General features: G+C 48.7%; 1 protein-coding gene across 1 annotated transcript; it reads right to left on the bottom strand.

Moving 5' to 3' along the window:
* Nucleotides 1-36,625: 36,625 nt before the first annotated feature.
* GPR101 (G protein-coupled receptor 101) lies at nt 36,626-38,053 on the bottom strand. The gene has a single exon (XM_069212439.1). It carries the CDS (start codon nt 37,942-37,944, stop codon nt 36,733-36,735), a length of 1,212 nt encoding a protein of 403 aa, XP_069068540.1. The 5' UTR covers nt 37,945-38,053; the 3' UTR covers nt 36,626-36,732.
* Between the last annotated feature and the right edge of the window lie 106,126 nt (nt 38,054-144,179).

Raw genomic sequence — 144,179 nt, 5'->3', positions numbered from 1 at the left:
TCGCTCTCCCCCCTGTCCAGCCCCTCGTTTTCTCTTCTGTCTTCTGTGCTCTCTTCCTTGTCCAATTTCCTTCGTTTTTCTGCTGTTCTCTGTCCTTGTCCAATCACCTTCCTTTTTCTGCTGTTCTCTGTCCTTGTCCAACTTCCTTTGTTTTTCTGCTGTTCTCTCCTTCCAATCTCCTTTGTTTTTCTGCTGTTCTCTCCTTCCAATCACCTTCGTTTTTCTGCTGTTCTCTGTCCTTGTCCAATTTCCTTCGTTTTTCTGCTGTCCTCTGTCTTTGTCCAATTTCCTTCGTTTTTCTGCTGTTCTCTCCTTCCAATCTCCTTCGTTTTTCTGCTGTTCTCTCCTTCCAATCTCCTTTGTTTTTCTGCTGTTCTCTCTCTGTCCTTGCTCCTTCGTTTCACCCCCATCTCCTGTGAATTTTTCCCTTTTTTCACACTTTCCCTTCTTTCTGGGCCCCCCGCCCTCTACTTTCCCGCCGCTGCCCCCCGTGCGGACCCGCCCCCCCCGCTCCCATTTGTCGCCCTCCCTCCCGCCCCCAGCTGACCCCACCTCCCCCCACCTCCCTCTTATGGTGCCCGCTGCGCGGCCGCGCCGTTCGCGCGCCAAAAGCAAGCCCGTCTGCGCCCGTCTGCACCTGGACCGCGCCCAGCGCCAGTACCCCTGGCCCCCAGCGCTCCCAAACCCCGCAGCACTGCTACGACAACGCCTCCCTCCACGCACTCAACCCGGGACGTACTACAACCTGCTACCAAGCCAGCCCGAAACGCACTCATGGACCCTTCACATGTCAAACCTGCAAGCATACCTTCCACCGCGACTGCACCCCGCCCACCAGCCCACGTGCCAATAACCACCTCAAGTGCATCCTCATCAACGCACGCTCCGTCCTCAAGCACGCCATTGAACTATGGGACCTCCTGGACTCTACCGCACCGGACGTCGCCTTCATCACTGAGACCTGGATGAACGCTTCATCGGCCCCCGACATCGCCATAGCCATCGCCGACGGCTACAAGATCACCAGGCAAGACCGCACCAACCAAGTCGGAGGAGGAAACGCCATCATATTCAAGAACTCCATCAATGTCACTACCTCCACCGAAGACACCCCCCTCGCCGCCAAACACATGCACTTCCAGATCCACACCGACCCCAGGACCACCCTCAGAGGAACTCTCATCTACAGGCCCCCTGAACCACGCGCCCTTTTCAGCGAATCCATCACAGACTTCATCTCCCCGCATGCCCTAGCCTCGCCAGACTATATCCTCCTCGGAGACCTGAACTTCCACCTGGAGCAGAACAACGACACCAACACCACCACCCTGCTTGACAACCTCGCCAACCTCGGTCTCAAGCAACTGGTGAACACCCCCACCCACATCTCCGGACACACGCTCGACCCCATCTTCCCCACCAGCAACCAGGTATCCTTCAGCCACTCCTCCGAAATACACTGGACCGACCACAGATGTGTCCACTTCACCTTCAGACGCAAGACTCTCCACCTTAGCACACAACCTATCTCATGCAGACCTTGGAACAAAATCTCCACAGAACAGCTACTCTCCACTCTCAACCACAACCAACCTACCATCACCTCCGACGCCAACAACGCAGCCCTCAGCCTCACACAGTGGATCACCAACTGCGCTGACAACCTCGCCCCCCTCAGACGTCTCCCAAGACAGACCAACACCAGGAAACCTCAATGGTTCACAGACGCCCTCAAAGAATCCAAGAAAACCTGCCGTACCCTTGAGAAAACCTGGCGCAAAGATCACACCGCAGAAAACACGTCAGCCCTCAAAATCGCCACCCGCGAACACCACCAGCTGATCCACGCCACCAAAAGAGCATCCTTCAAAGAAAGACTGGACAAGAACACCCTCAACAGCAAAGAACTCTTCAACATCGTCAAAGAGCTCTCCAATCCCAACGCCAGCTCCAACTCCATCACGCCCTCACAAGAACTCTGCAACTCCCTCGCTACCTTCTTCCATCGAAAGATCACCGACCTACACGACAGCTTCGGTCCACAGACCCCGCCGACCACCACGGAACCCACAGCCCCAGCCGTCACCCTCAACGCCTGGACACCCATCAGTGCCGAAGAGACCAAAACTACCATGAACACCATCCACTCCGGTGCCCCCTCGGACCCTTGCCCACATTACATCTTCAACAAAGCCAACGACATCATCGCCCCCTATCTCCAGACCATCATCAACAGCTCATTGCATCTGCCACCTTCCCCGAGAGCTGGAAACACGCGAAAGTCAATGCTCTCCTGAAGAAACCCACAGCGGACCCCAGCGACCTGAAGAACTTCCGCCCCATCTCGCTCCTCACCTTCCCGGCCAAAGTCATCGAGAAGGCCGTCAACAAACAACTGACAAACTTCCTCGAAGACAACAACCTGCTCGACCCCTCCCAATCCGGATTCCGGGCCAACCACAGCACGGAAACCGCCCTCATCGCAGTCACCAAAGACATCCGAACTCTGCTGGTCAACGGAGAAACAGCCGCCCTCATCCTCCTCGACCTCTCGGCTGCCTTCGACACTGTCTGCCACCGCACCCTAATAACCCTCCTCCGCTCCACCGGTATCCAAGGACAGGCCCTGGACTGGATCGCCTCTTTTCTCTCTGACCGCTCCCAAAGAGTCTACCTCCCGCCGTTCCGCTCGGATCCCACCGAGATCATCTGCGGCGTCCCACAGGGCTCCTCGCTCAGCCCTACTCTCTTCAATGTCTACATGAGCCCCCTCGCCGACATCGCACGCAAACACAACATCAACATCATCTCCTACGCCGACGACACCCAGCTGATACTTTCCCTCACCAAAGACCCAGCCACCGCCAAAACCAACCTGCAGGATGGAATGAAAGATGTCGCAGAATGGATGAAACTCAGCCGCCTGAAGCTGAACTCAGACAAAACGGAAGTCCTCATCCTCGGAAACTCCCCGTCCGCCTGGGACGATTCCTGGTGGCCCACGGCCCTGGGCACCGCACCGACCCCCTTAGACCACGCACGCAACCTCATATTCATCCTGGACCCCCTTGTCACCATTACCAAGCAAGTCAGCGCCGTCTCGTCTTCTTGCTTCCTCACACTCCGCATGCTCCGAAAGATCTTCCACTGGATCCCCGCCGACACCAGAAAAACTGTGACCCACGCCCTCGTCACGAGCCACCTAGACTACGGAAACACCCTATACGCCGGAATCACTGCAAAACTTCAGAAACGTCTTCAGCGAATACAAAACTCCTCTGCACGCCTCATCCTCGACGTACCCAGCCACAGCCACATCTCCGCCCACCTGAGACACCTGCACTGGCTACCCGTCAACAAAAGGATCACCTTCAGGCTCCTCACCCACGCACACAAAGCCCTCCACAACAAGGGCCCCAAATACCTCAACCGCCGCCCACCTCAGGACCACCAAGGACCACCTTGCCTTCCGGAGGCAGCTCAAGACCTGGCTCTTCGAGCAGCAGTGACCCCCACCCCTTAGCGCCTTGAGACCCTCACGGGTCAGTAGCGCGCTGCATGAATATGATTGATTGATTGATTGATTGGTACCTAGGTACCCAGGGTATTGGAGTTCCAGGACATCCCTATGGGCTGCAGCATTTATTTTGCCACCCACAGGTAGCTCAGACAAACCTTTACACAGGACTGCCATTGCAGCCTGCGTGAAATAACACACACGTTATTTCACAGCCATTTTCACTACACTTAAGTAATTTATAAGTCACCTATATGTCTAACCTTCACTTGCTGAAGGTTAGGTGCAAAGTTACTAAGTGTGAGGACACTCTTGCACTAGCAAAGGTGCCCCCACATAGTTCAGGGCCATTTCCCGTGATTTTGTGAGTGTGGAGATGCCATTACACATGTGCACTACATATAGGTCAATGCCCATATGTAGCTTCACAATGGTAACTTCGAATATGGCCATGTAACATGTCTAAGATCATGGACTTGCCCCCCATGCCAAATCTGGTATTGGGGTGCCAATCCCATGCATCCACGGGGCTCCACTATGGACCCCGGGTACTGCCAAACTAGCTCTCTGGGGTTTTCTCTGCAGCTACCGCTGCTGCTACCCCACAGACAGGGTTCTGCCCTCCTGGGGTCTGGGCAGCCCAGTCCCTGGACGGCAGAACAAAGAATTTCCTCTGAGAGAGGGTGTTACACCCTTTCCCTTTGGAAGTAGGTGTTAAGGCTTGGGAGGGGTAGCCTGCCCCAGCCTCTGGAAATGCTTTGAAGGGCACAGATGGTGCCCTCCTGGCATAAGCCAGTCTACACCGGTTCAGGGAACCCCCAGTCCCTGCTCTGGCGCAAAACTGGACAATGGAAAGGGGAGTGACCACTCCCCTGTCCATCACCACCCCTGGGGTGGTGCCCAGAGCTCCTCCAGTGTGTCCCAGACCTCTGCCATCTTGGATCCAGAGGTGTGAGGGCATTCTGGAAGCCTCTGAGTGGCCAGTGCCAGCAGGTGACGTCCGAGACCCCTCCTGATAGGTGCTTACCTCACTAGGTGGCCAATCCTCCTCTGAGGGCTTTTTAGGGTCTCTCCAGTGAGCTTTTCCTCCGATAACGACTTGCAAGAACTCACCAGAGTTCCTCTGCACCTCTCTCTTCGACTTCTGCCAAGGATCAACCGTTGACTGCTCCAGGACGCATGCAAAACTGCAACAAAGTAGCAAGAAGAATACCAGCGACATTGTAGCGCCTAATCCTGCCGGCTTTCTCGACTGTTTCCTGGTGGTGCATGCTTTGGGGGCCGCCTGCCTTCATCCTGCACTGGACGCCACGAAGAAATCTTCTGTGGGTCGACAGAATCTTTCACCTGCTTCAGCAGGCACCAAATGTCACTGTTACCGGTACTCTGGGACCCCTCTCATCCTGACAAGCGTGGCCCCTGGAACACAGGTGGTAGACCCAAGTGACCCAGACTGTCCAGTGGTCCAACTGTCCAAATTTGGAGGAGGTAAGTCCTTGCCTCCCCTCTCCAGACAGTAATCCTGTGCACAATGTGAACTGCAGCTGCTAGGGCTTCTGTGCACATTTCCACAAAATCCTTTGTGCACAGCAAAACCCAGGTCCCCAGCACTCTGTCCTGCATTGCTCAACTCCCTGAGTTGATCTCCGGCTTTGTGGGACCCTCTTTTGCAGTGTTGAGATGACCCCTATGTTCAGTCTTCTTGAACCCAAGTTCAAGGACCTCTGTGGGTGCTTCCTTCTTGTGCATGGGCTCTCTACGTTGCTGAGGACCCCTTCTGTCTCCTCTCCCAAGTGGTGACATGCTGGTCCTTCCTGGGCCCGGGCAGCACCCTACTTCTTCAACTGTGACTCTTGCAGCTAGCAAGGCTTGTTTGCAGTCTTTTGCCAAAGAAACAACTCTGCATTCTCCAGCACTCCGTAGACATCTTCTGCACAAAGGAGAAGTTACTAGCACCTTTCGTTGTTGCAGAATCTTCAGCTTCTTCCATCCAGAGGCAGCCATTTAGCACTTTCATCCGGGGTTCAGTGGGCTCCTGTCCCCCGGACACTTTCATGACTCTTGGACTTGGTCCCTTTCCTTTGCAGGTCCTCAGGTCCCGGGAATCCATCTTCAGTGCTTTGCAGTCTGTTGTGGTCTTTGCAAAATCCTCTATCATAAGTTTAGTGTGTTTCTGGGGAAATAGTAGTACTTTACTCCTACTTTCCAGGGTCTTGGAGTGGGGTATCTTGGACACCCTTAGTGTTTTCTTACACTCCCAGCGACCCTCTACACACTACACTAGTCTAGGGGTCCACTCGTGGTTCGCATTCCACATTCTTAGTATATGGTTTGTGTTACCCCTAGGCCTATTACATCCTATTGTATTCTACAATGTTTGCACTACTTTCTGACTGTTTTACTTACCTGATTTTGGTTTGTGTGTATATTTTGTGTAGTTTACTTACCTCCTAAGGGAGTATATCCTCTGAGATATTTTTGGCACATTGTCACTAAAATAAAGTACCTTTATTTTTAGTAACTCTGAATATTGTCTTTCTTATGATATAGTACCTAAATGATATAAGTGGTATAGTACGAGCTTTGCATGTCTCCTAGTTCAGCCTAAGCTGCTCTGCTATAGCTACCTCTGTCAGCCTAAGCTGCTAGAACACTACTAATCTACTAATAAGGGATAACTGGGCCTGGCACAAGGTGTAAGTACTATCAGGTACCCACTATAAGCCAAGCCAGGCCAGCCTCCGACACCTACCTTCTGCCATGGTGCACCGTATCTTAAATACGGTGCACACATGGTGATGGTAGGGGGACGCTAAGGGGCATAAGAAAAGTGGAGCTTCATTGGTTGCAGCACCACTTTTTTAAATCTGCCCCTAAAATCTGCATTCCATGCCCACATGGCAGACAGGACTGAAAGGTAGGGGAGAGACATGTGGTTCAAAGGGGAACCCTCTGAACCACCCCCAACTTCAAAGTCACACTACAGTATAACTACTGGTGCTACACTGCAGCAAAGGAGAAATACGCTTGTGGGAATGCAGGACCAGAGATACTGTGCTGTGTGGTGCACACTTCCAGAGGAATCTGTTGTGTACGAGGCGGAATTACTGCCTTTGAAGAGATGGTGCACCCTTCCTGAAGAGTGGCTGACCCGGACTGACTGCCTGCTGTAGTGTGTCACCCCAAAATGTGCTCTCCAATGGCTTGTTGGCTTGCCCCCTGTTCTCTGGTGGAGGTCTCAGGGACATAAAAGACCCCTGTGAAGGACCCACATCTTCTACTTGTGACACCTGGAGAGCTGTGCCCTCTCAAGTGCCCACATAGTCTGCGGGATACTACCTGGTAGCAGCGGTGTGAGGAATAAAGTTTTGTGCCTGGAGACTGGATTGCCTGGTGCGGAGTTCTAAAGGAACTGTCCACATTCAAGGAGTGTGGCCCTGCATCATGGTGCAACATGCAAAAGCGTCTTGTTGGTGGTGAGCGGATTCACAGGTTGCAGGACTCAACGTGGCCTGCTTCATTTCTCTCGTGCCACATGCCGACTGCATGCTCATTGCAGGTGGTGGCCAATTCACAGAATGCAACCCTCGGAGGTGGGGGTATAGCTGTAGCAGTGCCACATTCTACCTCGTGTGGCACCTCTGAACTTGTGCCTGTGTGTCTGACCGTGCTTGTCTATTGTGACTCAAGTCACTTTGCCCAATATATTGTGCCTCATTTCCAAGGTGGTACAGAATTGGTAACTCTTTGCTTGTGTGACTGGAATTGCCTGGTGAGACTCAAGGTACCCTGCACCAGATGATGTACCTCATTTCCAAGGAGGTGCTGAATTTGCTGCTCTGCAGGGTCTGTGATCAGAACTGTGTGGTCCTACCATTGTGCACATTGTACCTCATTTCCAGGGAGGCCAGGGCGAGCAAAGTTGTGTTCCGGATTGCCTGAGTACGACTTCGTTAAACGTGTGTCCTAGGGTGCGGTTCCTCCTTCGGAGAGGCTCCCCTGCTTCATCTCTAACTCATAAATTGCTCCTCTTGATACCCTCAGTGTGGTGGACCAACTGCCTTCTCCTCACCTGGCCCTGACAACTCCTTATCAGGTTGTATTGACAGAACGGGCCAGGGTGGTGAGAGTAAGTGAGTGGGCTACAGAACACTTCTGAGAGCGGATGGAAGCCGGTCCCAAGACGTGGTGACCCCTGCTTGGGCCTCACAGAAGTAGGCAAGTGCCTGGCGGCACCATGAGGCAACCTTTGATTGAACTTCCCAAGGGGTGGCCAAACATACATTTGTCGACTGCTGCTTGAAACCGCCTGTTATCTATCCTCCCCCCTCTTCCACAGGACCCTGAATAAGTATGACTCCGGCTGGGATCGGCTTAGTCTCTGGTGGGGGGAAGTCTTCTTTTAACTCCAGTCCGTAGCGGGTGGGGTAGTCGGGGTTGGCTGAAGGGTGTAGAAAGGTTTTTGGGCCACGTGCTCTGCGAGTATAAAATTTACTGATCTGCTGGACATCAGTGCACTGCATTAGGGTACTGTGTGTGCGTATGTGCACAAATGTGTGCCATACAAAACTGCCTGATATCTGTAGCACCGGGAATCAGTGATGAGTGAGTGTGTGGGAGTGACTGCCTGTGATTGACAACACTGCACAGCGGTGTTGCCCTACATGTTGATCCTTGCCAAAAGTGTATTATGTTTGACATTGGTTTTACCTGTGCAGCTACCGGCCCCTGAGGCTATTTAAAAGTGTTATAATTATCTATGTGTACACATTACCGCTATCGTTGTGAACTGGGGTGCACCTTGTAACTGTGTGGGATTGAATTAGAATAACTGCTCGATGGGTCTTGTGCTGCCAATATTTTGCCCTGTATGACGGTGCTGGGGTAAATTAGAATCTTTCCCGAAGTGTTCATATTACTGATGTCATTTGAACTCGATTGGGCCTAGTACTGCTAGTGATATTTCCAAATGCGATTTATGCCCAGAGATACATGATTTTTGTGTTGTATTAACTAATGTGGGTTGAATACAAACTTTATTTACATACACCTAGTGTGAAGGCTCTTTTGTGATGTTCAGTGTATTTGTGGTGTGAAAGTACTGTGCCAATGCTTTACACATTGCCCCTGGACTGCTCAGAGCCAAGCTACCCAAGGGTTAGCCAGGTTATCCAGTCAGTGTAATCACCCACCACTAATGGGAGTGGTAATATCTGCCTGGCTTGGGCCTGGCCTCAGCCAACCAAAGTGTGCTGCCTTCAACAATCTTCAAATTTACACAATGGGAACATTGCCCGACTCTACCAGTGGGAAGTCCTAAAACATATTCAGACAAATTCACATGCTTTTCTGCCCATGATTCTTCAGATCCTATTCTTATCACTTTAGATTAACACCTTCAAAAGCAAGTAAAAATATGATTGTTAGAAATGGGGTATTTGGTTGGCAGGCAGGTTACCCCCTGTCGAAGCAAGGACCCTCACTCTAGTCAGGGTAAGTCACACACAATCCAAACTATACTGTGCCCACCCTCTAGTAGCTTGGCACTGAGCAGTCAGCCTTAACTTAGAAGGCAATGTGTAAGGTATTTGTGCAATAAATCATGCAATAACACAGAAGAGCACCACAAAAATACACCACACAGTGTTTTAGAAAAATGTATAATATTTATCTGGTAAGATGCAGGTCAAAACAATTAAGATGCAATAAATACATGTTGAAATATCACTGTAAAAATGATATAAAGTGTCTTTAGTCTCTTAAAAAGCAACAGGTGTCTCTTGCAAGCACAAAGTACCTGGTTTGCATTCAAACTCTCTGCAAGGGACCGCAGAGGAGGAGATGCGTGGAGAACGGGAGGTGTGCGTCAATTTTTCTGGTGCACACAGGCAATGAGTCATTGAGTTTTCACGCAGGACAGGCTTTGCGGCAATTTCCAGCGCATGGACTGGGATCCTCTTCAGGTTGCTGGTTTTTCGGTCGCCCCGGGGACAGTGTGTTGAAATCCGGCGCTTGTAGGACAAAGTCGATCTGGTGGGCGTTGCGTGGAAATTTCTACCGCATGGCAGGCGCTGCGTCGATTCCTCTCAGGAAGTCAGTCTGCATCATTTTGGCTCAGCTTTGGGTCGATCCAGTGGGCCATGCGTCTAATTTCTGGTCGCTATGCTGACGCTGCGTCAAAGTCAGGCTGCGTCATTCTGGTTCGGCGTGCGGTCATTTTCTCACTGCGATGAAGGCTGTATGGCAATTTGCACCGCACAGGGAGTTCTCTTGCAGTAATGAAGTCTTTTTGGTTCTGAGACTTCAGGGAACAGAAGGCAAGCTCTATCCAGGCCCTTGGAGAGCACTTCTCAGCACAGCCAGAGAGCAGCAAGGCAGCAGGGCAACTGTAAGGCAGCAGTCCTTCTCAGAAAAGCAGTCAGGTGAGTCCTTTGGGCAGCCCGGCAGTTCTTCTTGGCAGGTTGCAGGTTCTGGTTCAGGGTTTCTTTTCCAGTGGTAGAAGTGTCTGAGTTGGTAGGGTCAGAGACCCTGCTTAAATACCCAAATGTGCCTTTGAAGTGGGGGAGACTTCAAAGAGTGGCTTAGAAGAGCACAAGGTCCCCTTTCAGTTCTATCCTGTCTGTCAGGGTCCCAGTAGGGGGTGTGGCAGTCCTTTGTGTGAGGGCAGGCTACTGTCCTTTGACAAGTAAGTGTCAGGCCCTCCCCCCTCCCAGCTCAGGAAGACCCATTCAATATGCAGATGTATGCAAGTGTGGCTGAGCATTCTGTGTTTGGGGTTGTTTGAGTGAATGCACAAGAGAGCTGTCAACTGCACCTAGCCAGACATGGATTATAAGGCACAGAAGGATTTAACTGCAGAGAAATGCTCACTTTCTAAAAGTGGCAGTTCTAAAATAGCAATATTAAATCCAACTTCACTGTCAGCAGGATTTTGTATTACCAATCTGGCCATACTAAATATGACCTTGTTACTCCTTTCAGATCAGGAGCTACCACTCAAACAGCATTTGAGGGTAGCCCTAACTTTAGCCTATGAAAGCAGCAGGCCTCACAGCAGTGTAAAATGAATTAGGAGTTTTACACTACCAGGACATGTAAACTACACAGGTACATGCCCTGCCTTTTGTCTACACAGCACCCTGAACTAGGCGTTACTAAGGGCCTACCTTAGGGGTGACTTATATGTAGAAAAGGGGAGTTTGAGGCTTGGCAAGTACTTTTAAATGCCAAGTTGAATTGACAGTGAAACTGCACACACAGGCCTTGCAATGGCAGGGCTGAGGCATGGTTAAGGGTCTACTTAAGTGGGTGGCACAATCAGTGCTGAGGCCCACTAGAAGCATTTAATCTACAGGCCCTGGGCACATATAGTGCACTTTACTGGGGACTTATAAGAAAATTAAATAAACCAATTGGGTATGATCCAATGTCATCATGTTTTAAGGGAGAGAGCATCTGCACTTTAGCACTGGTTCGCAGTGGTAAAGTGCGCAGAGTCCTAAAACCAGCAAAAACAGTGTCCACAAGGTGGAGGGAGGCAGGCACAAAGTTAGGGGTGACCACCCTAAGGCTGTCAGGTCTAACAATGACGATCCACACAAAATTAATTCACTCAAATATGTTTGTTTCCCAACTCTTAATTAAAGGATATGGGGCCAGATGTACCACAGGGTTTTACCCATTCTGTGTCTATGGGAAAATGTGTTTGTACATATGGCCCATGATTATTTGAAAAAAAAAACAGTTGATTTAAAATCACTTTAGGCAGCAAATCTTTTGCAAGTGCAGGGCACAGATGCCTTGCTTTTAAGTGTGTCTCAATCCAATACAGATGATTTTTCTGAATGACACAGTACAGCGGACCACTTGCTTGGGTCTGGCAAAAAATAAAGAAATGAATGTCCCCAATATCCCCTCAACTGCACAATTTGAGAATTGGCATCATTTAGTAAATTTCACTGAAGAAGAGCTCAATGGCATGGTACATTAATTCTACACTTTCTGACCCTAATGAGTGGTTATTGTGGCCAGTGGAAACTCTTAAAGCCATCAGATCGGGCACTCATTATCTTCAGTTCCAGCATCCTAGTCTCTTCACCACTTATAGAGTGGGGGAAGTTATGGCAGCAATGGCTGCAACATTCCACTCTATCTGCAGCAAAAAACACCTCTCTTTCCTCTCTGATGACAATGAGTTACAGGTTCCTTTTTAGGTCCTAGGTGACCACATTCCAAAAGGTTTCTTTATGCCACCTACAATGAAATATGGAAGCTTTCTCAAATGAAAGCTGTTGCTCGTTTAATCCAAATTGTTCAGGCTATTTTAGAAAAAGCATTGGCTGTTGCAGATAATGGAATGAGTGACATGTCTTTTTTACAACTTGGGCAAAGTCAGCTTAGATCTATTATGCCGTTGAGTTGGACACTACAAGTTTTGAAATCAAACTGTGTTCCCTGGAAGCACGTGAACGACAACAAATAATGACAAAGACAGATGCTTAATATTGAGAGATTAGAAAAGTTGCCTTTCACTGTAGTCGAAACACCATCACCAGTATGGCTAATTCATGGCGTTATTTTACTGCCAATTTCAATGTTTCAGTTTAGGTCTTGCTTGAAACATTTTCCGGTAGGCAGTTTTGAAGCTTTAAGAGAGAGTTGTATTAATGAGGTGCTGGAATTACCCTTCGATTACAAATATGTCAGTGGGGAAAAAGATGCTTTTCTTAGCGGAAATGAATGCAAAACATATCTAAGCCATTCCATGACTTGTAAACAAATGACACTTCATGGAACGTGTAATGTGTCCATGGCCAATTGTCATCATACTTGAAGGGAGTGCAAGTTTCCTTGATTTGCTCAGTGTTTCAGTTACTTTCAAATAGAAGTTGCTTGATGCTGAATGATCAAGGCTGTTGTGGGATGAGAGCAGGTGTCCCCTTTGTGGTTTCTGTTTCTCAAATAGTGACTTGCTGTAATATTGTGCTATTTCCTCCCATGCATGAGCTTAGAGAAGTTACCCTGTGGCCTTCCATTCCGACTTTTGATGTTAATTTCAACAAGCTGAGCAGGTTAAAGGCACTATTGTTTCAGAAAAATGTGGCACTTACATCTTCCTGTGAAAAATTCAAACTGCAAGTTGAAAAGTCATCCTCTGAAATACAATCGCTGTTAAACATCAAGGGCCATATTTATGAAAAGGTGACGGAGTGCAGTGCAGCAAATCACCTTGCTGGGCTTCACTGCATCACAGGTAAATGGCAGGAATGTGCACTATTTAAAAGAATACCACACATTCCTGTCTTTTGCCCTGAGCTGGTGCCCTTTTGGCAGCCTAGCGCCAATTGAAGCACCCTTGCAAAAATGCAGGATTGTTTTTATGCAGGAAGGGACACCTACCTGCACAAATCAATCCGGAGAGGAATATTCCTCTTTCTATATGTGCTGCAGAATGCAGCACACATAGATAGAGCAAGTAATGAGAAGGAATAAAGATATTTCTCCTCAAAACACCTCCCCTAGGAAGGTGTACTATTTTGGTGCATTCCCAGGTTTACAACTTCTTGTAGATCTAGGAATGCATCAAAATCCATGGGGGTTGCATGGGAACACCTATGCAACACCCATGGAACTCCTTCCCAGGACAGTAACGCAAAGCAGCAGTTTTTGCTGCATTGCACTACTCCAGAAATATGAAGTCATGCAAGGCCACCTTAAGGTGGCCTTGCATAGCGTCATAACTCTTCCTTATGAGTTGCGTCATTCTTTTGTGAGTTGCATCTTTAATGCTTCTAACACTGCAGGTGTGGGACACGTTTTTATGATGGCAGGTTCTGGCTTTGTCAACACGTTTCAGACTTTTTCAGAGTGATACCATCTTTTATACACTCTTTATTTCCAAGTGTATTTGAAGGCATACCACTTGTGTTATTCGTGGTTGTTGGTATTTTGATTCTATTTTTGCTGCTCCACAATGGATGTCTCACTTCGAGGCCACACATCCAGCTGTGTCATGAATGCATGATACAGAACTTTGAAGTAACTTTATTGGAGGAACTAAATGACAAATGGTCCTTGTCTTTTGGGCCTGTATGGTTCTGTTGTGTGTAGCCTGTGTTCAATCAATCAATCAATCATTGTATTTATAAAGCACTCTACTTACCCGCGAGGGTCTCAAGGCGCTGAAGGGGGGGGGGGTGCTGCTATTGCTCGAAGAGCCAGGTCTTGAGGCGTCTTCTGAAGGTGAGCAGGTCTTGGGTTTGATGTAGGCTGGTCGGGAGTGTGTTCCAGGTCTCGGCGGCGAGGTAGGAGAAGGATCTGCCACCGGAGGTCTTATGTTGGATGCGGGGAACGACGGCAAGGGCGAGGTTTGCGGAGCGGAGCTGTCGGGTGGGGCGTAGAAGCTGAGTCTATTGTTCAGGTAGGCTGGTCTGGCATTGTGGAGTGCTTTGTGTGCGTGGGTGAGGAGCTTGAAGGTGATCCTCTTGTCGACGGGAGCCAGTGAAGGTCTCTTAGGTGGGGGGTGATATGGCTGCGGAGGGGCACGTTGAGGATTAGTCAGGCAGAGGCGTTTTGGATGCGTTGTAGGCGTTGCAGGTGCTTGGCCGGGATGCCTACGTAGAGTGCGTTGCCGTAGTCTAGCCTGCTACTAACGAGGGCCTGTGTCACTGTTCTTCTTGTTTCTGTCGGGATCCACTTGTAGATCCTGCGGAGCATGCGGAGGGTGTTGTAGCAGGAGGAGGAGATAGCGTTGACCTGTTTAGACATGGAAAGGCAGGAGTCGAGGACAAATCCAAGGTTGCGTGTTCCTCTGCCTTTGGTGCCCTTTCGAGTATGCACTGGATATCTGTCTTGCAATGCAATTGGTACACTCTATGGACATGGATCTGCTGATGTCCCCATTGAGGGTTCACTTTTAGTGTTGTCCCATGAGATTGCCATTGCATTAAGGTGCCTTCTATGAGCAATTCTATTCCTTGGATATGGATGCTGTGGCTCCAGAATTCATTGATACTGGGTCTTCTACTACGGGCACTGCACAGGATGCTGCAACCTCAGTGACTGAGGATATCGACCATGTTTGTTCCTTTGATTCGCTCAACAAGGCCATTGTGGTTCTGCCACCTATGGAAGCAGGATCCATTCTCGATTCCATTGACACTGACAATATGGGTGACATCTTGGAAGTTTACACTTACGTTTCAATTTGTCCCTTGTTTTTATCATATTATTTTTATAATTTGTATGTTTTAATTGGAATAATGTAATGGTTTTCTGCTTTGTTTTTTGGAGTACACATTTGTATCGGTTTTTATCATGATTTAATTAGAATCTGTCTTTTCAATGCCAAGGGGGGGTGTAAACACATAGGTTCTAAGAATACATTGTAAGTGTCACTTGTTTTAGTTAGCTTTTCTCAGCCTCTAATCAGTAGATTCTGCCAAAGGCTAGAAACACAGTACACAATATCTTAGTGCTTGCGTTGCCCGTTCGGAGGTAGCTTCTAACACCTATACATACCATTGCATCTGAGCTGTGCCTCTAACACAGTGTCACTTTGATTGTACAAATGATGCACTGACCCGGAAGAGGCGGAGGGGGGCTCCAACTGCGATAGTTCTGGGATGAATGCTGTGCTCGGCACGCAGCTCTGCTGGTATTGATCTTCTAGTATGCAGAAAGGATTGCCATTCACACTGCAGGCCAATTCCTGACTCAGTTCTTCCGGTATGGGGTGAAGGCTATCCTCTTAGATAGGGCAAAGGCAGAGGTACACCCACTAAGCCCTCAGTATAGGCTTCGGATCATGCAGGAATTTCTAGAAATCATTTACCATGGTTGGATTATTTATTCTCTCTACCATGTTTGTAATGCTGATAACATTGGTTTGTTTCACCTGCCTAATTATCGCAGCTCATTCTCTCTATGCAAGATTGCGATTGTTTAAATAATTGTATTGAAAAATGTATCTTGTATCTCTTTTGTGTATGCCTGGGCATGCATCAGTAATACATTGAAAGGTTAAGATCTGTTTCCATGATCGGGGATCAGAGTGTTATGTTAGGTTGCCATAATCACCTTTCCCCCCAGAAAGGTTAGGGGTTCAGGTGAAGCACTGTGAGCCCTCCAGGATGTTTCTGATGGTGTGGAGGGACTCAGTCCCCACTTTCTGAAGTTCTGACATCCTAATGCACATTCCTATTATCTTACTAAGAATGTCTCTGAAGAAAATGAAGAAAACCAAGAGGTCCCATATTAAGCTAGAGAGGTGAAAGCCCCCTTGCAGGACATATATCACTTTATAATAATATATATGTTCAGGCTGTTGGTGTGAGCTGAAACTTGGGCTCCTAGCAATGTATCGTGAGGTGCTGAAGGGCTGCTGGCTTTGTGTCCTGTAGCAGATGACCATTATTGACCAGTCAGACCTGACAAAAAATTCATACAATAAGGCCACAATGATCACACTGTGTGCCAGTTTGTCAGATGTTCTTGTTGGGCTGTTAGGTCAAAGGACTGAGTAGTCAATATCAGAAATTATGCCAGTTTCATGTGCAGCTCAACAAAAGCTGTCAATCTAGTGTATGAATCACCAAAAACCTTTCAAGCACTAGTATACAACGTCCGCAAGTTGAGGTTTTAACAATGTACTCTTCTGCTCTGCCTTCTGTTGGCATTAATCTCATTAATGCTAAGATCTATCATTTGAAAATATTTATATGATGGGGTGGGGAGAAAGGATAATTTGGGTGATAGTAATATTTTACCCAAGATGTTACCTCTATTTATAAAAACTATGGATATCTACAATAGAAATAAAAAAGGTAGGCTCACTCTCCAAGAACCAAAGTAGGCAATGCTCATCAAGTACTGTCTGTTGTCCCTGAACTACAGGAGAGGGATATGACTGCAAGGTGAAGGATACTGAAACCCTTTATTAATACTCGCCTACTTCTTATTTTATTCGTGATCTTGCATTGCTAGTTCCTTCAGATGGTTATTTGGGATTCATTTTAGATTTTGGCCACAGGCAGCCCTAGCTTTCTGTTCTCCAAACCTATTCTTTTGTGTATACCTTTAGTGGGCTGTGGGTCAGTCACTTGCTTATGATTGGATGGCTTTTTATCTATCTCACTTTCTTGCTCCAGTTCTGATGGCTTTTCTCCCTATTCTTCAATCAATCAATCAATCAGGAATTTGTAAAGCACACTACTCACCCATGAGGGTCTCAAGGCCACATTTCTTGTGTTTGCCCCACACACAAGCATTTTGGTATTGCACTTTTGTTATTGGATGAGAATCATACTTCACTGAATAGCTTCCAGGACTCTTTTTACTTCTCTGTGGGCCACTCCAAAGAGTATGTCTTCCCTTTATCTCTTTTCCCGTTTCCCCAGTTCCACCGTCCCCCTCTAGGTGTACTTGCACCCACTCCCTGTATTGCTCTTCTTTCTGAGCTTTTTCTTAAAACATTTTTTTTGCTTGGCCTGGAAGCTGAAAAATGTGAAAGAGCTGCTTCTTTGCTTTTTTTCCGCACTTTACTTAGCTTATTTCATCTACTTTTATAATTATTACCTAACAAGTCTATAGGACATCCGCCTGTTAGATCAGTAAATTAAAATTGATTGTATGCCTTATCACATGTGCGCTCACGCATCACCACTTTGGTGTCATGACGCATGCATGCCGTGACACTTGTGTGCACATTGTGGGCCATCTTTTAATTCATTGTATCTAAAGGAAACCAGTTCCAAGGTTGCCAGCTATATGTGTGAATGCGTCTTGACGCACATGGACGCATGCAATTGGAAAACAAGCATTAGCAAAGCCACTTGATCTTCACTTTAGAGCATAGATCTTTTAACTTTGTGGAATGTTCTTTTTAACTTGACTAAGGAGTGGCATTAGAGTTCATGAACATGCTTTCTGATGGTCAATTGTTCGTTAAATCATTTAATTGTCTGAACTAATTTTCCTACTTGCCCTAATGGCGATTTTATAAATGACTTCTTGTCAATACCCTTTGTTCATTAAAAGATAAAAATGAAATTGTAAATGTAGGAGAGAGAAGAAGAGTGAACATTAAGGTAATTGAGACGGTTTCAAACGTTTTTTGAGCGCCTTAAGTCAAAAGAAATCCCTCAATGCATATTCATGAGCTGTGGACATTCGCACCTGCAGATGGAACTTAGGGCTGGGGAACATCAGCAGGACTGGCGGAAATGCTTATATGTTGTAAAGACAATAACAAAGCTATCATCTGACATAAATATCATGGTCGAAATATTGTATAAAAATCACTCTATTATACCTAGATATTCTTTCATTATATCCAAAGAGGTGATGTTTTTATAAACAACATTTAACCCCTTCTGTGCCGTGGACGTAATGAAACTGGCATGAGGGGAGCGACCCCTTGGGTAAGGTCGCTCCCCATGGGGGCATTTTTTTTCAAGGCCTTATGTGCCCCCAGGGGGGGCAGAAACCTCTAGGCGCCAGGGATCATTTTTTTTTAGAGATGGGGAGCCTATTTTTATGAGGCCAATCTGCCCCCAAGGGGGGCAGAAACCACTAGACACCAGGGAGTTTTTTTTTAACGCAAATTTCATGCAAGGGGAACGACCCCTTAGGCAAGGGTCACTCCGGGGGGGGGGGATTTGTTTTAGGCCATTTCTGCCCTCCTGGGGGCAGACCGGCCTATTGTTGTTAGGCCGATCTGCCCCGGGGGGGCAGAAACCTCTAGGCGCCAGGGATAATTTTTGTTTGTTTGTTTTTTTAGAGATGGGGAGCGACACCTTAAGCAAGGGTCGCTCCCCTGGGGGGCAAATTGTATTTAGACCATTTTTTGTTAAATCAATCAGCCCCCAAGGGGGGCAGAAACCTCTAGGTGCCAGGGATAACAAAATATATGTTTGTTTTTTTAGAGATGGGGAGCGACCGCTTAGGCAAGGGTCGCTCCCCGGGGGGAGGAGGGGCTAATTTATTTTAGGCCATTTCTGCCCCCCCGGGGGCAGATGGGCCTATTGTTATTAGGCCGATCTGCCCCCAGGGGGGGCAGGAACGTCTTGGCACCAGGGAAAATGATTTTTAGGGGTTTTTTTTTGTTTGTTTTTTAGAAGTGGGGAGCGAACCCTTAGACAAGGGTTGCTCACCTGAGGGACAAATTCAATTTAGACCATTTCTGCCCCCCTTGGGGGCAGATAGGCTGATTTTTGTTAGGCCAATCTACCCCCAAGGGTGGCAGAAACCACTTAGGCACCAGGGATTGGTGTGTGTGTATGCATGTGTTTTCTTTAGAGGGGCAGCCCCTTGGGTAAGGGTCTCTCCCCATGGGGGCACATTACTGTTGGCCATATCTGCCCCCCCTTGGGGGCAGATGGGCCTATTTTTGGAAGACCCAAGGGGGGGCAGAAAGCCCACCAGAGACTAGGGAAGTTTTTTTTCCAAAATAAGAGGGTGGGGGTATGGCCATACCCCCACCCCAAATAAATAGGGCCAAAGTTGTTCTGCCCACCAGTGGGCATATGGGGCAATTACCCCTGATCCACACCCCGGGGGGCAGAAAGTCTACTAGATACCAGGGAATTTAAAATATATATATATATATTGGGGTGGTGGCTATCAACCAGTAATGGCCTGGTTAGGCCCCCACCCCAACTGAAGGGAGTGACAGTCTTTAAGCTCTCCCCGCACTCTAAAACATCTTATCCCACAGCAAGCAAGAAGACATTTGATTATTTTGGGTTTTGGTTTTACATTTGGCCCATGAGAGCTTGGCTAACTCTCAAAATCGTCCCACTTGGAATGGTGAGGGCTACACTTTATGGACTTTGAGACGCTGCCATGTAGAAAAATCAACAAGACCTAGACACATCTGAAAGCTAAACATCTGAGTGATTCCAGGGTGGTGAATTTCACATGCACCCCGCACCATTTTCGTACCCACAATGCCCTGCAAACCTCCAACTTGGCTGGAAATCACACATTTTTCCCACGTTTTTGTGATGGAACCTTCCGGAATCTGCAGGAATCCACAAAATTCCTTCCACCCAGCATTGTCTCATCTATACCGATAAAAATTCTGCTGCACTTGTCAGCCTAAAAATGTTTTTTTGCAAAGTGCCCTTTTGGACTCCCTTTGGTTCCCCCTCAATATCGACATGTTTTTGTCTCTTCCCTTTCACAAGCACTTAGCCCACCTACACAAATGAGGTATAATTTTTACCGGGAGACTGAGGGGAACGTTGAGTGGTATGACATTTGTCCCAGTGCGGTAATCCCACACAGAAATGTTGGAAAAATTTGATTTTTTAGCTAAATTTGAGGTTTGCTGAGGATTCTGGGTAAAAAACTTTGGGGGATCCACGCAAGTCACGCCTCCATGGACTCCCTAGGGTGTCTAGTTTTCAGAAATGTCTGGGTTTGGTAGGTTTCCCTAGATGGCTCCTGAGCCCAGGACCAAAAACGCAGGTGCCCCCGCAAAAACCGATAGTTTTGTTTTTGATAATTTTGATGTGTCCAGATAGTGTTTTGGGGCACTAGTATTTTGTGGGTAGGCAGTAGGCCTACCCACAAAAGTGAGGTACCATTTTTATCGGGAGACTTGGGGGAACGCTGGGTGGAAAGAAATTTGTGGTTTCTCTCAGATTCCAGAACTTTCTGTCACCGAAATGAGAGGAAAAGGTGTTTTTTTGGCCAAATTTTGAGGTTTGCAAAGGATTCTGGGTAACAGAACCTGGTCAGAGCCCCACAAGTCACCCCATCTTGGATTCCCCTAGGTGTCTAGTTTTCAAAACTGCGCAGGTGCCAGCAGAGCTACAGGCCAAAATCCACAGCTAGGCACTTTGTAAAAAGCAGCTCTGTTTTCTCTGTGAAAATATGATGTGTCCACGTTGTGTTTTGGGGCATTTCCTTTCGCGGGTGCTAGGCCTATCCACGCAAGTGAGGTACCATTTTTATCGGGAGACATAGGGGAACACAGAATAGCAAAAAAAGCGTTATTGCCCCTTGTCTTTCTCCACATTTTTTCCTTCTAAATGTAAGACAGTGTGTAAAAAAGACTTCTATTTGAGAAATGCCCTGTAATTCACATGCTAGTATGGCCACCCTGAAATTCAGAGATGTGAAAATAACCACTGCTTCTCAACACCTTATCTTGTGGCCATTTTGGAAATACAAAGGTTTTCTTGATACCTATTTTTCACTTTTTATATTTCAGCAAATGACTTGCTGTAAACATGGTATAGATTGAAAACCCATTGCAAGGTGCAGCTCATTTATTGGCTCTGGGTACCTAGGGTTCTTGATGAACCTACAAGCCCTATATATCCCTGCAACCAGAAGAGTCCAGCAGACGTAACAGTATATTGCTTTCTGACATCACAGGAAAAAGTTACAGAGTAAAACATGGAGAACAATGACTGTTTTTTTCACCTCAATTTCAATATTTTTTTATTTCAGCTGTTATTTTCTGTAGGAAACACTTTTAGGATCTACACAAATGACCCCTTGCTTAATTCAGAATTTTGTCTACTTTTCAGAAATGTTTAGCTGTCTGGGATCCAGCATTGGTTTCTCACCCATTTCAGCCACTAACTGGAAGGAGGCTGAAAGCACAAAAAATAGTAAAAATGGGGTATGTCCCAGTAAATTGTCAACATTGTTTTGAAAAATTGGGTTTTCTAATTCAAGTCTGCCTGTTCCTGAAAGCTGGGAAGATGGTGATCTTACCACCGCAAACCCTTTGTGGATGCCATTTTCAGGGGGAAAACCACAAGCTGCCTTCTGCAGTCCTTTTTTCCAATTTTTTTAAGAAAAACGAAAGTTTTGCTGTATTTTGGCTAATTTATTGGTCTCCTTCAGGGGAACCCACAAAGTCTGGGTACCTCTAGAATCCCTAGGATGTTGAAAAAAAAGGATGCAAATTTGGCGTGGGTAGCTTATGTGAACAAAAAGTTATGAGGGCCTAAGCGAGAACTGCCCCAAATAGCTAAAAAAAAGGCTCGGCACAGGAGGGGAAAAGGCCTGGCAGTGAAGGGGTTAAGGCACGATATTTTTGTCATATTGTATTAGGCCATTATACGTTGTATAGTTTTTCCAGAGTGAGAAATGTAAGTGAATACTACAATTGTATGAGAGTATGGAAATACATTTCTTTATCAGGAAGAATATTTTAATAGTAGAGAAAGAAAAACAAGTTTTATGTCCACAATTACAGCTCTGCTTTATTTACAGCCGCAGCAGTACACAGTGAAGTCTATAACGTACTCCTACAGGGTCGGACTGAGGCAGAAAATAGACCCGGACTCCAAAAAAATGCAAATTGGAGCAGTTTTGAGCTTGTAAAAAAACACGCTGTATGCGTTTTGCAAGCAAGATGTAGAGGACTGCGTGGATTTGAGCATGCTGCAGATAATTTTTATATTAGGGAAATCAACTGTAGAAAGCAGCACACCAGACAATAAAACAGGCCCACAAGCAGCCAAAAGAACGATGCACACTGTGACCTGTCAAACCAGCCCATCCTCCACTGCCTAATTGCCCAATAGGCCAGTTCGCCTATGTACTCCTGAAGATTATTGTGAAACTCCTAGAATTTGCAAACATACATATATCATAGATGTAAATCTATGATCAGCATATTTCTGAAAAATAGTTTGTGAATTGGGCGCAGATGGAGCAAGCCAGTTGGGTCTCAGTGTCCTATTGCATCCAACAAAAGCAGCTCGTTTTTTCATACTGCTTTATATTTTGTACATTTACAACAGTCTTGCGTTTCTTCTTTAAGATCCTCATTTACACAATATATAGTGTTCCATATCTTACCTGTCTTATTTGTCTATTGACAACTTGTATTTTGGCTTCCTAGGAAACAATTAACCATTTGACGTTATCCCACCTCAACCGTGTGTTCTGGTTTTTTTCTTTACGGTAAAAACTGTTATTTTGTACATAGTTAAACTGAGCTAGAAGTTAACTGTTCAAACACAGCTACCACTGGAAAATTAGAAATGCAAGGCAATAGTAGCTCCTCATTTCAAGCAAAATGGGCAGGGCAAAGTCGCAGTGAGAAGAAGCAACATTCCTTTTTCGAAAGCCTCAAATGTTCCTAAAGAGCTGGACATTGGTCTGCGAGACCGCAATGCAGTACCTGAAACTTCTCAGCTGACTTTTCTTTACCTGACCTCTATACTCCCACCTGTGACTGAGCCTCCGTGCTCCTTAGGGTATCTGCTTCGTCCTTTCAACAAATAATTATACCCACCAGACATGCGGCTCAGAAATCGCTTTCATTGGCCATCTGCACGGTGCACATCACGTTGAACATTTTAGTTATCCACCAGACTCCCTCCAGGATTTCTTCTCAGGTTGGCCAAAACTATGGATCAAATGGTGTGGATACGAAAGCTCCTTATGCCTTTCTACAAAACCAATTTGTATATGAGGGGTCTAACATAACATAACATTTTTTTGAGATAAAGTTTTCACCACCTATTATCTCAGGTCCAGGCCAATAGTCACCTCTCCTCAACTACTTTCAATGGTCTCGATGAAGCAGGTATGAAGAAAGATAGCTTACTGGCTGTCATGAAAAACTAGATGAACCTCACTCCTTTCTTGGTAAATGTCCTCATTGGTCACGTAGTAAATAATCCATCCCCAAAGGACACCCTAGAATGCCACTGAAAAGTAATTTAAGAAGCTCAATATTTTGGTTGTAAAGTTGAGAATCTCCAACGGTCAATCAGAAACACAACACTCAAAACAGCAAAATGTTTGGTTGTTGAGCAAAAGATCACCGTCCAAAATATTTGCACAAAAGGAGGCAGAATGAAGTCACCATATACAAGGCAGTGGCAAAACGAGGCTAACACATTCTGCCTTTTAAACTTCGGGAAGTTGTTTTAGTGGTTTTAAGCTGAATATTCTCAGAGTCTCCCATTTTGTGATTTGTTCTACAGACTTTCCTGATCTTCGACAAGCTTTAGTGGCACACAGACTTCGTTGAATTGGGGACTGTAGATTGGTTAATGTGACATTACACGCTATATTGTCAATAAACTTAAGCACAGGGAAAATTGTAGGTTAGCAGATGGTTGAGCCCCTGTGGTCAGTAATAGCTTGTACTGTCCTGTAGTACATCACTGTATATTCAGCAATCTGTGAATCATCAGAAGAGAAACGATCAGGGTAAAGGATGTGTATATTTGACTAACATACAATTCACAACAAATTCTCGCATTGTCTCATTGGATCCCCAAGCAGAAATTATAAACTCTCTGTGATGCATGTTTTCAGAGGTCTAATTAATGTAATGATATGTCATATATGACAACATAAATGATGTACTCTTGAAAATGTAGTCTTAAAGTCCACTACTGAACACCAGACCTGATGGTCTAAGAAGTGGAAACCACCAGGGAAGAACCAGGGGCGTGGCTTGGTCAGTAAGATTGGTGGGGTGTCAGCTTCTTATTTTCCGACAATCAGGCTGGCATCTAAGATAAAAAAACATTATAGGACAAGTAGGATGCATGAGAAGGGCCAAAGGGGCAGTGGAAAAGCAGAGGAATGCGGACTGGTAGGGGCAGTGAGGTAAAAAACAATATTATGTAAACAACCAAATACATATGAGGAATTTCAAAACAGAGAGAGAGGGTGTGTACGTGCGTTTTTGTCAGTGTGTATGTAAACGTTCCTGCTGAAATCCGAAAAACACCTCACCATACCCGACTGAAAGCACCTGTACCCAACTATTTGTCCGAAAATACATTTATTAGGGGGTATAACATCCCAAACAACCCCCCTGAAGCCACATTCCTGGGAAGAACAACTATTTTTGATGGGGTGGGAACTCACTTGGGACCTTGTTTAGAAAGAACGAGCTTCACAAAGCTTGAACGGAACGGATTGTTTTGGGTAGGCTGTTGGGTATGAGAAAGCATGGGGTGTTTGAGGTATGCGGTTTAAGTACTAGAAATCAGAAAGGAAAATTAGGTGTACATCACAGATTGTACTACTACACTCACACTTTAGCATAAACAGTTCTGCAATATTAGATGTAAAAATAATCACTTATTTTTTTAGTAAAGATAAGATTGTCTAGCCTTGGCAAATCTTCCAACCAGTCACCCGAGCTCAATTTGTGCTGCCCTTGGAAGACAGCTATATTACCCTTCTTTTCTTAGGTTGGTCAGTGGCCTGATGGATAGATAGAAAAAGCCACATTACACAATAAGAGGCACCCTGGGATAGTTGCAATACATACCACTCCAGTACTGTTTATCATATGTATTTCAAATGAGAATCAGCACTACATATTGTCCACCTTGATGCACGGGACGCACACTAACTTGCAACATGTGTTGCCAAGGTTCCACGCCTCATTCAGTGGTGCAGCACACTTTCGAAATGACACCTATGTTAGAACAGACACCCTCTAGATGCAATGCAGTACCATTGCCATTCCTCCTGCAGCGGCAGGACGTATGTCCTGTGACCATTTCTCCTGGGTTACCACACTGTGCAGCTGATGCAAGTACTGTACAGTAGCAATTCCACCCCAGACAGCACACGCCCCAGCTGACAGCTGTACTGTGACCCTTTTCCCATCAGTGGATGCACAAACACTGGCTGGTAATTGCTCCTGGAAGAACAAACCAACTGATGCATATATATCAGTACCACCCGATGAGCAGCAGTCACACTCCTGATGCATAAACACTACTGTGGCTCTTCCTCCTGAGGAAGAACCATAGGATACTCAGGCCCTTCCTACTGGGGCTCCATATGCAGCTGCTGAAATAAATATGATAGCAGTTTGACCTTGAGGATCACTCGCTCACTAGAGCACTCGCGTACTGAAGCCCTTGGTTCTTTGGTAGGACCAGGGGGGCTCCTCTGCTATGGCAGAGGAGCGTTGCCCCGCTAGATTTCCCAAAAAATAAAAATAAAATTATAATACCATACACTACGTTATTATCATTTTCTATTTCCTTGTAGTGTGGAGAGGGCTTGGCTGGAGGGAGGGAGCCAGAGGACGGCTATGTGCACACAAAGTGCTCATGTCTGTTTGGTCGGCCATGTTGGGCCGGCCAAAAAGACATGCACACTTTGCATGTTCTCTACCCGGCTGTATAGCACAGCCAGGTAGATAACATGCCCAGGCTCCCATTCCCAGTCTGAGCGGGGAAGCAGGGTGCTCAGACCAATCATGACGCTGCTGTTAGTATCATCCTGATTGGCCTGGAACCTGTGCAGCCGGGAAGAGGAAGAGGTGGAGGGGAGACAAACACGTCTCCTCTCAAAGGTAAGTGTTTTTTAAAATGTTTTGTCTTTTTTTTTTAATACCCTCCCCCCCAATCCCTTTGCGCCCTTTCCCACCCACGCCATTTGGTAGGACACATACAAGTAGACACATATGAAGTGACATTTCAATTTTTTCTCACTCCTGGGTAGAGGAGTGAAGCATGCTCATCAGATGATGCAGATTCAGTGTTCCGTGCACCCTTGGGTACACATAGAGCAGTTAATGCATATAAACTGATCTTATTCTTCTGGTATAGCACATACAGCACTTGGCACCTATAATGAACTTGGACCCTTCTTCCTCCGGAAGAACACACACGTGTACACTAAATGCTGATTTCGTGTCCCTTTCTGCTGACGCTGCATATGCAGAACCCAATGCAGATGCAGGGGCTTCATCTTTTAGGGAACAGCACAGACAGGTTTTGTGCACTGTGGCCATTTCACCTTGAACAACGTGCAGAGCAGCTGACTCGATTGGTGGCTAGACTTGCCAATGGGGCACAGGGAAAGACCTGGTAGGCTGAGGATGCTGAGGCCTGCTTTCAGGGATCTCTGGGCGTTGGGTATTCGGCACAATCCGCTCTGGAAGCAGTCTAGAGACAGCAGCATGCAATCTTATAGATTCGAATGAGATTTATTGCTGTAGAGAAATAGGATTCCTTTTGAATGTGATAGACCGTGTAATATTAAAATATTGCATCAATTTCTCTTCATAACTTCTTCTAAAATCTAGGGCTTCTTTAGCCGTTATAAGTATACAATGGATCATTTGCTCCCTTTTAAAATACAAGCTTTGAAAAAGTCAAAAGGTCAGGGTTTTGTTTAGTGCATGCACACAGGGAAACAGCATTCCCTCACAAATGCTCCCAGAGAACAAATACATGGTCAGACACACCTATAGAGATGCATTGTTAGTATGCCCAACGGGCCTACAAAGATCCACACTGGCATATATAAAAGGTTTAGTTACACACAGCCTGACTCTGAAGAACACTGGGTGCTGTGCATCAATAGAGAAATAGGTGTTTTTTTGTTGGGTGTGCTTGGCATATTGTGCTTCAGGCGAGCACTTGGTCACTTACAATTTAGACAGAAATGGCTCCTCCAGTAGGACGGACGAGAGTTGCCCCTCTGCCTAAAATGCCCCCATGGATGACAAATAAAATGGTAATAAAGATAATTCATCACTATTTTATTATCCACACTCCCATCCTTAACCGAGTTTCAGGATGGGTCAGGGCCACTGCTGCTGAGAGGCAGCAGTGAACTGTGGATAGTTTAAAATGTGCATGTCTTTTTGGCTGGCTGTCTTGCTACAGCCAGCCAGACAGATGCATTTTAAACTTCTCTAACCTAGCTGCCTTAAGACAGCTGGGTTAGAGAAAGCAAAGGCCTCCAGTTCTCTTCAGAGTGCTGAGAGAGGCCGCTCCCTCCAATCCTGACGCTTCTCTCTTGCTGGTTACCAGCAAGAGAGCAGAGTCCGGATTGCTTAAGGGAATTTTTGCTGGAGCCCGAAGAAACAGGAACGAGGAGGACGTCTGACGTCATGCACCAAGAAAGGTAAGATTTGTTTTCTTTTTATTTACATACACCACTTACCTTGCATAAACGCACCAACACCACATTGGCCCACTCCCCCTGCATACATGCCAATCACCACTGAATTTAAAGTCTCAAGAATGTGTGTGTTGTGGGCACATGGCAGTGTATGGTAGGGGAACACACCTATATGTAATAAGTGAGAACCGACTGATGCCAGTATTACCTCATTAAAACTGAAGAAGTACAAGTATCAAAATTTAAAGAATGACTACCCGTACTGCGCGTGCTACCCATGCCTGACATTTAGGGAAAAAGATGAAGGGGAATATCAACCTTTTCCTCCGATGAATCTGATTGATTTTTTTTTACAGGGCTGCAGATATTTCTTACTCGACAACATACTTAAAGTGGCTTGTTTTGTACAGGCACCCATGTACACAGATAACATGAAGGGGCACACATGCAGACAAAGACATGGAAAACGTACACACATGCAGACTTTCACACAAGATATCTATATCATGTGTGACACCTTCAGTCCAAGATTTCTAGGAGCAGCACTGGATATATGTCACTGTACCGATGCTGACAATATTGACCTACAATATTGCATCCACCTTATCGACTTACCACTACATTGAAGATAAGTATATATTTTCTATTCCTAACTCCGTCTATAATTCCCTTGGGAAGTAAGTATGAGTAGAGTAATACTAGTTTTATGCTTACCTTACAGAATAGTGGTAGATAGATGTAGTGGATCTGATATTATTGTTATGGAGTATATTGCATGCAATATAGTGACACTGGCTCGCAGCATTTGCTATATTTCCATTGTCAATCCTGTTCTAATAATGGTAAAACAAAACCTACAAGCTCCAGAGTGCAAAGATCCGTGACAAAAAAGGCAAAACTGGGTGATGTTGTCACACACGGCACATGCCACCAGGCAGCTAGGAACATGGGTGGGTGGATACACAATAAATATACATTTTATTTTATTGACATGTGACCTTTGTAATTCTTTTTGATTTAATGATCTAAATTGTTTTCTGCTCTTTTGTTATCAGCATTCTGAACAGTGAGTCTGCAATAGCAGTTTAAAGTAGTTTTATTGATCCTGCTCTTCAGGTGTTTCCACTTCCAGAGTTCATAATTTAATCCAGGCATGCCACATCCCATGTAATAAGATAAGTCTCAATGAGCCTGGATCAGTCAAAGCAGAACCTGGCTCAAGGATTTCTGTAAAGACATGACTTTCTACCAGTGTTGGACCATTAATAACAGCTAAGGCTAGTGACTGACTTGATTGCAATACCAGCAATTCCACTTCTGTTGGGCCGTCCATATTATATATTATCCCCATTCTGCAGTAGCATAAATAAATGTCACTTTGCAATCAGCCTTTTTGAAATTCCCATTTTCTTTTTCCATGGTTTTTGCAAAATGTTATTGCTTGGGAATGTGCTGGGCCCTCGTCAGTCTAAAACAATAATTTTTGGTCTAAAACAACACACCTTACCATAGTACTCCCTGGCACTAAAAGGAACAACTTTGTGAGTTGATGTGTTACTTTAGTAAGGGCGGTATGACATGGCGTAATACGTAGTGAAGTCAGCCAATGGCTCAAGTGGGCTTATGCATTGCCGCTTAATGCATGCTGGAGTATGTGGAAGAAAAATGTGAATGACAACAACTACAGGCTAATGGATGAAGTCTGGGTGAACCCCTCTAAGTAACCAGATTATATATATATAGCTTTAGTAAAATCATAAGGTCTTGGCTAACACAGACCAAAAGAAGTCAGTCAGTCTGTCATGGGAAGAGAAAAGTAAAAAGAGAATACCGTAATACAGAACAGTTTTGATTGCACACAGTCTGGTATGCTGTGAAATAGCAGAATTCAGAATAGCAAAACACTCCAAAAGGAATTTACAGCAGAATAGGCAGGAGATGGGATCTGACCAAGATGGAATGTGCATCAGAAGTGTCCTGTTGTCACATCAGGCTCTAAACACAAAGGTAGCTCTAAAGTAATTATTAAATAAGAACAAAAACACTGCCACTAAACGGAAGTAGATAAGAAGCAAAAAGACCTCACTTAAAGTGAAGTTACCAGTGGCTTAACTAGGCTGACCCACTGCACCATGCCCTATACTGAAGTGGGTGGAAGCAAAATGTGAATGGTACAACAGACCACTGGATAATGAGAAGTGGCTGAAAGTCCCTTTATGCAAGTATATAATGCATATTTTAGTAAAATCAAAAGGTCTTCGCTAACACCAGAACAAAAAAGTCTCATGACTTTCCCAGGAGTTCCCCGGTAACCTGCACCTGGTGCAGCTTTCTACAAGAACCCTGGGAAAGTTTTGTGAATTCCAAAATGAACTTAAATGTATGTTTGGCGAAGTCTCCAAATGTACTTTTTCTTGACTGACTGAGGCCTATACTGCATTGATGCTTCCTGGATCAAGACAGTAAAACAAGTTGTCATGTGGTATGGCCTTTATTTCTGGGATGGCATCTATAGCCGCCAACACATCCCAGAGCAGCCAGATGGCTAACTTTATTATGGTTAAGATCACCATACAAGTTCTGCTTCCCACACATGTGACCATTTAAACTGTTTAAGTCAACTATTTAAGGAACTGGCCAATTTCTGGCAACTAACAGTACTACAGGGGACACCCAAGGACAGCAAAGCTGTAGCTTTGACATCCATAACCTGCACCTAATGTTTACTTTTTCGTTCATATATTTTAAGACAAACCATGACAATTCTAGCCTCGGAAAATCGACAACGATGCTATAGCGGAGGGGAGCGAATATGGGCAAGATATGCATGTTTCTATTAAAAGGCCAAGTCAAATAGGCACAACAGAGCACAAGAAATAGTAATAAACATGCCAAATCGTGTGCACAATTATTCTGCTCAGTGACATATTTCATGTCAGTTTTCTTGTCATATGTGAGTTAGAGGAGGATAGCTCATTCATAAAGATATTCATAAAGGTATTGCACACTAAAGTGACACTTAGAAGCACAAATGGCATAAGTGATTCACAAAACGCACACTTACACACTCATGCTCGCATCCAGTTTGAAGAAACTGTCCTTTGGGTTAAATCTGCTTCCCAGGGTGGGTAGAGGGTATATATCAAAGTGGGCACACTTGCAAAAGGAGGTGCCAACTCACAATGCCACAGGTTTGTGGGTATTCACAAAGCTTTTACAGGTACTGTGGAAATGATCATTGATTGATTGCTGTCAAGGGAATGGGTGAATACGTTTTCTTGGTGGGGTAGTGGAGGGATTGTTACCAAAATTGGTGGGTGTGTAGGCAAAGGAGCTTCTTCCCATGGAAAATATTTTCCCTTTGGATGAACAATAATGAAAAAGCAACACAAATGCATTTATTTGTTACAATTCTGTGTGAGGCGATGCATGTTTCCTTCTTTTCCATGTGCATAAATAATTAGACTTGTGAGTACTTGTGAAATCTGCTAAAATTACAGATTTCCACGGTCACCCCAAAAAAACTTTGTAATTTACGCAAAAATTAGCAATTTACACAAGCTGTTGGGATAAGCCTATGCAAATAAATATTTGACTCTTTTGTGAATCGGGATCTAAAGCTTATTATACAGCAGCCAGAACATTGTAATGGAAAGAACCTAAAAGCTTGTACAATAAGGAAATCGATTGATAAGAACAGCAGAGCATTTCCTCCAACCACTTGACTACCATCATTCAGGGCCACATAATCCCTTTCATGAACAAACTGAACACCCGGGGAGTAACAAAAGACGCCATGGCAACCATCACAAAATCCAGCCACCACTACACTAAGATGCTTAAATATATTCATATATAACTGTTCTGAAATCACTTGGCAACAATCGCCGAGTAGTAGTTGGAGCAGAACTGGCAAACAAACACCAGAGGATGTACGTACTGAGGCACTTTCTAGCAAGAACACTACATACAGCTGCTGAAATTAACAACATGACCACACCTATTTGAGAATCACGCGCACACAAACACGAGCACTCCCATATCCAAGTGTCCCTCCACCATGCACGCATATCCTGTCCTTTATGCTTCACGGGCAGCGCTTACAGATGTCGCCACATATACTGTACAATACTGTGCCTCTTCCACTGCAGGCTGCTGACACGCTAGATGACACATGCACTGCGTCTCTTCCATCTGTGGCACCACAAACACCACTTAACACAAACCCTATTGCTTCCTTTCAATGCAACACACCCACATCAGCTGACACCTGCATGGTGTCTCTTTTTCCTTTGAAAGCATACACCAAAAATAACACTTAGCGAGTGGCAACCCACCCACACCAGCTTCTGCATAGACATAAGACATTCCTCGTGTGGTGGCCTATGTAGAAGCTGACGGCTAAACTGTAGGCCTCATTCCTGGAGCAACACAAACACACACGCAACAATGTACCCCCACATACACGCACACCTAAAAAATGAATGTACAGCAGCCCTACCCTTCTCAAGTAGGTCATACATCACCTCCGACCCATACAATATGTTATGCCTCTTTTTCTTGGGCAGGAGAAATGCTAGCTGACACACACAAGGTGGCTGTTTCATATATACCAGTTCATGGCACACCTAATACAGAAGGTAAAGCGGATCACACACGTCAGGAGATACCTATTTCATGGCCCTTCCTACTAGGGCAGCATATTGGGCAGCTGTCAGTTACCTCAGAAGTGAAATAAAACACATGGCAACTGGTGCACTTCGTAGTCCAGGAAACATGCCCCATATTCTTCTAGGCATAGTGCCAAATTTCTCCGATTATGTTTCTGAAGCAATATGCTCTAATCACAAAGGGAAAATGCAGGACGTGGCAGGCCAGAATCAGTATGGCTATCGGTTCTTAAATTGTGTGGTAAGAGAGACAAAACATTTATTTTCGATACCTGTTGGAATACCTAGTGACGGGGGAAGGGGGGGGGCAAGGGCCCCAGCTTTCATGCCCTGAAGAAGGCCATGTAGGCCTCTTTTGACGCCCTCTCACAATCACAGTGCACCTTTGACTCTTGCTCTTTCATCGTCACCTACCTAGATGAAAACACCTTTGACTTAAACAGTGTAGAAACTGAAGAACTGCTGGTCGGGTGTAAACACCAAGTGAAAACTCCCTCCTTGAATTGTCTGGTCATCACCCTTCAATATCACCGGAATGAAGAAAAAACCAATGATCAACATTACACTCGACTGCTAACATGTAACAACAGCTAAATGGCAACATGAATTACAGTCAATGGTATATTCACCTGCTGAAAAGTTTTCAAACATCCCTGTCCTAACGAAAATGAGCAAAGTTCGCCTTCCTAATCGTCAGATCAAAGCTACCACTGACATTGTAATTGAGAAAGGCCAAAGAAACCGGTTGGTCATCTTGAAATTATGTAGCTAAGGGCATCACCAAAGAGAAAAGGAGATCCTTTGTCAATATTCAGGTGCAGGATCACTCTCTAGTGCACAACCATAAAGGGACATAACAAACCTCTTTATGCAGCTACTTCCAGGGTGCAAACACTGAAGAAATGCATAACCAGACACCTATGCTCGCTGTCTTGCTGACCCCAGCCTACCAATCCCCCTTTTTAACGTGCTAGGGAAGTACCTTTTAATATTGCTGAGAACGGCCTGTCTTCTAGGCTGCTCCAAACACAAAGTATTTGGTTGCACCAAAAGAGTTTTGGAGCTGTACGAACGGGCATTATATAACAACACAACCTCAATGTACAAAGCAGCAGGAACAATGCTTTGGGATACGCATAACTCTAGAAAAGAGATATCCAGCGTTGTCCAGGAGGACTGGGTCCTTCATATATGTTAAGGAACATCACTAAAAATATACAGTACTCTTTTAGAGAGTCAGTGCTTGGCAGAAAAATCTGACATAGATCGGGTCACCCTGGACCTGCACTGGATACCCGAATTTTAGAAGGAATCCCACGATGCCCCTATTTACCCTTGTGTTATTCTACGGGCAGCCAAAAAACACAGAAAACCAAACTGAGGCTCCTGTGAGGTCACAAAACCAAAGGAATTATTTGTTACATGTATGCAAAATAAATCTAAATGATACAGCATGACCTTTTGGTAAAAGAAAATACAAATAGATATTTTACTAATCTCATAAATATTATTAAATCCTCAAGTCTTCAGGCTTTTCAGTACTAGCATATTTTGTATCAACCTGCCAGCTTAAAGAGGCAAATGTTGATTCAAAGTTAGGTACTCTGGTCTGTAACATAGGTTTTTACTCATAAATTTCCACACTACATTGGAATTTATCAGCTTGCTTGATGACGTCCTCTGTCTGTTTTAGAGATTTCGCACTATGGGCCAGATGTAGCAAAGGATTTGCGTGTCGCAAACTGCGAAAATCGCCGTTTGCGAGGCGCAAATGCCTCTTTGCCATGCAGAAATGCATATTGCGAGTCGGGACCGACTCGCAATATGCATTTCAGAATCGCAAATAGGAAGGGGTGTTCCCTTCCTATTTGCGATTCGGAGTGGTATGCAATACCATTTGCGACCGCATATGCGGTCACAAATGGTGTCGCAGTTACCATCCACTTCAAGTGGATGGTAACCCACTTGCAAATTGGAAGGGGTCCCCATGGGACCCCTTCCAGTTAGTGAATGGACCCAAAACAATTTTTTCAGGGCAGGTAGTGGTCCAAGGGACCACTGCCTGCCCTGAAAAAATACCGAAACTAAAGGTTTCCTTTTTTTTTTTTAAGTGCAGCTCGTTTTCCTTTAAGGAAAACGGGCTACACTTAAAAAAAAAAAAACTGCTTTATTTAAAAGCAGGCACGAACATAGAGGTCTGCTGACTACAGCAGGCCTCCATGTTTGCGAGTGCCTAGACTCGCTATGGGGCCGCAATTTGCGACCCACCTCATTAATATTAATGAGGTGGGTCATTGCGACCCCATAGCGAGTCGCAGACGGTGTCTGAGACACCATTCTGCATTGCAAATTGCGACTTGCAATTTGCGAGTCGGAAGGACTCGCAAATTGCAAGTCACAATTTGCATTTTTCCTGCATCTGGCCCTATATGAAGTGTAAGTAATTAAGGGACAGATGTAGCAAAGGTTTAGCGACTCGCAAATGGCGAAAATCGCCGTTTGCGAGTCGCTAAAGCCACTTTGCAATGTAGAAATGCATTTTGCGAGTCGGAACCGACTCGCAAAATGCATTTCCGACTCGCAAATAGGAAGGGGTGTTCCCTTCCTATTTGCGACTCGCAATGCGATGTAATTCCATTTGCGACCGCGAATGCGGTCGCAAATGGACTCGCAGTTACCATCCACTTGAAGTGGATGGTAACCCAGTTGCAAACGGGAAGGGGTCCCCATGGGACCCCTTCCCATTTGTGTCTGGCATTAAAAATAATTTTTCAGAGCAGGCAGTGGTCCAATGGACCACTACCTGCCCTGAAAAATACCGAAACTAAAGGTTTTGTTATTTTTTTTCAAAGTGCGGCTCGTTTTCCTTTAAGGAAAACGGGTTGCACCTTGAAAAAAAAAAAATGCTTTATTTAAAAGCAGTCACGGGCATGGTGGTCTGCTGTTCCCAGCAGGCCACCATCCCCGTGAGTGCCCTGAATCGCTATGGGGTCGCAAATTGCGACCCACCTCATTAATATTAATGAGGTGGGTCTTTGCGACCCCATAGCGACTCGCAGAAGGTGTCTGAGACACCTTTCTGCATTCCAAATTGCGAGTTGCAATTTGCAAGTCGCTGGGACTTGCAAATTGCAACTCGCAATTTGGAACAATGCTACATCTGGCCCTAAATGTAAAGTTGCATTTCTCTATGGGCTTAGAAGACCCATACACCACTTAAGGTTTCTGATCTTGAGGTTCATGTCTACAATACTACATTGAAAAACATGTTTAATGGCGTTTCCCTGTAGCCTCCTACAAGCCTCTTACCGGCAGTGCCTATGTCAGGTTACACAGTCTTGTGCTTTCCATAAATATGTCATTGTACACCAACTCTTGCTCAATTGACCCGTGCTTCCGTTTAATTTAGAAATCTCACAAACATATAGAACATTTGAGAAAGATGATTTAACAAGCATGACCAGAATTTCTCTAAGAGGGTCAAATCTATGCAACATTTTCAGGGTCACCAATGACAATATAAAATATCCCAGTTTAGATTAACTGGCTGTAATGAGTGCCTGGCCGCACATTCGTCAGCCTTTGCAACCTGTGCAATTTCACCCTCAGTGGAACAATACCAGCTACACAGCCCACACACACAGACAAATTGTAAGATCTGGCAGCTCACAGCCAGCACTCCCATACCATGCACTGAATGTACAGAGGAGTTCAATCTTTAAGGCCAAAAAACATTCTCCATACAAAATGTCAGATGTAATTTAAGACAGTTTATATTTTATCTCATGAAGATAAATGAATTATTTAATTACCGGAGCCTCTGGTAACCCTCTGTTGTGGAGTATAATGCATAGGGACATGTGCACAGCCAAGTCATTATATACAAAACACAACTTCACAAACAACCCCAATGAGATTCCACAAGGCTTCTGGTTTAAACACGTCACCTTGGTCTCATTTATTGTGCGAGCTTACGTTTGCTAATACGATAATATATATGACACGACTTCAGACTTGAAGCTTCCATTTCCACACCCAAGTAAGCTCCTTCTGATACTTATTGTGCAGTTTTAGTCCTGAAGGACCAGCTTCCTACCACTTTAACGCCAGAACTTAGTTGGCGGTATCGCGTAGCTCTATATACATTTGTATCAAAACCACTTTGACATGGGATGGATGGCATTGTCTGCTACAAGCTTCAGTGCCTTTACTTAAGGTATTGACATTGTGGCAGCTCTTCGAACCGGTGCCTCAGGAGTCACTGAGAGATTCTGTGAGCCTATTTAAAATATACAGATATATTTTAAAGTGACAATGTGCATTTTAAAGGGGCGTGATCCGCTCTCTTGACTGCATTGTGCTGTGGATCCTTTAAAATGGAGGCCTGTTCTCTCTGCGGGCTCCCATACTTGGTTGCAATCTACCTTTCAGAAAACTGACAGCAGGACTCCTTGCTTGTGTGTAGGTTGACAATTGTGTTATATTGCCCTGCAGGGTTTTGTGCAGGGCTAGAAGCCTCCCTTAGGTACTGCATGGAACCTTCACCAAGGTGTAAGCATTTGCCATTCAAGGTTACAAATCTTCTGTGATATCTAGCCATTGCCACAGCAGTGAGGCTGTTAACAGGAGCAATACACAATACAAATAGCCTGCTCTGTGATTGTGTATGACTTAGGGTCATTTTTCTGGAGAAAGACTGATTGAGGTACTCTCCTTCCTGATGTCCTTCACTGTTAAGTGATTTGAGGTCTTCCCAGTGATCACAGAGATACTGGTTTCTTCTTCTAAGAGTTTTGTTGCTGGCCCCGTGGAAAAGTGGGACTGGAAAATCCGCCCGTCAGTCAGAATGAGATAGCTGTCAACAGTGGCATTTTGTGGTTGCACTTGCTTGCAGAAGAACCCATACAAAAGGACCATAAACTCTTTTTTCAAACTTTTGTGCATATAACCATATATGTAAGGATGAATGCAACACTGCAAAAAGAACAAAATGAAAACTAACGATGTCACCCATTGTGGAACATTTAGGTCAACACTTGAAGAGGCCATACTCAGGGTACTGTATGGGCCCATACTTATAATATAGGAAGATAGGATGACAAAAATAATCTTTGCTGCTTTACAGTGGTAAAGGGGGCGTGAGTGGCTGCTTTTATCGGTTGCCGTACCTCTTGTTCTATCTGGCCTGGCTGACCCATTGGCTTGGATGGGATGGACTAATGCATTTTGCCTCCTGGCAGCCCTAAACACCATCCCATAGCACCCTAACATGATGCTGACAGGTAGAATGAAGGAAAGCAGAGCACTTATCATGGTATAGGAATAGCTGGTGGCCCACAAGACAGTGCAGATGTGATTGTTCCTGTCAAAATCAATCCTGCCCCAGCCATAAAGAGGAGGAGTGCTTTGAATAATACTGAAGAACCACGTCCACAGGATAAGCATGCTCCCTCTCCTTGGTGTCATCTTGCTGGGATAGGATAAAGGGTGTATTATGGCTAGATATTTATCCACAGAAACCACAGTAATGGTATTGACTCCAGCAAAGGCGAAGACATGCATGAGCACCACCACAGCCTCGCAAAGCCGATGGTGTAGAGGCCAGATCCCAGGCATGGAAGTCACAATGATACAGGGCATCACCAGCATAGTCTGCAAGAGGTCCGCCACCAGCAGATTGAAGATGAATCGGTTTGCAACCTGGAGCAACTGCGGCTTCCGCTGGAAAACGACCAGGAGCACAATGTTCCCAAAGAGAGAGAGGCAGAGGAGTGCTGCCAGGAGTGCAATCCTCAGGATTGAGTCCGGAAGGGACGCTGCTGGCTGGGTAGGGAGATGAGCATTGCTGCCATTGCCAGGGAACCTGCGGTCAAGGAGCCTGCTGAGCATGGTCAGTCACAAGTCCTGCGCCCCCTCACACATATCTTGCTGGACGTGCCGCGCCCAAGCAGTCCCACTGCATGCATTGTCCCCACGCTGACTGAGTGCTAGGAGCAAATATCTCTCACATGGACACCACCATCACATATCCACTTATGGAGGTGTAGGCTGATTCCCCAACTCCACCTTACGTCCAAGGCCACTGAAATAGAATCATCCTCACACATCCATGGTCATGGCCAGGGGGGTTTCGGAGGAAGCCTCCCATCCACGGCTCCTGGGCTTCTTTGATGCTCCTCACATTGGCAGAACATGCCGGCTGGTAAAAAAGGCAACCTTCCCAGGGGAGGGGCAGCGGAGCCATGCCATCCCTGGATCTCTGAGGAGAGGCTGTGGGAATCTGCTCATCCTTCCATCAGCTCCAAGGGCGACTGGAGATCACCTGTGCCGGCTGGAATTCCCTGCAGAGGCCTGTCTAGTGCGAAAAACACAATCAGTAGACTACCCGGAGCAAGAGCAGTGAAACCACATTGCATTACACACCATGCGAAAAGAGGCGAGGGCTAACCACGCCAAACACACGAATGACAGCAAGAACAACAGCAGCCGGAATAAAAATACATTTCACCTTACAAAGGAAGCGTTACGCGATTGACAACAGACGTCGTGCCAAGCTGTAGAAAACACATATTCCCGGCGACGTTTCTATTTACCTGTTGGTGTTCACTGTATTACATCTGGTTTCCTCAGGAGGAAGATAAAATGATGGATGCGCGCCCCCGCCCCTCCTGTATTATCTATTTCTGTGATTTGAGCTCCAGGAGAGGAGTCAGCCCCCTCACCCCCCCTTGCTCGCTGCCCGCCCCCTCCTCTCCGTGCTGATTTTCTCAGAATCTCAGGGTCCGCCTGTACAGAGCAGGCATATGATGCTGCGTCCGTGCAGCGCGCGCAGCCTCTCCACCACAGCCATTATTTCACGAGCGGTAGATTTTCTCCCCCAGAGCCCCGAGCCTTTTGAAGAAGGAACATCGTTGCTTACATTGCAGGGGATTCAGCAATGTGTAAATCCCACTAGGACCGACAATTTGCCGCGAACAGCATAGTCGTCACGTAAAAAAAAATCCTTCGGGGAAACCTGCCGCTGATTCGGAGCTGCCGCTCCACATTGAGGTATGGCTGGGCTTCTGCGCAAGGTGGTACCAGCAAGTGTGACATATCCATGGGAACACCCACCGAGGACACGCTCTATATGCATACCGCTCCGTGTACACAGTAGTGTCAAATCTGCCATTAAGGCAGCTGCAACTTCTGATCGTGTGAGGGAGGAACTAACAAGCAGCCTGCTGCAAAATTAGCAACCCTGGGTCGCTTCGAAAATGGGACGGATGTTGGGCAAAAATAACACATTAGTTAAAAACAGGCAGTTATAAATATAATAAGAAAACTGCCTTTTGAGATAAAAAGTGAACTGTTATAGAAGGAGAATTGTAATTAATGAAACGTGGGAAGTCTCTTTCGTGGAGTGGACATCTGAAGAGTAATTCCTTTGAAAGGGTCGTTGCATTTCTAAGATTTCATCGAACACATCACATTTCGATAATTTAATTGATTCTTAATTCTGTTTTGAACATATTTCACATCGCATACTGTATGCTGTGTGCATTTATTTTTTATGAACACCAGCACCACTCACTACTTGTATTTTAGATGGCTGCCCATTGTTCCGCAAATTAGCGCTGGCAAAGGTCAGTCGTGAATATTGTTAACACAGGGATAAAACCTGACACGAGGGGTACAATACTCACAGAATCGAGGAATTAATATATCGTGCACGTAAGTATGGTATTTGAAGACCTGGACAATATTATTTAGACAGCTCTCGTGCTAACATCTGTCAGCAACATAAGAACCCCTGTTACATAGTATTTGAACATCTGGACAAGATTATATAGACAGCTCTCGTGCTATCATCCGTCATGAACATAAGAATCCCAGCCACACAACAGAAGGGCGCTCTAAATATGTCAAACTGCAACTGAACATCCTTTGCACTCTCACTGTGTCTGTATCACCAGATGCACAGGGGTGGAGTCCTGGGGATCTGTTTTTATGTCTGGTGTTAGTAAAAACATTTTGATTTTAGGAAACATATGTACATATTGGATCTTTCCACAAGCCCTCTTGATCTATTGGTCTGTTGTGACATTTCTCTTCCGTCTACTCCACCAAATAGCACGGGGACAATGGGTCAGTTTACTTCAGCCTTGGGCTACCTTCACTGTGAGTAATGGCATTCTGTTCTTACACAATGTGCACCTAAATAGAAACAGTAGTCTCTTTTGGGCTAATGGTCGAATGTGTGCTTTTTGATGAAACAAAGATGGACAAGTGTGTTTGATGAAACACAAATCATTTTTGCAATAGAGTTAAAAAAATAAATACAAAATTAAATAAATGGCAAAATCAAAAGGTTGACAGCCAATCCTGGAACCACTGGCTTTGCCAATGCTTGTTAAGGTTTTGATTTTCAGGGTGTAGTGTGGGCAAACAGGTCACTTCAGAAGCTCCTAGTTCAGGAATGAATCTGTGGGAAAGATATGTATTGGAAGTGTCTGTGGCTACTGGTACAGCTGACACTCGACTGTTACCTTTGATGCCACAATGATCATCTATATGTGACCCTATTTCTATTATACTGTGTAAAGCTCTAGCAAATTAAGGGGCATATTTATAGTGCCCTGGCACCACCTCGTGCCACATTGACGTAATTGTTTTTTACGCTAATGTGGCCCAACAAGGCTGAAATCCCTGCACCTTATTTACAGGGTGACGCAATGCATGCATTGCGCCACCCTGTAACCCTTTGTGCTACATTATGCCTGCGCCAGTCATAATACATGCAAAGGGGGTGTTCCCCCATTAGAAGAGCTTGAAAAATGGCATAAGGAAATCTATGAGATTTCCTTATGCCATTTTTTACAGCACTTTTAATGCCTGCTCGAGAGCAGGTGTTAAAAGGGGCCTTCCATTATTTAGAATGGGGCCCTATGTACTCTGCAGGAGTAGCACCAATATTTTGGTGCTAATCCTGCAGAGTACACAAATAGCATCGTGAATAATGACGCTATTGCCCCCTACCCTGCGCCATGGTATGCCATATTTTAAATACGGTGCACACATGATGTCGGTAGGGGGGTGCTAAGGGCCGCAGGAAAAGTGGCACTGCACTCGGTGCAGCAGCACTTTCCATAAATCTGCCCCTAACTGTGAAGTGGTGCACTGAAAGCCTATTTTAAAGTGCATTCACTTTATGATGAATGTGGTATAGCCTCATTAATTCAAGTATAATAATTTAATGTGATTCCATGTGTTTCCTTATGTTGTCAAGGAATAGTTTTCATTGAAATGATAATTAATTTCCTTATGAGTATGTCTTAAATGTCATATGCTAATGTCAACAATTTTAGTTCCTCATTATACCTATTGACATGCATTCACAAGTTATTTTGCTTTTGAAATCTACTGTAACATGAATATTGACAAGAGTTAATAATGATGGCATTGCAAATATAAAGCTATATGTGTCCTGCTTGACATAAATAAATTGTGTTATTTTAATTCTATTTGCTTTAGTTTAGCCATATTGATTTGCTAGACCTCAATCTTGAAGTACCTGAAAAAGCTGTTTTCTTTTTGCTAACGTGTCATTTCTTTACAGATATTGCTCTCATAGAACATTAGTTTGGAAATAGATATGCTATTGTTTTATGCATACTGAGAAAGTAACCTTGAGGTTGGTACCCTGAGAAACTGAGAACATAGACATTATAATTTGTTGCAAAGTCGTGCAGGAGAGCAAAGATGGATTCCTTCCCATGAAGGTCCTGGGGAATTGACCTGATGTTGCATATGCCTGTCATATGATGTGCTATGATTGGACAGTGAAACCTTTTGATTTGCATGGTGTTACCCATGGACAAATCATCATTTACTTTGGACTTTAATGTACCATTTACCAGTTGGATTTGAACAGATACCAACCAAAGTTTTAAGAGACACCATTTAGACTTTGAGAGGTACAGACCTCTTTGCTCTTGCCCCTCACCTTCCCAAATGTTGAACTTAGAGAACTTAAATTTTTTTCCCGACATATGAGAAGATTCTTGACTGAGCTTCTGAAATGCTGACACCTTCTCTTTTTCCTTACCTTTTGCCAACCTTAGTTAGCCTCATTTTGCCCCAGGTGTTGTTTTTTAAAATTCCCTTTGTCCTTTATTTCCTTTTTACTTTTTGTCCCCATGTTTTGCAACCCAATACATTTCAGTTAGTGACTTGTCATGTTTCTGGATTTCCCTTGCTTAATGAACTAACTTGGCTGATTTTCAGATTGCCTTCATGTTAAGAAAAGTTAGACTAATTAGAAGAAAAATGAGGCAAACCTAGTATCCCCTGGACCTGGGTACATAAATATATATTTAAAAAAAGGTTGTCCGCAAGGAGTAAGTGTAGCCCTTGACTTCCACTGCAATAATTCAAATAATTTTAGAAACTTTTTGTCTAAATAAGGTTCTTATATAATTTAGACCTTTTATTCAATTAGCAGTTCCATATTGATTATGAATTAAAAACAAGACTCAGTATATTTAGGTGCTCCTAAAGTGCCGGCGCAGTAAGAGTGAATAATGTGATGCATAAAGTGCCAAAGTGTTATACACAATGTATACAAAGGTGTGGTTAAAACTAAAGGATGGTGATCTTCAAAAAGACCCCTTCAATCCAGGTGTCTAGAAGTCACTATTCATCTCAACAATAATCCACATCAAATTATGTCAAAGTTTCCACTCAATAGATATGAGCCAATCAACAATAGGTCATCATCAGGACAGATAGGGGGTCATTCTGACCCTGGCGGCCGGTGACCGCCAGGGTCACGACCACGGGAGCACCGCCAACAGGCTGGCGGTGCTCTCAAGGGCATTCTGACCGCGGCGGTTCAGCCGCGGCCAGAAAGGGTAAACCGGCGGTCTCCCGCCGGTTTACCACTGCCCTACAGAATCCTCCATGACACCCCCTTCCGCCATGCTGTTCCTGGCGGGTCTCCCGCCAGGAACAGGATGGTGGTAGGGCGTGCCGCGGGGCCCCTGGGGGCCCCTGCAGTGCCCATGCCTATGGCATGGGCACTGCAGGGGCCCCCGTAAGAGGGCCCCGCAAAGTATTTCAGTGTCTGCAAAACAGACACTGAAATACGCGACGGGTGCAACTGCACCCGTCGCACCTTCCCACTACGCCGGCTCCATTCGGAGCCGGCGTCCTCGTGGGAAGGTCGATTTGCCCTGGGCTGGCGGGCGGCCTTTTGGCGGCCGCCCGCCAGCCCAGGGCAAATCCCAAAATACCCTCAGCGGTCTTTTGACCGCGGAGCCGTATTTTGGAGGGGGAACATTGGCGGGCGGCCTCCGCCGCCCGCCAATGTTAGAATCACCCCCATAGTCTTTTTATAGGTAGCACATAAAATAAATGGAAAAATCTTTTGTCATTCTCCTCCACTAACCATTTCTTTTAAGCATGTATCTTAGTGACTAACTGTTGTGAGCAGAGATATTATTATCATGCCGTTATCACATGGCCTCTATTTCCACATATGATTAAGTACTATGCAATGTGGTCAGACTTACTGCATCCCGAGGAATAATACGCAGGAACCATCTGTATTTCTTGTTTATCGTAATTTGACCATTTCACAGGCACTGCTAAGTTTTAGTCATTTTCTTATCCATATTTATAACCAAAAATATTGCTGGTTTCTTAAGAACAATGCATTAGATTACTTACACATAAATTGAAACCTACTTAGCCACAGATCATAAATGTTAATGTTTTAGTGTGGCTTTCTTTAAACTGTTTGTTACTCCCAGTTAACGCCAACTGTTCCTCCTACTGAAAAGAAACAAAGGCCCTCATTATGATATTGGCGGTAAGTCCCACTTACCGCCATGCTGACTGGCGCCAACATACCGCTACCGCGGCGGTATACCACTAACCATATTATGACCCACACATAGCAATCCTTCACTATTCAGACACACACACAAGTCCAAAGGTCAGTCATAAACTGGCGGTACCAAAACACACACCGTTACGCCAACAGAACTACGCCCACAATATTATGACCCACGAATCACTGTGGCGGACATTCAACCGTGGTAAACCACTAGTGGTACATACCGCCGCGTTCAAAATACACACACACATACAAAACAACACCACATTGGACAATTCAAACTACACACACCTGACACCCACACCACACCCACACACCCATACCACTATAAAACACACACCCTCATTACCCACATCCCTTTACGACTAACAAAAATTGCCACTAGAGAGCAAGAGCACCCACACAACCAGAGCCACAGAACACCATCACCCATACACCATCCACGCACCTCACAGCACAAACCCCAACACATCACCCCCACACACCCTCACAAACCCCACACACACTACACCCATGCACCACAAAGACAACCCAGGTTCTCAGAGGAGAAGGTAAGGGTCATGGTGGAGGAAATCATCTGGGTAGAGCCACAGCTATTCGGATCACAGGTGCAGCAGATATTCATTGCTAGGAAGATGGAGCTATGGTGGAGGATCGTGGACAGGGTCAATGCCGTGGGACAGCACCCAAGAAGAAGGGATGACATCAGGAAGAGACGGAACGACCTACAGGGGAAGGTGTGTTCTCTGGTAGCAAGACACCAGATAGCAGTACAGACTCTGGTAAGTCAAATGTCTAGTACTATCACCCCCCCACCTGCATGCCATCACATACCCCCACCCTCATTCCATCACCCCACCACCTCACATACACCCCTCCATTACAAACCACCCATGTCAGTACCCAGCACTGCATGCAACACCAATGCATGGACGCCACTCACAGCACTGCATGGACACCCATCACCACAGCATGCACACTAGAGAGTATCACCTAGCCCATAAAATAACTACTCATACAAGGCAAAGCTGACAAGGCACTCACAACCATAGAGGCCAACACACCCATGCACAAGATGTCACACTCAGAAACAATAACACTGCATTTACATCCCCACAGGCCCCCACACAATGTCACCAGAGAGGAGGTGCTAGCAACATCCAGTCCCCCCACAGAAGAGGCCTACAGTGATGACAGCAGCTCTGCTCGCCTCGATCAGGATGACCAACCTGGCCCATCAGGGACCTCCCGACAGTCGGTTACCCAGCCACAGTCCCATACCACCACAGAGACTCCCCCCTCAGGAAACAGCAGCACAGCACCCACCCAGCGGGCCCATCCCTCTGTCCCTAGGACACATCAATCAGTAGTGCGTCCACCACTACAGGGACCACAGGCAACTTCACAAACACAGGATGATCAGGGACCTGGGGTCAGTGGCAGTGGGCACACAGTTCAGGGGACAGAGGTACAGGACAACAGGGAAGCTGGGAGGACTGCTGTGTGACAGGGGGAGAACAGGCCCAGGAAACCAACTCTCCACGAAGCACTCACCAACATCCTGGGAGCATACCACCATTCCTAGGAGACGATGGGTCAGATACTGACCAAGTTGCAGGAGACCCAGTGGCTGCAGGAGGGACAATAACTGGGGATCAAGGAGGACCTGAGGGACATCTACACCACCCTGGTCACCATTGCAGGGGTGCTGGCAGACATGGCCAACACCATGAGGGCGGCAGTGGCACGCCAACGGGTCCCTGACACCAGCCACACCGATGAACAGCCCTCCACCTCCGCTGATGCTAATGGACAGGAGGCCCCGCCACTGGAACAACAGGCCACCAGCACCCCTCCCCCTGCAGAAGGAGAACCACCCGGCAAACGGTTCCTATGATCCGGGCAGAAGCCAGAGAACATTGCCAAGACCCCGCCAGGAAATAAGACTCTCCTGATTGTCACCCTTGTGTCCCACTTTGTCACTCTGTCCACCTTGAACTGCCATTGCTCCACTTCCTATGCTCCCTTGGACAATGCACCTGTGAGCCAAATAGACTGGACTCTAGCCTGGACTCTCCTCCACCCCTCCAGCCTATAGCAATACCCCATCCACTTATTAGCACATGAACAAACATCCTTGTAAAAAATAATAGTATTGAGTCTGTCAAGTGATTGAACTATGTATTAGTTTCACAATCAGTAGGCATTGCAATTCAACTGTACAGTAATGTATACTTAGGTATGACCTGTACTTTGCTGCAGTCAATACACCAGGAGCCAGAGTGGGGCACAGGTATCTGTAAATAGACATGTCAAAGGGTACAGTAAGTGACCAAAGTAGTGGGAATATCAGCCTTCCAGTGAAAATTTACAATACAAAACTGCAATGGAAGGTGAAGTTACAGTGTCTTACCTATGTGTCACTCGAAGTACTGTCGAATGATTTGCTGTTCTGTTGTCCACATCCTCATCCTCTGCCTCATCTTCGTCACTGTCCACAGGGTCCACCGCTGCCACACGCCCATCTCCAGCCTCATTCTCCTGCAGAAAAGGCACCTGGCGACGTAAGGCAAGGTTGTGCAACATGCAACATGCCACGAGGATCTGGCACACCTTCTTGGGTGAGTAGCACAGGGAACCACCTGTTAGATGGAGGCACCGAAATCTGGCCTTCAGGAGGCCAAAGGTTCGCTCTATAATTCTTCTTGTTCGCCCATGTGCCTCATTGTAAAGTTCCTATGCCCTTGTCCTGGGATTCCTCACTGGGGTCAGTAGACATGAGAGGTTTGGGTAACCAGAGTCACCTGTTAATACTGAGGGATACCTGTTAGCCAGACACTAACCTTTAGGGCCAACCCCATACTCATACACCAACATATACTAGGGGGGGACCATTGGCTCACCTATTAACCACACCCTGTGCCTCTGGAGTTGAGCCATCACATATGGAATGCTGCTATTCCTCAGGATAAAGTCATCATGCACAGACCCAGGATACTTTGCATTCACATGGGAGATGTACTGGTCCACCAGGCACACTATCTGCACATTCATCGAGTGAAAGCTCTTTCGATTTCTGAACACCTGTTCATTTTTCCGGGGTGGGGGGGACAAAGGCAATATGTGTACCATCAATTGGCCCAATAATGTTGGGGATATGTCCCATTGCATAGAAGTCAGCTTTCACTGTGGCCAAATCCTCCACCTGGGGGAAAACGATGTGGCTGCGCATGTGTTTCATCAGGGCAGACAACACTCTGGTCCGCACTATTGAGAACATTGGCGGAGACATTCCTGCTGCCAAGCCCACTGCCACTTGGAAGGAGCCACTTGCCAAGAAATGGAGCACAGATAGGACTTGCACAAGAGGGGGGAATCCCAGTGGGGTGACGTATAGCAGAGATCAGGTCTAGCTCCAATTGTGCACACAGCTCTTGGATTGTGACCCTGTCAAGTCTGTAGGTGAGGATAATGTGCCTGTCCTCCATTTTTGCCAAGTCCACCAGGGGCCTGTACACAGGGGGATGTCTCCATCTTCTATTCATCCTCAGCGGTTGTAATCTAGGGGGCAAAACGAGGAGCATCTGGTCAGTTTTCAACATCTCCTAAATGTAAAATGCATTGCATGTTGTGACAGAAACAGTATGTTGATGTATAGGCCCAAATTGTGCCTATGTGTGCTGTGACGCAGTTAGGTGCCATGGCCTGCCTCCCCTGAAATGGTGTCCACCTGTCCTTTGTGGATGGACAGGTGGAAATGAGGTAATGCCTCTGATGTGGTGCGCCGTTGCGGGAGGCGGTCGGGTACCGCCATGCAACTCCTCATTGGTTAACATTGGGCCCTACGGGTTACAGTAGCCAGTGCTGATGTACGCCGGCAGTGACTTACGCCCCGCCGCGGATGTGACCACCATTTTCTATCTATTGATTCACTTGCTACCTGACCATCAACAGTAGAGGACCCACACTGCAAGCGCTGCTGTGACCTGTGTCTGGAACCAACCATGGCTTGTGTCACTGGGGAAAGGGCCCCTGCCTTCATTGCTGCGGAGTTGGAGAGACTGGTGGATGGGGTCCTACCCCAGTTCCAAATGCTGTATGGGCCTCCAGACCAACAGGTGAGTACACTGTGAGCACAATGCATGGGGCATAAATGCATGGAGTGCTGTATGTGAAGGCCTCGTGTAGGGGGTGTTTGAGGGGTGCTGGGCTGCGTGCTGCATGTATGGTGGGCAATGTATGTGCGTAAGGGGATGGGAGGGATATGGTGGGCCATTAGTGAAACAGGTCGGATGGTACGACTGATACCCTTTTTCTATGTGTATTTCCTCTACAGGTCAGTGCCCATCAGAAAAAGGGTATATGGCGTGCCATCGCTAAGGATGTGCGGACCCGGGGGGTCTACGGTAGGCAGAGCACCCACTGTCGCAAACGGTGGGAGGACCTGAGACTCTGGGCATGAAGATGGCAGAGGCCCATCTGGGGATGGCCTCCCAAATAGGACGGGATGCCTGTTGAACCCTGACCCCTCTAATGTTCCGCATACTGACAGTGGCCCATCCAGGGCTGGATGGGCGCTTGAGGGCATCACAGCAGCCACAAGGGGGTGAGTACAGTTCCCAATATACTACATGCACGTGGTCTCTGGGTGGGGGATGTGCACCTGTTTGTGCCCCTATGCCAGGCCGGTCATTGAAGGGTAGGTTCCATGTTGGGCAGGGGCTGATGAACTCCACCTCTAACCAAGCTAGTGGGCATTCACTACTGGGCAGGGCTCTGTGGGTCTCAGGTATGCTGCAACTGGCATTAGGTATTACTGTTCCTGGCCTGGTGACTAGCATTGCGACTGGTAGTGCATTGCCTAGTGCGTAGGACTGTTCCCTTTGTGTTGTGTACGCTAACGGTGTTGTTGTTGCTGCCATTGACCAAGTGTATCCTCTGTCTCTTCCCCCCTTTTTGTTTTGTAATCCTGTCATTCTGTGCATTAGCATCATCTGGCGGAGAAGCAGAGGCACCGGTGATGGAGGGAGCTGCATCCCATAGGGCCCATGAGGCCGAATCCACCGACGGTAAGGGCACCAGTGGGATGGAGGGTGGGGGAGCACCACGGCGGAGACTGGAGGGTACAGTTCTGAAAGTGATACCTCCTCCGATGGAAGCTCCCTAGTGGTGGCGGACACCTCTGTGGCCACCCCAACTACAGGTACAGCCACCACCCCTGTCCCAGCACCGCCCTCCCAGCAGCCCCTCAGTGAGTTTCCCGTGCCCGTTCACACCCAGGAGAGTGGGCATCTCCTTCACCCCAGGCACCTCAGGCCCTGCCCCAGTTAGCCCTGCTGCCCTGAGTGAGGAGGCTATTGACCTCCTGCGATCCATCTCTGTTGGGCAGTCAACCATAGTGAATGCTATCCAGGGGCTAGCAGGGCATTTGAAACATACAAATGCATTCCTGGAAGGCATTCACTCTGGTGTGGCGGCCCAACAGAGATCATTCCAGGCTCTGGCCTCCTCCCTCATGGCAGCCATTGTTCCTGTCTCTAGCCTCCCACCTCCAACTTCCTCTGCCCAGTCCCATTCCCCTGAACCCCAACCTATCACAAGCACTCATTCAGACCAGCATGCACCTCAGACAGCATACAGGAGTGGCTCAAGTAAACACAAGCACCACACATCATCCCACAGGCACTCACACAAATGCCATCCAGATGCTGACATCATAACATCCACTGCCTCCACTGTGTATCCCTCCACCTTGTTGTCCACCTCCCTCCCAGTAGCATCTCCACTCACACCTGCATGCACTACATCTACACCCACTGCCTCCATCACCATCATGCCTATCACTACATGCCCTTCACTGGTAGTCACTACCCCCACATCCATGCACACGTCCCCTGTGTCCTCTCCCACTGTGTCTGTGCCCCCTTCTCCCAAAGTACACAAACGCAAACACTCAGACACCCAACAGCCATCCACCTCACAACAGCATCCAGCCCATACACCTGCACCCAAACACAGCAGACATACACCTCCTTCAACCACTCCCTCTTCCTCCACTACCAAACCTTCACCATCTTCCCACCCCAGTGTCCCTAAGAAGCTTTTCCTCTCCACCGCTGACCTCTTCCCTACTCCTCCCCCCGTCCTTCACATCAGGCCAGGATGGGCAGTACCCAGGCTAGCACCTCAGCTAACCAGTCCACGGCCAATGTAGTTTTGGCAGCTACTGCAGGTGTGATAGGCTCCAAGGAGACACCCATCAGCATTGGCAGTGTGCCTGCACCAGCTGCCAAGGGGAAGGGCAAGGAGGCACCACCAGATGGCAAGGGCAAGGAGGCACCGCCAGATGGCAAGGGCAAAGGGCCTGCCCCTGCAGGCAGGAGGGACAGGAGGTCTGGTGCTGTGACTGAATCTGAGTCCCCAATACCAACCATGGTGCTTCAGCAATCCGAGGCTGCAGGGGAAGGGCTGGAACCTCCTCCCACCACTGCCAGCACCGCCATCAGCACCGCCACCTACACTGCCACCAGCAGCACTGCTAGCAGCAGCAGCCCCAGTGGGCAGCCGTCCGAGGCTGCAGGGGAAGGGCTGGAGCCTCCCTCCACCACTGCCAGAACCGCCATCAGCACTGCCACCTGCACCGCCACCAGCACCACTGCCAGCAGCAGCAGCCCCAGTGAGCAGCCGTCTGAGGCTGCAGGGGAAGGGCTGGAGCCTCCCCACACCACTGCCAGCACCGCCACCAGCACCACCATCAGCACTGCCACCTGCACCGCCACCAGCACCACTGCCAGCAGCAGCAGCCCCAGTGATCAGCCTTCCGAGGCTGTAGGGGAAGGGCTGGAGCCTCGCCCCACCACTGCCAGCACCAGCACCGCCATCAGCACCACCACCTGCACCACCACCAGCACCACTGCCAGCAGCCCCAGTGGGCAGCCCTTCGAGGCTGCAGGGGAAGGGCTGCAGCCTTCCCCCACCACTGGCAGCACCAACACCAGCACCAGCAGTGCCACCAATGAGCAGCCGTCGCCGCCGGCCGGCCGTGTGTAGTCAAGCCTCCATGGAGTGTGAGGCATCCTGCCCACTGCAAATCATGTGGGTCTGACACTCAGGTGAGTGACTGTGACCTTGCACTCCCCAAGAGCTGCATCACTGGGCACAAAGCTCCTGAACCAGTGGAGAAGGCATCCACTCACCTCCTCCTTGCCAGGATGAAGCACACTGGCACAAAGCCCCCTCCAGAACCACTGGAAGAAGGCATTCATTAGAGAGACTGTGGCTTTGCACTTCCCAGGACCAAGCAGTGGGCAAACCACTCACTTGAGAGACTGTGGCTGTGCACTCCCCAGGACATCGCACAGGGCATGTTGCCCCCTCCAGGACAAGTGGTGTTGTACCATCTTCCGGCTGAGGTGCCCTCATTCCCCGTCCCCCTGAGGTGCCTGTGTATTTTTGACCTGATGCCCCAGCAGTGTTCTGTCCGTGTTGATGCAGGAGTAAGTGAGTCCTTGGCCTATGTGATGTGGCCCTGTGGCCCACGGACATTATGGACTGGGCAGTGTCCCTCCATTTGTATATATGTAAATGTAAATACTGTTTTGAATTTTGAGGACGTATTTCTAGAATTTTATCTTATTATACTCACTTCAATCACTTCCTTTTGTCCTTGCATTATTCCTGAGGGGTACGGGGTGGATGTGTAATGTTGTTGCATCTGTTTCTGTGTATGTTGTTGGGGGTGGGGGTGTTGTGTGTTGCGTGTGTGTGTCACTCTCTTTTTCCTCCCCCCTCCCCTGTGTGCTAGGCGGCAGTACTCACTGTGGTCGTTGTCGCTGGCGGTGGTATTCCTGGCGTAGGAGGAGGTAGACCAGCATGGGGAACACCTCGAGTTCAGGCTCTATGGTGGCGTGGGTGGCGTGGTTGTTCCCTGAGTCTCCAGAGGTGAGTCCTTTGACTTCTGAGATCTGTTTCCTCCGTGCTTTTGTTGTCGTTGGTACCACCCCAGGAAAAGATGGCGGATAGGCCGGTCATAGTAGAGAGGGCGGTACATTGTCTTCCGTCTGGCTGTTAGCGGTTAACGCCGTGGTGCTTGTTGCTACTGCCGTGGCGTTCGGTGTGTTAAAGTGTCTGTCTGTGTTGGCGGTTTCCGCCGTAGTCACAATTCCATTTTTTTACCGCCAGCTTGTTGGAGGTATTACCGCCGCTTTATCACTGACCGCCAGGGTTGTAATGAGGGCCAAAGTCCTTTTGTATCCTCTATCCTGTGGGGGCCAAATCCCCTCTTTTCTCCATGTATGTAATTGCCCACAGTACAATGACTGAAAATATAATTTATTTAATTTAACTGTGGAAACAATAATACACATTCATATTATCCACATCAAATCACCAGTGACTAAACATTTCTTGACAAATATCTCTTCAGAGACAATGATATTCTCATCACTAATACAAAATGGGCAGCCCAACCATGAATCATCATTGTGGCCCCATTTGCAATATCTATAAAAAAACAAAAGTCATCATGTGGTCACCAAACCATTTCCATAATAAATACCTCACTATAAACCATTAATCACGTTTGCATACAATTCAAGTAAAAAATGTATGTTTATATCTCTCGGGTTGATAAATCATTCCTTCTCAAAACATAAGACCTTGCATCTCCCTTCGGTATCAACTTATTTCTTCATGAATCTAAAGATAGATGCCAAACAACTTTCTTAAAGTCACTGAAAGTAGAACAAAGTCTATCCATATAAACCTGTCTAATCCATAGGTTAGGGTTTACTTTATTTCTGACTTGGGTTTTCCTTGTGTGGCCAAATTAGTCATACTGTAAATTGAATGTTGATTGTGCGGTTGATTTTCTGTTACCCCCTTAGCTAAGGTGAAAAGATATGTACACCTTGTTTATGAGCGTACATGGAATGCTCCAGCAAATCTGGTAACAGAGGTCTAGTTTCTCCCACGCAGAGGAGAATAATAAGATGTAGTGATAGGAAGATAGTGATAGGGAATCAAGGATAACTGCACCCATTGTGAAATTGTCCAAACCCAGCCCAAATTCTGAACCCATGGTTCGTTCAGAAGATTAAAGGAGTTCCAGTGTCAGTTGTGTTGGTTAACAGGTCTGTTGTGGTCTAAGATTCCTGGGGTAACGCACAAGTGTAGAAGGCACTTGGTTAATTTATTGTCTGCAGTGTGAGGTGCTGGTTATGAGACATCATCAACAGTACCAGTAGTATTCCTGGTGTGAATGTGGGTGGTTGGTACTAGTGAATCCTGAATGCACATGTAGGAACTGCATCGATCTGAGTGAGATCCACTGGTTGTGTCTTATTGGATGTATAATTGTGAAAGCAGAGTCAGAAAGTGCAGCTTCGTACTGCTTTTGAAGTGTTTGATTACCGAATTCTTTAGTGAACAATCGGTTCTTGTTTTTTTGCTTCCATTATTTTACATTAGGATTGCATAACGAACAATTGTGTGAGAGCAATTGTAAAGGAGAGTGAGCTGCTGCAAGGAGTGAGATTTACGTGAAAGTGTGTCGCTTTGGTATAGGTCAGTTGGTGTGAAGCTGTGCTGATATTTGTGGACTACGTCATAGAGTGTTGTGCTTCTATTGGTTTTGAACATTGAAAAGGGAATTGTGGAAACAGAGTTACTTCCTGATTGCGAATGAAAAGTAAATTGTGAATAGGGCTCCCGGTTTTATGGTATTAATTTGTTTAACATTTCCATCTGTATTTATCCATATTTAATTTTAGTTTTTAGTCCATCTTATTGGTATTTATCCATATATATTTTGTGTGTTGAGAATAAATTGAGCTATAAAATGGTATATTTCTACATTTATTTAATTCTTGGTTGTGCACACAGGTGGATGCCATTTGCATTTTAGCAAATAAAATGGACACATATAACAAAACACTACACTCACAGGTGCATATTAGCACTATACTGCAAATGGATGCTAGCAAATGCTTGTATTTAAGTAATTCTCGTTCTGCTTTTTAATGCCCCATGCTCTCTATCTGTTCAACATTTGCCTGAAATTTATGAAAGATAGCATGGAGAGTCTCTGACAAGAAGCACAATTTTCAGTATTTTTCCACTTTTAAAAATAAATACAGACAAGAAGCACATTGTTTTCTGTCTGCATTTATCTGTAGAAATGAGTAAAAACAGAAAACTGGGAGCCTTAATTGTGAATTATGGAAATATTGGTTGAAAATGAAATTCTTTAAAGCATTGAAAAGTTTGATAGATGATGATGCATTTGTCCCGAAGATACTCCAGGCCATTATGTGTTATCCGAAGGAGGTCTTCATGCATGTTTGTGGCTTGAGTAATGACATAAGAATACAGAGGAAAAAGGTGCATTAGCATCTCCCCGCTATGACACATACAGTTTGAGAATTATTGAGAATTTGATGTGAAGTTTGTGTGAGATGAAACCGCATCCAAGACCGATGCAATTTAACACATTTAATATTTAGCCACACATAGTTTAGCAAAGACAGAAAGAGAAGTAGGAGGGCAGAGTAAAGAAAGCAATAAGGACTGTTGCAGGGGCAAAATGGGATAACCAACAGAAAGCTCGGAGAGCAGACATAATTGAGGGAGCAAAATTGTATCCTGTCCTAATGAGTGAAGAGGGAGAAATTTATATTTATATTTGAAAAATCGGTCCATTAGATAAGTCGGAAGGACTATGGGCAAAGAAAAGAGATCAAAGGAAAGTGAGTCCGGATCTGCCTCTGGCGGAAACAGGTCAGAGCTAGAGAAAAGTAAAGATGCTTCTCATGACAGAAGTTCCTGGTGGAGGATATGTTTATGTACCTTGGAGAGGAAGTGACATTCTGTCATTCACAAATTATTTCCCGAAATTGAGAGAGAGACCTGCAGAATTATAAAGGCAGACAGAATGATTTGAGAAGCTATCCAGATCTTTGTGGAAAATTTGAACACATTGTTTGACACTGTGGTCCCGAGTGATTTGTGGACTGAATGTAAAGTTCTGTTGATTGCCTTAGCAGAGAACTTCCAAGAGATTCAGTGACAAATGCGCTGTCTAAAGAGGTAATTAAAAAGTATCAGAAGGTGATTGGATTTTTGAAGGACAGGGTGTCCTCCATTGTTATTGATTGACTGCAAATTGACAGAATGACTCAGGAGTCTAATGAGTCAATACATTCCTAATATGAAAGACTGTTGCAGGCTTTCAAGCATTTTAGAGGTACCGAGACCATAGAGGGAAAAGATGTGTCATGAGTTCAGATTTGCTCAGGGATTGAAGCCAGATGTGAATGCCATGATTCAGCAGCATTTGATTTTTTGGCAGAACAAACCGATTGATGAGATCCTGTGGTACATAAAGTATTGCAGAGAGGAATTGAATTTAAAGCAGAAAAAGTTGAAAGAGACATTAATGGTGATTCAACTGAAGGCTGCATACAGAAATCTGAATCCACAGTTTTTAGGGAATACTGGCGGAATGCAGGGAGTGTATGAACAGGGAGCTCATGTTATGCAGGGAAATAAGGGTTAACAGCGCAAGGTAGAGGACGAGGTGTTCCTTCACACCAGAATGGAGCTCGGGATGTGATGATTTTGAAAAGACGTTGGTGGCAAATTGGGCCATTGAAAGAGTGAGTGTCTCATTAAGGTAATAATAATCAGATGCAAAATGATGGATTTGTGCAAACACCATCGAAATAATCAGGTTCAAATGCAGAGAGTACAGAGACCTTAATGCAAAACTCAAATGTATCCCAGAAACAACACATGCGAGTTCCATATGTCTGATGCCCAACAAAAGTCAAATATTGCCAGACAGAATTATAACGAAGTCACCAATGTAGATTCAAATCAGTTGACAACTCAGTTGCCCTTGGTTGATTTGAGTGATGAGGAATATTTAGATAATTTCCAATTACAGTGTCTGAAGCGAGAAGAGGAATGCATGCTTGGTGCTTCCTTAGAGATGGAACAGAATGGTCCATACTTTGATGGTAACTTGAATGGTCATCATGTGTCCTTTCTAGTTGACACTGGTACTCGCTCTACTGTAGGAACAGCAGAAGTGCCAAAATTGCCCCTGTCATGAATGAAAATTCAAGATGTAGGATTGGCAAATCAGCAGTTGACTAACCCTGTAACAGAAGCTGTACCTGTAATAATAGGTTCTTCTCAGGATGAGCACCAATTTGTGGGGTGTGATTCGAGCCCTATGAGTTTGCTTGGACGCTAATTGCTATGAAAGTTGAATTGCTCCATCTTTTGTATCCCAGGAGGCATACAAATCCATACAAATGATGAGGATGCAGCATTTAAAATTATAAATCAAACCACGATTGTCACATTGCACCCTATGTTGACCTGCAATCATTTACCTGCAAATTTGGAAGATACTGTGTGCCCGGGTGTTGTGACCTTTTAGGAAAGGAAATCGGACTCATCAAAGGTGTCGAGCCTGCCAAGATAACTGTGAAACCAAATGCTGTGTATCCAAGAATCCCTCAATATAATATGACACCCGAAACAGTTGCAGGAATTACCCCTATGATCAAGTCCATGATAGAACAGAGAATTTTGAAAGAGATGATAGGAAGTCCATGTAACTCTCCCATCATGAGACTTTGGAAGCCTAAGAGAAAATATTGCATAATTGATGATGTTAGAAAGGCAAATGAAATTATTGTTCCTTGTTGTCTCGTGGTACCAACTTCAGCAGTTATTTTATTTCAAATTCTATGTGATGCTGAGTGATTCACTGTGACTGACCTGTGTCAAGCATTTGTCCCCATACAGTTGCATGAGGAAAGACTGTTTCTCTTCATGTTTCAGTTTTGCAGTTGTATTTTGGCACGGTGCCGTGTCCCACAAGGGTATACTGAGAGGCCCTCAATTTTCAACCAGATCTTGAAAAAGAATCTGGAGTCCCTCAAAATGCCCTACTACTCATTCCTGATGAAGTATATGGATGATCTGATAGTAGCATAAAACACTCAAGAAGCCTGCATGAGTGATACAATTGTCTTGTTGAATCACTTATCTGAGATTGAACATACATTTTTCCCAATAAAATTGCAGTACTGTAAGAAAGATATCTTATACTTAGGATACCACATTGAGATAGGTGCAAGGAAGGTGTTGCACAAGAGAATCTCAGCAATTTCTTTTAGTTTGGTAAAATGAAGCAAAATGAGGAAGAATCTGTTGAAGATATTGTGACAGCATTGAGAAAACTGGCTGTACAATGTAACTTTGGGGGAAAGACAGGAGGGCATACCCATTATCAGTTTATGCTAGAATGTAGAAATGATAAAGTAAGGGAAGAGCTACAGGTAAAAAATGATCCTAGCCTTCAAGAAGTTATAATGATTGAAAAGCAAGTGGACCATTCCATACAATGCATACAAGATTTGCAAAAGTCTAAAAAAGATTGTAATGCTGTAACAAAGAATGAGAGCACTAATGTACTAATGTACAAACTGTTACTCCTAGTAAGAAAAAGCAACAAGGTTATGTTAAACCGAAATTATTGTGTTTATGTTGTGGTAACTCTAGTCATCTTGCAAATTCTAAGTAGTGTCCCGCTATGCACTTGGTTTGCAGGATATGTGGAAGAAAGGGACATCTGGCTAACTGTTGCAAATCATCTACTATGGGAAGAAAGAAAGTGACTGAAGCGGGTGTAGATGAAAATTGTATTGTTTTGCAACTATCTGACGCCAATAATAGTAAATTAGCAAACATAGTTAAAGGTGAATGGAAGGAAAGTTTTCATGATGATGGACTCTAGTGCCAAACTGTCATTTATATCAAATAAAGATTATGACAACTATTTTAAAGGGAAAGTAACTCTCAACACTTCTGTTGTCACTTCATACAGTTACGAAGGTAAGCCAATACAATTAGTTGGTTACTTTGAAGCTGATTTTGACTTTCAAGGAAATTGTGCTAAAGGGAAAGTGTTTGTGTCAGTTAAAGGTGATTCAATTATGAGTTGGAAATTATTGGGAATATTTCTGGATCCCAACATAAGTCCCCCTGTACAAGTTAGAAAGATAGACACTATGGTGGTCATTCCAACCTCGGCGGTAAAAGGCGCTTACCGCCGTGCAGAAGACCGCCATAACACCGCCGCGGCCGCGGTTAACCGCCACGGTCATTCTGACCCACAACAGGCAAACCGCCAAAATACAGACATCCACAAAAGTCCGCCACACCAAAGGCCAGCGAGAAACTGGCGATGACCAGACCTCCACCGTCACGCCAACAGAAATACGCCCACACTATCACGACACACGAATCCACGCTCAAAATACACACACACTTACAAAACACAGCCACATTGGATAATTCGAAATGCACACACCTGATACACATACAAACAACACTCCCACACACCCAACACAATATAAAACACACACCCACATCACCCACAAACCCCCACTCCTAGAGATTCGTGAACACGCACAGAGATAAGAGACCCGAGCACCCAGACGCGCAATTCACTGTCACCCAGCAATATTACCACGCACTTCAAACTACACACCAATACACATCACCACACTTAGCACCACACAATCCACCCCACACATCCATCACCCAAACCACCCCATGGCACCGCAAAGACACCCCAGGTTTTCTGAGGCTGAACTCAGGGTCATGGTGGAGGAAATTGTACGGGTAGAGCCACAGCTCTTCGGGACACAGGTGCAGCACACCACCATTGCCAGGAAGATGGAGCTATGGAGCAGAATAGTTGACAGGGTCAACGCTGTGGGACAGCACTCAAGAAATCGGGACGACATCAGAAAGTGGTGGAACGACCTACGGGGGAAGGTGCGTTCCATGGTATCCAGGCACAACATCGCGGTGCAGCGGACTGGCGGCGGACCCCCACCTCCTCCCCCAGAATTTACAACATGGGAGGAGCAGGTCTTGGCGATCCTGCATCCTGAGGGCCTCGCAGGAGTAGGCGGAGGAATGGACTCTGGTAAGTCAAATCTTAACTACTTCATCCCCCCCACCCCACCAGCATGCCAACTCATACCCCCACCCTCACCCCCACCCCCATCACACCTACTCCTTGCAAATGTCTCACCCTCACAACCCACCCATCCCAACACCAAGCCCTGCATGTGTCCACAAAGCATGGACACCCATCACCTAAGCATGCCCACTGCACATACCCATCCCCCCCCCAAACCACCATCACAAAAGCCCCCACACAGCAATGCAAGCACAGGGGTACATGGGCACCCACCCATTGCACGCTATGGCACACACAGAAGCAATAATCATACTTTTATACCCCTACAGGACCCGAACGCCACGTCACCGCGCAGGAGGGTCCACAAATGTCCACTCCACCCCCAGAAGAGGCCCACAGTGATGACAGCAGCTCTGTCTCCCTGGATCTAGATGACCAGCCCAGCCCATCGGGGACCTCTGGACAGTCGGTTCCCCTCAGACAGCCACAGGCCACAGCAGACCTTCCCCCCTCTGGGAACACCAGCACAGCACCCACACAGCGGGCCCATATCTCTGTCCCCAGGACACGTCAATCAGCGGTGTGTCCACCACTACAGGGCACCCAGGTTAACCCACCACCACAACAACAGGGACCTGGGGGCAGTGGTAGTGGGCACACGGTCCAGGGGACAGAGGCCCAGGGAAACAGGGGAACTGGGAGGGCTGCTGTGCAACAGGGGGGGGACAGGCCCAGGGAACCCACTCTCCACGAGGCCCTCTCCTCCATCATGGGAGCATACCACCACTCCCAGGAGACGATGGCCACGGTCCTGGCCAGGTGTCAGGAGATCCAGCTTCTGCAGGAGCAACAGTATATGGGGTTCAGGGAAGAACTAAGAAACATCAGTTCCGCCATGGGCACCATCGTAGTGGCTCTGAATCAGGTAGTCACCACATTGCGGGACACTGTTGCACCACAAAGGGCCCCTGACACTAGCATGGACCAAGAACTGCCTACCACCTCCGCCGGGGCTAGTGGACAGGAGGCCCCGACACAAGACCAACAGGCCACCAGATCCCCACCCCCTGCAGAAGGAGAACCACCCCGCAAGCGGGCCCTGAGATCCAGGAAGAAGACAGAGTAAGATGCCAAGACCCCAGCCAGGAAAGGATACCTCCCTGATTGTCATCCCACTGTCCCACATTGACACCCTGTCCAACCTTACACAGCCCCTGCTCCACTTTCCACAGGCATCTGGACAATGCACCTGTGATACTGATAGTCTGGACTCTGCCATGGACAATCCTCCACCATCACACCTCAACGATTTGCAACCACCCACCAATTTAGAGCACTGTAATAAACACACTTATTGCATAAAACAATCTGGAGTCTGGCTGTGATTTTGTACAAATGTATTAGACATTACCGTGCCAAATGGCATATTCACATTGTGATGCCAACATACCAATGTCACAAAGCTGTAGTCCATGGGGAAATAAAGCAGATGTCACGCAGTGGGGCCCACTTCTCTGAAATTGGAAGGGAAAGTCACAACTCAGTTACCATACACTGGGGGAAAAGGTCAGACAGTAGAGAGGTAGTAGGGGTTAAGTATATGTAATATGCCGGTGTGGATTCTTACCTGTGTGTCATTGAAAATACTGCTGTATTACTGTGTTCCTGTTCTCTATGCCGTCCTCTTCGCCTTCCTCCTCTTCACTCTCCACAGGCTCCACAGCTGCTACAACACCACCATCTGGACCATCCTCCTGCAGAAAAGGCACCTGGCGTCGCAAAGCCAGGTTGTGAAGCATACAGCAGGCCACGATGATCTGGCACACCTTCTTTGGTGAGTACATTAGGGATCCACCAGTCATATGGAGGCACCTAAACCTGGCCTTCAGAAGGCCGAAGGTCCGCTCGATCACCCTCCTAGTTCTCCCATGGGCCTCATTGTACCGTTCCTCTGCCCTTGTCCTGGGATTCCTCACTGGGGTCAGTAGCCATGACAGGTTGGGGTAACCAGAGTCACCAATTAGCCACACACGGTGCCTCTGGAGTTGACCCATTACGTAAGGGATGCTGCTATTCCGCATGATGTACGCGTCATGCACTGACCCAGGGAACTTGGCATTAACATGGTAGATGTACTGGTCAGCCAAACACACCATCTGGACATTCATGGAATGATAACTCTTCCTGTTCCTGTACACCTGTTCACTCCTGCTGGGGGGGACCAAAGCAACATGTGTCCCATCAATGGCACCAATGTTGGGTATATGTCCAAGGGCATAGAAATCAGCCTTCACTGTAGCCAAATCCCCCGCCTCAGGGAAGACGATGTAGCTCTGCATGTGTTTGAGCAGGGCAGACAACACTCTGGACAACACCTTGGAAAACATGGGCTGGGACATCCCTGATGATATGGCCACTGTTGTTTGAAATGACCCACTTGCTAGGAAATGGAGTACTGACAGCACCTGCACTAGAGGGGGGATCCCTGTGGGTTGGCGGATTGGTGACATCAGCTCTGGCTCCAGCTGGGCACACAGTTCCTGTATAGTGGCTCGGTCAAGCCTGTATGTCAGTATGACATGTCTTTCCTCCATTGTCGACAGGTCCACCAGCGGTCTGTACACGGGAAGATTTCTCCATCTCCTCGCATGTCCCAGCAGACGGTGCCTATGAAGGACAACAGCAAGCACAGAGTCAATCAACCCACAGGTACGTAACCACAGCTTGCACATAACACGATTCCCAATGCATTGAATGGCTTGTATGAGTGTCGATGCAAGGCCTAGGTATGTGTGACGCAGTAGAAAATAAGGCATGTGGGCCCTTGAAATGGCGGCTGCCTGACCTGTGAAGTGGGACAATGGGATGTGAGGTCAATGCGCTGGCGTGGCACACCGTGGCGGTAGGCGGTCGAAGACCGCGGCGCTAAGCTGCATTGGTTAACATTGAACCCTATGGGTCTCAGAAGCCAATGATGATGTGCGCCGGCGGTCGTGACTGCCATTTTCTATCTGCTTAATCACTCGATACCTGATCTTTGACAGGAGAGGACCTACACTGCAAGTGCTGCTGTGACCACGGTTTGGAAGAGACAATGGCTCATGCGACTGGGGAAAGGGCCCCTGCCTTCACTGCTCAGGAGTTGGAGAAACTTGTGGATGGGTTCCTCCCCCAGTATGCGCTACTCTACGGTCCTCCAGACCACTAGGTAAGTACACTGGGACCATGCTTTGTGGCCAATGCCTGTGTTGAGTGGGGTGGATGAAAGATGGTGGTGAGGAGAGCGATTGAGGCATGCATCGAACGACAGATGAGAGCATGTGCCACATGGCAAGGGTGGGGATGGGGGGGCCACTCACATCGAGCATGCAGAAGGTGATGATTATTCTTCTCTCCCTGTACATGTCACATAGGTCAGCGCCAGCCAGAAAATCGGTATTTGGCGTGCCATCGCCAAGGACGTCAGGACCCTGGGGGTCCACCACAGACGGGGCACCCAATGCCGGAAGAGATGGGAGGACATCCGATGCTGGAGCAGGAAGACGGCGGAGGCTCAGCTGGGGGTGGCCTCCCAAAGTGGGAGGGGTGCCAGTCGTACTTTGACCCCCCTGATGTCCCAGATCCTGGCGGTGGCCTACCCCGATTTGGATGGGCGCGTGAGAACATCACAGCAGACACAAGGGGGTGAGTACACTCAAATCCTGGTGACTTTGCACGCAGTGGAGGTGTCTGGGTGTCTGGGTGGGGGAGGAGGACTGTGGGTATCCCTAGGCCAGGGCGATATCTGTAGGCTAGGCCCCTCCGTAAGGCATGGCCCTGTGTCCCCGCCCCCCACCTCTGTAGGGTGCCAAGTACAGCTATTCATTGCCCTGTGTCATGTATGTGAGCAGAGGTCGCCCATAGGCTTGTAGGCCATGTCCCACGGATTGCGTAGTCGACCCCAAGTGCGCAGCGTAGTGCAGGGGGCTTCTGTGTCTGTCCTGTCCGCCAACGGTGTCGCCAATGCATGCACTCAACATTTCTTTATTTTTCCCCACCCCCCTTTTTTGTTGTCTTCCTGTTCATTTGTGCATTAGCATCATCAGGCGGAGGAGAAGTGGCATTGGAGCACGAGGGAGCTGCATCTCACATGGCCATGGCGGGCCATGCAACTAAATCGGAATTCACCAGTGAGACGGAGGGCGAGGGGAGCTCCACAGCGGGGACTCGTGCGGATGTCAGTGACAGCGACTCGTCCTCTGAAGGGAGCTCCCTTGTGGTGGCGGCAACATCCGTGCCCCCCGCAACAACAGGTACAGCCGCCACCCAGCGCACCAGCACCGCCCTCCCATCAGCCCCTCAGCGTTTGCCCCGTGCCCGCTCACCCAGGAAGGTGGGCATCTCCTTCACCCCAGGCACCTCAGGCCCTGCCCCAATCACCCCTGCTGCCCTCAGTGAGGAGGCAATTGACCTCCTGAGGACGCTCATTGTTGGGCAGTCTACCCTTTTGAATGCCATCCAGGGTGTAGAAAGGGAGGTGTACCAGAGTAATGCATACCTGGAGGGCATTCATTCTGGTCAGGCTGCCCATCAGCGATCGTTCAACACTCTGGCCTCAGCACTGATGGCAGCAATTGTCCCTGTCTCTAGCCTCCCCCCACCAACTTACTCCACCCATACCCAATCCCCTATACCTCTGCCTATCCCAGACACACCATCAGACCAGCCTGCACACACCTCAACACCCAAGGGAAGCTCATCCAGACATAAGCACCACACATCACACAAGCATTCACACAAGCAACATCCACATGCAGACATACCAACATCCACTGCCTCCACTGTGTCCCCCTCCTCCTCCTCTCCCTCCTCCCTCCCTGTCACGTCTCCACTCACACCTGCATGCACAACATCTTCAGCCACTACGTCCATCACCAGCACACACACCAGAACCCCCCGCACACGTGCAGTCACCACCCCCACTACCATTCACACGTCCCCTGTGTCCTCTCCCAGTGTGTCTGTCACCCCCTCTTCCAAGCTACACAAACGCAGGCAGCCACCCACCCAACAGCCATCCACCTCACGACAGCCTCCAGCCCAAGCACCTGCACCCAAAGACACCAGACTTCAAACTCCTACAACCACAACCTCTTCCTCCACTCCCATACCTACTACACCTACCCGTCCCTCTCTTCCTAAACTTATTTTCCTATCAAAACTTGACCTCTTTCCAACAACTCCCCCACCCCGTCCATCTAATAGGACTCCAGTCAGCACCTCAGCCACCACAAAAGCGGGCCCTGTGAAGACAGTCTGCCATGGACTGTGGAGTCCCCCACCCTCAAGGGCAGCCAGTTCAGTAGGGATCCAAGGCACGGCCAGCCCACCCCGCAAAAACATGCAAAGATTGTCAGTGGCCGGCGCGAGAGGCCTAAAACACCTGGGACCAAAATCACTACCATGGCTCCGGCAGGGAGTGTGGTTCCAGCTGGCACACCGCCAAAGGTGGGGAAGGGCCACAGGCGAACAGGGAAGGCTGGGAAGGGCAGCACGCCCGACAAGACCGCCAGCTGCCCAGCTGTGCAGGAGGGCCCCGCATGCCCCATCCCAGGTGGGCAGGAGGACACCAACAGGCCCGGTACTGCAGCCCAGGAGGGCCCCACCAGCCCCATCCCAGGTGGGCAGGAAGGCGCAGCCAGCCACAGGTCAGGTGGCGAATGACCTCAACGCCATGGGCGGATCCGCTGAACTGGGCACTCATCCGAAGCACCGCTGAACTGGGCATCGCCGTCTCAAGCACCGCTGAACTGGGCACCGCCATCTCAAGCACCGCTGAACTGGGCCCTTCATCTCAAGCACCGCTGAAATGGGCACCACCGTCTCAAGCACCGCTGAACTGGGCACCGCCGTCTCAAGCACCGCTGAACTGGGCACCGCCGTCTCAAGCACCGCTGAACTGGGCCCTTCATCTCAAGCACCGCTGAACTGGGCACCGCCGTCTCAAGCACCGCTGAACTGGGCACTGCCGTCTCAAGCACCGCTGAATTGGGCACCGCCATCTCAAGCACCGCTGAACTGGCCACCGCCGTCTCAAGCACCGCTGCGCTGGGCACCGCCGTCTCAAGCACCGCTGCGCTGGGCCCTTCATCTCAAGCACCGCTGTGCTGGGCACCGACGTCTCAAGCACCACTAAACTGGCCACCGCCGTCTCAAGCACCGCTGCGCTGGGCACCGCCGTCTCAAGCACCGCTGCGCTGGGCCCTTCATCTCAAGCACCGCTGCGCTGGGCATCGCTGTCTCAAGCACCGCTGAACTGGGCACCGCCGTCTCAAGCACCGCTGAACTGGGCCCTTCATCTCAAGCACCGCTGAACTGGGCACCGCCGTCTCAAGCACCGCTGAACTGGGCACCGCCGTCTCAAGCACCGCTGAACTGGCCACCGCCGTCTCAAGCACCGCTGCGCTGGGCACCGCCGCCTCAAGCACCGCTGAACTGGGCACCGCCGTCTCAAGCACCGCTGGCCCATTGGCGGAAGGGGCAGGCCCGCATCTGTGTCGGGCAGGGCTGCACGAAGCACTCTGGGCACTAGTCCCCCTCCAGTACCAGTGGAGACTGATATTGACTTGAAAGACTGTGGCTTTGCACTCCCCAGGATGGCACGGTGGGCAAGCCACCCACTGTAGAGACTTGAGAGACTGTGGCTTTGCACTCCCCAGGATGGCACAGTGGGCAAGCCGCCCACTGTAGAGACTTGAGAGACTGTGGCTTTGCACTCCCCAGGATTGAACATTGGGCAAGCCACCCACTGTAGAGACTTGAGAGACTGTGGCTGTGCACTCCCCAGGATGTAACAGTGGGCAACCCACCCACTGTATGGACTTGAGAGACTGTGGCTTTGCACTCCCCAGGATGGAACAGTGGGCAAACCACCCACTGTAGAGACTTGAGAGACTGTGGCTTTGCACTCCCCAGGATGGAACAGTGGGCAACCCACCCACTGTAGAGACTTGAGAGACTGTGGCTTTGCACTCCCCAGGATGGAACAGTGGCCATGGAGGCCCCTCGTGGATCTGGCGTTGTGGACTCATCTGGCTGAGGTGCCCCCCCTTCCCTTCCCCCTGAGGTGCCTGTAGTTTTGGTATCTGATGCCCCTGCAGTGTTCTCTCCATTGGAGTCAGGTATCCTGTGTGGGCTTTGCCCATGTGATTTGGGCCCAGTGGCCCACGAACAATGCCTGATACAAATATCGGACTGGACAATTTATGTATATAAAAGTTTTTGATGTGTGATATATTTTAAAGCCAGTCATACAATATATTCCAATGTTTATAATCATTTCCTTTTGTCTTTGCATTCTTCCGGGGGGTTTGGGGGGGTAACTGTGATGGTTTGCTATGCATTGATGTGTGTGTTGTAGTGGGTGAGGGTGAGGGTGAGGGTGGGTGTGTCGCAAATGTGTGTCCCCGTAATTTTTTGCCTCCCCCCTCCCCTGTGTCGTAGGTGCAGTACTCACCGTTGTCTTCTGCGCCGGCATTCGTGCTCCTGGTAGAGGAGCAGGAAGACAATCGCTGGGAGGATGTGGAGTTCGGGTTCCATGCTGTCCAGATTCCTCGTGGGGTGTATGGAGGTGAGCGTTTTCCGTTTGAAATGGCTGTTTCTGCCGTGTTTTTATCGGCGGGGCTACCGCCCCGGAAAAGGTAGCGGATTGGTGGGTTGTGATAGGGTGGGCGGTACATTGTCTCCCGCCTGTCTGTTGGCGGTGACCGCTGCACTGTTTGTTTGTCCCGCCGTGGCGGGCGGTGTGTTGAAGTGGCGGTCTCTGTTGGCGGTTTCCGCCAGGGTCGGAATTGTATTTTTTTTAGCGCCAGACTGTTAGCGGATTTGCCGCCGCTTTAACACCGACCGCCAGGGTTGGAATGACCCCCTATATCTGAACAGTTTCATAATTAATTCCTGATTGTTTTTTCTGACAAAGTGGGATATGTGAAAGGATAGGTTCACCGTATTAGAGCCAAAGAAGGAGCCATTCCTATAACGTGTAACTTTCTTAACATTCCATTAGGCTTGCATGGAGCAGTAGAAGAAGAACTTAATAGACTGAAGGATAAGGGCATAATTGAAGCAGTGGATGCTTCAGAATAGGTGGCACCTGTTGTTGTCGTTTTAAGAGCATGTGGCGAGATTCATCTTTGTTTTGGTCTTTGTAATCCTAATAAAGAAATTGTTGAGGACAAATTTCCATTACCTAATGTGACAGAAATGTTTACATTGATGGGCAGTGGCAAATATTTCACCACCCTTGATTTGACATCTGACTATCATCAGGTCAGGTTGAGTGATGATTCACAAAATTTGGCGGCATTCATTACATCTTTTTCTGTTTTTCATGTTAAGAGAATGCTGTTTGGTCTATGCTCAGCGATGTCAGTTTTCTAAAGACTCATGACAAACATGTTCAAGGCAATGGTTGGTGTAATTTATTTTCAAGATAATGTTTTAATATTTAGTGATAAATTGATTGATCATGCCAACAAGGAATTACTTCATATATTTAATGAAAGAGGCATGACTCTTAAAATCAGTAAGTGTAAATGTGCCCACTCTCAAATAACATATTTGGGACATGTCATCTCTGTAGATGGTGTGAAACCTAAAGCAGAACTTATTGCCGCCATATCTAAATTACCACAAACGACCAAGAAGGAGGAGGTTCGAACATTTTTAGGAATGGCAGAATATTATTCAAAGTTTGTGGCAACTTTTGCAAGTCAATGGTTGCCATGAGAAAACATCTAAAAAAAATGCGCTCAATTTATTTGGACAGATGAGTGCTAATAGAAGTTTGATAACATTAAAACAGCTTTGGCACCCGCTCAACACTTAAACATTTTTTTTCCTGGGTTGCGTAGTATCATATTTACTGATGCCAGTGAAAAGGGTCTTGGAGCCGTACTTAAACAAATACAAGGAAAAGATGAGGTTACCATAGCTTTTGCATCAAGATTATTGAAAGAGCCAGAAGCGAGGTACTTGACAATTTAAAGTGAGGCCCTTGCAGTGTATTGGGCATTACAAAAGTTTTGCTAATCCCTGTGGGGTGTGAAGAAGAATATGCAAATGGATGGTAGAGTTGCAAGATTTTCATTTTATTGTTTCCTATTTGCCGGGAGTGGACAACAAAGTCACTGACTGTCTCTTGAGGCTGTCCGTTGAGTCTGGAGAAAGAGATGTGATGGATACTAAGCGGAAGGAAGATGAAGTCTGACTGTGCAAAGTAACTATGGGTTGTGTGACTGAAGATGAATGGAGATGTGAAATTGAGAATGATGAACTAGTCAGAGATGTGTATGAGTTTGTAATCAAAAGGTAACAACACTTGGAAGAAAAATGAGAAATGTTCTGGATGTGTGAAGATATTTTATGAATTGTCAGTGGAGGATGGAATTTTAATGAGGGGCAGTAGATTAGTTCCACCTCAAGGTACTAGAAATTGCCTGATTCAACTGGCGCATGGATGCCATCAAGGTATAAGTAAGACCAAGGAGCGATTCAGGTGCATGTATTGGTGGTCTTGAATGGATATGAAGTTGGAAAGGATGGCTTGTGAATGTTGTGAATTCAGAATGAGTGATAAGAATTTGAAAGTGTGGATGTCACCAATGATTTTTCGAGAGATTCCCTCTGATGTTTGGAAAGAGTTTTCTCTGAATACTGTGAGACCAATAAATATAGGTAGTATTCCTAAGTATTTGTTGGTTGTGGTGTTCGAAATGGCCTGAGGCAGGGTTGCCAAATGAAATTAGTACAACAGCTGTTATTATGTTTTTGTCAGACGTGTTTGCCAGGGAAGGCATCCCCAGGATGATTTTAACAGATAATGGGTTACAACTTACTTCCAAAGAAAAAGAAACATTTCTGCGAGAGAGTGGAATTGGGCATATGAAATGTACCTTATTCACCCAGAAACAAATGGTATGGTGAAGAGATTTTTAACGGAACCTGAAAGAAACCATACAACTTGCCAGAAATAACATCGAGGAATGTTCCAGGCATTCAAAAATCTGTAGAAGTGTACAGGTTCACCCTCCATTTAACAACAAGGGAAAGTCCTTTTGGCTTGCTCAAAAGATGTATTCCATACACTGTAGTTTGTCCACCTTGGATGAGAAAATGCATAAAGAGTGAAGTGAATGTTCATTAGATGATGAGGTTTACAGAGTAGGAAGAAAATCATTTGCAGGAAGACAGGAAAATGGATTATGATTTTCGTAAAGCTATGAAACATTTACAAATAAAGATGGGAGACATTGTCAAGGTAAAATTACCTGAAAGGAGTGGAGGACATTCACAGTTCTTTGGAATTTATACTGTGTCTAAAATATTGAAGGGAGCGGTCAAATTAAGGCCCTCTGCTGACTGCTGCCAACATACCGCGATGACGGATATCCGTTCACCATATTATGACACACACACACCAATCCGTCACTATTCAGCCACACACACAAGTCCGCCATACTAAAGGTCAGTGATAAACTGGCAGTAGCAAAACCCACATGGTTACGGCAACAGAACTACACCCACACCATTATGACCCATGAATCACCACAGCGGACATTCAATGGCGGTAAACCATTGGCTGCACATACCGCTGCGCTCAAAATACACACACATACAAAACAACACCACATTGGGCAATTCAAACTGCACACACCTGGCAACCATACACACACCACACCCACACACCCACACCACTATAAAACACACACCCACGTTACCCACAACCCTTTATGACTACAAACATTTCCCACCAGAGAGAGACAGCAAGACCACTCACACAACCAGAGCCACATACCACCATCAACTATACATCACCCACACACCTCACAACACGCACCCTAACACATCACCCTACACACCCTCACCCACAATACTCACACAACACCCATGGCACTACAACAACACCCCAGATTTTCTGAGGAGGAGCTAAGGGTCATGGTGGAGGAAATCATCCGGGTAGAGCCACAGCTATTTGGAGCACAGGTGCAGCAGATATTCATTGCTAGGAAGATGGAGCTATGGCGGAGGATCGTGGAAAGGGTCAAAGCCATGGGCCAGTACCCCAGAACAAGGGATAACATCAGGAAGAGGTGGAACAACCTACGGGGGAAGGTAAGTTACATTTCAGCAAGACACCAACTCGCTGTACAGAAGACTGGCGGTGGACCCCGCCTCCTCCCCCACAACTAACAACATGGGAGGAGCAAGTCTTGGCAATCATTCATCCTGAGGGCCTGGCAGGAGTAGCAGGAGGACTGGACTCTGGCAAGTCAACTCTTTATTACTATCACCCTGCTACCTGCATGTCATCACATACCCCCACCCTCAGTCCCATCACTCCACCACTTCCCACACACCCCACCATCACATCTCACTCATCCCAATGCCAAGCCCTACATGCTCTACCAATGCATGGACACCACTCACAGACCTGCATGGACACTCATCACTAAAGCATGCATACTATAGAGAACTAATCATCCCACCATACACCAACGTACACAAGTGAAAGCGTCCAGGGCAAAAACAACCATAGAGGGCAACCCACCCATGCACAATATGTCACACACAGAAACAATAACACTACATTTGCATCCCCACAGGTATCCCAGCCAATGTCAATGGAGAAGAGGTGCCAGAAATATCCACTCCTCCCACAGAAAAGGTCCACAGTGATGACAGTGACTCTGCTCGCCTGGATCTGGATGCCCAACCTGGCCTATCAGGGACCTCCGGACAGTCGGTTACCCAGCCACAGTCACAGACCACCACAGAGCTTCCCCCCTCAGGAAACACCACCACAGCACCCACCCAGCATGCCCATATCTCTGTCCCCAGGACACATCAATCAGCAGTGTGTCCACCACTACAGGGACCCCAGGGCACACCACAAATCCAAGACAATCAGGGACCTGGAGTCAGTGGCAGTGGGCACACCATTCGGGGGACAGAGGCACAGGACAATAGGGAAGCTGGGAGGACTGCTGTGCGCCAGGGGGAGGACAGGCCCAGGGAACCGACTCTCCAGGAGGCACTCACTGAGATTGTGGGAGCATACCAAGATTCCCAGGATATGCTAGGACAGATCCTGGCCAACGTGAAGGAGAACAGGCGGCTACAGGAGGGACAGTACCAGGGGATCAGGGAGGACTTGAAGGACATTAACCCCACCATGGTCACCATTGCAGGTGAGGGAGGCAATGTCACACCAGCGGGCCCCTGACACTAGCCAGACATCTGAACTGCCTTCCACCTCCGCTGCTGCTAGTGGACAGGTGGTCCCACCACAGGACCAACAGGCCACCAGCACCACTCCCCCTGTAAAAGGAGAACCACCATGCAAACCTTCCCTGCGATCCAGGCAGAAGCCAGAGACCATTGCCAAGACCCCTGCCAGGAAACAAGACTCTCCTGATTGTCACCCTTGTGTCCAACTCTGTCACCCTACCCACCCTGAACTGCCATTGCTCCCCTTCCTAGGCCCCCCTGGACAATGCACCTGTGCTACAAATAGACTGGAACTATATCCTGGACTTTCCTCCATCATCACTCCAGCCCATTGCACTTCTCCCTTTTCTTCATAGCACTGCAATAAACACAGTTTGAAAAAATACAAATATGGAGTATGTCAAATGATTGAATTATGTATTAGTTTAACAAGATTTAAACATTGCAATTCAACTGTACAGTAATGTTAACATAGGAAAGACCTGTAGTTGGCTACAGTGACAATACCAGGAGCGATAGTGGGGCACCAACATCTGCAAAAAAGAGTTGCCAAAGGGTACAGTGAGTAGCCATAGAAGTGGGAACTCACAGCCTGCCAGTGACAATGTGAAACAAAAAACTGACAATGAACTATGAAGTAACACTGTCTTACTTGTGTGTCATTGTAAGTATTGTCTAATCCCTGCAGATCTGTTGTCCTCATCCTCATCCTCTGCTTCCTCATCTTCACTGTCCACACTGTCCACAGGGTCCACTGCTGCCACATGGCCATCTCCAGCCTCCTCCTCTTGCAGAAAAGGCAAATGGTGTCTCAAGGCAACGTTATGCAACATGCAGCATACCACGATTATCTGGCAGACCTTCTTGGGTGAGTAGCACAGGGATCCACCAGTCAGATGGAGGCACCGAAACCTGGCCTTCAGACGGCCAAATGTACGTTCAATGATCCTTCTTGTTCGCCCATGTGCCTCATTGTAAAGTTCCTCAGTCCTTGTCCTGGGATTCATCACAGGGGCCAGTAGCCATGATAGGTTGAGGTAACCTGAGTCACCTGCAAATATCGAGGGACAACATTTAGCCACACACTATCCTATATGGCCCACACCATAACAATACACCAACATCTACTGGGTGGGAACCAGGGCTCACCTATTAGCCACACCCTGTGCCTCTGTAGTTGGGCCATCACATTTAGGATGCTGTTATTCCTCAGGATAAAGGCATCATGTACTGACCCAGGATACTTAGCACTGACATGGGAGATGTACTGGTCCGCCAAACACACCATCTGCACATTCATCGAGTGAAATCTTTTTCACTCGACCTGTTCATTTTGCTGGGGGGGGACAAATGCAATCTGTGTTCCATCAATCACCCCAATTATGTTGGGGATATGTCCCATTGCATAGAAGTCAGCCTTCACTGTGGGCAAATCCTCCACCTGGGGGAACACAATATAGTGCACATGTGTTTAATCAGGGCACCCAACACTCTTGTCAGCACAATTGAGAACATTGGCTGTGACATTCCTGTTGCCAAGCCCACTGTCACTTGGAAAGAACCAGTTGCCAAGAAATGGAGCGCAGATAGGACTTGCACAAGAGGGGGGTCCCAGTGGGGTGACGGATAGCAGATATCAGGTCAGGCTCCAATTGGACACACAGCTCCGTGATTGTGGCCCTGTCAACTCTGTAGGTGAGCACATTGTGCCTGTCCTCCATTGTTGCCAATTCCACCAGGGGTCTGTACATGGGGGGATGTCTCCATCTCCTATTCATCCTCAGCGGTTGTAATCTATGGGGCAAAAGAGTGAGGAGCCAGTCATAAAATGTACATTGTAGCCACTACAGTTCAATGCATGATGTGAATTTTAAATGTTTTAGTGGCATATGTCCTGTATGTACAATTGTGATCAGTGATGCAGTTATGTTCCATGCACTGCCACCCCACCCCCGAAATGGTATCCGCCTGTCCTTTATGGAGGGACAGGTGGAAGTGAGGTAATTCCGCTGACGTTGTGCGAAGTTGCGGGAGGCGGTCGTTGTCTGCAGTGCATCGCCTCATTGGGTAAAATTGGGCCCTATGGGGTACAGTGGCCACTGGTGATGTACGCTGGCGGTGACGGTATGCACCACCGTGGACGTCACCGCCATTTTCTATCTGTTCACTCACTTGCTACCTGACCTTCAACAGGAGAGGACCTACACTGCATGTGCTGCTGTGACCTGTGTCTAGAACCTACCATTGCCCGTGTGACTGGGAAAAGGATGCCTGTCTTCACCTCGGTGGAGTTGGAGAGACTAGTGGATGGGGTCCTACCCCAGTACGGACTGCTGTATGGGCCTCCAGACCAAAAGGTGAGTACACTGTGCGCATGATGCATGGTACGTGAATGTATGGAGTGCTGTGTGTGAAGACCTCATGTAGGGGGTGGGTGGTGGATGGGCCCTGGGCAGCGTGCAGCATGTATGGTGGGAATGGGAAGGGCTATGGTGCGCCATGAATGTAACAGGCAGGACGGCCTAACTAATACCTTTCCCTGTGTATATTTCCTCTGCAGGTCAGTGCCCAGCAAAAGAAGGGTAAATGGCGAGCCATCGCCAAGGACGTGAGGACCCTGGGGGTCTACGGTAGACAGAGCACCCACTGTTCAAAACGGTGGGAGTACCTGAGATGCTGGGCACAGCAGAAGGTGGAGGCCCAGCAGGGGATGGCCTCCCAATGAGGAAGGGGTGCCCGTCGATCCCTGACCTCCCTAATGGCCTGCATACTGGCAGTGGCCTATCCGGACCTGGATGAGCGCTTGAGGGCATCACAGCAGCCACAAGGGGGTGAGTACAGTGCCCATCATTACAACTTATGCATGGTGGGGTGGTATCCGGGTGGGGGATGTGTGTCTGTTGGTGCACCTAGACCAAGCCTGACATTACAGAGTAGGTCCCATGTTGGGCGGGGATCTGATGTGAAATTCTTCCAACCTAGCTAGTAGGCATCCACTACTGGGCAGGGCTGTGTGGGTCCCAGGTATGCTGCAGTTGGTGGTATGTGTCCGTCCCCATGCTCTGGTGACCAGCATTGTTACTGCTAGTGCATTGCATAGTGCGTTAGGCTGTTCCCTTTGTGTGAGGGTGGTATGTACGCCAACGGTGGTGTTGGTGCAGCCATTGACCCAGTGTATCCTTTGTCTCTTACCCCCTTTTGTTTTGTCACCCTGTCCTTATGTGCATTAGCATCATCTGGCGGAGGAGCAGAGGCACTGACGACGGAGGGAGCTGCATCCCACAAAACCCAGGAGGCAGAGTCCACTGACGGTGAGGGCACCAGTGGGATGGAGGGCAAGGGGAGCACCACGGCGGAGACTGGATGAGACAGTTTGAACACGGATACCTCCTCTGAAGGTAGTTCCCTGGTGGTGGCGGACACCTCTGTGCCCACCCCAACTACAGGGACAGCCGCCACCACCCGTACCAGCACCACCCTCCCAGCAGCCCCTCAGCGAGTTTCCCGTGCCCGCTCAACCAGGAGGGTGGGCATATCCTTCGCCCCAGGCACCTCAGGCCCTGCCCCAGTTAGCCCTGCTGCCCTGAGTAAGGAGGCTATTGACCTCCTGAGATCCATCTCTGTTGGGAAGTCAATCAGAGTGAATGCCATCCAGCGGCTTACAGGCCATTTGCAACAAACAAATGCATTCCTGGATGGCATTCACTCTGGCATGGCTGCCCAACAGAGATCAATCCAGGCTCTGGCCTCCTCCCTGATGGCAGCCATTGTCCCTGTTTCTAGCCTCCCCCTCCAACTTCCTTTACCCATCCCTTTCCCCTCAACCCCAACCTATCCCAAGGACACATTCAGACCAGCATGCACCCAAGACAACACACAGAAATGGCTCAGGCAAACACATGCACCACGCATCATCCCACAGGCACTCACACAAACACCATCCATATGCAGACATATCAACATCCACTGCCTCCACTGTGTCCCGCTCCTCCTCCTCGTCCACCACCCTCCCAGTAGCGTCTCTACTCACTCCTGTATGCACTACATCCTCATCCACTACCCCCGTCACCATCACACCTATCACTACACACCCCTCACTGGCAGTCACCACCCCCACATCCATGCACACGTCCCCTGTGTCCTCTCCCACTGTGTCTGTGCCCCCTCCTTCTAAAATACACAAACGCAAGCACTCAGACATCCAACAGCCATCCACCTCACAACAGCATCCAGCCTATGCACCTGCACCCAAACACAGCAGACACCTCCAACAACCACTCCCTCTTCCTCCACTCCCAAACCTTCACCCTCTTCCCACCCCAGTGTCCCTAAGAAGCTTTTCCTCTCCGCTGTTGACCTCTTCCCTACCCCTCCCCCATCCTTCACATCGGGCCAGCGTGGCTAAAACCCAGGAACGCACCTCAGCCACTCAGTCCACGGCCACAGTAGTGTCGGCAGCTACTGCAGGTGGGAGAGGCTCCAGGGAACCAACCATCAGCACCTACAGTGTGCCTGCACCAGCTGCCAAGGGGAAGGACAAGGATGCACCACCAGCTGCCAAGGGGAAGGGCAAGGATGCACCACCAGCTGCCAAGGGGAAGGGCAAAGGGCCTGCAAGCAGGAAGGACAGGAGGCCTGGTGCTGAGACTGATTCTGAGCCCCCACCACCAACCATGGCGGTTCAGCCATCTGAGGCTGCAGGGGAAGGGCTGGAGACTCCCCCCCACAACTGGCATCCCTGACATCAGCACCGCCACCAGCACCGCCACCAGCTCCGCCACCAGCTTCACCACCAGCACCACTGCCAGCAGCCCCAGTGGGCAGCAGTCCCAGGCTGCAGGGGAAGGGCTGGAGCCTCCCCCACCACTGGCAGCACCGCCATCAATACCACTGCCAGCAGCAGCAGACCCAGTGGGCAGCCATCCAAGGCTGCAGGGGAAGGGCTGGAGCCTCCCCCCACCACTGCCAGCCCGACACCAGCACCGCCACTTCCACCACTGAGCAGCCGTCACCGCCGGCGAGAAGTGTGTAGTCCTGCGTCCATGGGCTATAGTGCGTCCTGGAGCTTGCAAATCCTGTAGGTGTGACACCCAGGTGAGAGACTGTGACCTTGCACTCCCCAAGTGCTGCATCACAGGGCACAATGCTGCGTCCAGAACCAGTGGAGAAGCCATCCACTCACCCCCTCCTTGCCAGGAAGAAGCACACTGGGCACAAGGCCCCCTGCAAAACCAGTGGAAGAAGCCATCCACTCACCGCCTCCTTGCCAGGATGAAGCACACTGGGCACAAGGCCCCCTCCAGAACCAGTGGGGAAGCCACCCACTAGAGAGACTGTGGCTTTGCACTCCCCAGGACCAAGCAGTTGGCAAACCACCCCAAGCAGTGGGCAAACCACCCACTAGAGAGACTGTGACTTTGCACTCCCCAGGACGAAGCAGTGGGCAAACCACCCACTAGGGAGACTGTGGCTTTGCACTCCCCTGGACCAAGCAGTGGGCAAACCAACCACTTGAGAGACTGTGGCTTTGCACTCCCCAGGACCAAGGAGTGGGCAAACCACCCTCTAGAGAGACTGTGGCTTTGCACTTCCCAGGACCAAGCAGTGGGCAAACCACCCACTTGAGAGACTGTGGCTTTACACTCCCCAGGACCAAGCAGTCGGCAAACCACCCACTAGAGAGACTGTGGTTTGCACTCCCCAGGACATCGCACAGGGCATGTAGCCCCCTCCAGGACCAGTGGTGTTGTACCATCTTCTGGCTGAGGTGCCCCCCCATTCCCCATCCCCCTGAGGTGCCTGTGTATTTTCGACCTGATGCCCCTGCAGTGTTCTCTCTGTGTTGTTGCAGGAGTCAAGTGGGGCCTTGACCTATGTGAAGTGGCCCTGTGGCCCACGGACATTGTGGTGCAGGCAATGGCATCTTAAGCAATAGTGGTGTCCAGATTCAGAACATGGTTTCGGAGGGGTGCCCAAATATCTCTGGGTCTAGAGGCAGGAGGCTGCAGTAAGGCATAGAGTTCACTGGTCATGTCGCAATACTGCATATCTTCTAGCCAATCAGCAGTGATGAGTGGCGCATCACTACCCCAGCAGTGGGCTATGCGTTGCTTGGCTAGGAGTAAGGCCATGGCAGTGAATCTGCGAAGGCCAGGTCTCAAGAGTTTTTACATACCCCAGAAGTGCCATTAGGGGTTCCATATCTATAGTATGTTCTAGCATATCTAGCTATCCAGTAGGTCTGGACAACATTGCCATTCCATGTAAGTGAATCAGCATTATCAGCCACACAACGGGGGCATTGATGCAAGCATGAGGTGTCATACCTTAGGGATAGTGTACGCTCTGTGTAGAAATTTGTAATGCAGCAATATGTCGGCTGTTTGTGGATACCTGCTTAGTCTGTATGCAACAGTAAGCCCATGTTTTATCAGGGAGGAAGTATCTCAGATCAAGCTCCCACACCATTTGGGATGGAAGTGTGCAAAGTGCCCTAATCACCAGACAGGAGCGATAGAGGCGGGAGCCAATCTGGATCTGTGGGTAGATGAAATCTCCTGGGAGAGAAGGAAGAACTCTGCTGGTTCTTCAGGGTAAGTGGGTAGGTTCTTGCACAGGGTACTATGAAGGCGCACGGTAATAAACTTATCAATGATTAATGGGGTCCTGGAAGGTGCATAGGTGGCGCGTAGGTCAACCCTGCCTTTAGTAAAGAGATCTCCCATAGTATATAATTGATAAGAAGAGAGTGCTAACTGCACTAATGTCTCCTCGGTTTAAGGGAACCAAGGGTTATTTTTTAGGAGAATGTGAAGAGACTATAGAAGGGTAGCACCCAGTAATTTACGCAGTTTGGTCCAGGCCCAGCAGGTTGCGGAGAAAGTATGGATATCATAGGATTCCCAAGGCAACTGCAGGGCAGAACTGAGGCTAGATGTGTTGGCAGTGCTTGGTCACGTTCAGGCTTAAGATAAGGAAGCCTGCTATGCGGATGGTACCAATAGAAAAAATAAATTACATTGAGCGGCCAAATAATACAGTTGGAAGTCCGGCATGCCGAAACCACACTGGGCATGCGGAAGGATCAAGGTATTCCATTTAATTCTGGGGTGACGATTTGCCCAAATCAGCCGAGTCAGGAGACAATGCAGGGTCGAGAAGGATGAAATAGGGCAATTGGGATGTTCAGAAATACATATAAGAAATGTGGAAGAACTACCATCTTACTGATGGTTATTCTCCCAGCAATAGAGAGTGGGATATGTATCCAACGATCTATCTGTGTGGAGAGTTTGTCAATTGTAAGGTTGTAGTTATGGCAATTCACCTCCTCCTTATTCCTATGCAACAGAGCAAGGGGCGGTGGCGTCGGTCAGCGGAAAAAGTTAAGACTACGTCAGTTAATGGAGAGACCAGAGAATGTCCTGTAGCGTGTAATTTCTCTAATGATGGGAGGAAGATGTGTGGGAGGTCACTCACAGATGGAAGAATATCATCTGCATAGATAGATGCCAGGAGGGGTCCGTCCTCGCTCATGTAGATGGTGAATCAGAGGGTCGAGGGCAATAATAAATAGCAAAAGGTAAAGAGAGCTGCCTTGGTGGGTGTCCCTGGAGATGGGGAAATCATCAGTCAGCTGGCCATTAACTCTCAGTTGAGCCATAGGAGAGGCACACAGGAGCATAATAAGGTTGAAGAAATTACGTGGTAAGCCAAACCTTTTAATGGTAGCTTTTGGGAAGGGCCATTCAAGGAATCAAAGGCTTTCTCAACATCTAGTAGGGCCACTGCTGTAGGAAAAGTGGGGGAAATTTGATTCAGGACTAAGAATATAGTGTAAAGATTAATAACTATGGATCAATATGTACAAATCCATTGTGCAGTGGGGAAATACTTTGTTCTAGTAACAGAGCCAGGCGTGTCGCCACAACTTAGGCCAAGATTTTGTTGTCATAATTAAGAAGAGAGAGTGGGCAATATGATGTACATTGAACAGTTGGTTTACCCGTTTTGAGAAAGAACGTAATGCCCAGTTCGCGGAGTGCACCCGTCCTTCCTTGAGGGCTTCAGCATTTACCTCAGAGAGGTGAGGTATGAATATCTGTCTAAAAGCTTTATATAATTTACCAGCCAGGAAGACTAGGCCAGGGGCCTTAGAGTTTCCCAGGTCATCAATTGCTTGCACAATTTCATCATGGGTTCTGGGTGATGCCAAAAACTGCTGTTGTCCATCTGTTATCCATACCATAGCTATTTAAGAGAGATAGGAGTTAAGCGCCTCTATTGCACCCGTAAGCTGTGTGGTGTAGGGCTGTTGATAATAGGAATTAAATGTTCAGACAATGGAGTCATTATCAGTGATGGTAAGTCCTGTCTCAGTGACAATACTTGTGATATAGGAACTCTGGTAGTTGGGACGAAGCAGACAAGCGAGGGTGCGACCGGGTCTCTTGCCTTCACCATGGCAGCGGCATTGGCATAGTTGCCAAGAAAGACTAATTCACGATCAGCAAGATCTCGTAACTCCTGTATCTAGTTTACTGCGGGCCCTTTGCAGTGCCATTGTTGTCCATGGTGAGGATCTCCTGCTCCACGCTCGCCAAATTGACCCAAATGCAGCGGAGGGCTCCCGCATGCTTAGATATGCAAATGCCCCGGATACAAACTTTGAAGTCCTTCCAAAGTGTTGCATACCTCCTTACCGAGCAGACATTTAACTTAAAATATTCTTTGACTGCATCTAATAGTTCGGACTTGAATGCAGCATCCAATAATGCATTTTCCGGAATGCTCTATGATCGTGTTGGATGACAGGGGTTGGGATAGCTAATGGGATGCTAACAGGGGAATGTTCGAAGAGTGTATGAGGGCGGTGGGAGCCTCTGAGAGCAGAAGCATAGCAGTATAAAAACAATAATCTATGTGGGACCAGCAATCATGCGGGGAGGAGTAGAAGGTGAAGCCCTGAGCATGAGGATGGAGAGCATGCCATGAGTCACTAAGTCGATGCGTGTCCAGGATTTCTTGCAGTGCTCAGTGTGAGGGGGTTTAGTAATAATGGAGAGACCAGTGGAATCAATCCAGGGATTGAGAGTGATGTTGAGTCGCCCCCCAAGAGGACAAGGTCACATGTACAACAATCAAGTAAGCAGACAAGTGTGTGGTAGAAGTCAGGTGCATCCATATTGGGTGTATGCGCATTAAGTAAAAGGATAGTTTTGCCAGGCAGGGAGCCTGTTACCAATGGATACCTGCCTTCTGCATCCACAACATAATGATGATAGATGAAGGGGAGCGATATTTGGATCAGGATGCATATCCCTCTGGAAATAGTGCTGTAGTAAGAGAAGTATTGAGTGCCACCCCAGGCACATGTAAACTGGCAAATGACACAAGGTGACAAATGCATCTCCTGGAGAAAGGCCAGTTTACACCATGCCTGTTGAGATAAGATACTACCAATTTCCCCTTCCCTTGAGAGTAAAGTCAGAGGTACCCCGAGGATTTTCGAGAGTGTATGGAAATGGTGTGGAGTAATAATAGGGAGCCTAACTCGTAAAACCCATGAATGCACAGGAGTAATATCAGTGAAAAAACAAGACAAACATGAACTAACAGCAAACACCTCCTTCCCCCATCACACCAAGGTCCAATGACTGGTGCATTCCTAAAAAGAAAAAACTAAAAAGGACATATCAGCATACAGTCAGTATACACCTCAGGGAGGTGGCAATGCCTCTGGGAGCGTGGATGTCACAAACACCAGTGATACAGGAAAGAGACTAACAACAATGGAGGTTTCTGAAGAGTTCATCCAACACCAAAATAGAGGTGCTCCAAGATTAAGATAGCAGTGCAATGGGGTGCAGGGGTAGAATGGAATCTAACCACAGATGAGCAAGGAGTAGAGATGGCAGTGATCGGGGGGCTTAGTCCAGAGGGTCCTGTGTCTGAATATGGTCCGTGGCTTCGGGATGCCAGTCACAAGTGGTCTGTCTGAGCGAGTGGATGCTTCCTGTGTGTTGTTTGCAGAACTGGTCCACCTGAGAGGGACTGCTAAAGACATGCTGAAGATCATCAACGTCAACATGAAACCGTGCTGCATAAAGCATGCTATACCTCAAGCCCTGTTTACAAGGAGTGTACTTGACATCAGTAAACTTAGCACCTGGCTTCCTGCAACCCAACATAAAATCAGGGAAAAGCAATAAAGTAGAGCCTGGTACTCGAGCGGGCCGTGCTAGCGGGCCAGGCGCAGCGCTGTATCATGGTCACGATAGTTAGGGAGCCAGATGACAATCAGACGAGGAGTGGCACCAAAAGGAGGGCGGGGGGACAAGGAACTTTGGGCTCGCTTAACAACAAATGTGTCCGAGAAGACTTGGTGACCAAAGAGTTCAACCTCCAGGTCTGGGAGTATTAGAAAACACCAAAGGTAACTAATAGAACCCACCCCAGAGCCCAGGACAGCAGGAGTGTCATGTAGGCTCTCATTATTCTAATGAGACTACTGGATTTTGAGCGGCACAATCACCCACGGTGTGGGAGACTTAGACGGTCATTATGAACACGGTGGGAAAGACCACCGACCGCCGTGGCGGCAATGAAGAGAATCCCACCATTGGCGGTGAATGGAAACCCTCCATATAATGAACGAAAATCCCAACCCCGCAAAAAATCACCAGACCACCACTCCCCGCCATGACTCTGTTGGTGGGAATCCCGGACCTCCCCACCCCGCCACAGCTAAGCACACCCACATCCCGCCCTCCAAATAATGATGCACAAATCACCTCGGCGGACAGTGGAGGCCGGACGACCATTGGTGGCTGCGACCGCCACGGGCAGCAAGTGGACCCAACAGCAAGAAGTGCACACATTGGTTAGGCGTATGACCCACACACCTGACACACATCCAGAACCCCATAAAACACCCCCAGACACACCCCACAATCCCTTGCAACGAAACCAGGACAAGAAGACGGAGAGCACCAGAGGCAGACAGCGAACGCCAGCATACAGGAGACGCACACTGACCCACAGAAGAGCACCCTTACCCGGTTCCCAGCCCCAACACCATTCACCACACTCACCATGTCCCCCCCAAACATCCACGCTTCACCAAAAGGGAGTTAAGGACCATGGTGGATGAGATCTTGAAGGTGGAGCCACAAATATTCGTGGCCGAGGTGCAGCACACACCCATTACAAGGAAAATGGAGCTGTGGCAGACCATTGTGAACAGGGTCAATGCAGTGGGACACCATCCACGCACCAGGATGACATCCAGAAGAGATGGAACGACCTGCAGGGGAAGGTCAGGGGCATGGAATCAAGGTACCACGTCGCAGTCCAGAAGACTGGGGGAGGACCGCCACCAACACCACCTGACTACACTTACTGGGAGGAAAAAGGTACTGGCCATCCTGCACCCAGAGGGACTCACTGGACTCAATGGGGGAATGGACTCGGGTAAGTCATCTACAATTACCCCATATCCACCACACCTGAATGCATGATCACAAGCCCAATAACAGGCCCACATCCCTCCCGCTGTGCACAGTCATCCACCCCTGCACGTACACACAATGGAACGACCATCCCTACCAGAATGCAACCCCAAACTGGCGCAAAATGCAATGTCAACCTCACAAAGGCACCCTGGAAGGCCACTGAAAGTAACACCAGCACAAATTAGCCCGGTCCTGTTCACCTCAAACATTCATGCAGATGTAACAGACATGTCTATGTCCCCCAACAGGCACCACCACCCATGCAACCCTAACGGATGGGACAAGGAGTGCCAGTGCCCCCCAGGGAGACAGAGGCACCTCAGAGGACACTGGTGAAGGATCCATGGACACTGATGAGCAGGCAGGCCCCTCACACAGTCCTGGACTCTCACCATGCAGCAGCCCCACCTAGGAAACCACTGTCACCCCTGCCACCCAGTCAAGACCAGCAGCCTAGGGCAGACGTTCCCACACCAGTGTACCCAGGCCACAGACAGGTGGAACACAGGTACAGAGGCCACAGTCTCCCACTCCCAACATGCAGGAAGGCGAGGGTCCCAGTACAAGAGGTACTGCCAGACCTGTGCAGGAAACACAGGCACAGGGGGCTAGGGCAAGTGCAAGGGTCGCAGTGGGCCAGGGAGGAGGCCACAGGATGGATGCAGCGGCCCAGGACGTGCTATCAGAGGTATTGGGGGCCTACCAACATACCCATGACAGGTTGGCACAGATTATGTCCACCCTGGAGCAGAGTCAGAGGATGCAGCAGGAACACCACCAACAGGCCATGGAGCAGTGGAAAGAGCACAATGCCACAATGGCCACCATAGCAGGAGCACTGCTGCAGCTGGTCAAGAACCAGTCTGACACCCACACCAGACAAGAGGCCCCCACAACAGCACCCGACAACCAGCATCAGATGACCCCAGCAGCAGAAACATCCCAGGAACTACCCTCACAGGAAACAGAAGGGCCTACCATGTCATCCAATGAAGGTCAACAGCAGGCGCCCAAACTGACCCTCAGGCCAAGATATGGCACTGGAACCCCAGCTATGAACAAGGCCCCCTCCAATAAGTAACTATGCAACAAATGCAAAGCAACCGTCCCACCCAGTCACCAACCACACATTGCCAAGAGGCAATATGAAGTACTGTTAGACAAGATGGACCCATCAATACTACCAACAAGGCAGCCACAATGTTGGTCTTGAGGAACCCCCCCTTACAACTTACCATCACTGTAAATAGCACTGTTCACTCACTTCAACCAATAAAACACATTTCACACCTGTAACACTGTCCTCTGTGTTAAAATGTGAACAAAATGGAGTATGGATGCAACTGGCAGAGGACAACTTTATTGTTGAATCTGTGCATGAAGGGAGTCCTGTGTGCCTCAATGGTGGCAAGGAGGAAACGCATATATTTTCTGTCAGTATCATGCAGAAGTGGGCCATCTTTTGCCTATCATTACCAACCCCCCTATATGACTGAGCACCCTGACAGTATTTGTCACAAACCCCAATGACAGGCCTAAGTCCCACACAGTAACTGGAAGTAGAGTTGTATTGTTGGTTCCTGGAATTGAAATCTTCCCCTTCCTCATCATCACCATCACTCTCCTCACCTCTCAGGGGTAGCTGATCAGGAACTACAGCACCCTCCACCTCCAAGAGGGGGATAGAAGGTCTCACTGCCACGGTGTGCAGCATGCAGCAGGCCACCACTATTCTAAACGCCTTTTCAGGCCCATAGGCCAGGGAACCCCCAGAGATATGTAGACAACGAAATCTAGCCTTCGGGAGACCTATAGTTTGCTCTATTACCCTCCTAGTACGTAAATGGGCCTCATTGTAATTTCTCTCTGCATCCGTCCTGGGATTCCTCACTGGTGTCAGGAGCCAACGCAAGTTTGGATAGCCAGAATCACCTAGAAAATGGTGCAAGACAGAGTTGTCATTGTTATGCCCCTTAGTCAGACAGGCTGGATTTCTGCAATGTGTCAGTTAGTGACAGGCACACTTACCTATGATCCACCCTCTGTCCTCTTGTAGTTGTTCCATCTTCAGTGGCACACTGCTGTTCCTGAATACAAAGGAATCATGGACTGAACCTGGAAACATGGCATTCACATGTGAGATGTACTGGTCTGGGGATGATCGGTATATGGGTGCCATCTATGACACCTGTCACATGGGGTATGTTTGCGAAGGCATAGAATTCCGACTTGATGGCAAGGAGGTCAGTACTTTGGGGAAACCTCACATAGGACTGCAGATGTTGTACAAATGCATTCAGAAATCATGTCAGTACCTGGCTGAACATTGGCTGTGGAAAACCAGCACCCATGCCAACTGTCACTTGAAATGAGGCCTTGGCCAGGAAATGGCGAGTGGAGAGCACTTCAGTTGAAATGGCATGCTGATTACAATTTTCCGGAGTTAGTGCAGGATCCAGTAATGCACAAAGGTCCTGAATTTTGCATGTGTGAGTCTGTAAGTAATTATGATCTGACGCTCCACCATGGTCCCCATATCCACAAGTGGTCTATACACCAATGGTGCCCTTCCTCGCCACAAGGGTCTGTACCTACGAGGGGTTACAAAAAGGAGTGATGAAGACACATACATAGCCACACTTGTCATCATTTGTGCACTGCATTGTTCATTGTAGTGTCTCTACAATAACTGCTACCTGACAGATACACATGTACATCACAAGGAGGGAACAGAGTATTTCATGTGTGCTACAATACTGACTGGACAGAGGCATAGGTGCTTCATGTGGCTAGTAGGGCCTGCATTGTGAGTAGTAATTAATTCTAGATGCGTAGGTCATGACAAAATGTCTGCCCAATGTAAATCTACCCTTTCGTTGTGGAAGTGACCTCATACCTCTAGCAGTTGACATCACAGCGTAAGGCGGTGTTTATCGCTGTTCACACCCTGATTGTTTAACATGGATGCCAATGGGGAATCCTGGCATATCATGATCTCCGCCGGCGGTGACGGCGCACACCGCTGCAGAACGTATGCGCGTTCGTTATCGTTTGATCACTTGACTCCTTGAATTTGTGCAGACAGGTACTCCACTCTTTGTACTGCTGTGGCCTGCCTCTGGCTATGGATGTGCCTCGTGTTGCAGGGGAAAGGGCCCCGGCCTTCACCCAGGAGGAACTGGAGAAGCTAGTTGACGGGGTCCTGCCCCTGTACGCAAAACTGTACGGACGGCCAGAGATACAGGTGAGTCCGGGTTTTGGGGGCACTGTGTGTGTGTAATGGATGGTGTTGATTGCACATATGTGTGCACCTCTGAGCCTGCATGGGCCATGGCGCATGGCATACTGCATGTGACTGTCCTGTATGTCTGAGAGTACTGTCGTCCCATAGTGGACAATTAGCCTGCTGTTCCTATCGTGCAAGTGCCTGACCTCTGTGTTCCATTTCTGTGTCACCCTTTTAGGTCAGCTCCCACCAGAAGAGGGAACATTGGCATGCCATCGCCAAGGAGGTGCGGACATTGGGGGTCTACAACCGGCGGAGCACCCACTGTAGAAAGAGGTGGGAGGACCTGCGGCGCTGGGCGCGAAAGATCAGTGAAGCCCAGCAGGGGAAGTCCTCCCAACGTGGAAGGGGTGCCCGTCGGGCACTGACCCCCCTCATGCGACAGATCCTGGCGTGACATACCCAGACCTGGATGGGCACTTGAGGGCTGCACAGCAGTCACAAGGGGTGAGTACTCATTTCACATACTTTAGTCTAGAAGGATGTCTGGGTGTGCATTAGGGTCCATGCTGCTTAGAGGCAGAGACTATGACTGGTGTCCATATACTTTATGGTCCCGAAAGGGTGTAGGGGTGTCTTTGTCAGGTTTCACAAACGTCGGCTCCTTAGGTATTTCAGAGGATGGGCGTAGAGCAATATTCTGGTCAGGGGCATGCTCATGGGAATAGTGAATGGTGCTGCCTGTTGGGTGTGTCTTCTGGGAAGGTGTATGTCTGGCCATTATGTACCTGCATTCAGCTATTTACAAGTGTCTCTCCTGTTTTGTCTCACCATCCCTGTTCTCTTGTGTTGGTCTGGTACAGCATCAACATCAGGTGAGGGAGCTGAGGCAGCAGCAAGTGGGGAGGCAGCGGCCCACGGATCCTCGGAGGCAGAGACAACCGACGCCCAGGGGACCAGTGGGTGGAAGGGTGAGGGGAGTTCCACGGGGGAGGCTACTACCACTGGAGGTAGTGACTCCGAGACCTCCTCCGATGGGGGCTCCCTGGCGGTGGCGGACCCTACTGCCCACACCACTACCGTGACATCTTCCGCCACCCCCATTCCATCACCACCCTCCCTTCTGCTACCCACTGAGTTGGCCGTGCCCGCCCACCCAGAAAGTGGACGTCTCCTTCGCCCCAGGCACCTCCTCCCCGCCCCAGTCAGCCCTGCTGCCCTCACAGAGGAGGCTATTGACCTCCTGAGAACCATCTCTGTGGGGCAGACAACCATTGTCAATGCCATCCAGAGGCTAGCATCAAAGGTGCAGCAGACAAATGCCTATCTGGATGGCATTCACAGTGCGGTGTCTGCCCTACAGAGATATTTTTAGGCTCTGGCCTTCTCTCGGACGGCAGCCAGTTTCCCTGGCCATTCCGTCCCACCTCCTCTACCCCTTCCAGCACCCCACTCCCTTCACCCGTCCAAAGCACACATTCAGACACCCAGTCAAGCACATCAACACACAAGAAACACACTTCAAAACACAAGCACCACAAGCATTCACACAGCCAACAGACACCTCCACACACAACATCCACTTCCCCCAGTGTGCCCACCTCTTCCGCCTCCCTGTCTGTCCCCTCTACATCCAAACCCTCATGCACTGCACCTTCAGTCACTGTTGCTGCTCCTCTTCCTGCACTCACCACAATAGCAGACATCCATATATGCACCCCATACACCACACCTGCACCCACCACCACTACTGTAGTTGAAACATGCAGCACACTCCCCAGACTTGCAGACACCCACCCAACATACATCCACACTAGCTGCCTGTCTTCTCCCACAGTGTCCACCCCTCATCCAAAAACACACAAACACACAAACGCACCAAGACACCCACCCATCAGACATCCACCACACCACAGCATACTGACCAGCCACCTGAACCCACTACTTGCACCCCTACACCACAAACATCCATACCCTCTGCCTCCACTCCCACGCCCTCATCCACGCCCACCCCAATTGCTCTGAAGAAACTTTTCCTCTCCCATGCTGACCTCTTCCAACCCACTGGCCCATCTTGTCTCCAAACGTGCTCACCTCCTTGCCCTTTCCACTCCTTCCATATCACAACCCACCCCTGTCCGCCCTTCACATTCCGTGCCCCTTCCCCAGATAAGAAAAGGCCTGGACTGAGCCTAGGCCATCCAGCTCCACCCGATCTAAACAGCCACCACCCCTTTCAAAGGACAAGCCCACCCCCTCCACCTTCCAAATGAAAGTGTAAGGCCCACCCATGTCGAAAATCCCCACCCCCACCATCCCCTGCCCCGTTCCGTGAGGTGCCTGTATGCCCATATGTTGCCCCATTAGGTGGAGTACCATGTACTTGTGGGAGTCAGGTTGGGCCCGTTGTGGCCCATGGCAATTGTGGCCATACGGACTGACCATTGGCCCTGTGTAGACTGTTTGGCTCTGTGAGCTTCATATTAAAGTTTCTGTGTCACCTGTGTTTCGGTGGCACGCCATTGAACCCTAGTCTTTTGTTTCATTTTTTATGGGTGTGGGACATTTGTAGGTACTATGGTCAAGTTGGATTTGCCTTGTGTCCGGTAAGTATCTCTTGCTGTGGGGTGTATGGGTTGTGCTGCTGTGAAGGGTTGGGGGGCATTGCAGGGTGGGTGGAGTGGGTGGGTATGTTACTGTGCCCTTTCTGCCCTTGTTCAGAAGGTTGCAGTACTTACCGTCGTTGTGTTAGTCGGCGGTCCTGGTTGTGGATGTATATGGCAAGGAGCAGGGCTGACATTATCTGCAGCTCTCTATCCATGTCTGCCGCGGAGTATTCTGCAGGACTCCGGTGAGTGTTTCCTTATATCTGGTTTATTTCCGCCTGCCTTTGTGTGGAACTGGCAGCGGAATGGTGGTTCATTATTTGATGGGCGGGTTGGGCCTTTCCGACGGCCTGTGGGCAGACTCTACCATTGGCACTCCTCTGCTGGAGGTACGTGGTTTGCGGGATGCCTGACTTTCGTTTGGTTCATTATTTGGCTGTCCAGCCCGGTCCTCTGTTGGTGGTTTCTACTGCCACTGGCAGCGGCGCGGTATGGGCTGCCATGTTCATAAGGAGGGCCTTAGTCTAACCCACTACGGGTGACACCTGTCGCTCCAATCCGGGTTTTGCTCCTGCTAACTAGCAGTGCCTCATCCCCATCAAAGTATGGTGATGATTGGGCAGACGAGCACATGACATACTTGGCTGCTCAGGGAAGTCGTGGTCACTTAGGTCTCATCCGGTTCTCTCACTTACAATTCAGTCTCATATATAATTGACAAACAGAAGCAGTATATGCTCCCAAACCTTCACCCTCTTCCCACCCCAGTGTCCCTAAGAAGCTTTTCCTCTCCGCTGTTGACCTCTTCCCTACCCCTCCCCCATCCTTCACATCGGGCCAGCGTGGCTAAAACCCAGGAACGCACCTCAGCCACTCAGTCCACGGCCACAGTAGTGTCGGCAGCTACTGCAGGTGGGAGAGGCTCCAGGGAACCAACCATCAGCACCTACAGTGTGCCTGCACCAGCTGCCAAGGGGAAGGACAAGGATGCACCACCAGCTGCCAAGGGGAAGGGCAAGGATGCACCACCAGCTGCAAGGGGAAGGGCAAAGGGCCTGCAGGCAGGAAGGACAGGAGGCCTGGTGCTGAGACTGATTCTGAGCCCCCACCACCAACCATGGCGGTTCAGCCATCTGAGGCTGCAGGGGAAGGGCTGGAGACTCCCCCCACAACTGGCATCCCTGACATCAGCACCGCCACCAGCACCGCCACCAGCTCCGCCACCAGCTTCACCACCAGCACCACTGCCAGCAGCCCCAGTGGGCAGCAGTCCCAGGCTGCAGGGGAAGGGCTGGAGCCTCCCCCACCACTGGCAGCACCGCCATCAATACCACTGCCAGCAGCAGCAGACCCAGTGGGCAGCCATCCAAGGCTGCAGGGGAAGGGCTGGAGCCTCCCCCCACCACTGCCAGCCCGACACCAGCACCGCCACTTCCACCACTGAGCAGCCGTCACCGCCGGCGAGAAGTGTGTAGTCCTGCGTCCATGGGCTATAGTGCGTCCTGGAGCTTGCAAATCCTGTAGGTGTGACACCCAGGTGAGAGACTGTGACCTTGCACTCCCCAAGTGCTGCATCACAGGGCACAATGCTGCGTCCAGAACCAGTGGAGAAGCCATCCACTCACCCCCTCCTTGCCAGGAAGAAGCACACTGGGCACAAGGCCCCCTGCAAAACCAGTGGAAGAAGCCATCCACTCACCGCCTCCTTGCCAGGATGAAGCACACTGGGCACAAGGCCCCCTCCAGAACCAGTGGGGAAGCCACCCACTAGAGAGACTGTGGCTTTGCACTCCCCAGGACCAAGCAGTTGGCAAACCACCCCAAGCAGTGGGCAAACCACCCACTAGAGAGACTGTGACTTTGCACTCCCCAGGACGAAGCAGTGGGCAAACCACCCACTAGGGAGACTGTGGCTTTGCACTCCCCTGGACCAAGCAGTGGGCAAACCAACCACTTGAGAGACTGTGGCTTTGCACTCCCCAGGACCAAGGAGTGGGCAAACCACCCTCTAGAGAGACTGTGGCTTTGCACTTCCCAGGACCAAGCAGTGGGCAAACCACCCACTTGAGAGACTGTGGCTTTACACTCCCCAGGACCAAGCAGTCGGCAAACCACCCACTAGAGAGACTGTGGTTTGCACTCCCCAGGACATCGCACAGGGCATGTAGCCCCCTCCAGGACCAGTGGTGTTGTACCATCTTCTGGCTGAGGTGCCCCCCCATTCCCCATCCCCCTGAGGTGCCTGTGTATTTTCGACCTGATGCCCCTGCAGTGTTCTCTCTGTGTTTTTGCAGGAGTCAAGTGGGGCCTTGACCTATGTGAAGTGGCCCTGTGGCCCACGGACATTGTGGTGCAGGCAATGGCATCTTAAGCAATAGTGGTGTCCAGATTCAGAACATGGTTTCGGAGGGGTGCCCAAATATCTCTAGGTCTAGAGGCAGGAGGCTGCAGTAAGGCATAGAGTTCACTGGTCATGTCGCAATACTGCATATCTTCTAGCCAATCAGCAGTGATGAGTGGCGCATCACTACCCCAGCAGTGGGCTATGCGTTGCTTGGCTAGGAGTAAGGCCATGGCAGTGAATCTGCGAAGGCCAGGTCTCAAGAGTTTTTACATACCCCAGAAGTGCCATTAGGGGTTCCATATCTATAGTATGTTTTAGCATATCTAGCTATCCAGTAGGTCTGGACAACATTGCCATTCCATGTAAGTGAATCAGCATTATCAGCCACACAACGGGGGCATTGATGCAAGCATGAGGTGTCATACCTTAGGGATAGTGTACGCTCTGTGTAGAAATTTGTAATGCAGCAATATGTCGGCTGTTTGTGGATACCTGCTTAGTCTGTATGCAACAGTAAGCCCATGTTTTATCAGGGAGGAAGTATCTCAGATCAAGCTCCCACACCATTTGGGATGGAAGTGTGCAAAGTGCCCTAATCACCAGACAGGAGCGATAGAGGCGGGAGCCAATCTGGATCTGTGGGTAGATGAAATCTCCTGGGAGAGAAGGAAGAACTCTGCTGGTTCTTCAGGGTAAGTGGGTAGGTTCTTGCACAGGGTACTATGAAGGCGCACGGTAATAAACTTATCAATGATTAATGGGGTCCTGGAAGGTGCATAGGTGGCGCGTAGGTCAACCCTGCCTTTAGTAAAGAGATCTCCCATAGTATATAATTGATATGAAGAGAGTGCTAACTGCACTAATGTCTCCTCGGTTTAAGGGAACCAAGGGTTATTTTTTAGGAGAATGTGAAGAGACTATAGAAGGGTAGCACCCAGTAATTTACGCAGTTTGGTCCAGGCCCAGCAGGTTGCGGAGAAAGTATGGATATCATAGGATTCCCAAGGCAACTGCAGGGCAGAACTGAGGCTAGATGTGTTGGCAGTGCTTGGTCACGTTCAGGCTTAAGATAAGGAAGCCTGATATGCGGATGGTACCAATAGAAAAATAAATTACATTGAGCGGCCAAATAATACAGTTGGAAGTCCGGCATGCCGAAACCACACTGGGCATCCGGAAGGATCAAGGTCTTCCATTTAATTCTGGGGTGACGATTTGCCCAAATCAGCCGAGTCAGGAGACAATGCAGGGTCAAGAAGGATGAAATAGGGCAATTGGGATGTTCAGAAATACATATAAGAAATGTGGAAGAACTACCATCTTACTGATGGTTATTCTCCCAGCAATAGAGAGTGGGATATGTATCCAACGATCTATCTGTGTGGAGAGTTTGTCAATTGTAAGGTTGTAGTTATGGCAATTCACCTCCTCCTTATTCCTATGCAACAGAGCAAGGGGCGGTGGCGTCGGTCAGCGGAAAAAGTTAAGACTACGTCAGTTAATGGAGAGACCAGAGAATGTCCTGTAGCGTGTAATTTCTCTAATGATGGGAGGAAGATGTGTGGGAGGTCACTCACAGATGGAAGAATATCATCTGCATAGATAGATGCCAGGAGGGGTCCGTCCTCGCTCATGTAGATGGTGAATCAGAGGGTCGAGGGCAATAATAAATAGCAAAAGGTAAAGAGAGCTGCCTTGGTGGGTGTCCCTGGAGATGGGGAAAGCATCAGTCAGCTGGCCATTAACTCTCAGTTGAGCCATAGGAGAGGCACACAGGAGCATAATAAGGTTGAAGAAATTACGTGGTAAGCCAAACCTTTTAATGGTAGCTTTTGGGAAGGGCCATTCAAGGAATCAAAGGCTTTCTCAACATCTAGTAGGGCCACTGCTGTAGGAAAAGTGGGGGAAATTTGATTCAGGACTAAGAATATAGTGTAAAGATTAATAACTATGGATCAATATGTACAAATCCATTGTGCAGTGGGGAAATACTTTGTTCTAGTAACAGAGCCAGGCGTGTCGCCACAACTTAGGCCAAGATTTTGTTGTCATAATTAAGAAGAGAGAGTGGGCAATATGATGTACATTGAACAGTTGGTTTACCCGTTTTGAGAAAGAACGTAATGCCCAGTTCGCGGAGTGCACCCGTCCTTCCTTGAGGGCTTCAGCATTTACCTCAGAGAGGTGAGGTATGAATATCTGTCTAAAAGCTTTATATAATTTACCAGCCAGGAAGACTAGGCCAGGGGCCTTAGAGTTTCCCAGGTCATCAATTGCTTGCACAATTTCATCATGGGTTCTGGGTGATGCCAAAAACTGCTGTTGTCCATCTGTTATCCATACCATAGCTATTTAAGAGAGATAGGAGTTAAGCGCCTCTATTGCACCCGTAAGCTGTGTGGTGTAGAGCTGTTGATAATAGGAATTAAATGTTCAGACAATGGAGTCATTATCAGTGATGGTAAGTCCTGTCTCAGTGACAATACTTGTGATATAGGAACTCTGGTAGTTGGGACGAAGCAGACAAGCGAGGGTGCGACCGGGTCTCTTGCCTTCACCATGGCAGCGGCATTGGCATAGTTGCCAAGAAAGACTAATTCACGATCAGCAAGATCTCGTAACTCCTGTATCTAGTTTACTGCGGGCCCTTTGCAGTGCCATTGTTGTCCATGGTGAGGATCTCCTGCTCCACACTCGCCAAATTGACCCAAATGCAGCGGAGGGCTCCCGCATGCTTAGATATGCAAATGCCCCGGATACAAACTTTGAAGTCCTTCCAAAGTGTTGCATACCTCCTTACCGAGCAGACATTTAACTTAAAATATTCTTTGACTGCATCTAATAGTTCGGACTTGAATGCAGCATCCAATAATGCATTTTCCGGAATGCTCTATGATCGTGTTGGATGACAGGGGTTGGGATAGCTAATGGGATGCTAACAGGGGAATGTTCGAAGAGTGTATGAGGGCGGTGGGAGCCTCTGAGAGCAGAAGCATAGCAGTATAAAAACAATAATCTATGTGGGACCAGCAATCATGCGGGGAGGAGTAGAAGGTGAAGCCCTGAGCATGAGGATGGAGAGCATGCCATGAGTCACTAAGTCGATGCGTGTCCAGGATTTCTTGCAGTGCTCAGTGTGAGGGGGTTTAGTAATAATGGAGAGACCAGTGGAATCAATCCAGGGATTGAGAGTGATGTTGAGTCGCCCCCCAAGAGGACAAGGTCACATGTACAACAATCAAGTAAGCAGACAAGTGTGTGGTAGAAGTCAGGTGCATCCATATTGGGTGTATGCGCATTAAGTAAAAGGATAGTTTTGCCAGGCAGGGAGCCTGTTACCAATGGATACCTGCCTTCTGCATCCACAACATAATGATGATAGATGAAGGGGAGCGATATTTGGATCAGGATGCATATCCCTCTGGAAATAGTGCTGTAGTAAGAGAAGTATTGAGTGCCACCCCAGGCACATGTAAACTGGCAAATGACACAAGGTGACAAATGCATCTCCTGGAGAAAGGCCAGTTTACACCATGCCTGTTGAGATAAGATACTACCAATTTCCCCTTCCCTTGAGAGTAAAGTCAGAGGTACCCCGAGGATTTTCGAGAGTGTATGGAAATGGTGTGGAGTAATAATAGGGAGCCTAACTCGTAAAACCCATGAATGCACAGGAGTAATATCAGTGAAAAAACAAGACAAACATGAACTAACAGCAAACACCTCCTTCCCCCATCACACCAAGGTCCAATGACTGGTGCATTCCTAAAAAGAAAAAACTAAAAAGGACATATCAGCATACAGTCAGTATACACCTCAGGGAGGTGGCAATGCCTCTGGGAGCGTGGATGTCACAAACACCAGTGATACAGGAAAGAGACTAACAACAATGGAGGTTTCTGAAGAGTTCATCCAACACCAAAATAGAGGTGCTCCAAGATTAAGATAGCAGTGCAATGGGGTGCAGGGGTAGAATGGCATCTAACCACAGATGAGCAAGGAGTAGAGATGGCAGTGATCGGGGGGCTTAGTCCAGAGGGTCCTGTGTCTGAATATGGTCCGTGGCTTCGGGATGCCAGTCACAAGTGGTCTGTCTGAGCGAGTGGATGCTTCCTGTGTGTTGTTTGCAGAACTGGTCCACCTGAGAGGGACTGCTAAAGACATGCTGAAGACCATCAACGTCAACATGAAACCGTGCTGCATAAAGCATGCTATACCTCAAGCCCTGTTTACAAGGAGTGTACTTGACATCAGTAAACTTAGCACCTGGCTTCCTGCAACCCAACATAAAATCAGGGAAAAGCAATAAAGTAGAGCCTGGTACTCGAGCGGGCCGTGCTAGCGGGCCAGGCGCAGCGCTGTATCATGGTCACGATAGTTAGGGAGCCAGATGACAATCAGACGAGGAGTGGCACCAAAAGGAGGGCGGGGGGACAAGGAACTTTGGGCTCGCTTAACAACAAATGTGTCCGAGAAGACTTGGTGACCAAAGAGTTCAACCTCCAGGTCTGGGAGTATTAGAAAACACCAAAGGTAACTAATAGAACCCACCCCAGAGCCCAGGACAGCAGGAGTGTCATGTAGGCTCTCATTATTCTAATGAGACTACTGGATTTTGAGCGGCACAATCACCCACGGTGTGGGAGACTTAGACGGTCATTATGAACACGGTGGGAAAGACCACCGACCGCCGTGGCGGCAATGAAGAGAATCCCACCGTTGGCGGTGAATGGAAACCCTCCATATAATGAACGAAAATCCCAACCCCGCAAAAAATCACCAGACCACCACTCCCCGCCATGACTCTGTTGGTGGGAATCCCGGACCTCCCCACCCCGCCACAGCTAAGCACACCCACATCCCGCCCTCCAAATAATGATGCACAAATCACCTCGGCGGACAGTGGAGGCCGGACGACCATTGGTGGCTGCGACCGCCACGGGCAGCAAGTGGACCCAACAGCAAGAAGTGCACACATTGGTTAGGCGTATGACCCACACACCTGACACACATCCAGAACCCCATAAAACACCCCCAGACACACCCCACAATCCCTTGCAACGAAACCAGGACAAGAAGACGGAGAGCACCAGAGGCAGACAGCGAACGCCAGCATACAGGAGACGCACACTGACCCACAGAAGAGCACCCTTACCCGGTTCCCAGCCCCAACACCATTCACCACACTCACCATGTCCCCCCCAAACATCCACGCTTCACCAAAAGGGAGTTAAGGACCATGGTGGATGAGATCTTGAAGGTGGAGCCACAAATATTCGTGGCCGAGGTGCAGCACACACCCATTACAAGGAAAATGGAGCTGTGGCAGACCATTGTGAACAGGGTCAATGCAGTGGGACACCATCCACGCACCAGGATGACATCCAGAAGAGATGGAACGACCTGCAGGGGAAGGTCAGGGGCATGGAATCAAGGTACCACGTCGCAGTCCAGAAGACTGGGGGAGGACCGCCACCAACACCACCTGACTACACTTACTGGGAGGAAAAAGGTACTGGCCATCCTGCACCCAGAGGGACTCACTGGACTCAATGGGGGAATGGACTCGGGTAAGTCATCTACAATTACCCCATATCCACCACACCTGAATGCATGATCACAAGCCCAATAACAGGCCCACATCCCTCCCGCTGTGCACAGTCATCCACCCCTGCACGTACACACAATGGAACGACCATCCCTACCAGAATGCAACCCCAAACTGGCGCAAAATGCAATGTCAACCTCACAAAGGCACCCTGGAAGGCCACTGAAAGTAACACCAGCACAAATTAGCCCGGTCCTGTTCACCTCAAACATTCATGCAGATGTAACAGACATGTCTATGTCCCCCAACAGGCACCACCACCCATGCAACCCTAACAGATGGGACAAGGAGTGCCAGTGCCCCCCAGGGAGACAGAGGCACCTCAGAGGACACTGGTGAAGGATCCATGGACACTGATGAGCAGGCAGGCCCCTCACACAGTCCTGGACTCTCACCATGCAGCAGCCCCACCTAGGAAACCACTGTCACCCCTGCCACCCAGTCAAGACCAGCAGCCTAGGGCAGACGTTCCCACACCAGTGTACCCAGGCCACAGACAGGTGGAACACAGGTACAGAGGCCACAGTCTCCCACTCCCAACATGCAGGAAGGCGAGGGTCCCAGTACAAGAGGTACTGCCAGACCTGTGCAGGAAACACAGGCACAGGGGGCTAGGGCAAGTGCAAGGGTCGCAGTGGGCCAGGGAGGAGGCCACAGGATGGATGCAGCGGCCCAGGACGTGCTATCAGAGGTATTGGGGGCCTACCAACATACCCATGACAGGTTGGCACAGATTATGTCCACCCTGGAGCAGAGTCAGAGGATGCAGCAGGAACACCACCAACAGGCCATGGAGCAGTGGAAAGAGCACAATGCCACAATGGCCACCATAGCAGGAGCACTGCTGCAGCTGGTCAAGAACCAGTCTGACACCCACACCAGACAAGAGGCCCCCACAACAGCACCCGACAACCAGCATCAGATGACCCCAGCAGCAGAAACATCCCAGGAACTACCCTCACAGGAAACAGAAGGGCCTACCATGTCATCCAATGAAGGTCAACAGCAGGCGCCCAAACTGACCCTCAGGCCAAGATATGGCACTGGAACCCCAGCTATGAACAAGGCCCCCTCCAATAAGTAACTATGCAACAAATGCAAAGCAACCGTCCCACCCAGTCACCAACCACACATTGCCAAGAGGCAATATGAAGTACTGTTAGACAAGATGGACCCATCAATACTACCAACAAGGCAGCCACAATGTTGGTCTTGAGGAACCCCCCCTTACAACTTACCATCACTGTAAATAGCACTGTTCACTCACTTCAACCAATAAAACACATTTCACACCTGTAACACTGTCCTCTGTGTTAAAATGTGAACAAAATGGAGTATGGATGCAACTGGCAGAGGACAACTTTATTGTTGAATCTGTGCATGAAGGGAGTCCTGTGTGCCTCAATGGTGGCAAGGAGGAAACGCATATATTTTCTGTCAGTATCATGCAGAAGTGGGCCATCTTTTGCCTATCATTACCAACCCCCCTATATGACTGAGCACCCTGACAGTATTTGTCACAAACCCCAATGACAGGCCTAAGTCCCACACAGTAACTGGAAGTAGAGTTGTATTGTTGGTTCCTGGAATTGAAATCTTCCCCTTCCTCATCATCACCATCACTCTCCTCACCTCTCAGGGGTAGCTGATCAGGAACTACAGCACCCTCCACCTCCAAGAGGGGGATAGAAGGTCTCACTGCCACGGTGTGCAGCATGCAGCAGGCCACCACTATTCTAAACGCCTTTTCAGGCCCATAGGCCAGGGAACCCCCAGAGATATGTAGACAACGAAATCTAGCCTTCGGGAGACCTATAGTTTGCTCTATTACCCTCCTAGTACGTAAATGGGCCTCATTGTAATTTCTCTCTGCATCCGTCCTGGGATTCCTCACTGGTGTCAGGAGCCAACGCAAGTTTGGATAGCCAGAATCACCTAGAAAATGGTGCAAGACAGAGTTGTCATTGTTATGCCCCTTAGTCAGACAGGCTGGATTTCTGCAATGTGTCAGTTAGTGACAGGCACACTTACCTATGATCCACCCTCTGTCCTCTTGTAGTTGTTCCATCTTCAGTGGCACACTGCTGTTCCTGAATACAAAGGAATCATGGACTGAACCTGGAAACATGGCATTCACATGTGAGATGTACTGGTCTGGGGATGATCGGTATATGGGTGCCATCTATGACACCTGTCACATGGGGTATGTTTGCGAAGGCATAGAATTCCGACTTGATGGCAAGGAGGTCAGTACTTTGGGGAAACCTCACATAGGACTGCAGATGTTGTACAAATGCATTCAGAAATCATGTCAGTACCTGGCTGAACATTGGCTGTGGAAAACCAGCACCCATGCCAACTGTCACTTGAAATGAGGCCTTGGCCAGGAAATGGCGAGTGGAGAGCACTTCAGTTGAAATGGCATGCTGATTACAATTTTCCGGAGTTAGTGCAGGATCCAGTAATGCACAAAGGTCCTGAATTTTGCATGTGTGAGTCTGTAAGTAATTATGATCTGACGCTCCACCATGGTCCCCATATCCACAAGTGGTCTATACACCAATGGTGCCCTTCCTCGCCACAAGGGTCTGTACCTACGAGGGGTTACAAAAAGGAGTGATGAAGACACATACATAGCCACACTTGTCATCATTTGTGCACTGCATTGTTCATTGTAGTGTCTCTACAATAACTGCTACCTGACAGATACACATGTACATCACAAGGAGGGAACAGAGTATTTCATGTGTGCTACAATACTGACTGGACAGAGGCATAGGTGCTTCATGTGGCTAGTAGGGCCTGCATTGTGAGTAGTAATTAATTCTAGATGCGTAGGTCATGACAAAATGTCTGCCCAATGTAAATCTACCCTTTCGTTGTGGAAGTGACCTCATACCTCTAGCAGTTGACATCACAGCGTAAGGCGGTGTTTATCGCTGTTCACACCCTGATTGTTTAACATGGATGCCAATGGGGAATCCTGGCATATCATGATCTCCGCCGGCGGTGACGGCGCACACCGCTGCAGAACGTATGCGCGTTCGTTATCGTTTGATCACTTGACTCCTTGAATTTGTGCAGACAGGTACTCCACTCTTTGTACTGCTGTGGCCTGCCTCTGGCTATGGATGTGCCTCGTGTTGCAGGGGAAAGGGCCCCGGCCTTCACCCAGGAGGAACTGGAGAAGCTAGTTGACGGGGTCCTGCCCCTGTACGCAAAACTGTACGGACGGCCAGAGATACAGGTGAGTCCGGGTTTTGGGGGCACTGTGTGTGTGTAATGGATGGTGTTGATTGCACATATGTGTGCACCTCTGAGCCTGCATGGGCCATGGCGCATGGCATACTGCATGTGACTGTCCTGTATGTCTGAGAGTACTGTCGTCCCATAGTGGACAATTAGCCTGCTGTTCCTATCGTGCAAGTGCCTGACCTCTGTGTTCCATTTCTGTGTCACCCTTTTAGGTCAGCTCCCACCAGAAGAGGGAACATTGGCATGCCATCGCCAAGGAGGTGCGGACATTGGGGGTCTACAACCGGCGGAGCACCCACTGTAGAAAGAGGTGGGAGGACCTGCGGCGCTGGGCGCGAAAGATCAGTGAAGCCCAGCAGGGGAAGTCCTCCCAACGTGGAAGGGGTGCCCGTCGGGCACCGACCCCCCTCATGCGACAGATCCTGGCGTGACATACCCAGACCTGGATGGGCACTTGAGGGCTGCACAGCAGTCACAAGGGGTGAGTACTCATTTCACATACTTTAGTCTAGAAGGATGTCTGGGTGTGCATTAGGGTCCATGCTGCTTAGAGGCAGAGACTATGACTGGTGTCCATATACTTTATGGTCCCGAAAGGGTGTAGGGGTGTCTTTGTCAGGTTTCACAAACGTCGGCTCCTTAGGTATTTCAGAGGATGGGCGTAGAGCAATATTCTGGTCAGGGGCATGCTCATGGGAATAGTGAATGGTGCTGCCTGTTGGGTGTGTCTTCTGGGAAGGTGTATGTCTGGCCATTATGTACCTGCATTCAGCTATTTACAAGTGTCTCTCCTGTTTTGTCTCACCATCCCTGTTCTCTTGTGTTGGTCTGGTACAGCATCAACATCAGGTGAGGGAGCTGAGGCAGCAGCAAGTGGGGAGGCAGCGGCCCACGGATCCTCGGAGGCAGAGACAACCGACGCCCAGGGGACCAGTGGGTGGAAGGGTGAGGGGAGTTCCACGGGGGAGGCTACTACCACTGGAGGTAGTGACTCCGAGACCTCCTCCGATGGGGGCTCCCTGGCGGTGGCAGACCCTACTGCCCACACCACTACCGTGACATCTTCCGCCACCCCCATTCCATCACCACCCTCCCTTCTGCTACCCACTGAGTTGGCCGTGCCCGCCCACCCAGAAAGTGGACGTCTCCTTCGCCCCAGGCACCTCCTCCCCGCCCCAGTCAGCCCTGCTGCCCTCACAGAGGAGGCTATTGACCTCCTGAGAACCATCTCTGTGGGGCAGACAACCATTGTCAATGCCATCCAGAGGCTAGCATCAGAGGTGCAGCAGACAAATGCCTATCTGGATGGCATTCACAGTGCGGTGTCTGCCCTACAGAGATATTTTTAGGCTCTGGCCTTCTCTCGGACGGCAGCCAGTTTCCCTGGCCATTCCGTCCCACCTCCTCTACCCCTTCCAGCACCCCACTCCCTTCACCCGTCCAAAGCACACATTCAGACACCCAGTCAAGCACATCAACACACAAGAAACACACTTCAAAACACAAGCACCACAAGCATTCACACAGCCAACAGACACCTCCACACACAACATCCACTTCCCCCAGTGTGCCCACCTCTTCCGCCTCCCTGTCTGTCCCCTCTACATCCAAACCCTCATGCACTGCACCTTCAGTCACTGTTGCTGCTCCTCTTCCTGCACTCACCACAATAGCAGACATCCATATATGCACCCCATACACCACACCTGCACCCACCACCACTACTGTAGTTGAAACATGCAGCACACTCCCCAGACTTGCAGACACCCACCCAACATACATCCACACTAGCTGCCTGTCTTCTCCCACAGTGCCCACCCCTCATCCAAAAACACACAAACACACAAACGCACCAAGACACCCACCCATCAGACATCCACCACACCACAGCATACTGACCAGCCACCTGCACCCACTACTTGCACCCCTACACCACAAACATCCATACCCTCTGCCTCCACTCCCACGCCCTCATCCACGCCCACCCCAATTGCTCTGAAGAAACTTTTCCTCTCCCATGCTGACCTCTTCCAACCCACTGGCCCATCTTGTCTCCAAACGTGCTCACCTCCTTGCCCTTTCCACTCCTTCCATATCACAACCCACCCCTGTCCGCCCTTCACATTCCGTGCCCCTTCCCCAGATAAGAAAAGGCCTGGACTGAGCCTAGGCCATCCAGCTCCACCCGATCTAAACAGCCACCACCCCTTTCAAAGGACAAGCCCACCCCCTCCACCTTCCAAATGAAAGTGTAAGGCCCACCCATGTCGAAAATCCCCACCCCCACCATCCCCTGCCCCGTTCCGTGAGGTGCCTGTATGCCCATATGTTGCCCCATTAGGTGGAGTACCATGTACTTGTGGGAGTCAGGTTGGGCCCGTTGTGGCCCATGGCAATTGTGGCCATACGGACTGACCATTGGCCCTGTGTAGACTGTTTGGCTCTGTGAGCTTCATATTAAAGTTTCTGTGTCACCTGTGTTTCGGTGGCACGCCATTGAACCCTAGTCTTTTGTTTCATTTTTTATGGGTGTGGGACATTTGTAGGTACTATGGTCAAGTTGGATTTGCCTTGTGTCCGGTAAGTATCTCTTGCTGTGGGGTGTATGGGTTGTGCTGCTGTGAAGGGTTGGGGGGCATTGCAGGGTGGGTGGAGTGGGTGGGTATGTTACTGTGCCCTTTCTGCCCTTGTTCAGAAGGTTGCAGTACTTACCGTCGTTGTGTTAGTCGGCGGTCCTGGTTGTGGATGTATATGGCAAGGAGCAGGGCTGACATTATCTGCAGCTCTCTATCCATGTCTGCCGCGGAGTATTCTGCAGGACTCCGGTGAGTGTTTCCTTATATCTGGTTTATTTCCGCCTGCCTTTGTGTGGAACTGGCAGCGGAATGGTGGTTCATTATTTGATGGGCGGGTTGGGCCTTTCCGACGGCCTGTGGGCAGACTCTACCATTGGCACTCCTCTGCTGGAGGTACGTGGTTTGCGGGATGCCTGACTTTCGTTTGGTTCATTATTTGGCTGTCCAGCCCGGTCCTCTGTTGGTGGTTTCTACTGCCACTGGCAGCGGCGCGGTACGGGCTGCCATGTTCATAAGGAGGGCCTTAGTCTAACCCACTACGGGTGACACCTGTCGCTCCAATCCGGGTTTTGCTCCTGCTAACTAGCAGTGCCTCATCCCCATCAAAGTATGGTGATGATTGGGCAGACGAGCACATGACATACTTGGCTGCTCAGGGAAGTCGTGGTCACTTAGGTCTCATCCGGTTCTCTCACTTACAATTCAGTCTCATATATAATTGACAAACAGAAGCAGTATATGCTCCCAAACCTTCACCCTCTTCCCACCCCAGTGTCCCTAAGAAGCTTTTCCTCTCCGCTGTTGACCTCTTCCCTACCCCTCCCCCATCCTTCACATCGGGCCAGCGTGGCTAAAACCCAGGAACGCACCTCAGCCACTCAGTCCACGGCCACAGTAGTGTCGGCAGCTACTGCAGGTGGGAGAGGCTCCAGGGAACCAACCATCAGCACCTACAGTGTGCCTGCACCAGCTGCCAAGGGGAAGGACAAGGATGCACCACCAGCTGCCAAGGGGAAGGGCAAGGATGCACCACCAGCTGCAAGGGGAAGGGCAAAGGGCCTGCAGGCAGGAAGGACAGGAGGCCTGGTGCTGAGACTGATTCTGAGCCCCCACCACCAACCATGGCGGTTCAGCCATCTGAGGCTGCAGGGGAAGGGCTGGAGACTCCCCCCACAACTGGCATCCCTGACATCAGCACCGCCACCAGCACCGCCACCAGCTCCGCCACCAGCTTCACCACCAGCACCACTGCCAGCAGCCCCAGTGGGCAGCAGTCCCAGGCTGCAGGGGAAGGGCTGGAGCCTCCCCCACCACTGGCAGCACCGCCATCAATACCACTGCCAGCAGCAGCAGACCCAGTGGGCAGCCATCCAAGGCTGCAGGGGAAGGGCTGGAGCCTCCCCCCACCACTGCCAGCCCGACACCAGCACCGCCACTTCCACCACTGAGCAGCCGTCACCGCCGGCGAGAAGTGTGTAGTCCTGCGTCCATGGGCTATAGTGCGTCCTGGAGCTTGCAAATCCTGTAGGTGTGACACCCAGGTGAGAGACTGTGACCTTGCACTCCCCAAGTGCTGCATCACAGGGCACAATGCTGCGTCCAGAACCAGTGGAGAAGCCATCCAATCACCCCCTCCTTGCCAGGAAGAAGCACACTGGGCACAAGGCCCCCTGCAAAACCAGTGGAAGAAGCCATCCACTCACCGCCTCCTTGCCAGGATGAAGCACACTGGGCACAAGGCCCCCTCCAGAACCAGTGGGGAAGCCACCCACTAGAGAGACTGTGGCTTTGCACTCCCCAGGACCAAGCAGTTGGCAAACCACCCCAAGCAGTGGGCAAACCACCCACTAGAGAGACTGTGACTTTGCACTCCCCAGGACGAAGCAGTGGGCAAACCACCCACTAGGGAGACTGTGGCTTTGCACTCCCCTGGACCAAGCAGTGGGCAAACCAACCACTTGAGAGACTGTGGCTTTGCACTCCCCAGGACCAAGGAGTGGGCAAACCACCCTCTAGAGAGACTGTGGCTTTGCACTTCCCAGGACCAAGCAGTGGGCAAACCACCCACTTGAGAGACTGTGGCTTTACACTCCCCAGGACCAAGCAGTCGGCAAACCACCCACCAGAGAGACTGTGGTTTGCACTCCCCAGGACATCGCACAGGGCATGTAGCCCCCTCCAGGACCAGTGGTGTTGTACCATCTTCTGGCTGAGGTGCCCCCCCATTCCCCATCCCCCTGAGGTGCCTGTGTATTTTCGACCTGATGCCCCTGCAGTGTTCTCTCTGTGTTGTTGCAGGAGTCAAGTGGGGCCTTGACCTATGTGAAGTGGCCCTGTGGCCCACGGACATTGTGGTGCAGGCAATGGCATCTTAAGCAATAGTGGTGTCCAGATTCAGAACATGGTTTCGGAGGGGTGCCCAAATATCTCTAGGTCTAGAGGCAGGAGGCTGCAGTAAGGCATAGAGTTCACTGGTCATGTCGCAATACTGCATATCTTCTAGCCAATCAGCAGTGATGAGTGGCGCATCACTACCCCAGCAGTGGGCTATGCGTTGCTTGGCTAGGAGTAAGGCCATGGCAGTGAATCTGCGAAGGCCAGGTCTCAAGAGTTTTTACATACCCCAGAAGTGCCATTAGGGGTTCCATATCTATAGTATGTTCTAGCATATCTAGCTATCCAGTAGGTCTGGACAACATTGCCATTCCATGTAAGTGAATCAGCATTATCAGCCACACAACGGGGGCATTGATGCAAGCATGAGGTGTCATACCTTAGGGATAGTGTACGCTCTGTGTAGAAATTTGTAATGCAGCAATATGTCGGCTGTTTGTGGATACCTGCTTAGTCTGTATGCAACAGTAAGCCCATGTTTTATCAGGGAGGAAGTATCTCAGATCAAGCTCCCACACCATTTGGGATGGAAGTGTGCAAAGTGCCCTAATCACCAGACAGGAGCGATAGAGGCGGGAGCCAATCTGGATCTGTGGGTAGATGAAATCTCCTGGGAGAGAAGGAAGAACTCTGCTGGTTCTTCAGGGTAAGTGGGTAGGTTCTTGCACAGGGTACTATGAAGGCGCACGGTAATAAACTTATCAATGATTAATGGGGTCCTGGAAGGTGCATAGGTGGCGCGTAGGTCAACCCTGCCTTTAGTAAAGAGATCTCCCATAGTATATAATTGATATGAAGAGAGTGCTAACTGCACTAATGTCTCCTCGGTTTAAGGGAACCAAGGGTTATTTTTTAGGAGAATGTGAAGAGACTATAGAAGGGTAGCACCCAGTAATTTACGCAGTTTGGTCCAGGCCCAGCAGGTTGCGGAGAAAGTATGGATATCATAGGATTCCCAAGGCAACTGCAGGGCAGAACTGAGGCTAGATGTGTTGGCAGTGCTTGGTCACGTTCAGGCTTAAGATAAGGAAGCCTGATATGCGGATGGTACCAATAGAAAAATAAATTACATTGAGCGGCCAAATAATACAGTTGGAAGTCCGGCATGCCGAAACCACACTGGGCATCCGGAAGGATCAAGGTCTTCCATTTAATTCTGGGGTGACGATTTGCCCAAATCAGCCGAGTCAGGAGACAATGCAGGGTCAAGAAGGATGAAATAGGGCAATTGGGATGTTCAGAAATACATATAAGAAATGTGGAAGAACTACCATCTTACTGATGGTTATTCTCCCAGCAATAGAGAGTGGGATATGTATCCAACGATCTATCTGTGTGGAGAGTTTGTCAATTGTAAGGTTGTAGTTATGGCAATTCACCTCCTCCTTATTCCTATGCAACAGAGCAAGGGGCGGTGGCGTCGGTCAGCGGAAAAAGTTAAGACTACGTCAGTTAATGGAGAGACCAGAGAATGTCCTGTAGCGTGTAATTTCTCTAATGATGGGAGGAAGATGTGTGGGAGGTCACTCACAGATGGAAGAATATCATCTGCATAGATAGATGCCAGGAGGGGTCCGTCCTCGCTCATGTAGATGGTGAATCAGAGGGTCGAGGGCAATAATAAATAGCAAAAGGTAAAGAGAGCTGCCTTGGTGGGTGTCCCTGGAGATGGGGAAAGCATCAGTCAGCTGGCCATTAACTCTCAGTTGAGCCATAGGAGAGGCACACAGGAGCATAATAAGGTTGAAGAAATTACGTGGTAAGCCAAACCTTTTAATGGTAGCTTTTGGGAAGGGCCATTCAAGGAATCAAAGGCTTTCTCAACATCTAGTAGGGCCACTGCTGTAGGAAAAGTGGGGGAAATTTGATTCAGGACTAAGAATATAGTGTAAAGATTAATAACTATGGATCAATATGTACAAATCCATTGTGCAGTGGGGAAATACTTTGTTCTAGTAACAGAGCCAGGCGTGTCGCCACAACTTAGGCCAAGATTTTGTTGTCATAATTAAGAAGAGAGAGTGGGCAATATGATGTACATTGAACAGTTGGTTTACCCGTTTTGAGAAAGAACGTAATGCCCAGTTCGCGGAGTGCACCCGTCCTTCCTTGAGGGCTTCAGCATTTACCTCAGAGAGGTGAGGTATGAATATCTGTCTAAAAGCTTTATATAATTTACCAGCCAGGAAGACTAGGCCAGGGGCCTTAGAGTTTCCCAGGTCATCAATTGCTTGCACAATTTCATCATGGGTTCTGGGTGATGCCAAAAACTGCTGTTGTCCATCTGTTATCCATACCATAGCTATTTAAGAGAGATAGGAGTTAAGCGCCTCTATTGCACCCGTAAGCTGTGTGGTGTAGAGCTGTTGATAATAGGAATTAAATGTTCAGACAATGGAGTCATTATCAGTGATGGTAAGTCCTGTCTCAGTGACAATACTTGTGATATAGGAACTCTGGTAGTTGGGACGAAGCAGACAAGCGAGGGTGCGACCGGGTCTCTTGCCTTCACCATGGCAGCGGCATTGGCATAGTTGCCAAGAAAGACTAATTCACGATCAGCAAGATCTCGTAACTCCTGTATCTAGTTTACTGCGGGCCCTTTGCAGTGCCATTGTTGTCCATGGTGAGGATCTCCTGCTCCACGCTCGCCAAATTGACCCAAATGCAGCGGAGGGCTCCCGCATGCTTAGATATGCAAATGCCCCGGATACAAACTTTGAAGGCCTTCCAAAGTGTTGCATACCTCCTTACCGAGCAGACATTTAACTTAAAATATTCTTTGACTGCATCTAATAGTTCGGACTTGAATGCAGCATCCAATAATGCATTTTCCGGAATGCTCTATGATCGTGTTGGATGACAGGGGTTGGGATAGCTAATGGGATGCTAACAGGGGAATGTTCGAAGAGTGTATGAGGGCGGTGGGAGCCTCTGAGAGCAGAAGCATAGCAGTATAAAAACAATAATCTATGTGGGACCAGCAATCATGCGGGGAGGAGTAGAAGGTGAAGCCCTGAGCATGAGGATGGAGAGCATGCCATGAGTCACTAAGTCGATGCGTGTCCAGGATTTCTTGCAGTGCTCAGTGTGAGGGGGTTTAGTAATAATGGAGAGACCAGTGGAATCAATCCAGGGATTGAGAGTGATGTTGAGTCGCCCCCCAAGAGGACAAGGTCACATGTACAACAATCAAGTAAGCAGACAAGTGTGTGGTAGAAGTCAGGTGCATCCATATTGGGTGTATGCGCATTAAGTAAAAGGATAGTTTTGCCAGGCAGGGAGCCTGTTACCAATGGATACCTGCCTTCTGCATCCACAACATAATGATGATAGATGAAGGGGAGCGATATTTGGATCAGGATGCATATCCCTCTGGAAATAGTGCTGTAGTAAGAGAAGTATTGAGTGCCACCCCAGGCACATGTAAACTGGCAAATTACACAAGGTGACAAATGCATCTCCTGGAGAAAGGCCAGTTTACACCATGCCTGTTGAGATAAGATACTACCAATTTCCCCTTCCCTTGAGAGTAAAGTCAGAGGTACCCCGAGGATTTTCGAGAGTGTATGGAAATGGTGTGGAGTAATAATAGGGAGCCTAACTCGTAAAACCCATGAATGCACAGGAGTAATATCAGTGAAAAAACAAGACAAACATGAACTAACAGCAAACACCTCCTTCCCCCATCACACCAAGGTCCAATGACTGGTGCATTCCTAAAAAGAAAAAACTAAAAAGGACATATCAGCATACAGTCAGTATACACCTCAGGGAGGTGGCAATGCCTCTGGGAGCGTGGATGTCACAAACACCAGTGATACAGGAAAGAGACTAACAACAATGGAGGTTTCTGAAGAGTTCATCCAACACCAAAATAGAGGTGCTCCAAGATTAAGATAGCAGTGCAATGGGGTGCAGGGGTAGAATGGCATCTAACCACAGATGAGCAAGGAGTAGAGATGGCAGTGATCGGGGGGCTTAGTCCAGAGGGTCCTGTGTCTGAATATGGTCCGTGGCTTCGGGATGCCAGTCACAAGTGGTCTGTCTGAGCGAGTGGATGCTTCCTGTGTGTTGTTTGCAGAACTGGTCCACCTGAGAGGGACTGCTAAAGACATGCTGAAGACCATCAACGTCAACATGAAACCGTGCTGCATAAAGCATGCTATACCTCAAGCCCTGTTTACAAGGAGTGTACTTGACATCAGTAAACTTAGCACCTGGCTTCCTGCAACCCAACATAAAATCAGGGAAAAGCAATAAAGTAGAGCCTGGTACTCGAGCGGGCCGTGCTAGCGGGCCAGGCGCAGCGCTGTATCATGGTCACGATAGTTAGGGAGCCAGATGACAATCAGACGAGGAGTGGCACCAAAAGGAGGGCGGGGGGACAAGGAACTTTGGGCTCGCTTAACAACAAATGTGTCCGAGAAGACTTGGTGACCAAAGAGTTCAACCTCCAGGTCTGGGAGTATTAGAAAACACCAAAGGTAACTAATAGAACCCACCCCAGAGCCCAGGACAGCAGGAGTGTCATGTAGGCTCTCATTATTCTAATGAGACTACTGGATTTTGAGCGGCACAATCACCCACGGTGTGGGAGACTTAGACGGTCATTATGAACACGTTGGGAAAGACCACCGACCGCCGTGGCGGCAATGAAGAGAATCCCACCGTTGGCGGTGAATGGAAACCCTCCATATAATGAACGAAAATCCCAACCCCGCAAAAAATCACCAGACCACCACTCCCTGCCATGACTCTGTTGGTGGGAATCCCGGACCTCCCCACCCCGCCACAGCTAAGCACACCCACATCCCGCCCTCCAAATAATGATGCACAAATCACCTCGGCGGACAGTGGAGGCCGGACGACCATTGGTGGCTGCGACCGCCACGGGCAGCAAGTGGACCCAACAGCAAGAAGTGCACACATTGGTTAGGCGTATGACCCACACACCTGACACACATCCAGAACCCCATAAAACACCCCCAGACACACCCCACAATCCCTTGCAACGAAACCAGGACAAGAAGACGGAGAGCACCAGAGGCAGACAGCGAACGCCAGCATACAGGAGACGCACACTGACCCACAGAAGAGCACCCTTACCCGGTTCCCAGCCCCAACACCATTCACCACACTCACCATGTCCCCCCCAAACATCCACGCTTCACCAAAAGGGAGTTAAGGACCATGGTGGATGAGATCTTGAAGGTGGAGCCACAAATATTCGTGGCCGAGGTGCAGCACACACCCATTACAAGGAAAATGGAGCTGTGGCAGACCATTGTGAACAGGGTCAATGCAGTGGGACACCATCCACGCACCAGGATGACATCCAGAAGAGATGGAACGACCTGCAGGGGAAGGTCAGGGGCATGGAATCAAGGTACCACGTCGCAGTCCAGAAGACTGGGGGAGGACCGCCACCAACACCACCTGACTACACTTACTGGGAGGAAAAAGGTACTGGCCATCCTGCACCCAGAGGGACTCACTGGACTCAATGGGGGAATGGACTCAGGTAAGTCATCTACAATTACCCCATATCCACCACACCTGAATGCATGATCACAAGCCCAATAACAGGCCCACATCCCTCCCGCTGTGCACAGTCATCCACCCCTGCACGTACACACAATGGAACGACCATCCCTACCAGAATGCAACCCCAAACTGGCGCAAAATGCAATGTCAACCTCACAAAGGCACCCTGGAAGGCCACTGAAAGTAACACCAGCACAAATTAGCCCGGTCCTGTTCACCTCAAACATTCATGCAGATGTAACAGACATGTCTATGTCCCCCAACAGGCACCACCACCCATGCAACCCTAACGGATGGGACAAGGAGTGCCAGTGCCCCCCAGGGAGACAGAGGCACCTCAGAGGACACTGGTGAAGGATCCATGGACACTGATGAGCAGGCAGGCCCCTCACACAGTCCTGGACTCTCACCATGCAGCAGCCCCACCTAGGAAACCACTGTCACCCCTGCCACCCAGTCAAGACCAGCAGCCTAGGGCAGACGTTCCCACACCAGTGTACCCAGGCCACAGACAGGTGGAACACAGGTACAGAGGCCACAGTCTCCCACTCCCAACATGCAGGAAGGCGAGGGTCCCAGTACAAGAGGTACTGCCAGACCTGTGCAGGAAACACAGGCACAGGGGGCTAGGGCAAGTGCAAGGGTCGCAGTGGGCCAGGGAGGAGGCCACAGGATGGATGCAGCGGCCCAGGACGTGCTATCAGAGGTATTGGGGGCCTACCAACATACCCATGACAGGTTGGCACAGATTATGTCCACCCTGGAGCAGAGTCAGAGGATGCAGCAGGAACACCACCAACAGGCCATGGAGCAGTGGAAAGAGCACAATGCCACAATGGCCACCATAGCAGGAGCACTGCTGCAGCTGGTCAAGAACCAGTCTGACACCCACACCAGACAAGAGGCCCCCACAACAGCACCCGACAACCAGCATCAGATGGCCCCAGCAGCAGAAACATCCCAGGAACTACCCTCACAGGAAACAGAAGGGCCTACCATGTCATCCAATGAAGGTCAACAGCAGGCGCCCAAACTGACCCTCAGGCCAAGATATGGCACTGGAACCCCAGCTATGAACAAGGCCCCCTCCAATAAGTAACTATGCAACAAATGCAAAGCAACCGTCCCACCCAGTCACCAACCACACATTGCCAAGAGGCAATATGAAGTACTGTTAGACAAGATGGACCCATCAATACTACCAACAAGGCAGCCACAATGTTGGTCTTGAGGAACCCCCCCCTTACGACTTACCATCACTGTAAATAGCACTGTTCACTCACTTCAACCAATAAAACACATTTCACACCTGTAACACTGTCCTCTGTGTTAAAATGTGAACAAAATGGAGTATGGATGCAACTGGCAGAGGACAACTTTATTGTTGAATCTGTGCATGAAGGGAGTCCTGTGTGCCTCAATGGTGGCAAGGAGGAAACGCATATATTTTCTGTCAGTACCATGCAGAAGTGGGCCATCTTTTGCCTATCATTACCAACCCCCCTATATGACTGAGCACCCTGACAGTATTTGTCACAAACCCCAATGACAGGCCTAAGTCCCACACAGTAACTGGAAGTAGAGTTGTATTGTTGGTTCCTGGAATTGAAATCTTCCCCTTCCTCATCATCACCATCACTCTCCTCACCTCTCAGGGGTAGCTGATCAGGAACTACAGCACCCTCCACCTCCAAGAGGGGGATAGAAGGTCTCACTGCCACGGTGTGCAGCATGCAGCAGGCCACCACTATTCTAAACGCCTTTTCAGGCCCATAGGCCAGGGAACCCCCAAAGATATGTAGACAACTAAATCTAGCCTTCGGGAGACCTATAGTTTGCTCTATTACCCTCCTAGTACGTAAATGGGCCTCATTGTAATTTCTCTCTGCATCCGTCCTGGGATTCCTCACTGGTGTCAGGAGCCAACGCAAGTTTGGATAGCCAGAATCACCTAGAAAATGGTGCAAGACAGAGTTGTCATTGTTATGCCCCTTAGTCAGACAGGCTGGATTTCTGCAATGTGTCAGTTAGTGACAGGCACACTTACCTATGATCCACCCTCTGTCCTCTTGTAGTTGTTCCATCTTCAGTGGCACACTGCTGTTCCTGAATACAAAGGAATCATGGACTGAACCTGGAAACATGGCATTCACATGTGAGATGTACTGGTCTGGGGATGATCGGTATATGGGTGCCATCTATGACACCTGTCACATGGGGTATGTTTGCGAAGGCATAGAATTCCGACTTGATGGCAAGGAGGTCAGTACTTTGGGGAAACCTCACATAGGACTGCAGATGTTGTACAAATGCATTCAGAAATCATGTCAGTACCTGGCTGAACATTGGCTGTGGAAAACCAGCACCCATGCCAACTGTCACTTGAAATGAGGCCTTGGCCAGGAAATGGCGAGTGGAGAGCACTTCAGTTGAAATGGCATGCTGATTACAATTTTCCGGAGTTAGTGCAGGATCCAGTAATGCACAAAGGTCCTGAATTTTGCATGTGTGAGTCTGTAAGTAATTATGATCTGACGCTCCACCATGGTCCCCATATCCACAAGTGGTCTATACACCAATGGTGCCCTTCCTCGCCACAAGGGTCTGTACCTACGAGGGGTTACAAAAAGGAGTGATGAAGACACATACATAGCCACACTTGTCATCATTTGTGCACTGCATTGTTCATTGTAGTGTCTCTACAATAACTGCTACCTGACAGATACACATGTACATCACAAGGAGGGAACAGAGTATTTCATGTGTGCTACAATACTGACTGGACAGAGGCATAGGTGCTTCATGTGGCTAGTAGGGCCTGCATTGTGAGTAGTAATTAATTCTAGATGCGTAGGTCATGACAAAATGTCTGCCCAATGTAAATCTACCCTTTCGTTGTGGAAGTGACCTCATACCTCTAGCAGTTGACATCACAGCGTAAGGTGGTGTTTATCGCTGTTCACACCCTGATTGTTTAACATGGATGCCAATGGGGAATCCTGGCATATCATGATCTCCGCCGGCGGTGACGGCGCACACCGCTGCAGAACGTATGCGCGTTCGTTATCGTTTGATCACTTGACTCCTTGAATTTGTGCAGACAGGTACTCCACTCTTTGTACTGCTGTGGCCTGCCTCTGGCTATGGATGTGCCTCGTGTTGCAGGGGAAAGGGCCCCGGCCTTCACCCAAGAGGAACTGGAGAAGCTAGTTGACGGGGTCCTGCCCCTGTACGCAAAACTGTACGGACGGCCAGAGATACAGGTGAGTCCGGGATTTGGGGGCACTGTGTGTCTGTAATGGATGGTGTTGATTGCACATATGTGTGCACCTCTGAGCCTGCATGGGCCATGGCGCATGGCATACTGCATGTGACTGTCCTGTATGTCTGAGAGTACTGTCGTCCCATAGTGGACAATTAGCCTGCTGTTCCTATCGTGCAAGTGCCTGACCTCTGTGTTCCATTTCTGTGTCACCCTTTTAGGTCAGCTCCCACCAGAAGAGGGAACATTGGCATGCCATCGCCAAGGAGGTGTGGACATTGGGGGTCTACAACCGGCGGAGCACCCAGTGTAGAAAGAGGTGGGAGGACCTGCGGCGCTGGGCGCGAAAGATCAGTGAAGCCCAGCAGGGGAAGTCCTCCCAACGTGGAAGGGGTGCCCGTCGGGCACTGACCCCCCTCATGCGACAGATCCTGGCGTGACATACCCAGACCTGGATGGGCACTTGAGGGCTGCACAGCAGTCACAAGGGGTGAGTACTCATTTCACATACTTTAGTCTAGAAGGATGTCTGGGTGTGCATTAGGGTCCATGCTGCTTAGAGGCAGAGACTATGACTGGTGTCCATATACTTTATGGTCCCGAAAGGGTGTAGGGGTGTCTTTGTCAGGTTTCACAAACGTCGGCTCCTTAGGTATTTCAGAGGATGGGCGTAGAGCAATATTCTGGTCAGGGGCATGCTCATGGGAATAGTGAATGGTGCTGCCTGTTGGGTGTGTCTTCTGGGAAGGTGTATGTCTGGCCATTATGTACCTGCATTCAACTATTTACAAGTGTCTCTCCTGTTTTGTCTCACCATCCCTGTTCTCTTGTGTTGGTCTGGTACAGCATCAACATCAGGTGAGGGAGCTGAGGCAGCAGCAAGTGGGGAGGCAGCGGCCCACGGATCCTCGGAGGCAGAGACAACCGACGCCCAGGGGACCAGTGGGTGGAAGGGTGAGGGGAGTTCCACGGGGGAGGCTACTACCACTGGAGGTAGTGACTCCGAGACCTCCTCCAATGGGGGCTCCCTGGCGGTGGCGGACCCTACTGCCCACACCACTACCGTGACATCTTCCGCCACCCCCATTCCATCACCACCCTCCCTTCTGCTACCCACTGAGTTGGCCGTGCCCGCCCACCCAGAAAGGTGGACGTCTCCTTCGCCCCAGGCACCTCCTCCCCGCCCCAGTCATCCCTGCTGCCCTCACAGAGGAGGCTATTGACCTCCTGAGAACCATCTCTGTGGGGCAGACAACCATTGTCAATGCCATCCAGAGGCTAGCATCAGAGGTGCAGCAGACAAATTCCTATCTGGATGGCATTCACAGTGCGGTGTCTGCCCTACAGAGATATTTTTAGGCTCTGGCCTTCTCTCGGACGGCAGCCAGTTTCCCTGGCCATTCTGTCCCACCTCCTCTACCCCTTCCAGCACCCCACTCCCTTCACCCGTCCAAAGCACACATTCAGACACCCAGTCAAGCACATCAACACACAAGAAACACACTTCAAAACACAAGCACCACAAGCATTCACACAGCCAACAGACACCTCCACACACAACATCCACTTCCCCCAGTGTGCCCACCTCTTCCGCCTCCCTGTCTGTCCCCTCTACATCCAAACCCTCATGCACTGCACCTTCAGTCACTGTTGCTGCTCCTCTTCCTGCACTCACCACAATAGCAGACATCCATATATGCACCCCATACACCACACCTGCACCCACCACCACTACTGTAGTTGAAACATGCAGCACACTCCCCAGACTTGCAGACACCCACCCAACATACATCCACACTAGCTGCCTGTCTTCTCCCACAGTGTCCACCCCTCATCCAAAAACACACAAACACACAAACGCACCAAGACACCCACCCATCAGACATCCACCACACCACAGCATACTGACCAGCCACCTGCACCCACTACTTGCACCCCTACACCACAAACATCCATACCCTCTGCCTCCACTCCCACGCCCTCATCCACGCCCACCCCAATTGCTCTGAAGAAACTTTTCCTCTCCCATGCTGACCTCTTCCAACCCACTGGCCCATCTTGTCTCCAAACGTGCTCACCTCCTTGCCCTTTCCACTCCTTCCATATCACAACCCACCCCTGTCCGCCCTTCACATTCCGTGCCCCTTCCCCAGATAAGAAAAAGGCCTGGACTGAGCCTAGGCCATCCAGCTCCACCCGATCCAAACAGCCACCACCCCTTTCAAAGGACAAGCCCACCCCCTCCACCTTCCAAATGAAAGTGTAAGGCCCACACATGTCGAAAATCCCCACCCCCACCATCACCTGCCCCGTTCCGTGAGGTGCCTGTATGCCCATATGTTGCCCCATTAGGTGGAGTACCATGCACTTGTGGGAGTCAGGTTGGGCCCGTTGTGGCCCATGGCAATTGTGGCCATACGGACTGACCATTGGCCCTGTGTAGACTGTTTGGCTCTGTGAGCTTCATATTAAAGTTTCTGTGTCACCTGTGTTTCGGTGGCACGCCATTGAACCCTAGTCTTTTGTTTCATTTTTTATGGGTGTGGGACATTTGTAGGTACTATGGTCAAGTTGGATTTGCCTTGTGTCCGGTAAGTATCTCTTGCTGTGGGGTGTATGGGTTGTGCTGCTGTGAAGGGTTGGGGGGCATTGCAGGGTGGGTGGAGTGGGTGGGTATGTTACTGTGCCCTTTCTGCCCTTGTTCAGAAGGTTGCAGTACTTACCGTCGTTGTGTTAGTCGGCGGTCCTGGTTGTGGATGTATATGGCAAGGAGCAGGGCTGACATTATCTGCAGCTCTCTATCCATGTCTGCCGCGGAGTGTTCTGCAGGACTCCGGTGAGTGTTTCCTTATATCTGGTTTATTTCCGCCTGCCTTTGTGTGGAACTGGCAGCGGAATGGTGGTTCATTATTTGATGGGCGGGTTGGGCCTTTCCGACGGCCTGTGGGCAGACTCTACCATCGGCACTCCTCTGCTGGAGGTACGTGGTTTGCGGGATGCCTGACTTTCGTTTGGTTCATTATTTGGCTGTCCAGCCCGGTCCTCTGTTGGTGGTTTCTACTGCCACTGGCAGCGGCGCGGTACGGGCTGCCATGTTCATAAGGAGGGCCTTAGTCTAACCCACTACGGGTGACACCTGTCGCTCCAATCCGGGTTTTGCTCCTGCTAACTAGCAGTGCCTCATCCCCATCAAAGTATGGTGATGATTGGGCAGATGAGCACATGACATACTTGGCTGCTCAGGGAAGTCGTGGTCACTTAGGTCTCATCCGGTTCTCTCACTTACAATTCAGTCTCATATATAATTGACAAACAGAAGCAGTATATGCTTCAATAATGAGTTTAATAAAATGACTGCATCTTAGATAGCAAGGCGTGAGCTGCAATAATCAGGACGACACAGCATGACAGTATTAAAATTGTGACGAGAAGAGTGAAGCATAAAAACAACGGACTAATCTCTACCTAGGCTAGGATAGAGCACAGCATGTTAAGCTCTAAGTCTGCCCTTCAAGTTCCCCTGGGAAGACATTAACCCCCATACCTGAGCAAAGGCCTGCGGTCTGCGTTAGCATCTGTAGCGAAGCATTCGGCAATCAGTATACAGCCGTGGTTCCCTCGCTGGAATCTCCCTCTAACATGTAAGGGACAAGGAAGTGTTTTTATAATAACACAGCTGATATTCGGAGAAAGTGTCCCTACGTAAAGATGTGTATTTTCTACGAATGTTGGAGACTAAACTTCTACCACGTTCACCAGCAATGTACCGTGCTGTAGCCTTGGAAAAAGCACAGAGTAATCAAGAATGTCTTGTTTGAGAACAGAGTGCTGGCCTAGGCAAAAACAGTTAGATAGACGGAAATAAAACAAGACCATAAAAATGGTTATTGTAACAATAGTAAGACAAAGCTGAATAAAATATATCTAGGTTAAAGTGCACAGTGGCCTAGTGCGTTAAAATAACGTGCATGGAGCTATAACTAAAATGGCTATACAACAGGAGTAAATCACAGTAACTTTCCTAGAACAGCCCTGTAGGCACGGGTAAAAAACAATGTCAACTGTGATAATCTTTTGGTAAGGAAACAATGTGTACTGCAACACCGCCATGCGGTGCAGTTAATCACAGGCCATCACTCCCACACACTCACTCTGGATCACTAAGGGGTGCCATGGCTTTCATTCAGGCTTGAATAGCACGCACTCGCACACATTCGCTCCCAACATCCTAATATGGAGCACTGATATCCAGCAGGTCAGTTGTTACTGTACTTGCAAACCCCACGGGCCCAAACCCTTCTCAACCCTTCAACCAAACCCTAAAATCCCATCATCACAGGCCATAGTCACACTTATTTATGGTACCAGGGTAAAGGTGGGGGAAAAGAAATGGATAACAGACCGATTAGGTAGCACTTGACAAATAGTGGTTTGGCCCTCCTCGGGAAGTTCACTCACAGGTCTCCGCACTGTGCCTTCCGGCATGGACCTTGTTCTGCAAAGCATTGGGAGAGGGTCATTGAAGGACACGCCGCCCACAATAGCGCCCAACCAGACCAGGTGCTCCAGTACATGAATATGCTCCTTCACCACCCCCAGAGCATCTGGTGTACAATGACTTGAGTCGCACCAGACAGTTCCAATCACACCTGAAGAGTTACCAATTCCAAATATCCCTGGAATGAGGCAAAATGTCTGGTGCACGATGACTTGAGTCGTATTAGACAATTTCGATCACACTTGAAGTGATACCAATTCCGTATTTTCCTGGAATGAGGCACAACATCTGGTGTGCGATGACTCTAGTCTCACCAGACAATTATGATCACACATGAAGAGTTACCAATTCTGCATCTCCCTGGAATGAGGCATAATGTCTAGTACGCGCTGCCTTGAGTCGTATCAGACAATTCCGGTCACACACAGAGGTGCAAGTTCAGCGGTGCAGCAAAAGGTTGAATGCGTCACTGCTGTAGGTACACCCCCACTTCCGAGTGTTGCAACCTGTGAAAAGGACACTGTACACAATGAGTATGCAGTCAGCATGTTGCATGAGAAAAATGTGGCACGATCGATAAAGTGGGTCACACAGGGTTCCGCAAACAGTGAATTTGCTCACCACCAACAAGACGCTTATGCGTGCAATTAATCCATCAACATTTATAAAGCGCAGCTTTTCACTCAAGGGGTCGCAAGGGGCTAGCTGGGGATGCAGGTCAGTTGAAGAGCCAGGTTTTAAGTTCCTTCCTGGACTGAGCCAGCGATGAGAACTGCCTGAGGTGGAGCAGCATCATGTTCCAGGTTGGCGAGGTAGGAGAAGGATCTTTCTCCAGCCATGTTCTTCCAGATCCCAGGAATGGTAGCGAGGACCAGTTGTGCTGAGTGGAGTTGCTTGGAGGGGGGTAAGAGGAGAGACGGTGGTTGAGGTAGGCATTGCATGCCGTATGGCGTTGTGGAGGGTCTTGTATGCATGGGTCAGGAGTTTGAAGATGGGGAGCCAATGTAGGTTTCTTAGGTGGGCGGAGATGTGGCTATGGCGGGGATGTCCAGGATCAGTTTGGCCATGGCATTCTGTATTCTCTGGAGTCTTGCTTGATGTTTTTTGCTGCTTTCGGCATGGAGTGTATTGCCGTAGTCGAGTTTACTGCTTACGAGTGCCTGGGTGGCTATTCTCCTTGTGTCAATGGGGATCCACTTCAATCAATCAATCAATTAAATAATTTCTTAAGCGCACTACTCACCTGGTAGGGTCTCAAGGTGCTGGGAGCGGGGGCAGGGGGTAGAGAGGGGGCCGGTTACTGCTCGAAATCCATGTTTTTAGGTGCTTTCTGAAGGTTAGGAGGTCCTGGGCCCTGCGTAGGTTGGTGGGGAGGGAGTTCCAGGTCTTGGCGGCGAGGTGGGAGAAAGATCTGCCACCGGAGGTGGTGCGTTGGATGCGGGGGACTGTAGCGAGGGCGAGGTCGGCGTAGCAGAGCTGCTGAGTTGGTATGTGGAAGTTGACTCGTTCGTTGAGGTAGGCCGATCTAGTGTTGTGGAGGGCTTTGTGAGCATGGACAAGGATTTTTAAAATGATCCTTTTGTTGATGGCCATCCAGTGTAGGGATCTGAGGTGGGTGGATATGTGTTCGTGGAGAGGGAGGTTGAGGATGAGACGTGCAGCTGTGTTCTGGATCCGCTGGAGTTTTCTTTGAAGCTTAGCTGTGGTCCCTGCGTAGAGGGCATTGCCGTAGTCCAGTCTGCTGCTTATGAGGGTGTGGGTGACTGTTTTTCTTGTTTTTAAAGGGATCCATTTGAAAGTCTTGCGTAGCATGCAAAGGGTGTTGAAGCAGGAGGATGATATGGCATTGATTTGCTGGGTCATGGAGAGAGACAAGTCCAGTATGATGCCAAGGTTGCATGCGTGGTTGGTGGGTGTCGAGGGTGGTCCAAGGGTGGTGGGCCACCAGGAGTCGTTCCATGCTGTCTTGTTGGGGCCGAAGATGATGATCTCTGTTTTCTCTGAGTTAAATTTGAGGTGGCTTGCTGTCATCCATTTGGTGATGTCGAGGAGTCCAGCGTGCAGGTTACTCTTGGCGGTGGCTGGGTTCCTAGTGAGGGAGATGATGAGCTGTGTGTTGTCAGCGTATGAAATGATGGTGATGCTGTGGGGTTTGAGGATGTTGGCGAGAGGAGCTATGTAGATGTTGAAGAGGGTGAGGCTGAGGGAGGATCCTTGGGGGACTCCATAGATGATCTTGGTGGCTGTAGACCGGAAAGGAGGGAGGCAAACTCTTTAAGTTCTTTCGGAGAGGAAGGAGGTAAGCCAGTCCAGGGCTTTGTGGCGAATTCCGGCATCGAAAAGGTGTTCGCGGAGGGTTTGGTGGCATACATTGTCAGTGTCAAAAGCTGCAGAGAGGTCTAGGAGGATGAGGGTGACGGTCTCGCCCTTGTCCACTCTGGTCCTGATGTCATCTGTGCAGGCGATGAGGCTGTCTCAGTGCTGTGGTCCTTGCAGAATCCAGACTGGGAGACGTCGTGTATGTTGTTCTCTCCTAGGAAGCGAGACAGTTGTACGTTTACTATCTTCTCAATGACTTTGCGGGGAAGGGGAAAAGAGAAATGGGTCGGTATTTTGTGAGGTCTTCAGGGTCTGCTTCGGGTTTTTTGAGAAGAGCGTTGACTTCAGCGTGCTTCCAAATAACTGGGAAGGTTGTGGTGTCGAAGGAACTGTTGATGACGGCCCAAAGCTGGGGAGCGATGATTTGGTTGGCTTTGTTGAAAATGTGGTGGGGGCAAGGGTCTGTTGGGGAGCCTGAGTGGATGGAGTTCATGGTTTTGCCGATTTCTTCGTAGTTGGTGGGGGTCCAGGTGTTCAGTAGGTTGGTGTGGCTTGGTGTTGTAGTGTTGGTTGTATCAGTGGTGGTGATGGTGGGTGCTGATGTTGTGATGCTGTTGTGTATGTCTGCGATTTTGCAGTGGAAGTAGTTTGAGATGGAGTTGCAGAGGTCTTGGGAGTGTGGATGGTCGATGGTGCAGGATTTGGGTTTGGTGAGTTCTTTGATTATGGCAAAGAGTTCCTTTTTGTTGTGTGTGTTGTTGTCTATGCTTTCTTTGTAGAAGGACCGTTTGGTGGTCCGGATGAGTTGGTGGTGTTTGCGCATGGCTGTTTTGAGGGCGGAGAAGTTGCTTATTGAGGGTTCTTGGCGCCAGGCTTTCTCAATTTTTTGGCATTCTCGTTTGGAAGACTGAAGTTCTGTGGTGATCCAGGGGGCGGTCTTGATGGTGCGGGTGTTGTTGTTTGTATTCAAAGGGGCGAGGGAGTCTGCGCAAGTTTCTAGCCATCGTGTGAGGTTGAGGGCGGTGGTGTTAGGGTCGCTGGTGATGGGGGTGGAGCTTGTGCGAGGTTGGAGATCAGGTGTTCTTTGGAGATCTTGTTCCACTTGTGGTAGGGTGTAGTGTGTTGTTGGTGGTGGGTGGTGGGTTTCATGAAGGAGAAGTGGACTCAGTGGTGGTCAGTCCAGTGGAGTTTGGTGGTGTGAGTGAAGGTGATGTGGCTGCTGGAGGTGAAGATGGCATCTAGTGTGTGTCCCGTTGAGTAGGTGGGTGAGGTGACCCATTGCTTGCGGCCAAGACTCGTGAGGTTGTCCAGTAGGGCCGTGGAGTTGCAGTCGTGGGTGCTTTCCAGGTGAAAGTTGAGGTCACCAAGGAGTATGTAGTCTGTGGAGGTGAGGGCGTGGGAGCTGATGGTATCGACGATGGTGTCAGAGAATGGGGGGCGGGGTCCTGGTGGTCTGTAGATGAGGGTTCCTCTAAGGGTGGTGTTGGCGTTGATGTGTACTTGAAAGTGTAGGTGTTCTGCATTGTCTAGGGTGCCGTTGGTGTTGGTGGAAAGTTTGATGGAATTTTTGTGTATTATGATGATACCTCCTCCTGGTTTGTTGGTGCAGTCTCTACGGGTGATTTTGTAACCTTCTGGGATGGATATGGCGATGTCGGGTTATGATGAGGAGTTAATCCATGTTTCAGTGAGGAAGGCGATGTTAGGTTAGTTTGTGGTGAGCAGGTCCCAAAGCTCGATGGCGTGCTTGTCGACGGAGCAGGTGTTAAGGAGGATGCAGTTGAGGTGATTGCGGGGTTTGGTGTTGTTGCGGTGCTTGATGGTGTTACTGGTGTGCAGTAGAAATGGCATGGGTGGCATGTAAAAGGTCTGTGTGTGTGTTTCGGGTTGGCCTGGGCGCAGGCAGGGTGCTAGCCTGGGTTGAGAGCAATGAGTTCTGTGGAGAAGTAGTGGTGTTTGGGGGGTTGGAGAAACATGGACCAGGGGGACGGGTGCTGGGCGTGGTCCAGGCGCGGACAGGCGCTGATGGGCTTGCCTCTGGTGCGCAAGCGGTGCGGCCGCGCAGCGCCCACCATTAAGAAGAGGTGGTGGGAGGGAGAAGCAGATGGGAGGCAGGAGGCGGGAGGGAGTGTCCAATGGGGGCATGAGGGGGGCAGGTCTCCAGGGGACGCAGCAAGTGGGTTTAGAGGAACCGGCGAGAGCTGGAAAAGAAAACGGCCACGATTAAAGCGCAAATACAAAGCAGAGTACAAAATGGGCATTTGAGTCATCCGGATCAGGAGAAGGGTGTGGAAGCATGACGAGGAGACGGCGTTGACTTGGTGGGCCATGGACAGTGATGAGTCAAGAAACGCATGGGTCTGCCTGTTGTCTGGTCTCAGTCCTCCCAGTTGGCTTGAGAGACAAGGCCAAGATCAGCAAAGCTGCGACGAATTGGCACACCAAGTAAGATGCCTGGTTGGAATGTCTCCTCTAACCTCATTTGGCCTTTGTTTTATTTTTATAACAAAATGTGTTGTGTTCTGAGACCTGTTGTGATAATATGTCTAGGTTTAGAAGGCTGGCTCTGTACTCTTGTGCTTGTAATACCAAGTAACCTATCATGTACAGCATTGAGCAGAGACACAGAATGAAACGTTATGCAAAGGAACTAACAACAATGCTTTTGCAGAAAGGCAATTGATTAAGCCATACTAAAATCTAATAAAATGAATAAATAAAATGAAATATGTATCTGGGTAAAAGGGCACAGTCTGCAGGCCTGAAGCTAAAATAAATGTGCTCAAGGAAGGTGTTAAGATAAACCCACGTTACAGGTTAGTCAAGCTGTTGGAGATGAGCAAGTAACTGAAACAGCACACCTATGGTCGCAGGGGGATCTGAGTGAGTCAACAGCAATAGCTGGTACAGAAGGGTTGAGTGACTATGTGTCAGATGCTGACGAAGGACCTAGTGCTGTTGTGAAAAGTGTTGTGCCTACAGATCAATGGCCCGGTGAACAAACTGTGCCAGTAGTGCAAGTGCACCAAACTGTTCCAGAAGAAGCTGAAGTGTCTGGTTAAATTGACAGTGATGCACAAAGGCCAGTAGCTCAGAGATCAAACCGAAGAAGAGTGCCTTGTCAAAAGTACATAGCACCTGAATGAACATAGTTATTTGCAGCAAATAACTGGGAAAAGGAATTTGCAACATTTTGGCCCTCATTACAACCCTGCGGTGGGTTATAAAGTGGCAGTAATACCACCAACAGGCTGGCGGTAAGTACCGCCAAATTAAGACCATGGCGGTGATAACTCCCACAGACAGCCAATGTACCACACCAACCGTCATGACAGCTGCATTGTGGTGGTAGTTGGAGGAGGCTCCCGGGCAGCCCCTGCACTCCCTGATGGCTGCACATCCACAGCTGGCAGTGGGGGCCCCGTGACAGCTGGTGGTATTGGGGGTGTTAGCCTGACAGCTTCTGCTGGTGTAGAGTGCCTCGTCTCCTCCTGTCCATGGGTCGGGGATCCCTTACCCTTTCTGGCAGGGGTGGGTGGGCTCTTCCTCTCTCGTCCTGGTGATACAGCCTTCTTCCCCTTCTTCACAGCTGGTGCAGGGTCCTTCCTGGTGCAGGCTCCTTCCCCTTCTTCACAGCTGGTACAGGCTCCTTCCCCTTCTTCACAGCTGGTGCAGGCCCCTTCCCCTTCTTCACAGCTGGTGCAAGACTCTTTCCTTTCTTCCCTGGTGGTGCTGGCTCCTTCCTCTTCAGTGTTGTAGGTCTGGTATCCTTACCACCACGTCACGTGTCGGTGGTGCTACCAATGTCCCCGTGGACTGTTTGGCTGAGGTGCTAGTCTGTGTCCTTGGTGCCCTGCCCATACATGCAGGACGGGGGAGGGGTATTGAAGAGGTCAAATTGGGAAAGGAAAAGCTTTTTAGGGATGGTGGGGCGGGAGGAGGGAGGAGTAATGGGAGTAGAGGATGAGGGAGTGGTTGTTGGAGGTGTATGTCTGCTGGATTTGGGTGCATGGGCTGTATGCTAATGTGAGGTGGATGGCTGTTGGGTGTCGGAGTGCTTGCGTTTGTGTCCTTTAGGAGGTGGGGACAGACACGGTGGGAGAGGACACAGGTAACACGTGCATGGATGTTGTGGAGGTGTCTGCCAGTGAGATGTGTGCTCTGCTTGGTGTGGTGATACTGACAGTGGATATAGATGTAGTGCACGCAGATGTCACTGTGGATGTGGATGTGACTGGGACGGAGGAGGAGGGTAAGAAAGTGGAGGCTGTGGATGTTGTTGTGTCTGCAACGGTATGGTGTTTGTGTGAGTGCTGTGGGATGAAGTGTAGTGCTTGTGTTTGCCTGTGCCACTCTTGTTTGCTGCCTTGTGTGCATGCTCGTCTGTCTGTGTGCTTGGGATGGAATGGGGTTGAGGAGAATGGGACTGGGAAGTGGAAGTTGGAGGGGGGAGGTAGAAACAGGGACAATGGCTGCCATCAGAGAGAAGGCCAGAGCCTGCATCGATCTCTGTTGGGCCGCCAATCCACCATGAATGCCCTCCAGGAATGCATTGCATTGCTGCATCTGGGATGCCAGTCCCTGTATGACAATCACAATTGTTGACTGCCCTACAGAGACTGATCTCAGGAGTTCAATAGCCTCCTCACTCATGGCAGTAGGGCTCACTAGGGCAGGGCCTGAGGTGCCTGGGGCGAAGGAGATGCCCACCCAACTGGGTGAGCGGGCAACTGGCAGAGGGGCTACTGGGAGGGTGCTGCTGGTACGGGGTGACGGCTGTACCTGCAGCTGGGGTGGTCACAGAGGTGTCCCCCACCACCAGGGAGCTCCCATCGGAGGAGGTATCAGTCTGTGTTGTCCCCTCCAGTCTCCGCTGTGGTGCTCCCCTCACCCTCCGTCCCACTGGTTCCCTCAGCGTCAGTGGACTCTGCCTCCAGGGTCCTGTGGGATGCAGCTCCCTCTGTCGCTGGTGCCCCAGCTCCTCCGACAGATGATGCTGATGCACACAAGGACAGGATGACAAAACAAGAAAGGGGGGAGAGACAAAGGATACACTGGTCAATGACTGCACCAACACCACCATTGGCGTACACAGCACCCTCACTCATAGGGAACAGGCCTACACACCATGCATTGCACTACCAGTGAAATGGCTAGTCACCAAGGCATGAGAAGGAGCACACACGCCAACTACATCACACCTGCGACCCACGTAGCCCTGACTAGCAGTAACTACTAACAAGCAAGGTTACCTGTATTTGCCATGCAACCATCACCCTTCAGAGGACCCACGCTGCAATGCCTGGCCTGGCCTTAGGGGCACCCACTAATACACAACTACTACCCGGATACCACCCCACCAGCCATAAGTTGTAATGATACCCACTGTAGTCACCCCCTTGTGGCTGCTGTGATTCCCTCAAGTGCCGATCCAGCTCAGGGGAGGCCACTGCCAGTATGCAGGCCATCAAGGGGGTCAGGGTCCAATGGGCACCCCTTCCTTGTTGGGAGGTCATCCCCAGCTGGGCCTCCGCTGTCTTCCGTGCCCAGCGTCTCAATTCCTCCCACCATTCCCAACAGTGGGTGCTCCGCCTGCCATAGACCCCCAAAGTCTGCACCTCCTTGGCCATGGCACACCATATTCCCTTCTTTTGATGGGTGCTGACCTGCTGAAGCAATGAAGACAGGAAAACACCATTAAACTAACAGTCCAGGCTGTCACACACATGGCCTACCATGTCCGTTTCCATCACCATTGGCACACACATGACAGGTACACCACCAACAGATAATACTCCCTTACACAATGCCTTCACACATATCCCCATGCATCCATGCCACATGCATCATGCCCACAGTGTACACACCTGTTGGTCTGGAGGCCCATACAGCAGTCCATACTTGGGTAGGACCCCATCCACCAGTCGCTCCAACTCCTCTGAAGTGTAGGCTGAGGCCCTTTCCCCAGTCACTCGGACCATGGTAGGTTCCAGACATGGTTCACAGCAGCACATTCAGTGTAGTCTTCGCCTGTGGAAGGTCAGGAAACAAGTGAGGAATGATTGAGAAAATGGTGGTCACGTCCACAGCGGTGTACACTGTCACCTCTGGATTACAGCCCCATTGGCCACTGTACACCATAGGGGCCAATATTATCCAACGAGAGATAGCACAGCGGTTCACGACCGCCTACCGCTACAACGCACAACGTCAGCTGAATTACCTCACTTCCACCTGTCCCTCCACACAGGCAGTGGGTCGCCATTTCAAGGGGGGTGAACAGGCCTATCGATAATTGCTGCATCACAGGATAAATAGGCACATACTTTGAAAATTACACTGTCAAAATACATGATTGCACAATGTGGACTGCTGATGTGGTATAGTTTTTCAGGCTGTGACAGCCCACTCACTCTTGTGCCCCTTAGATACCTAATGCTGCGGATGAATAGGCGATGGAGACATAACCCCATGTACAGACCCCTGATGGACTTAGCTACACTGGAGAGCAGGCATATAATACTCACCTGTAGACTGGACAGGGCCACAATCACAGAGCTGTGTGCCCAGTTGGAGCCTGACCTGATCTCAGCTATCAGTCATCTTACTGGGATCCCCCCTCTTGTGCAGGTTCTATCAGTGCTCCATTTCCCGGCATCAGGTTCTTTCTAAGTGACAGTGGGCTTGGCAGCAAGAATGGTACAGCCAATGTTCTCAATCGTGCTGGCAAGAGTCTTGTCTGCCCTGGTGAAACACATGTGCAGCTACATTGCTTTCCCCCTGTTGGAAGATTTGGCCACTGTGAAGGCCAGATTTTATGCAATGGGACATATCCCCAATGTTATTGGTGTGATTGATGAAACACATATTGCGGCAGACTGAACAGGTGTACAGCAATCGTAAGAGTTTCCACTCCATGAATGTGTAGATGGTGTGCCTGGTGGACCAGTACATCTCCCACGTCAATGCTAAGTATCCTGGTGCGGTTCATGATGGTGGTGGTCCTGAGGAATAGCAGTATCCCAAGTGTGATGGCCAAACTACAGAGGCACAGAGTGTGGCTTATAGGTGAGCCTTGGTCCCCACCCAGTGTGTGTTAGTGTATGCCTCTGGTGTTTACCTCATAGGATAGTGTGTGGCTAAATGTTGTCCGTCAATACCTGCAGGTGACTCTGGCTACCCAAACCTATTGTGGCTGCTGACCCCTGTGAGGAATGCCAGGACAAGGGCTGAAGAATGTTATAGTGAGGCACGTGGGCAAACCAGAAGGATCACTGAGAGGACCTTCGGCCTCCTGAAGGCTAGGTTTAGGTGCCTTCATCTCACAGGTGGATTCCTGTGCTACTCACCCGAGAAGGTCTGCCAGATAGTAGTGGCATGGTGCATGTTGCACAACCTGGCCCTCAGATGCCATGTACCTTTTCTGCAGGAGGAGGAGACTGGGGATGCCCCTGTGGCAGCAATGGGCCCTGAGGACAGTGAGGATGAGGATGAAGACAACAGAACATTGGTGACCCATCAGTACTTCCAATGACGCACAGGTGAGACAGCACAACCTCACATTTCTATGACTATTGTTGTATTCTGTGTGGCAGTGGCATGCTGGCATTACCCATTTGTTACCTCTGCTTTCTGTCACCTATGGATTATCATTTAACAGATGTTTGTGATATGACAACAATGGCCTGATGTGATCAATACAGCCAGCAACATCTCATTCACTCTATGCTCTCACTATGTACAGTTCATTTGCAATAGATGTAGCAGCTTCAATCAATACAAATTTGCTCTACATAAAATACTAGTAGTCGAGTTTTATCCAAGGCTGTTTATTGTAGTCTTAAGAAAATGAGGGTGAAGTGCAATGGAATAGGGTGATGATGGAGGAAAGTCCGGGGTATTTTTCAAGTCTGTTTGTAGCACAGGTGCAGTGTCCAAGGGGACATAGGAAGGGGAGAAATGGCAGTTCAAGGTGGTCAAGGTGACTGAGTGGGACACAAGGGGGACAATCAGGAGAGTCTAATTTCCTGGAGGTGGTCTTGGCAATTGTCTCTGGATTCGGTCTGGGTCGCAGGGAATGTTTGCGGGTGGTTCACCTTCTGCAGGGGGAGGGATGCTGGTGGCCTGTGGGTCCTGTGGCGGGGCCTCCTGGCCACTAGCAGCAGCAGAAGTGGAGGGCTGTTCAGTTGACTGGCTAGTGGTAGGGGCCCGCTGCTGTGCTATTGCCTCCCTCATGATGTTGGCCATGTCTGCCAGCACCCCTGCTATGGAGATCAGGGTGTTGTTAATGGCCTGCAAGCCCTCCCTCATCTCCTGATACTGTCCCTCCTGCTGCCACCTGTTCTTCTGCACATTGTCTAGGATCTGGCCCATCATATCCTGGGAATGTTGGTAGGCTCCCAGGATCTCAGAGAGTGGGTTCCCTGCTCCTATCCTCCCCATGGTGCATAGCAGTCCTCCTAGTGTCCCTATTGGCCTGTGCCTCTGTCCCCTGAACTGTGTGCCCACTGTCACTGACCCCAGGTCCCTGATTGTCTTGGGGGCGAGGTGTGGACTGGGGTTCCTGTACAGGTGGGCACACTGATGATTGATGTGCCCTGGGGACAGAGGTGTGGGTACGCTGAGTGGGAGCTGTGGTGTTGGTTCCTGATGGTGGAGGCTCTGTGGTGGTCTATGAGTGGGCTTGGATGACTGGCTGTCCAGTGTTCCCTGATGGGCCAGGTAGGTCCTCCAGATCCTGAAGTCCAGAGTTATTGTCATCACTAGGGGTCTCTTCTGTTGGGGGAGTGGATAGTGGTGGAACCTCCTGTCCACTGACATTGGCTGGGGTACCTTTGGGGATATAAATGATGTATTATGCTTCAAGTGTCTGACATATGTACTTCCCTAGCTTCCCTTCTATTTTTGGTGTTACTCTGCCAGCTTTTGCTTGTGTATGGTGATATATTGTGGTTATGTTAGTTTCCCTATGCTGTGCATGCTTTAGTGATGGGTGTCCATGCAGGGCTGGGAGGGGTGTCTATGCATTGGTTTGGCATGCAGGGCTTGGCATGGCAGTTAGTGAAATGTGTAGGTGCAGTGTGTGGGATGGAGTGGAGTGATGGGAGTGAGGGTGTGGGTGTGAGCTGGCATGCAGGTATTAAGGGGGGTGATAGGTAGTGAGCTGTGGGGAGGAGGTGGGGGTTCACCGCCAGTCCTCTGATTGGCGAGCTGGTGTCTTGCTGCTATGGAACATACCTTCCCCTGTAGGTCGTTGTTCCATGGCATTGACCTTGTCCACGATTCTCCGCCACAGCTCCATCTTCCTTGCTATAGATATCTGCTATACCCCTGCTCCAAACAGCTGTGGCTCTACCCTGACAATTTCCTCCATCATGACCCTTAACTCCTCCTCAGTGAAACGGGGGTGCCTTTGTGGTGCCATGGGTGTTATGTGATGTGGAGTGCATGATGGGTGTAAGTGGTGTGTGTGTCTAGTTGTCTCTGTGCTCTTCTTCTCAGTCTCTGGTGGCAATTGTTGTTCATAAAGGGTTGTGGGTAATATGGGTGGGTGTTTTATAGTGGTGTGGGTGTGGTGTGGGTATGGGTGTCAGGTGTGTGTATGGGTGTCAGGTATGTGTTTTTAGTATTGGCCAATGTGGTGTTGTTTTGCATGTGGGTGTCCATTCTGAGCATGGCGGTATGTACCGCCAATGGTTTACCACCATTAAATGTCCGCTGTTGTGATTTGTGGGTCATAATGTGATGGGCATTGTTTTGTTGGCATAATGGTATGGCTTTTGGGACCGCCAGTTTATCACTGACCTTTGGTCTGGCGGATTTCTGTATGTGGCTGTAGTCAGTCGGATTGGTGTGTGTGTGTCATAATATGGTGAATGGATGTCGGCCACCGCAGCGGTATGTTGGCGGCCATCAGCATGGCAGTAAGCGGAATTTGCCGCCAGTGTTATAATGAGGACCTTTGTTTTAACAGTACGTATCCAGTTGAACATTCTTGAATTTGTTCTTGTGGCAGAGCTGAACTTTGAAATAAAATGTCATTGTCACTTGACAGACTGAGACATTATACCTTGGATGTGATTATTAATGATTTCGAGCTGTGCATTAAATAGAGACATTTGAACTTTATAACAGGTGATTCATGGAATAGAAAGAAGATTTTTTCATTTGAACTTTGTTGGAAGACAATTGCTTGCTATGTGCTTTGCTCACAACAAAAAGACTAAAAGAACTGAAAGAGACAGTTGCTATTTTTGCTGCCACCATTTGCATTTTTAAATTTTCACATTTTATTTTTTTATTTTGATTACCGGTCTGAACTTAGAGAACTCATGGAGCCCACTAGAAAAAGGAGCAGTAAACTTAGATACTTATGCGTAGGAGTGTTAATTGTGACAGTTATCCTGATGATCGCTTACCTATACCTTCTAGATCAAGAAATGTTAGATCAGCAAGAACCCCGAATTCTACAGGGCCCACAGACAATGGAAGGCACACACTAGATGATAAGGAATTACATGTAGACAGCTCAATAGAAGAGCTTTCCTCAAATGCTTATTACAATTGCTTTATAAGTACATTGATACTATGGATGCTAAGAACTGCTATCTGCTATGTCTGTACACAATTACCTGCATCAGTTAATGAGGGAATTACCTATCACAATTTACCCTTGACATATGCTATTTCATGTAGTTTGTTGATGAGCCTTTTATGTGAACAGGAACAGTTTCAGTATTATTGCTCCAATTATGATCTTGTCTTTTCGGAAGTACCCATCATGAGACACCTGAATAAAGCAGCCAAAGGAAAAACCATAGATAAAGTAGGAGGGTTTTTTGAGCCTCCCTTGACATTTGGTACAGTTTATGGCCATAGAAATAACTTGACCTGTATTCTTACCCCAGGAGAAAAAGAAGTTTAAGAACAAGTTGAAGATAGAAGAAGAGGAATGAAAACCAAGACAAAAAGAGGAGTAGTTGTACACGTTTGGGGAAAAGAAGAAGCCCATTCAGCAGCGGGAATTTAAGCTATTTTGACTTTAGATTGGCAACATGTAAGGAAATTATGCCTATATAGACCCATGTTGAAAACAAACACAAAATTCATAGGGACAAATGAGCGCAGACATGTATTCAAATTTCAGAGTAGTTGGACATTTATTTTTAATAGACAGGATTCAGCAATTACAGGAGTTTATTTCAATTGTGGAAAACAAGCTTATATCAGATTACCGAAAGGATGGTATGGTATATGTTTTTTATGAATAGTTTTTCTAAAAAATTATCTCTTTGATGATCCTGTGTGGGGTGAGAAGTCAAATACGGGAATCAAGAGAGTTGGCAGTGTTTCAGAGATTGTATGGGATATTTTTGGTCCTATGATTTCATCTGTATGAGTGATCTTGAATGATCTGAAGATAAGGAAGTTGTCAGCTATTGTAGATAAGTTGGCTACAGATACAGCAGGTGCCTTCTTGTTAGTCAACACTGAAATAGTTGAAATAAGATCAATGGTTTTGCAAAATTGTCTTATTTTAAACATCCTTCTTGCGAAAGAGGGCGGAGTTTGCAAGTTGCTTAAAGTTCAACAATGTTGTACTTTTATACCGATAATAGCGAGGAGGTGAGAAAGTATGTTAAGAATATGACTGATCTGAAAGAGGATTTGAAGGAGTTAGAAGGAACAGGTGCTTGGGAAGCTATAGGAAGTCGTTTTTCAGCAGTTTCAAGAAAGTGTTTTGGAAATGTAGGTAGTGGAATTATTGGCAGTATTCTGAGACCTTTGCTGATAATAGCTTTATGTGCCTTAGTTGTGTTTGGTTCCTTCACATTCTACAAGAAAATGAAAGCGAAGAGAGCAGAGAAGGGGAGAAGAAAAGAGGATTTTGAACTTGACAATAGACCAAGTATCTATCACAGTGACATTAAGCAGTTAGATGAGTCCAGAAGATCCTACCTGGCATGACCTCAGAGATTTTGATCTGTCTCATTAATATGAGAGAATATAATCTGATGTGATTGCTTGATTCGAATGGTGTAGCTGAGACTTGGCTGTTACAGTTGATGTCACAATGAACATCTATATGTGACCATATTTGTATTACATTGTCTGTAGCTCTAACAAATTAACTGTGAAGTGATGCACTGAGAGCCTATATTGAAGTGCATTCATGTAGACTAATGATTTGATGTATGTGGTATATAGATGAATTTAAGTATAATCATTTCATTTGATTTCCTATGTTTCCTTATGACGTCAAGAAATAGTTTTGATTAAAATGATAATTAATTTCTTTATGAATATGCCTTAAACGTCATATGCCAATGTCTCAAATTGAAGTTCCCCATTATACCGATTAACATGCCTAAACAAGTTATATTACTTTTGAAATCGGCTGTAACATGAATATTGACAAGAGTTATTAATGAGCTATTTTTATTCTATTTGCTTTAGTTTAGCCATAATGATTTGCTGGGACTCAATCTTGCAGAATCTGAGAAATGCTGTTTTCTTTTTGCTAACGTGTCATTTCTTTACAGATGGCGCTCCAACAGAATGTTAGTTTGGAAATAGATATGCTCTTGTTTTATTCATGGAGAGCCTCAGAAAGTAATCTTGAAGTTGTTACACTGAGAATCGGAGAACATTATAATTTGTTGCAAAGTCGTACAGGAAAGCTAAAATGGATACCTTCCTATGACGGTCCTGGGAACCTGCCCTGATGTTGCAGATGACTTTCGTATGATGTGTTACGATTGGACAGTGAAACGTTTGGATTTGTATAGCGTTACCCATGGACAGATCATTATTCACTTTGGAGTTTAATTTACTGTTTCCCAATTGGATTTGAACAGACATCATCCAAATTTGGAGAGACACCATTTGAACTTTGAGAGTTACAGACCACTTTGCCCCGAACCTCTCCAAGTGCCAAACTGACAGAACTTAGATTTTTCTCCTGACCCATGAGAAGACTTGACCAAGCTTCTGAAATGCTTACACCTTCTCATTTTACCTACTTTTTCCCAACCTTGGTTAGCCTCATTTTGCACCAGATGTCTTTTTTCCAAAGTCTTTTTGTACTTTATTTCCTTTTTAGTTTCTTGCCCCCATATATTGTAGCCCTGCACATTTAATTTAGTGACTTGTCACCTTTATGGATTTCCCTTGCTTAATCAACGAACTTAGGTGATTTTCAGATTGCCTTAATGCTTAGAAGAGTTGGACGGCGCTTGTTGCTGAGTACCACATTCACTGCTATTGTTCTGCATAGGCTTGATTGAGTGTTTAGTATGTATTATGCTAATCAATTTTGGATTGTTTCAAGGTTTGGGTCATCCAATGGTAATAATGTATATTTATGGTCTTTTATTGCGAGTTGTTTACATTTGCCTGAGTTTGAACTTGTAGTAAAACGCTTTAACTTTATTTGTGACTTGGGTTTTCCTTGTGTGGCTAAATCGGTCATACTGTAAATTTAAATGTTAATTGAATGTGTTGTTGATTTTCTCTTACCCATTAGCTAGGGTGAAAAAGATCTGTCAACCTCATTTAAGGTCATACTAGAAATACTCCAGTAGTCTTTAGTGAGGTTTGCAGCCCAATTGGACGGCTTACACTTGATGGGATTCTGGGATGTTAGTCACTAATGGGGTTGCCTCATAGGGAACTCAATCACTGCTAGGCACAGCACCACAGGGGTCCTCAAGCACACACAATGCTTTGCAATGTTGAGGGGATGGAGGGAAGTCAGAAGACGATTGCTCTCATTTCACAATGCACATTCACAGATGACTGGTTCTACACAGTAAAGAGACCTCAGCTTAGTGTCTGCAGGGAAAGCCTGTGCTCATCTCTGATCCTTACAGTCTTCATTATTTGAAGGTCTTTATGGCAGCACTGTCAGCTGGCTGTGGTTGCTCATGGCTGATATGAGGCAGGTTCTCCTTTACCTCAGGTTGCATCAACTGGTCTTGACAGACAGCATTTCTGTCTTGTTTCTCCCTAATCCTCCAGATACGTATAGAGTCTCATCCAAGTGGAGGATGAACACTAAATAAACCAAATGAGGTAGCTTACACCCAGAACAACAACATTCATCCTTCAGCTAACTGACCACTCAAAGTTACTGTTTTTGGCAAACATTTGGATCAAACCAATCATGTTTTCCTTTCAGGTGGACCACAGCTTAGTGACATTTAGCTTCAAGGCAACTCAAACTCTTAGGCATGGATTGGGGTCCATACAGACTTTGATATAGCTGAGCCTCTTGTTTTTCTGGCGGAACAGGACTCATGAGGAGGTCGATGGGCAGGCTGACCATCTCTCTGTTATAGAGATACACCTTTAGCATGCCCTTGGCTACAACCTTTATAAGTGTACCTGTCTGAGAATAAAGTCTGACCTGCTGGAACTGGTTTGGTCCAGATAAGGCAAGTACCAAGGATCCATTCTGCTCCATTCAGTAGAAGTCTGTTGAAAACCAGGCTAATACACAAAGCTTTACAGTGGTTTTTAGGGTGGAATGAGAGGGAATGGGGGAGAAGAGCATTGTAGGGCGGCAAGAAGAGAAAAGAGAAGACAGTGGCACTATAACTAAACCTGAAGAAGCACCCTACAACCCTAGGTACTACAAACTAATGGTGAGGCCAAACTTGGACACCAAACCTCTTACATGTCATGATATAATACTCTTTTTTACATGGGGAAAGTCTCAAGACTATCTCAGCATTGAGGCACATGTAAAAAGAAAAGATCTGTGTCCCAATACTATAGCAAGCTGGCACCAACTCTTAATAGTATCATGACCTGGTCATGGGGACAGTCCTCATCTGAATTAAAAGGAATATCAAGTTGAGTGGATGCCTATCACCCAACATTTGGAAATCCTTTGGTGTGCAATATACAACATCACCTAGAGAATTAATCAGGAGACTAATGTCAGTGGTTTTCTGAGCAAGAGAACAAACTGAGTTTGACCGAATCAGAAAATGAGAATTAGGATTGTGGCTTGACACTGCAAGAGGGTATTTTGACGATAGAGAACCAACAGTATCCTCATTCGTAAATATGAGCCAGGGATCACTGGTACATAGGTAGGATGCACAGCTTTTTCTTCATTGCCTTGTTATGTGGCAGGGAACTATTAGCCTACTTTATGCTGGAGCAAAATAGAGATTCTTAGAAGGCTGTCCTGAGATACCTGCAGAAGAATCCATTAGGGTCTCCTTGACCCCTTCCCAAAGACCACTTGAAAAAAGATGTAATTTCTGGATGTTCTACATTTTACACCTCTCTTAGCAGTTTTGTTGGCCTGGTGCATATTTTTGGTGCTAGATGAGTAAGGATTCCTTTATTTCTGTGGGGTATGCCCTATTGAAACCTAGGGCATGCCTAAACAATACATTGACAGCTACTTAGATCCTTCACATTCCAGGTTTCTAGAAGGTTAGAAGACTATCACTACTCAATTGCATGAGAAAATCAAGAAGAACACCTTGCTTAAAAAACAAGGGGCAGATTTAAGAAAAGTGGCGCTGCACCCACTGCAGTGCCACTTTTCTTGTGCCCCTTAGCACCCCCCTACTGCCACCATGTGTTTGCCATATTTAAAATATGGCAAACCATGATGCAGGGTAGAGGACAATAGCATCAACATTTTCGATGCTATTGATATACTGCTCAGGGTTAGCGCTAAAATTTTAGCGCTAACCCTGAACAGCCCATAGGGGCCCATTGTAACCAATGGTGTGGCCCCTTTTAATGCCTGCTCTGAGCAGGCATTACAAATGCAGCAAAAAGTGGCACAAAGAAATCTTTTAGATTTCTTTGTGCCATTTTTTCTGCCCCCTTAACGGAGGAACGCCCCTCCTTGCATACATTTTGCCTGGCGCAAAGGGTTACAAATCTGGTGCGGTGATTTTGGCCTCGTTGGGCCACCTTAGCATTAAAACAAAGCTGCTAATGTGTCTCAAGGAGGCGCTAGGCCCTCTTAAATCTGGGTTCAACAGCCTGGCATCCACTATGTAAATAGTAACCAGAAAATGCAAATCACAGACAGTGGAAACCTTTCTCTATTTCAGGGGTGTAGCTATGAATGGGCCTGCAAGTGTTGTGGCTTCTGGGATAAAGGTCCTCTTACCAGATGTGTCATATGCTTCTGTCAAAACTGAAAATTACCCTCTTTATGGCGAGTCAATGAGATTTGTGGTAAAAAATTGTCTAGCACCTTTCTAAGCTTGCTCACCATGACCCTATACAACAGGTAACAACGTGGCAATATATGCAAAATCAATTTGCAATCAGCCAAAATGGTTTGTAACATTTCTCAAGGATCCATAGTGGCTCCTACTCTTTCCAATTTGTACAAGGAAACATAGGGCCTTCAGTTGGAGAGATCATCATTTCCAATTTAATATTATGCTGATGTCACCCAGCTATACCTATGAATTTTAAATATCAGCAACATCCACTTTGTTAAATCTGCATCCAAATGCTGGGACCATAGGTAATTAAAAAAAATATTTTTTCTGTCCCAAAATCTCCAGTCAGACAAAATCCCTTGGAGTTACTTTAGATTTGTGTTGGAAAGGAATGTCCACTTTATGGTAAACAGAATTGCACCCCTGCCCTGAGTGACCTAACCTTAAATGAAACTCGCATCCTGACTTTCTTTTGGCCCAGTCCTGCATAAATGCTGAGACATAGACCCAAAACTGACCCTGAGACCCATAGTCTGGCTCATAGGTTAAGGAGGAGTACCAAAAGTGTGCCTGTTTAGCGACACAAGACCATCATTTATGTCCCTGAGACATGCACCATGAGCACTGGTGCAGCATTCTGTTTTTGAAAACTTAGTGAGGGACAAGCCTTTCTTCTGTTTCAGAATTAAACGTGTTGCCTGTTGTTCTACTCATGTGCCATGTCTAGGCTCTGTGCTGGCATCTGTGTGTGTGTCAAGAGGATGTGTGTGTGTGGTGGCATCTAGCAGAAATATGTGTTGCTTACAAGCATATGTATGCTAGAAGCCAGTGGGATCTACTTTGGATTCCCTTTGGGTTTGACATGGCACAAGGCAGAGGTGGTGATACAGTCTACCCAGGTAGTGGAAGTTTATTGCCTGTATTCCTGAGCTGGAGGGAGAAGCCTCAGACACTTACGTGTAGAGGGAGGGAGATAGGCATATTTTTAGAAATTTAATGCAACCTATTTAGCAAGTGGCTGCTGATTTGAGTAATAGAAGGGAACGGGGGTGAGCCAAAAGGTTCTTTGGTTAGTGGGAGAGGAGCTTCTAGGCATGGTCTCAGTCTTTTATCTTCCTCCACGTGCTTACAGGTCTCAGAGGTTCATTTGAATAGCCAGGTCTTTAGGGCTCCTTGGAATTCCAGATGAGAGACGATGGTCTAGAGATGCATGGGGAGGCTGTTTCAGGTTTCTGCCGCTATGTGGAAGAAGACACATCCTCCACTTCTGCTTCGGTGGATGTGTGGAGAGTGGGCAAGCAACAGGGAGGCAGAGGATAGTCTTCTTGACTGTTGGTGGAAATTCAGGTAGTCGTTAATGTAGGCAGGTTCTTGGTTGTGTAGAGCTTTATGTGTGTGGGTCAGCAGCTTGAACACATGCCCCTTCTGCATGGGAAGCCAGTGGAGTTGCCTGAGGTGTGGTGTGATGTGACATCGGGGAAAGTCAAGGATGAGTCTGGCTACGGAATTCTGTATGGTCTGAAGTCTTTGTAGGAATTGCAAGGTGACTCCTATGTAGAGGGTGTTGCAGTAGTCTAGTCGATTGGTGATGAGGGCCTGTGTCATGGTGCATCTCGTGTGTGGTGGTAGCTACTTGCAGAACTTACGTAGCATGCACAGAGAGAATAAGCAGATTAAGGAGACAGAGTTAATCTGTGTTTCCATGGTGAGCCTGTTGTCCATGATGATTCTGAGTTTCTGGCATAATAGGGGGGAGTGGGAGTTCAGGAGTCGTTCCATGTGTTGCTGCTCTTGCCGAAGATCAGAACTTCAGTCTTGTCTTTGTTTAGCTGCAGGCAGTGTTCTTTCATCCAGGTGGAACCACTTCTCATGCAGCTGTGGAAGTTGATTTTGGTGGTGGTGGGGTGGTCGATGAGCGAGAGGATGACAAGAGTGTTGTTTGCAGAGGAGATTATGTTGAGGCTGTGGGATCTGACGATGTTGGCTAGTGGTGTTATATATGAGTTAAATAGAGTGGGGCTGAAGGAGGACCCTGCAGGTGATGTATTTTGGTTTGGAGGTGAACGTAAGTAGATTAATCTTCTGGGTTCTTCCAGTGAGTAAAGAGGTGATCATCTGAGTGCAGCCCCCTGGATGCCGATGAGGATGAGTCTTTTGATCAGCGTGTGGTGGGATAAGATATCGAGGGCTGCCGAGGGGTCGAGGAGGATCAGGGCCACTGTTTCTCTTTGGTCAAGGAGGGTACATATGTCATCCATGTCTGTGATCAGGGCAGTCTTGGTGCTGGGATTTCTGCAGAAGCCGGACTGGGCTTTCCTGCTTGGAGCCAGCAGCATCACCATCTGCTGTGACAGCCATCATCTTACACTAAGAATTGTCTGTAGTGCCTTGACCTCCCTGTTAAACCAAAGACCATGCTCATCAACAAAGACTTACCTGAGCACCTGCTTCTGCGACTGCCACAGAGTAAGATGGAGAATCTGTATTGACTTTGACGTTGCTGAACCTAAGGACTACATCTCAGAGGGAACGGATTCCACGCTGCAAGTGCTTGAGTCATGTGTCTATCATTGATCCACTACACCCAAGATGGTCTGATGCAGAGAGGAAGCAGTGCTGCTGAGATGAGCCCCAGTGACCCTGAACACAACTGCTAATTCTGCAATTGCACACCGGTGCTTAAATGATCTAAAATGCATATCATTACACATGGAGAGAGGAAGAGGGAGGAGGGGGGATAACTATGGAGGAACACTCCGTACTTAGCTCCCTATAATTCAAAGTACACACGAAAGTACGGGGTTCTCTAGAAGCGGACGTCGCGGATATTAGCGTAGTCCTAGGTTGTATGTATTCCTATTTGGAAGGGTAACGTCAGTGGAATGTCAGTTGGAAATTACCGAGTGGAACAGCGAGGGGTGGGAAGAAGGGAATTTCCTTTTACGGACTAGGTGGTCTCACACACTATATAGTGTCATGCTTCATCATTTGACCACCTAGACCCACCCAGGTAGGACATTGCCACCTGGGCGGACTCAACCTCACTGTTAAAGGAACAGGAGGGAGTGCGTAAATAAACTTGTTTCTGGAAAGATCGGGATCCAGCTAATCTACTGAAAAACTAAAAACACCTAAGCAGACACCTGTGAAGAGCAACAAATTTAATGGTGGTGTCTGTCTGGTGTAGTTAAAAAAGGGGGGGTTGGGACACCTCTGTGAGGACAAGGACTCACAGGGTCACCTAACTAATTACTAGCCAACATGTTTCTGCCCTCAAAAGTGAGCCAATGAAGGTCTCGGGGCATTCGTCAGGGCCTAGGATCCCTACGTCTCACGTTGGAGGAAAATACTCTATGGGGAAATCAAAGAGTGAGAAAATGAAAAAAGAATGATCTACATTACCCAAGGAATTACCTTGAGGCGGCCTATGGGGAGAAAAACAATTAATTAGCACTCTGGTGGCACACAGCACTGCAAAACCAACCGACTACACACGTGTCAAGGGGATGCATTCATGCACGAAACACATATGTTCAAAAAAGGTAAAATACATGCGTGGAGTGACTGAGTGGGTATATCTACACAAGTGGACAGTCCTATCACTGCAGGGAATTATAGTTCTTACCCTTTTCTTAGAGGCAGCTAGCCTCTGGTATCCAGGAGGGGGAGTGTCCCCTTATAGTCACACACTAAGGGATAGAGATGAACATAAGGACGAAGTGAGGAGAGGAACAGAAGTAGGCAGAATAGATACAGAGGGAGCGATAGGGGGGGGGAAAAAAGCAAGTTCCCAGTAGGAACCCACTATTGCTGGTAGAAAAATACTGGTTAAGAGAAACCGAAGTGACTATAGACAAAAAAGGTAAGATTAAAAGCAATAAGGGCTTATCTGTGTTGCCTGTGATCCGGTATGCCACTCACTACATCAAAGGGGACGCTCGCCGTGCGCCTACTTCGTCCTCTCCTTGGACCGCTTGTGACAAGTGGCTGAGGGAGAACGGTCTATTTATGGCTGTAAGAAATTCCAGGTGCGCCCTGTTAGCGCGTAAATTGGAGTTCAATTAATGTTAATCACCGCCGCGGGCCTCTTTGCGTTACTAGCCTCGATATGATTGCCGTAATGGCGGGCGCACCGGCCAAGCCGGGGCGCCGGCATGAATGTGATCGAGTTCAAAGGCGGGCCTCTTTAGGTTGATGGCGCGATGTGCTTAGCCGCACCCGCGGGCGCCCCAGCAGTGCTGGGGCGCCGGCATGAATGCGGGCGAGTGCAAGGGTGGGGCCCGAGCCGGAAGATTCCGGCCCGAGCGCCACCAGCGGAAGGCTCGCGTTTACAGTGGCCGCTGGGAAATGTAGTTCCCAGCGGTCCCGTAGCCCAAAGGGCTAAGAAAGAAAGAAAAAACGAGGAAAAACGAGGGGAAGGATAAAGAAAAGGAAGGAGAGGGTGGGGGGAAAAAAAGAGGGGGGGGAAACGAAAGAAAGGGAGGAGGGAGAAGGGATATTGTAGAAGAAATGCAACCGGGGGGGGGGGGGGGGAAAGGGGATAGAAAAAGATAGAGCAGAAGCGGACGGAAGGGAGGACTCATAAATTAGTCAGAGAAATCATTTATTGAGTGTGAACCAAGGGATCTCATCATTAAGACCATTGGTGTCCGTGTGTAATCTCCAGACCCAACGTTGTTCGGCCTGGAGCAATCTCTGTGTCATATTGGAGGACGATGGAGATAGTTGCTCAATGACCGTCCAGTGTAAGTCATCTGCCGAATGTTTTTCCAGAAGGAAGTGGTTAGTCAATTTAGTAGCCTCTCGTTTACAACGGATCGTACTCCTATGTTCACAGATTCTCGTGGCGACCTTTCTAGATGTCATTCCCACGTATTTAAGGTTACAGGGGCATCTAATCAAATATATCACGTTTTTGCTGTTACAGTTGGTTAGGGATCTTTGAGCCCATGGAGTCTTAAGGTCTAGGTCTATTGTGGTTGACTTTTTGGTGAAACAGCAGACACTGCAGTTGCCACATGGGTAGTGTCCTCTTGGTGGTGGGAGGCCCCATAGTGTGGTTAGTGTCGTCAGGGAATTGTTTTTTTCTTCTTTGGGTCTTGTGTGGACAACCATGTCCCGTATGTTTGTGGCTCTTTTAAACGCATGTAGTGGCTGCTGAAAAGGTAAACCACCAGATATAAGGATTTTCCACTCATCATTGATGATTTTCTGAATCTTATTGGATAGTGGATTAAAGGTAGTCACACACACAATTTGTTCAGTGTCAGACGTCCTAGTGCGTGGTTGTAGTAGTTGGTCCCTATTATTATTCCCCGCTCTTTTGTATGCTCTCTTCACCAGATGTGTGGGATAATCCTTGGTTTGCAGCTTACTAACCAATTTCTCAGCGTGTTTACGGTAGTTTGTGAGGGTGGAACAATTCCGTCGTAGACGTAAGAATTGACCAACCGGGAGATTCTCCCTCAGGGACCTTGGGTGGAAGCTTTTGAATTGGAGCAGGTTATTCCGATCTGTGGGTTTATAATAGACCTCTGTGGCTAGAGCCCCATTGCTTTCATAGATTGATAGGTCAAGAAATGCTAGTTGGTTGTCACCTATGGTCATGGTGAAGTTCAGGAAAGGGTTAGCTGTATTTAACCAATTTACAAAATTCATCGCCTCATCTCTAGTTCCTGTCCAGACCAATAGAATGTCATCTATATATCGTTTCCAGAGTTTAATCTGCTGGGAAAACGGGTTGTCATCGTGGTTGACTACCTGTCTCTCAAAGTGATCAACATAGAGACATGCTAGGCTAGGTGCGAAAGTGCTACCCATAGATGTACCCTGTATTTGCAGGAAAAAGTTATCCTCAAACTTGAAGTAGTTCCTTGTGAGAGCCAAATGTGCCAAGTCAAGTATGAAGTCAGGCGGTGTACGTGACTCTCCTCTATTGGCTTCCAAAAGGTCGCTAATGACCTGCAGAGTGGCCTCCTGGGGAATGTTGGTGTATAGGGATTCTACATCCAGGGTGATCAACAGTTCTCTAGTTGTGTCAAAAGCCACAGAGTCTAATAAGACTAACACATCCGTCGTGTCTTTTAGGTAAGTAGGAATTCTTCTGACCAATGGCTGAAGGAAGAAATCCACAAATTGAGACAGGGGTTCTAGAACCGATCCGATCCCGGATACAATAGGTCTCCCTGGTGGGGGAATTTTCCCTTTATGCATTTTAGGGAGAATATAAAAGTAGGGAATCCTAGGGTTAGCCTGTATCAGGAAGTCTGCCTCATGTCGAGTAATCCAGTCGTTCTCTAAGCCCTTAATCACGAACAAACTGTGCCAGTAGTGCAAGTGCACCAAACTGTTCCAGAAGAAGCTGAAGTGTCTGGTTAAATTGACAGTGATGCACAAAGGCCAGTAGCTCAGAGATCAAACCGAAGAAGAGTGCCTTGTCAAAAGTACATAGCACCTGAATGAACATAGTTATTTGCAGCAAATAACTGGGAAAAGGAATTTGCAACATTTTGGCCCTCATTACAACCCTGCGGTGGGTTATAAAGTGGCAGTAATACCACCAACAGGCTGGCGGTAAGTACCGCCAAATTAAGACCATGGCGGTGATAACTCCCACAGACAGCCAATGTACCACACCAACCGTCATGACAGCTGCATTGTGGTGGTAGTTGGAGGAGGCTCCCGGGCAGCCCCTGCACTCCCTGATGGCTGCACATCCACAGCTGGCAGTGGGGGCCCCGTGACAGCTGGTGGTATTGGGGGTGTTAGCCTGACAGCTTCTGCTGGTGTAGAGTGCCTCGTCTCCTCCTGTCCATGGGTCGGGGATCCCTTACCCTTTCTGGCAGGGGTGGGTGGGCTCTTCCTCTCTCGTCCTGGTGATACAGCCTTCTTCCCCTTCTTCACAGCTGGTGCAGGGTCCTTCCTGGTGCAGGCTCCTTCCCCTTCTTCACAGCTGGTACAGGCTCCTTCCCCTTCTTCACAGCTGGTGCAGGCCCCTTCCCCTTCTTCACAGCTGGTGCAAGACTCTTTCCTTTCTTCCCTGGTGGTGCTGGCTCCTTCCTCTTCAGTGTTGTAGGTCTGGTATCCTTACCACCACGTCACGTGTCGGTGGTGCTACCAATGTCCCCGTGGACTGTTTGGCTGAGGTGCTAGTCTGTGTCCTTGGTGCCCTGCCCATACATGCAGGACGGGGGAGGGGTATTGAAGAGGTCAAATTGGGAAAGGAAAAGCTTTTTAGGGATGGTGGGGCGGGAGGAGGGAGGAGTAATGGGAGTAGAGGATGAGGGAGTGGTTGTTGGAGGTGTATGTCTGCTGGATTTGGGTGCATGGGCTGTATGCTAATGTGAGGTGGATGGCTGTTGGGTGTCGGAGTGCTTGCGTTTGTGTCCTTTAGGAGGTGGGGACAGACACGGTGGGAGAGGACACAGGTAACACGTGCATGGATGTTGTGGAGGTGTCTGCCAGTGAGATGTGTGCTCTGCTTGGTGTGGTGATACTGACAGTGGATATAGATGTAGTGCACGCAGATGTCACTGTGGATGTGGATGTGACTGGGACGGAGGAGGAGGGTAAGAAAGTGGAGGCTGTGGATGTTGTTGTGTCTGCAACGGTATGGTGTT

Source organism: Pleurodeles waltl, chromosome 2_1 (genome assembly GCF_031143425.1).
Source record: "Pleurodeles waltl isolate 20211129_DDA chromosome 2_1, aPleWal1.hap1.20221129, whole genome shotgun sequence".
Taxonomy (NCBI): domain Eukaryota; kingdom Metazoa; phylum Chordata; class Amphibia; order Caudata; family Salamandridae; genus Pleurodeles; species Pleurodeles waltl.
This window is presented reverse-complemented; position numbering and strand designations above follow the sequence as displayed.

What these genes read in the sequence shown, in the direction of transcription:
- GPR101 (XM_069212439.1), bottom strand. Translation starts at nt 37,944, where the DNA reads ATGCTCAGCAGGCTCCTTGACCGCAGGTTCCCTGGCAATGGCAGCAAT.